Source organism: Larus michahellis, chromosome 3, assembly GCF_964199755.1.
Source record: "Larus michahellis chromosome 3, bLarMic1.1, whole genome shotgun sequence".
NCBI lineage: Eukaryota > Metazoa > Chordata > Aves > Charadriiformes > Laridae > Larus > Larus michahellis.
The window spans coordinates 125221865-125358222 of NC_133898.1; the positions used below are offsets into that span (position 1 = coordinate 125221865).

General features: G+C 42.3%; 3 protein-coding genes across 6 annotated transcripts; 2 read left to right on the top strand and 1 right to left on the bottom strand.

The window, feature by feature from the left end:
- The first annotated feature begins 5326 nt into the window (after positions 1-5326).
- Positions 5327-100488, top strand: RCAN2 (regulator of calcineurin 2). Of its 2 annotated transcripts, XM_074582041.1 has the most exons (5): positions 5327-5525; positions 14550-14776; positions 87371-87544; positions 89494-89665; positions 98181-100488. In XM_074582041.1, the coding sequence occupies exons 2-5, from the start codon at positions 14552-14554 to the stop codon at positions 98339-98341; spliced, it is 732 nt and encodes a 243-aa protein (XP_074438142.1). In that variant the 5' UTR covers positions 5327-5525; positions 14550-14551; the 3' UTR covers positions 98342-100488. The 2 variants fall into 2 exon arrangements, with proteins under 2 accessions (XP_074438142.1, XP_074438143.1); XM_074582042.1 differs by lacking the exons at positions 5327-5525; positions 14550-14776 and adding an exon at positions 58013-58496.
- Positions 100489-107248: 6760 nt separating this feature from the next.
- Positions 107249-120257, top strand: ENPP5 (ectonucleotide pyrophosphatase/phosphodiesterase family member 5). Of its 2 annotated transcripts, none has more exons than XM_074582023.1 (4): positions 107249-107356; positions 110077-110946; positions 114857-115033; positions 116431-120257. In XM_074582023.1, the coding sequence occupies exons 2-4, from the start codon at positions 110124-110126 to the stop codon at positions 116799-116801; spliced, it is 1371 nt and encodes a 456-aa protein (XP_074438124.1). In that variant the 5' UTR covers positions 107249-107356; positions 110077-110123; the 3' UTR covers positions 116802-120257. The 2 variants fall into 2 exon arrangements, with proteins under 2 accessions (XP_074438124.1, XP_074438125.1); XM_074582024.1 differs by having other exon boundaries at positions 107281-107368.
- Positions 120258-123302: 3045 nt separating this feature from the next.
- Positions 123303-133488, bottom strand: ENPP4 (ectonucleotide pyrophosphatase/phosphodiesterase 4). 2 transcript variants are annotated; one of them, XM_074582025.1, is made up of 4 exons: positions 133273-133488; positions 130689-131553; positions 129576-129746; positions 123303-125214 (listed from the first exon to the last, which is right to left on the bottom strand). In XM_074582025.1, exons 2-4 carry the CDS (start codon positions 131509-131511, stop codon positions 124853-124855), a joined length of 1356 nt encoding a protein of 451 aa, XP_074438126.1. In that variant the 5' UTR covers positions 131512-131553; positions 133273-133488; the 3' UTR covers positions 123303-124852. The 2 variants fall into 2 exon arrangements, with proteins under 2 accessions (XP_074438126.1, XP_074438127.1); XM_074582026.1 differs by having other exon boundaries at positions 123303-125217; positions 133273-133431.
- Positions 133489-136358: the final 2870 nt, after the last annotated feature.

The following is a 136358-nucleotide window of genomic DNA, read 5'->3' on the forward strand; positions in this document are numbered from 1 at the left end:
TGCCTTCATTTTGCACAGAGATGGTGGCTGAGAAGAAACAGGCAGCCCATAGGTGAAAAGAATAATCTTAAATACCTTAAATATATTTCAACAGAATGAAAACCTCTTGATCTTTCAGCATCCTCTTTCAAATGGGAGAATTTATATCTGGTCATAATATTTCATATTTGAGAGAACTGAGATCCTACTTTAAGGATGACATTAGTTACAGAACAAAAAGCTTCTTTTTTTTTTTCTTTCTTGAAATGCAGATTGTTTTAAAAGTCAATGAAACCCATTTTTTCCCCTTGATCTATCGTGTATCTAGGCTAAAAAAACATGTCTTGGTTAAAAATATTCCTTAACCAGAAATTGGGGCATGGCATTTTTGTTGTCTTTAAAACTGAGGGTTAGCTGTAAGATAATAAAGCTCTCTTTCGTGTTAGATGCAGAATTTTTGCAATGTGAAATCAAAAATACTTTTTTTCAGGCAACTCTCACTCTCGGAAGTGGATGAAAAATGTGAAGACTCTTTGTTCCTCTTCTCATGGCTTTAAAAGACACGGGTCTCCTGTCTGACCTTTGTCTGACCCTGAAGATGCTCGGAAACAACAGGGATATACTGGAGAGAGGGTTTAGAGAGCAACACAGCCAAAGGCAGGTTCTGTCCCACTGCAAGGCTGGGAGTTCAGGGGTTCTCAGGGTGCTGCCACAGGTTCTCCCCATTTGCCTGACCCCCACTTACCAGATTGGGAGAAAACCGGCATCCCTGTGCATGGCGGAAGCTTGTGCTTCTCTGCATCTCCAAATCCCCAAAGAAGGAAACGGCCCATCTCCATGATCAACCTGCTCATGGAGTATCATGTGGAAGGGCATTACAGGCACTGAAATATTACAGGAAGTGAAGGATACTCTCCTTTCTGCAGCAGTTTTTCATTGGTGCAATTATTAATCATTCTTGCACCCAGAACTGTGCAAAATGCTCTGTAGATAAATGAAAAAAAAAAAAAAAGAAAAAGAGACAGCCTTTGCTTCACACTTTTTTCTTTAAACATCTGCAATACATTGTATCTAAGCGGCTTTGCAATTGCTACACACATGCAGGATGAACTGGAGAGGTGTCGAGACAATGTTGTCTCACTGTACTGAGTGACTGGGCGATAAAATAGCAGATGAAATGCAGTGGTGGTAAGTGCAAAGTAATGTACGTGGGAAAAAATAACCCTAACTATACATACATAGACACTGGTGCGAGCTATCGCTTTTGCTGCAGGAGATCTGGAGGTTGAAGTGGAAAGCTCTCTGAAAATGTTAGTGTGGGGCTAGGAAGTGGTCAGAAGGGGGAGCTGAATGGGAATAATTAGTAGTTCCCCCCTTAGAAGAGAAGGAAACCAACAAAGTCATAGGACTTTATTGCTCATATGCTTGGAGTTCTTCTGAATGCCTCGGCCATACAGCTCTTGCCTATTCCAGATGTAGCAAAATCCAATAGTCATTTTAGTAGATTCAGAGTTTTAAAGAAAGTAGTGTTTTCTAGTAAAATTAGAAAGGATAAAGAGGGCGGCGACAAAGTTTCACACTGGAAATAGAGAAAACCATATCAGTTTGAAAGAGGGATAGCTGAAGGGAAATGCAATTAAAGTCTGGAAAATAACGATGGTGAAAAGATTAAAAAAAAATCATTTACTGCCTCTATAACAAAAGAACGCTTAATAAAACAGTTCAGGAAGAAGACTTGAAATTGTGTTTACACAGTGAAGACTTATCACGGCACAGCACATTGTGGAAAGCAAAACCACAAATGGGTTCAAAAAGAGTTAAGACAAACTCGTAGAGAACAGGACCACTGGTAGCTCCTAAGTAGAACAGCTTGGATACAGCCCTGAGTTCCAGAAGTCCCTACCTCTCTAGCTGCTGGAAAATTATAAGGTAAATAGGAGAAGAATACATGGTCTATTTTTACACTGTTTTACTAAGCATCCAGTCTTGGCTGTTGGAGACAAGATGCAGAGCTAGATGGATCCAACTGTGTTTTTATATTCTAAAAAAGTAACAGAAACAATCAAGGGTATGCTAATGCTGATAGAGTCAACATTAATTTCACTTGCTTTATCCACTCTAATCTCCTGACTCAGCCATTTGCAAGAAATCATAATCCATATCTAGCCAAAGAAGTTGGGATTATCCCAGCGAGCAGAAATGTAAAAGGAGCAAGGTTCACTTCTTAAGAATCTACAGATTCTGAGCCATTTCTTCTGAAAAGAGAAAACTTTGTCACCAAAGCTCCTACGGAGGCTGCAGGAGTGAGTCAGTGTTTGTATTTTGATGATCAGAAATCAGTATAACACAGGGGGCCAAAGGCTTTTGCTGACAGTACTTTATTTATGTTGAAATTCACTGTGGTTTCTTCAGTACATCCGAGAGGTCACTTTTGCTTACAGATTAAATCTGTAGATAAGAAGCAGGTGCAGACTGAAGATAATGAGTGGCTCAGGATTTGGATGAGATGGGCTAAGCCTGTGCTCTGAGATACCAGTAACAAAACTCCCACTCAGTTCTGCTGGAGCAGGACTACAGCGCTGCTTGCAGATCTTGCAAGTAGCAGCTGTTTTATCACCTCCCTTGGTATCCTTTCCAGAATTTCAGCTTCCTCCAGATTTTGGCACTCTACAACTACTTGGGTTGTGGGAAGATGCCCACGGCATTTAGGAAGCACAGGGTGCCTACTCCGGCTGCGTGGCCTGAATAGCACTGGGGTAAATGGTGCGACTCCAAGAAAGACGTTCTCTTAGCTCTTATTTTTGTAGCACCACTTTTCCATGTCTAAATAACATATTATTTTGTGATCTTCCCTAATAGCAATCTTTAATGCTTACAACAAGGGATATTAAAAACCCCGCAACTGTTGCCATTCTCATTATTATCAAATTTGAACGACATTTTTACGGCAACCATTGGAATTTGGGTTTTTTTCCCCCCTTCATCTCAGCAATAATGTCTGGATGCATATAAAAGCCAAACTACTGACTTAGGCATTCGTCATTTTTCCTGAACATGGATTTAGCTTGCTTTCATAACCGTAGAGATTCCCATTTTACTACGAGGAAAGCATATGCCAGGGCAACTTCCTGACAGTGAGAATATTCTTCTCAATATGAAAATATGAAAAATAATAAAACTTGAGACTGGCTACTGTGAACAAGACACAGTTAAGAGGTATGGGGATAAGAAGACATGAGGAAATTTTATAACATAAAATGCGGGACAAAAAAAGCACGGTGGATGCTCTTCCTACTCAGAATATTAAAATAAGACATCATGCAAAAGGAACGCATGTCAGTGGAGACAAAGGAAGATATCCCACCAGGTTTAATTCTTAAAACAAAAACCAAAACAAGCATATCATTTGATTTAAAACCTGGTTAGTTTATACTGTGACATCTTTTCTTCCATAGCTTGCTTTCTCTTCTGCGTACCGCCTAAAGCAATAGGATCATGGTCAGGGATTTGTATGTTAGGCACAAGGATAAAATAACACGAAATAATAATTACTACTATCTGTTACCTATTATATATTAAAAAGGTAGAAACAAAGAAGAAAGCCTGGAAGGTGTCTAAACCAGATATGCATCAAGGCATAAGTCAGTCCTTAGTTAATGGGACCAGGAAGAAACTCTTCTGCTGCAAATACAACAATCTACAATGCATTGCTCTTAGGTATTTGCAGAGGTGAGGTGGGATACAGTATTGATCTCATTCATTACAACAGTTTTTTCTGCTGTTATTGGAACATGCTGCTATAAATGGCATACATCTTTTTATATATTTTTATCTAATGGAGAATTATTCCTTCCATGGACTTTTTATAGGGTATTTAATAATTATATAGGAGTCTTCTACTTCTCCGTTATATTCTATAGATTTTCAAAGCCATCTTTACAGAAACCTATTTACATTTCTGTATCACGCTATTGATTAAATCCCTCTGTATTACATTCCAAAGCAAAGAGACTGCAGAAAATCAGCATTAGCCTCTGACGCTTAGCAGTCTCGGATGTACAGCTGGAAGAGAGAAAATAGCCCTTCCTTTAATAACGCATGCCTTGGGGGCATCTGAATGCTTTCCCTTCTTTTTAAACCCATGACTGCTTTTTTTTAAAAATCATGACCATGGCCTTTTTCCACTGTAACGCTGATGTTCCTTAAGAGTCCTACAGATGCACCTTCTGTAATGGGGAGATACGCCTTATTCATCTGTTAGTCTGAAGAAGAGATGAATGTCAACTGCGTCCATTCCAGATGGAGCTCATTTTAAAGGGCAGTTTGCTTATCGGTGGACAGAAGTGGGAATGGTGGTTGGGAGCTCCATCCCCCAGAGGGAATTAGACCACCTACAAAATCATCATGGGCGGCATTACGAGGTTTGTCACCAAAACCATGGCTAGGTGTGCTGGCACTTTGTGGGCATCCATCCCACCTCTTCTCTTTGCATCCCATCCCACCTCTTCTCTCTGAATCCCACCCCAGCTCTCTCCATCCCATCCCACCTCTCCCCTACTCCATCCCACCCTTCCTCACTCCCATCTGATCCCACCCTACCTGTCCCTACCCCATCTCGCCCCATGTCTCCCTCCCCTATCCCATCTCACCCCATCCCATTCCACATCACCTCACCCCATCCCACCTCATGTCTCCTTAACTCATCTCACCTAACTTCACCCCATCCCACATCTCCTCACCCCCCTCCCACTACCCCGTCCCATTTCACCTCACCTCTCTTCACCCCTCCTCACCCCCAACCCATCCCACACCTCCCTATCCCATCCCATTTCACCTTACCTCTCTTCATCCCACCCCATCCCACTTCACCGCATCCCACATCTTCCTAACCCATCTCACCTAAATTCACCCCATCCCATCCCTGCTCACTCCCTCTCCATCCCACATTTCCCTACTCCACCCCACTTCACCTCTCCTCTCCTCCTCCTCCTCACCTCTCCTCACCATCCCATCCCATCCCACCTCACCTCACCTCACCTCACCTCACCTCATCCCTCCTCACCTCAGGGCAGGGGGCAGGTACCCTGAGGGAGGGAAGCTTGTCCCGCACTAGTACCGAGGACACAAACAGCTGCCTGGTTCCTAGCGCTCCCTGGGTGCTGGGGAGGACGTGAGGCCCTGCTCCGTCTCACCTGTCCCCACACGGGGCGGAGAGACCGCCCCCGCCCCCGCCGGTAACCGAGACCCGGCGCGAAGCGGCGGGAGGTGAGGGGCGTGGCCAGGGGGTGGAGGAGGTGGGGCAAGTTTGCTCCTCGCGTTCTTATTGGCGGCTCCCGCCTGCCCGTTTGGGCAGAGGGGTGTGCTGATTGGCTTGCGGCGTCCCCTCAGCCCCCTCCACTCCCGCCTTGTCCTCCACCTTCGCCTCAGCGGCGCGGGCAGGCGAGAGGTGCTGGGTGCTCGCTGAGGAGCCGGTGCGGTCCTCGGGGCTCGGCGGCGACCATCAGGGGAGGAGGGTGGCGAGGCGCAGGGCGAGTGAGCCGCCGCAGGTAAGGGCACGGCCGTCGCCGCCGCTGCCTCCCTGGGGGCTCCTTCCCCGGCGGGGGCCGCGCGGTTGCAGCCCTGCCCCGCCGACCTGGCGCCGTGCGCCCGCCTTGGCGGGGTTATGTAAGCGCCCCGCCGGCTCCCCCTGCGGCCACCGCGGGCCGGGCCCGTGGCTTGTGGGGCGCGGGGGGGATGCGGGGGGCGAGCCCGGGGCTTCCCAGCCGGGGAGAGGTCGGTGCCCACCGTGCAGTCCCGGGCGGGCCGGCTGGCCGTGGGCGGAGGTGGAGGCGTGGGGTGAGGGAGAGCGACGTGGCGGCTCGTCCTGCGGGGCCGGTGGTTCCTTGGCAGGGGGTGTGGAGAGGAGCGTGGGGTGAGGGGAGGGAGGCCCTCCCCCCCAGTGTGGGGCACGGGGAGGTGGGATGGGGGCTCTGCAGCCGGGCGGGCAGTGCTGGGTGGAGGTTTGAGGGATGCAGACCTGTCCCAGGGCAGGTCTGAATCTTCTCCTTGGACAACTTAAGGCTTTCCTCCTTGGACAACTTAAGGCTGGTGAGCAGGAATGCAGTGAAGCCCGTATCCCTGAGGGAGCGTCTTCTTGGGCTGCTTTAAAGTTAGCTGCAGCATCCCACACCGATGGTATTTGATGCTTACATAGCAGGTAGCTCTCTAGGGTTTTTTTCCCCCTCCACCTCTCCTAGGCTTTTTTGTATCCTTTTAAAAATACTTTAGTCCCTTTTCAACTTGAGTTTGGAGTCTAGTTTCCCAAAAGGAAAACGTGTGATAGGTTTACACAACTGAAAGAAATGAGAATCGTCGCTTAATCAGGGGTTATGCTTTACATGAGCTTCTGCGTTAGGCTTTCAAGAACTGCGCTTACAAATTGGTTGCTCTTTGTGCTGTTTAGCTAGCTAGAATGGTTGTCCTGTTGAAAAGGAAAAGTCTCTTTCTATGAAAATACAGAATCATTGTAAAGAAGCTGCTGCATTTATTGTTGCAGTAAAACTAGATTGCATGGTTACATGTCATTCCTGAATACTGTGAGAATATAAAACAATCAGGAAAAACTACAAACGCATCACAGTAAACAAGGACAGAAGAAGATATTCTGTATCTGGTAACTTTTTCAGTTTTAAGAGCAGGAACTGTACAGGGGAGTCCATTCTCCTTAAACCTCTGAGGAGGAGTTGTCAGCTATGTGATGTAGTTTGCTTGTCCTCTTCAAATTTTGTAGTGTGTGTTCAGGTTGAGTGACTTGTTTTGTCATTGTTGGTATTGAAAATGCTTGTCACAGCACTAGTGTCCTTAATGTTTTTTTAAGTTATAAATTACTCGTTATTACCAGCAGAAAATAATTTTCAAGGGAACTTTGAAACTTTATTCCAAGTCATGGTGGTGTCTTGAGTGTCTTCTAGGAGTTAAACACTGTGAACAGCTCCTGTTGTATGTAGTTCTGACATACATGGTTTTCTTCCTAACAGGGAAAGGGAAAGTAGGTCTTGGTAAGAATTGGGGTATAGTTATGAATTTTACATTACAAGCTAGAGGGCTATTAAATGAATGTTCCATTGACCCCTGTGTGAGGTGACAGATCTGGCTGAAGGCCAGCAACATTGTAATACTGCGTGCCCCTTATAAAACTGGCTCGCTTTAAATAGAGTAGCATAGAGGCCAAGTGAAGGTAATCAGAAAGCTTGTGCTGGTTTCTTTAGCTTTGGGGAGGGTTTTTTGTTCTTTGAATACCTTAACATTACTGTGGTAACTTTAGTGGTTGATTAATCATAGCCCAGCTATGGTGTGATGACCTTAAGAACTGCACACGAAATCTTCAGGCCTGGCATTTGTGGTTCAAAGCATCATCTTCCTATGGTGGAAGGGGGTTGGACTCTTGGCTTAGTAGGGTTGAGCGCCAATGCCTGCTGGCTTGTTCTCTCCGTGGCTGGAGATACAGATTGCTTAGCAAGCCAATGTCAACTGAGTTCCTTTACTGGCCGTAGGATATGTCCCTGGCATGGGAGGCACAGCTGAGTCTTCTGAGCAATAGGCTGGTCTTGAACTGCTTGAGCTTGCCAGCCCTGCTTTAGATGAATAGAAGTGAATAGTCCCTTTGGATGGTAAAAGCTTCCAAAAATAGTTACAAAGTCTTAGCTATATTTAATACGGCTAGAATGTCAATGGAAAGGATTAGAACATTTGGGATTTGCACCAGTTAGCATTTAAAAAAAAAAAATCCTCTTCCTTATATCTGTCACTCTTATAAGAGGAATAGTGGAGACATGGCACTATTTTTGTGTGGCGCTAACCAAATTGGAGTTAAAAGTGTGAGTGGACTTCACTGTACCAATAACTTTACTGTAAGGGGAATAGTTGTTGTCCAGGTGGGCGATGCAGAGGTGAAGGTTGAGGGAAGGGGTGACTGTAGTCTGTATTGCTTTTAAGACTGCAACAGTTCATTAATCCTGTCATGCGAGGTCCTGTTCTGCTCTTTCTAATTAAGTAAAATGTCTCCATTTAAGTCCATGGGAGCTTTCCATAGTGAAGCATTAACATCGTATAAAAATAATACTCATTTTCAGTGTTCATTTTGCAGAATGGAATGAAATTTGACTTCAGCAGGAGTTGTATCCTTAGGCTAACACTATAGAAACTGGTGACTCTGCTTTCATTGAGCCAGTAATGAAATTTGAAGTAAAAACTGACTGTTTCAGTGAAATCTTAGTAAGTTTGATTCTTCCCCCCCAATTATGGTAAAACTTGCTGTTTGGGTTATTTTTTGGTGTGGGGTTTTTTGTGTGGTGTTTTTTTTATTTGTCAGTAGGAGAAAAGGTGTAATCCCTACAGTTTTTCTGGAAACTTCTAGGAAAAAAAACAAAGTGAGAAAAGTTGTAGTTGTTTTTTCCCCCAAACTTTCTTAATTCCTGCAGATTATGGTTTCCAGGTTTGCACTCAGGACTCAATAATACTTTTAGTTTATAGTGATTATATTTAAAGCTTCTATTTGTAACATTTTGTTTGCTTTATTCTATTTTTAGTCATGTTGTTTGTCATGGCAAGCAGTGTTTAATAAAAAAAAAGTAAAGTTTCCTAGCAATTTCAAGAGATATGTGCCTGTTTCTTGATCTCCCTCAGGGACTCTTTTACAAAAACTCTTAGGACAGGAAAATGGTCACCAAGGAAATGCCTTATTAGTTTCCGTAAAAGCAGTGAATAAATCTATATGCGCTTGGTGATATATAAGGCACTGATCCATTCAAACGCTTCATGTGCTCAAGTTGTCTTAATTCAGCAAAATTTCAGCTGAAGTTCTTTGCTCTGTGGGGGTCTAACTTCACAACAAGATGTACATCTTTGCCCTTTCAGTTTTACACTAAAAAGCAATACATTTTGAGAACAATTTTTCAAATAGTAATTTCAGTAAGCTATTGCTATTTGCCAATGAATATAATTTTCTGCTTATCTCTGTTAATTTTAATCAGAGGTGTACCATGTCTAAAAATAGTGAGGTAACAGAATGAATAGTTGGCTCCCACCTGGAATCTCTACAGAGCTTTCAGTTGCAGTATCTATGGAGTTGCACACTGACATGACCTAATCTATTCCAGTGGGAAGGGCGTTTGCTTCATGTTTTGAACTATCAAAAATTACAAGCTCTTGCAGCCCTTGACCACAGGGGGAGAAATTTTAAATGTGTTAGGTCAGTGTGAAGTGATGCAAATTGTGCTATGAACTGGACAAAAGAAGTGACAAGGAGATTCCACATAGGGTCTGGAAGGCTGGTGGCTGGTTTGGTTTTCCAAACTTAATAATAGTACTGCACTCTTGGGGTAGGTACTCTATTCTGTGTAATGTATTTTCTGACCTGAAAGTTTAGGGTCAAAACCCTACACCAAATTCAGAAATAACACAGGAACACAGATTACATATGGGTTACCTTTATTTTAAGGGGATAAATGGATGTGGCAAGCAATCAGCATTAGGTGGAGGTTGCATGAACTTGTGCTGAGATTTGTTTATGTCTCAGCATCTCTGCCTTCTAAGGGGAACAATCCTGCTACAGAGTTTACTAGTGTGGTCCCAGTTAAGATCTTGGTGAATTAATTTAACACCAATATTGGTGCTGGATGATGCTTTAGTGTATTATTTTTTTTTTATGATGTTGCCACTTTTTTGAAATCCTGTATGACAGCTTCTAGGAACTTAAGTATTTGAAAAACTCCCTGATTTGGGAAATGAGAAGCAAATGCACAACTTGTTTTGAACTCATTACATTTTAAAATTGAGTACGGTTTACTCTTATATGGATGCCTTTCTATGTTTTTTTTGATGATATAAAAGGCACCATAAGAGGTGGGAAGTTAACTTATTTTTGTCAGAAGCTGTGGAAAGGAGCTTTAATATAAATTGGAATATGATCCAGTGATTGTAGTATAGTTACATAAAAGATGACTTGTAATTGGATTTATTTTATATGGTGATCCAGTTCATAGATTATATGTTATTTAGAATTAATTGTTTTAAGGGATTTGAAATGTAAATTCTTTTATTCTAAATTAGTAGAATAATTGGAAAGAGAATGTTTTTTTGACAGGGACAGCCTGAAGTGGCAAGTAAATTCAAAGAAGCCACAAAACACTATCAAAAACGAAACACCTGAGCCTTAAGGTGTTTGACAGACATACTAAAGGATATGTAGTTATGATTTGTTTTATATATGTGTGTAACATTATTTCTAATGCAGAAAAAGGTAAGACTTCCTGCTTGTGACTGGCTGAAGATAACTTCTGATATAGTGACTTCTGAAGTTCACGCAGAGCTGTGAAAACTTAAATTATAATCTCATGAATGCTTTAAGTAGGTTAGTTACTGGAAAGTTCAATCCTAACTTTTGCTGTCACCTGTCCATTCCCAAACTTGGCCCTCTCTTTCTGTTTGCTACGAATATTTATACAGCCATGAAGTGAATCAGGTCAGTTATCTACCTTATGGAGTTAAACCCAAACTCTTTTCCTTGGGCCTGGTCTCTTCCTTTAACTGAATCAGTTTGTGCGTTATGCCAAGACTTGGAGCAGGAGATGCTTTCTCCACTACAAGAGGTAGCATGGGGCCTGTCTCTGTAGGAGGTGACTGGTGTTGGGAGTGAGAAGCCTGAGGTGCGTGATGATTATGTTGCGGTTTTTGGCATAAGTGCTAGTTTGTCCAGTCAGAGTCTGAACTTGCAGCCCAAGGGTTTGAAGTGTGCTAACAAATGTTGATTCAAGTATGTTTGTCACCTCTGATTATCATTGAGCTCAGGCTCATATGCAGTTTATTTCTCTTGGGGGACATATATGTCTTTTATTAGTGAGATTTCTATTTGAATTGAGGTGCTGCACTTGATATTTTGCAGTACATGGCCCTCCTATAGCAAAGTAAAACTTGTGAAATGATAGTTATTCTATACAGATGTTCTTCACTGTGCAGGTCCCATCTTAAATTAGGCAGGGGATTTAACAATTAGTGTATTGTAAGTTGACCTGCTAGTGGAGGAAACACTGATCAGAATTTTGGGAATATCTTAAGTGTAGAAGAGGTGTGTGCATGTATACACACCTACCTACAAGTCTCGAAAAAGAGATGGTCAGAAGGCATGCAAGACAGTGACTTTTTTAAGAAGACTTGGCCAGTACTCGAGTCCCACTGAGCAAATCTTCAGTCAACTCTTGAGACAAAGAGGAGCGAGCTTTTCTTGTTGAAGAGCTCTAGCAGAGCAAAACTACTGCCACATAATGTAAGATTATTTATTAATTTCTGATCTCAGATGGAACTTTGAAGCCTGTATATTGTAGCATTGCCTGCTATAGTGTATGCTCACTTCCTTGTTGCCAACGAAGATGGGTTAAAAATCTGAACTTCATCATTGTAACTTAAAATACTGTTCTGTTTTGTTGATTGTCATAGTGGTTTTCCTTAATGCTTGACTTAAAAGCTTCCTTTCCTTTCTAGTATCTCGTAATATGGCTCTACTGGGAGAAAAAATAAACAGAAGAAAACTGTAGACTTTTCTGACTTCTGTTGATATATTGAGATTCTTTACTTCTCTGCACACCCTAATAGCTTTGTTATGCATTGGGGAACAGGATGTATGAAATCTGTTAGCTGCCATGAAGTTATCTTCAACAATAGTACCATACTTTATAGTGGAAGCGGAGCTTATTTATTAGTCTAAAAAGTACAGCTTAAGAAATCAACTAATATAAATAGAGATGTGTATAGAAAATAAACCAATGTATTGTATTGCCTCTCTTACTCTTCTTTGCTGGCTGAATGGAATTTAAGAGTCAGATTCTTGTTCCATTATATCCTAGGACATTCTTGTAGATCTTAAAGTTTACTACTCCCAGTTCCATTTAATCTCCCCTCTTCTCAGTAGAATGCTTATTGAGTGTTAATGCGTAATCCAAATTCCTATAGCTTTTGAGTATCAGCTTGTGTCATCTTTATCCTCTTGAGTCCATTGTGTAAAGCTGCCTTTGAAACATCCTGCTCTGCTGAGTGGACTCTTCCAGCTTCATGCTTGTGGGGGAAGAAGGGTTTTACTCAGTGTGACTATAAAATAGTCATTATCTTCACTGACTGCAAGTAGTCTGCCTGTTGTGAATGAAATACTTCATACTCGCTGACGAAAGTCTGCTCTGACATGTGAATTGTATTTTGTAACATACTGGGCTTGAGGTTTATTTTCATAAACTTAAAAGCAATGAATCTCATCTTGACACAGGCTAGACATGATGACAAACACATTTATAGATGATTGTGTTTGAAGTAGATGATCTATTAATATTTTCTGCTAGAGCAGTGATACGTTCTGAATTTAAGTTTCTTCCCTAGTGGTGGCTGTTGTAAGGATTTCTTATAGTAGTTATCTGGGTGTTTTTACACTGAAATGTATAGTAATACCAGGCTTATGTGAGTTGGCTCAAATACCAGAGACAACACTGCTGTGATAATGAGTTCCTACTACAGTAATGTATACTGTTGAAGTTGTAGCCACTCTGCTGTCACCTGTTCAGGCTCTCTTCTTTTCACTTAGAATGAAATTCCTAGAATGAAATTAGTTGGAGATAGTTGTGCTAATGTCAGACTGAGTTGGTGAAAATAGCAGTGTGTATTTGATAGACTGAAAACCTGTCCTCAGGTTGACGCAGTAAAAAGAAGCAGTTGGCCTGATGCTTTCATTCTATACCTGCTTCTTTACAGCACTGCATCCTTGTTTGTTTTAAACCCCTCCCTCATAAATTACGTGCATAGAGGATAGGACTAGGAAACTTCTGTTTTTAGCTGTGTAACATATTTTAGTACCTGGAAAAGGAGGACAGCTAAGATCCTGTGACCTGCCAGATCTCTGCAGATCACTGTATGCACTATGAGTGGCATTGCTGTACAACACTTACCTCTGGACAAGGTCCTGAATTATCCTGGTCTGACCTTGTGGTTTGGACGGGATGACCTCTGAAGGCCCCTTCCAACCTTAGTTGTCCTGGCTAATAAATCTGTCTCTCACGTGATTTGAGTGGTAAGTGTGGACTCAGTGCTCCAAACAGATACTTTTGAGCATGACTTAAACTTATTGCTTGTGGACTTCTGTCATTAGCCCTGAGACTTCAGAAATAACAATTACTGACATTTCCGTAACATAAAGTTATGGAAAGATGTGCTCTGTCATCAGCCAAATGTCATTTCAGAGCAGCAGCAGAAATAATGTTATATGAAAGGCACAGGTGTGGCAAATTAGCTCCATAATTTAGCTTTGCTTTATTGAGATGAAGTGTAATAAGCTCATAGGGTTTAATTTTGGACACTAGTCCTAAATAGTGTATTTGAACTAATATTTACAACTATTTATAGACAATAGCAAGTATGCAGTAGAGCAAGGGCAAATCTGAAACAGATGAGCACACTGTGTTTATGTAACTCCTTATGTTATAAGGAGAAAGAGCAGCCAATTGTTATTGCATAGTGTTATTGAAATAAACAAAAAATATAAGGGAATTAATTATTCCTCTGCATAGTTTCTAGACAGCTTGCTGCAGATGTATAGAGGTTGATGCCTTAATACACCTGTACTAAGGACAGGACTAAGGATAAATACCTGAATTTATGCTAAGTAACACCCTGATAACTAATTGGACCTTTAGTTACTCTGCTTGGCTGGTATGAAATTTACTCTTGTATCAACAGTAGGGATAGTGTTTGATGTATGGGCTTGTTATTTCTGTGTGTCTTAAAATTATCTTTCTACTTTGGATTTGGGGTGAAGGCTCCAAAGTCAGCATGATTTTCCTAAAAGGTGGTGAGAGTCACCTCTTGAGTCCCCTCTTCCCTTAGCTTTTTTTTATTTGCTTCCCAATGTGATTAAGATACAAACAAAGAAATTGTTAATGGGCATGGAAAAACAGGGTACTTCCTGTCCTTAAACTGTAGGGGGGGAAAAAAAAAGGCTTTATTTGTAATAGTGATGTGTCTTAGTTGTACTGTTTTTCAATGATTCTGCATTCATGCTACTTCCAACAGGGTCTCTTTTTTCCTTCTTTTTTTTTTGTCTTCCTTTGAGTTGATGCCTGGTATAACTTTCAAAGTTATTTTCATTTTCTTCTTATCCAGTGTATTACACTTTGCTCTCAAAGCTGAGTGCAGGCTCAGAAGCACCAGCCTGCCTTCCCCGTAACAAATGTGACTCTCTCAAACCCAAATACAACATAGTATTTTCTTTTAGAGTAAGGGGCACTTAAGTAATGCCTTGCTTCTGGTTGGGTTCAGCAGCTTGTGCTGATATGGTTGGTTTTCTGTGCTAATAAATGAAACTAAAGCAAAGTCCCTATTTGAGCCTTGGTTAACCTAGTCTTAGAGCCCTGTTTCAGAGGTCAATTGTTGCCTTAAAATAGTGTGATGTATACTTTCTACAAACTAATCTCCCAAACTAAGATTTTCTGGGTCAATTTGTGTATGTGATACTTTTAAAAGTGTAGTATAACTGTCTCTCTTCTCCATGCTGCCAGGGATGAGGGAAGACTCGTACTTCTTTGGAATGCGAGGCCTCGGTCACTATGGCTGCATCCCGGAGGACGGAGGACAGTTCTTACTCTACTCTATAAATGGAGACAACGATTTAAAGAGGTGTTTTGCAGAGGAAGATTTTCATGAAATAATTGACTTCAACGATCTCCCAAATTCTCTCTTTGCTTGTAACGTTCACCAGTCTGTGTTTGAAGATGAGGACAGTAAGGTACAGTGTCAGTTTCCATATTTTCAATGTAAGAGAAACATATACCTTATGTTTGTGTTTATTGTAGTTTCGATGAAATGGATAGATGGTTTAATCTCTCTTGTACAAAGAAAGTGGATCACAAATAAGACTTCTTTCTATGGTGACAACAACACTCTGCCATGATGTTTATTTCAAGATCTTAAAAGCCTTTTTGTCAACTACAGTAAACAAAAATGTTTTTCTTTTGTTCAGACCCGCAGAATACTGAAATGCAGGTATGTCTTCATAGCAACCATAGTTGCAGTCATGATGGAGGTGGCAAAGTCAAACGTGAAAGTTTCTCCCACTTGCTGATCATGTGCCACTGTGATGGAAGACTGCCTTTCTTTTATTTTCTCATAGAATCATTTAGGTTGGAAAAGACCTTAAGATCAAGTCCAACTGTTAATTCAGCACTGCCAAACCCACCACTAAACCATGTCCCTCAGCACCACATTTACATGTCTCTTAAATACCTCCAGGGGTGGTGATTCCACCACTTCCCTGGGCAGCCTGTTCCAATGCTTGATAACCCTTTCAGTGAAGAAATTTTTCGTAATATCCATCCTAAACCTCCTCTCGTGCAACTTGAGGCTGTTTACTTTCGTCCTATTGCTTCTTACTTGGGAGAAAAACTGATACCCACCTTGCTACAACCTCCATTCAGGTAGTTGCAGAGAGCAATAAGGTCTCAAATGTTTAAGTTATCTGAAATATTATTTTATCTGGAAAAATCTAAAATGAATGACAGTGAGAACAAAGACAAGAGGAACTGTGTGAGGATGTATTATTTTTTTTTAACTCTGTAGTTAGTCTAAAATGGAATGTTGAAACAATGTTCTCCTAAAATTAAAGAAAATATTCAACTTTTGCAGGAAGGGTTAATTTCCTGTTTCTTAGCCTAGTATTCTTCCTGATGTAGATGTCAGGAATATAAAACTGACAGCTTGTGACTTTACTGTCTGATGAAATTACTTTAGGCTAATTGTTATAGGCACATCTGAGGCTACCTGAGTCTCTTGCCCAGAATTTTCAATTCAGAAACAATCTGACAGTGGTAAAGTGGGTTTTGGATGGAACTGGCTGATGAGGTGTCCAGATAAAACTACAGATTCATTGGAACCAAAGCTGGCCAGGTTGGACAAAGAGTCTTTAGTGGGGAAACCACCAGATGAAAGGGAGATGAAAGAAGGCTTTGAAGGATACAGGCTTCCTGTTAAAGGTACTGAAAGTGTTATCTGAGGCTGCACAAGTAGAATTGTTTTGTCTTAAATTTTTTAGACATCTTTGTCTTCCATAATGATGTCTTCTGTATGTTTGAGTAATACAAGTTAAAAGAAATTAAAAGTTCATACCACAGCACTAAACAAAATGGTCATACTTAAATATAAATTAAAAAATGTTATACTCTCAGTTGCAGTCGTGGAAGACAGTGCATCAATTGTATTTCAGTCCTTTTGCTAACAAGCATCTTGCACTTATGTTGTGCCATTTTGTGGTATTTTATAACCATCTGGTAAAGAACTTCACTAAAGTTGAAGTCCAGTTTTAAAGGAAGAAAACAGAAGCCTGGCTAGAACTAGAGACTGACTCTCCATTCTGTGGAGATTCTGTCCCCGCTTGCTCCTGAGCTTTCCCTTTTGAGAGCTGTATTCTAGTATTTAGCTGATGCCTTGGAAAATGTAATGGAGCGATTCTGTAAATATGTGGGATAGTGATCCCCAGACTTGCAGGACTTAAGGATGTGTCTTAAGAACAGCAGCTGGGTTGTGGAGGTGTGTATTCTGTTCCATGTGCATGTCTGTAAACTATCTATCAATGACATGGATTGAACAGCTCTGTTTGCAGGTAAGTAGTTACTCCCATAAATCTATATTTAACTGGATGGGATTACCTTCAGATTTCTCATTAAATCCAAGGGGATGGGGATTTAATGGGGAGCTGATTATGATTTTTATTATTCCTGTAGAACATGTACTTGTGTTCCTAGTTGATTAGTACTTGTAATCCTTTTTATTATTAACTCTTGCTACAGGACAAGGGTTCATGAATTCAATATAAAATATTGTCAAGTTACTAAGCTAAAGTTTAAAATCTCACACAACCACGATTAATAAATGCTGTGAACAATCATATCTTCAATTATATATTGATCTAATGTATATGTAGTGGTACACTAAACTTCTTCTTAAAGAACATACTACAGTAATGGTTATATCTATGGTAGTTTCATTGTGTTATCCATTCTACAGAATGTAAAGTTTTTTGCAATGTATTTTTGACTTTTATTCCTGACCTACACATTTAGGAGGAAAACGGAGGTATGATTGGTTTGGAAGTTAGAAGTTACCTACCAGAGAAACCTGTCATTGTAAATGGTGGTTTTGATTTGGTGTATGAACTTGCTGCATAAATAATATTTAAACATAAACTTCTGATTGGCTCTGGCATGCAATGGTATTAATGTAAAGAATTCATGCTGACAGCTCTAGAGTTACTTTACCTGAAGTGTTTAAGAGGCTGAACTGTCAAGTTCAAACTTCTAATGCACAAATATCTAAGCAATGTACTCACTAAAAAATAGGGTTTTAAAAGCAAATGCCTTAAAAAAATGTTTGTTTTGATTTGAAGGCACATAGCTACTTTGTATCAGATATAGGGTAAATTCTGGGTTGTGCTTGAGTGTATATATAGGCTTGCAGCAGCCCTGAGGGAGCACTTAGCTGTGCGTACACCTGCACCGTGGATGAGCTGACTCCCTTTGTCTGTTCTTACTGTGTTCTGTATCAGATAGACCTTTTCACCAATATCATGTGGCTGTACAGCACTTCTTAGAAAGGATTCTCTGTTGCCTACCAAGAGTGATGATGGCATCTGCAGGGAGCCTGAATTTGGACCTTCATTTTCTAAAAATGAGGAACTCTTGTGGCTGAAGGCTATGTCCTTTACAGATGAAGAAACTGTATCAGGCCGGGCTTGAGTTTTCTCCTGGCTGGCACCCTAAGGTCTCAACGTAGACAGAGTGAGTCTTCATGAAGAGTTGTGGGCATGAAGATGAGTGTTGCCATCTGGCTTAAAGGAAGCTGCTGAGGAATGACTGCCTGATCTTAAACACTGGCAGAAGAAAGGAGGAATATAGATTAGTACTGGCTACATGGATCTGACTTTGCTGCAGTAACAGAGCAGCTTGTCAAAAAAATACTTCCCTACCTTTCAGACCTGTGTTCTTAGAAAGACATATCTATTTAGGTCAGGAGAATGCCCTGGATAGCTGGGTTCATAATATGGGCACTTAAGGATTTGCACAGGATGGCTTAGCGGCTTCAGTGCGCTAACAGCTTGCTACAACTGAAGGGAGGTGGTTTTGCTTATCTTGACTCCCATTATGGACAGCCTGCTGCTTCGTGCAGAATATGAAATTGTACCTTCTTAACCATGTGACTAGAAAATACTGAGGTTTTTAGTTCAGGGAAGAACAAAGGTGTGAAGAAGTAGGCCAACAGGCCTTTTGCAAAGCTGGGATCACATTCAGCTGTGTCCCCCATCATGATCCTGTGTGTGATAATTTGTTTTGGCATATAACATGTTAATGGTGGGGGCAGATTTTTCGGGCTCTTTTTGGAGTGTACAGGACTGACTTTCAGTACTTAAAGGAGGCTTATAAGAAAGATGTGGACAGACTTTTTAGCAGGGCCTGTTGTGATAGGACAAGGGGTAATGGTTTTAAAGTAAAAGAGGGTCGATTTAGACTAGATAGAAGGAAGAAATTTTTTACAATGAGGGTGATGAAACACTGGAACAGGTTGCCCAGGGGGGTGGTAGATGCCCATCCCTGGAAACATTTGAAGTTGAAGATGTCCCTGCTTATTTCAAGGACCTTTGAAGGTCCCTTCCAACCCAAACCAGTCTATCATTCTATGATTCTGTGACTTGCTTGGGTTGTGGAAGTCTTATTGTGAAGAAGCTAAAAATAAAATTACTTCTAAACCCTGGGATTTGCCACAAGTCTCTTGGAAAAACTGATGGGACTACTTAACGTGAGGAAGATATAGCAAAATTGAGACTGTTATTTTTGGCTGATAGTGTGACTGGGACGTGCTGCTCCTCTTATCTTTCCTGATAAACCAATTGTTGTGGCGAGCCAAAGGGCATGACTCTGATTACTCCTAAGGGTGGATATGTGTGTGTTTTAACAGTTAATTGCTATGCACAACCCTCAGGCTTTCTGAATAGTAACCCTTTTGTTGTGCTTTCGTTATGCATAATCACTGTTTTGTAAAACCATCCTTTCTGTAACTGTACTGTTACTGTGACTGTACCTTCCTTCAGGCTGAAACTGGTAAGTACTGTCAAAGGGAAGCAGATACCTTTGTCTTTCAGGATGGTTTCTTCAGATGCTTTAGTGCCTCAGGAGATGCTTACACAAAACTGTCACTATTAGAATATGCTTACGTGAGGGAAGGATGTGTTTCCTCAAGCTGCTTAGAGGTTTTTTCTCCTACTTTAGCTCAAATTGGGAGAGGCATCTATTAAACTTGATGGTTTTATTTCAGATAGAGAATGATGAATCAGTTTCTGAGCATTTTAGTTATGGTGGAGGTGCCTAGGAAATGATAGCCAAAGTCCGTTAAGTGCTTTTTCTTGCCAATGTAATTCAAACCAATAGGAGGTATTACTTCTGCATGAGAAAATACAGTGACCAAACGTGGGTCCAGTTCTGGACTTCCTCGTACAAGGAAGACATGGGCATATTGGAGAGAGTCCAGTGAAGGAACTAAGATGATGGACTGGAGTGCTTCCTATGAGGAGAGGCTGAGAGAGCTGGGACTCTTCAGCCAGGAGAAGAGAAGGCACAGGGGGATCTTATCAGTGTGTATTAACACCTGAAGGTAGGGCACAAAAAAGACAGAGACGGGTTCTTTTCAGTGGTGCCCAGTGACAGGACCAGAGCCCATGGGCACAAACTGAAACACAGGAGGTTCCCCCTGAACATCAGGAAGCGCTTTTTTACTGTGAGAGTGACTGAGCACTGGCACAGGTTGCCCAGGAAAGTGGTGCGGTCTCCCTCCATGGAGGTATTCAAAAGCTGTTTGGATGTTGTCCTGCTTGAGTAGGGGTGGTTGGACAAGATGACCTCCAGAGGTCCCCTCCAACCTCCACCAGTCTGTGATCCTGTGAACACATGTTGAAGTGTATCCTAATCCTTTGATGAGGAGGGTCAGTGTGTGAATGCAAGATTAGGGAATGAAGGTGATTAAAAAATGCATTTCTTGAACTGTGAGCTTAATGAAGGCAGGGAGGGGAAGGGAGGAGTGAAGAAGTTGAACTAAGAAGTCAATGGAAAAGATAATCCTACTTTAATGGAAGGACTTTATCATGAAAACTGTTATTTTCATGAGGGATTCTTTCACATTACAACTTAATTTACACATATTGGATCACTACTTGCTTTTACTACAGAAGCCTGTATTAGATTTCCTTTGATTTTTTTTCTTAAGATGCGTTATTGGGCTTGAGCCTCTAAAAAGACTTAAGGCTACCTCAACAGAGTGCCGGAATATTTGTCCGAGGATGATGCTTTAAGAGAACTCTGTAGCCTTACTTGGAAAGGCTTTTTTTCCCCTCCTTTGTACTTGCCTTCAGCTTTCTCAACAAAGCACATCTTCATCCTGCTATTTTTATGTTTAAGGTGCAGTAAAAGACACTGGACTGTTCAGTGGCCTGCTGTGTTGTCTTTAACTTTTATATGTTAATTCTGGAACTAAAACTTTCTACTGATGCTTTGACTCTGAAGCATATAATTGAAATGTGTCTGTTCAGTACTCCTTCTAAACAAAGCGGAGCCGGTGAGTCTGCTGCCATGTGTGAAATGTTTCTCTGGTTCCCTTTTCCTAGAGGCTAATTCAAGAAGATGCTCTAGGAGGCAGGCTTTGTTTCTGCAGGGGAAGATCTGTTCCTCTTGCCTTCATTTTTAAAAATCTAGATTGTGAAGTCAAAACCTCTTTGGTCATATTACATCACTGATGCCTCTAGGTGTTGAGTCATCATTATATTTAGAGGGTGGCACACTTTTTTTTAGTCTAATATTAGTATTCAAGCCTGGACTCAGTGGAAGGTCACCCTAGCAAAGATGAAGTCACTGCTCCAAGGCTGGAAAGGAATGCAGGCTTCATTCTGCCTTCCTGGTACACTTGCTGTTGCTTTGTTTTACTTTCAGTTTTTTTACCTTTTAAGGTTGTTGTCTGTTGATATGATAACATTATCAGAAACTGCCACTTGAAGCAGACCATGCCTAGTGCTGTGGAATCCTTACCTACTTTGTTTTGTTCTTCTTTATAAATGACATTAATGTTCTTCTCTGTCATTCTGTAAATATGGAAGTGCCTCTTTACTATACACTATATAGACATCTAGTAAAATAAAAATACAGCGAGTTGCAAAGAAAGGCTCAGGATCAGTGTCCTTTAGCACTTCATGAAACATAACTGCCCTCTAGGAATCCTATCTTGCATTCCTTCCTGGGTGGTGCTTTACAGACATCTAAGAACTACTTTTTTTGCATGATTACGGAAGTACTAAAATATAGCTATAGGAGGCTGTTCTTGCTCTGAGAAGTATGCTGTCTAAAAAATTCATTTTCCATGGCATTTATATTTTATTCTGTAACTCATTTCAAATACTTTTTCTGTGAACCATATCAATGCATTACAGTTATTTCAGCTGGAAATGTCTATGTACTTCCATGCTCTGCATCTGAGATCCCATCTTACTGCTGGAGTGATAATCCCAATGTTTTCAGCCCCATTGTAAGTTCTCTCTACAGCCTAAAAGAGCTGTTGATATTTGGCATTCATAAACCTACCTTAGTTTATTTTCTATGGTATAGCTGCTGGACCTTGTTAGTCGACTATGTGTTGACACGTGGCAAGGATGCTGGTGTAACAGCGCCTCTATATAGTTGATGTTTCTGTGCTTTACTTGCAAGTCAGTTGTGAGTTATGTTGAGAAGCTCAGATAGCAAAACCAGTCACTTCATGAAGCTGGACATGCTGTATCATGTGAACTACCTAAACATGACTGGCACTCAAAGCTCCAAAGCATACGAGTGTCTACAGCTCCCTAGGAGGGGAGAACCACAGTACCAGTGAGGTGCTCAGGCTTTACTAGAGAAAGGGCAGTAGCGAAGTTAACCTTCAGTTGACATTTGGGATCTATTGAATGTTCATTCTGGTTTGGGGGAAGAAAACGATTTAATTTTGTTTGGTGTGATTTGTGTCTTCTGAATTTTAATACACACGTGTGTGTGTGTGTGTATATATATATATACACACACATATAAGGAGTTTATTTAAGGTTGCTGTTGTTGCTGTTAACAGGACAACTTGCTGAGGGTACTAAAGACAACTGATATATTTATGTATGTATATAGGGCCTGATGCTAATATTTTCTGAGGTGCTCTGCAGAATTCCTAATGGAGCTGCAAGGAATGATTAGTCTAGTCTGGTTTAGGCATTCCTTCTGTCTTCTTCCATCTGGCTGTTACTGAAAGGCTTCAGCGTTTCTACTGTCTTTCTGGAAAAATACATAAGCTTTATGATTTGATAGCCTTAGAAGAAACACCAAGGGTATAACTGAGATTGTGCAGTTGTAACAGCACGATCAAGTTGAATCTGTGCGTGTGTCCACTACATCCCATGCAAATAGAAGGTATACTTGGCCGTGATTATCCTCTTGGCATCGAGGAATTACCAAGCTCCAAATATTCCTCTGTTCAATCAATGTTCGATTCCTGCTCTGAAAATGTGTTGGGTTTTTTAAACAACAAAAAAACTTCAACCAATTAAACAAAGTAACAGGCATTTCTGGGTCTGAAATGCCACTATCTGTAATGTGGATGTTGTCTAATAACTTATACAGTACTTGGGGTTATTTTCCCATCCATGCGCAGGGTGCTTGGTAGCACAAATGCCCTTGTTTCGATGGGAGAACGTGCCTGGCAAAAGACCAACTGGGTTAAAGGTAGGGCTGTATTCGTTGCAGCTGAAACTTGGAGTGGTGCTTCAAAGCATCTAGCTATACTAGTTGTTTGTAAATTACAAAAATAAATGGATTAATGTTCTTTCCAGAACATGCAAGACAGCAGTTACTGTCTGCTTTTTAAATTTGGAAACGTACTTTTTTCCTTAAGAGCAACTATGGAAAAATTCTTCTAGTATTGGCTTTCTGTGGACATGCTCTGCTGTGCAGTCTAGAGGGAACGCGTTATCTCAAGAAACCAGGGTGGGTGGGAAGCCCTTCCTGGGAAAGGACCATTCAGGGCAAGTACTTCAATTATTATTTTTTTTTTTGTACAGGAATATCATTTTCTTATCAGTTCCGCTAAAATATACAGCGTTTTGAATAATGAGACATTTTAACAAAGGTGTTGGTAAATCTGTGCTAAGGTTTATGAGGACCTTCTGTTGTGGCATGAGAAAACATAGGTTCTGGGAGCTAGAGGGAATTACGAGGTCTTATCTGTAAGTCGGTAAAGAATCATTCTGTTAATTACTCCTTTCTCTAGGACAATGGACTTTGCAATTGTCTGTCTGCTGTAAAAGGTTGAACTAAATTCCTGGATTCAAATGCCTTTTGATCTTTGAGGAAGTTGGATCTGTCCTGGAACACTGAGGCTAGTATGCTGTTCCTCTGAATTAGCTACCGGTGTTAGCTGGGAAAGGGAGTTCAGCCAAGGACTTATGCTGATGGGGAAGTTTTGTTGTTGGTTTTTTTTTTTTTCTTCTGCTTGTCCTGCTTGAAAATATTTGAGAGTTTGACTGCATGTACATGGAATACTGAACCTTCTTTTTTTTTTTTTTTTTTCCCAGGATGATAGCAGGACATGTTGCTTTCTGGGGTGATAAGCAAGAGAACTTAGCAAGGCTATCTTCATGAAATTTTATACCGTTTCCTATTTACCAAGTTTGAGAGGGCTTGATTTGTTTTAACTGGTGATACTTACTATTCTTGGCTCTTTTTCTTGTCTGGCAATTGAAGGTGTGGCATGTTTTTGTAAAGCAATATAAAGCCAAGAAGATAAAACACCAGGTCACACTTGGAATAAACCATAGCAATGACTTCTACAGGAACTTCCTTGCATCCAATTGAAACTTTTATGTTAGCACAGTGTGTATTAAAGCAAGAAGTCAACCCTTCCAGTGTCTTCTGATGCAAGCAAGAGCTACATCTTTCAAAGGAAAAACGTGTTTTTATGTAGTTTATAGAAGTCTTTGATTTGTTCTACTAAGTAGTTCTTATCAGCTAGTATCTGCTAATAGTCACAGACAGATTTGCCTTTCTCTCTCCAGCAAACTGTCATTCTGAAGTCAAAAAAAATACTTTTTTCTAGCTGATAGTAATCAAAAAGTGCAGTAAAGCCATTCTAATGTTGTTAGGGCAGCAGCTGTTCCTTATTTGAATACCATCAGAGGTCCTAATCCATCCACAAGTTCTGATATCAGTTTTCTGGCCCAAGGAAAAGGCTTCTAAATGAAGGTCAGCTTTCATTACCGATGCATAAAGACATTGCATTTACAGAAGCTATATTTTGGTTTAATCCCATTAAAACCAGTAAATTTACAACTCTGCCAGTTATTTTAAGGGAATCTCTCAAATGTTTAATACAGAATATATGTTAAGGACACTGTACTGGTGTTTAATGCAATTAATGTATCAAAGATTAATAGAGGTTGGAAAAAAGTTAATGCTTGAAAAGGAATATAGTCGTGGAAAATGAGGGATACTGGAAGGTGATTTGAGGTAATACAGAGTGGAGGAGAGAGAGACAGCAGCTTTAAGATTGTGGCATGGGTTAAGACAAATTCCACAAATTCTCACAAAGGTGAGAGATCATTGTCAGAGTTGAATCAAGGTGAAATTAAATCTCTCTTACTTCTCTGCACTTGAAAACATTTCTTCCATGCAAGATAAATTCATGCTTCTTTGTGGTTGATGGAAGTTTTAACATTTGCTGCAGTTGTGTTCTCGGATCCAATCCTCAGGCCACAGATCGGCTGATAAACTAGACTATTCTGTCAGCAGAGGATTTTGTTCAAATTCTTAGCTTCCTGTGTAGTATGAGTGTGTGAATGGTTTTAAAAATAAAGTATGTTGTACTACTTTTATTGTCTTGCTTTAATGTGATTGCTTTTAACTGTAGGTTCTTTTGCTCTAATTTCATTGCATTTTAAGGACACTTTACCCTGCTTAAATTACATGACTTTTGTACTGGGCTTTGAAACTTAATACAGGAGCAGAGGCATTGCAAATATGGTAGATGTAATTTGTGTGTCTCAGAGGGATAAGAAAAACCTTTTCCATGTGATGGAGACTAATGAGCTGGAAGTTAAGACAGCAATAGGATGGGAAAAAGAAATTACAGTATCCTTGGCAAGAGGGTAATGAAGGCATCTATTACACTGCAGCAGGGTGGATTCAAATCAGTATGTCTTGTCCTTAATTGGTTTGGCAGTTAGTCTAAAAAGCATAAAGACGTTGTTAGACTGCTGCATGCAATCACTTAGAAATTTTGCATTTGATGGTACTGGAACTAGTATGGGGAGAAATCTAATAGTTTCATCCCTGTGTTTTCAGGGTGGGGCTGTCTTACAAGGGAAGAACAAAACTGAAAACTTCGTAAGATGCTGAGGAAATGAGGTATCAGCCCCTGGCTGAGTGGGAGCAGACCCCTGTTTTCAGGTCTCAGTAACAGACTGGTGTGTACCGTGGGGCTGGCTTCTGAAAGACATAATAAAAGTCAAGGCAGGCATGTCTCTTCTGTTCTTATTCTTCATGACTCTTCTGAATGGTGACTGTTTATCTATTTCTGAAGATACTTCTTGTTGAAACCTTTGGGTTTCTTTTTGAAAGTTGAAGTGAAGGGAATGGGTATTTTATGTGACTGAGATTGTGTTGCATCAAGACCCAGGGCTATCTCGATCAGCCTTCTGACAGTTTAGAAACTAGAGGTCCTTTTATTTGACTTTTTTTTTTTTCTTTAGTTCCTAAGACTGAGAGCACTGGTAGAGCGCAGGCCCTGGTCCAGGGGCTGGCTCCTATGCTGTATCAAACGTATATTAGCAAGTTGACTTTATTTTTACAGTGGTTGCTTTCACTTTCTTGCCTTTGCAAAGCTTTTGTGTGGATTCTCCCAAAAACGTCTCTTTAGGATCATAGAATCTTCATGGTTGGAAAGGACCTTTGGGATCTAGTCCAACCATACACACACAAAAAACCCCCCTACAATCTCTGCCACTAGAGCATGCCCTGAAGTGCCACATCTAGACGTTTCTTAAACACCTCTAGGGATGGTGACTCAACCCCCTCCCTGGGCAGGCTGTTCCAGTGCCTGACCACTCTTTCAGTAAAGGAATTCTTCCCAATATCTAACCTAAACCTCCCCTGCCCCAACTTCAGACCATGTCCTCTGGTCCTGTCATTCTTCACCTGGGAGAAGAGGCCAACACCCACCTCTCTCCAACCTCCTTTCAGGGAGTTGTAGAGGGCAATGAGGTCTCCCCTCAGCCTCCTCTTCTCCAAGCTAAACATGCCCAGCTCCCTCAGCCTCTCCTCATATGCCCTGGTCTCCAGACCCCTCACCAGCCTGGTAGCTCTCCTCTGGACACGCTCCAGCCCTGGAGTGACAAAAGAGAAAATTCAAGTTATATAATGAAATATACTTAAATGAGTGACTTCTAGACCCATTCTGTTCTTATGTACTAGTCATCCTAGTCCTCTGAATAAACGTGTGTGGCTGCTTCTCACCATCTGACTTACAGGTTTCGGTCATGGACAGTTCCCAGCTCCTTTAAGGCCTGCTGCTGTCAACAGGAATTGCAGAAATATACCACAGAACAGTGTTATGCTGTCCTTCCTTTCTGTGTCCTTTGCAAATCCCCTTGTCTCTTGTATCAGTAACTGCAAATCTTCTTGTTGCTATGCCAGTTCATTTCAGGTGTTTCTTTAAACATAGTGTCCGTTACAGTGTGCTCTGTAGTACAGCTTCTGATATGAGCATTTTAGTTTTGTTTAGCAGTTAGAGGGAGAAACACATAGCACAAATGGTACAGGAGTGCTTCTTAGGAAGATAATCTGTCTTCCTTTTTTATATTCCGATTTCAAATGATTTAAATAAAGCTTATCTTTTAATAAGTATTTCCAAAATAAATTGTTTTATTCATTACTTGTCTTTATCACCCTTACAATTTTGAAACTGAAGTTTCTCTGACTCCCTGCTGTTTCATGACCTACATATAGCAGAGGCAGTGTGTGTTGTGTATGTATTTAAATTTTGACAACTTTTTGTGAAGGTGACTGTCACTTACTGAAGCAGAGTTCAGATTATCTATTCAAAACTCTGTCTTTTGCAAAACCCTATGTCTTTCTATCGCTCTACAGTGTACAATCGGATTGACATTATGTAGTGACAATGAAAACAAGCATTTAAAATAGCTTGTCCAAATCATCTATCTGCATTTCATGTATTTACTTCAGGTCTAAAGAATTAAATCCTTATCTGATACTTGTCAGAGTCTTAAATCAGAAAGAGATGGATGTATGCCTTATCAGTGCCTCTCCTGAATACACTACACAATAAGATGAGATTTTTCTGAAACTCATATCTTCCATTCTCAGTATAGTTCTGTATTTTTTTTCCAGCCTACTCTTTCCCCCCCCCCCTCCACTTTAGTACATCTTACACTGATCTGCACTTTGAATAAGAATTATTCCAATGCAAAAAACAAACCACCAACTACTCTCTGGTATTATATCTGAAGGGGGGTGGTTGGAGTTTGAATGCAAACATTAACAGACACTGCATTCTCAGAAAATGCTTTAAAAGCTGAAAGTCATGTGAGGACGGTGACTTGTTTTAGTATTTTACATGTACTGCAAATATGCAGTATACAATTTCTGGATAGGCTGGTCTCCTTGAAATACTTCATACCTACCTTGCTTTTTCTTCTACTTCTGCATTAGGAGTTAATACTCTCCATACCTTACTTCACCTTTGAAGGACCTTCAGCTATCCTTTATCCATGTTCTTGCAGCGCATGGACTGCTACTAACCCTGGACTTGTAAAACACGAGTTGTGTCAGTGTTCTGTGATACTGATTTTTAGGAAAACTTTAGATCCTGGTTAATGCCTTCTGTGTGTTTGAGCTTTCAGGTACACCTGAATCACCATCTATATGTAGGTTGTTTTGGGCTTGTGTGTTGGTGTTTTATTTTTTTTTTAGGTCATATCTTAAGTGTGTATAGGGTGGGGTGAAGGAGAGTATTTCAAACTGGGATTCTTACACAGATACATCACTTCTGACAGCTGCATAAAAGCACCAATATTGTGGAATTTCAGATTAAAATTATGAAAGTGAAACACACTGTTCAACTTTCTGATCTCTCCTTACACCTAATAGTCATGCAGCAAGTCACCTTGATAGTGAAGATAAACTTAATTTATACCCACTTAGACTGTTTACACTGTGTAAAGGAAAATTGTGGCTGGTGCAGTAAAAAACCCACACTTCCTGTGAATAGTCCACTGTGTGTGAGCTGAAGGACATCAGAATGGGTGTGCTCGGGTTGTATCGAGTGCCATGGGTGCCATCTGCTGACTCCTTCGTGTACCACGTAGCTCTTCAGCTGTGGGAAGAAGGAAAGATAACATATGTTAAGGAATATAGTTTTAAATAACCTGCCATTCAAATACTAGATATAAAATATAATTTTTAATCCGTGTTGGTTTTGTGCAATATGAACAACAGTGTTCACCCTAAAAGTATTTGAGTTTTGTTGTAGCCCTGCAAAATTTTTTACAGAGTAATTATTATTACTGTCAGTGTTCTCTTGCAGTGTTTTTGATTACAGTGAACCTAGATCTTAATTTTTGCACTATATTGCAGCTCATAGTCTGAACTCAACTTCCAGCAATGTGCTTTTTTTATCTTGTTCAACTTTTTTTTACGTTTCTGACTTCTTTCCTACTCGTTATATGCCATCTATGGTATCCTGTGTATAGCTAGGAAGTGAGTGTGAAATAATTTCTTTATGTGCTTGCTTGCAAACCTGATAAAATAGATTCTGTTGTCCTCAGTGAACATACCAGCAGCGCTACCAGGTAAGGTGGTATAAATAGTTGGCTATACCTGATTTAGTAACAAAGCTGAGAGGAGGGGCAAACCAGAGGAGTGCAGACTAGCTAGACCCTAGAGTAGTTTATGGCCTATTTATTAAATTGGATTTAAAGGGAAACTTCTGTCTTGCTTGTCATAGTTTTCTTTTAAACCTAAATTGATGTATTGCTTTGGGTCACTCAACTGAATGTCAGTGAGTATCTACTGAGAAGAAATTCAGTCCTAATCAGCATGAAAATGTAGTATCTAATGCTGTAGTCCTAGGCCGTGTTGCTGCTGTAAATCAAATAATGTTCTGGCAAGGGTTCCAGCACTATAATGTGAGATAACGTTTTCAACTGAATTGTTAAAATGGTGCATGACATGCTTTTGGCTGAGGACAAATAGTACTTTCCCTAACAACTTCCAGGCATAGTTTGGGAGTCTGTGTGGTCCCTGGGATCATTCCCAATAACCGTTTCAGAAGCTAAGAGTTAACAGTTTCCTTGAAATAATTTAACTTCCACTTAGTAGCACAGATGTGGCCAGCATGTGGCAGCTTGCGTCAGGGCCCCAAGTGCACCAATGGGCTTCAGTTACTGTGACCAATCTCACCTCCTACTTACTGGTCCAGGAGCTCCATTTAACCTCAGGATGGGGCCTTCATTGCTGGCCTGAACAATTATATAGGCCTACCTGTCTCAAGTTCTGTCTTTGGACACACATTGTAGAATTAGACTTACGTTGCAGACTTTCTGATTTTGGCTCTGGTCCCATTTCTTTCTCCTCCTGACTCCCTGAGTAGACCTGGACCTGTTTCCATCACTCTCTGTAGCTAGGGCTGTCGATGGTTGCTGTGACCAGCACCCTGCTCTGCCCACCCTGTTCAGATGCTGCCACATAGGCCCTTGTCCATGGGTCCTGTGGTCACCCTCAGCTTCCCGCTAATCCTCATTCATGGGGCAGTTCTGCTCTTGCTAGTCCATGGCAGTTGGCCTCAGGATTTGGGAATGGCCCTTGACACCACTTAACTTTTTGTCATGTAGAAGTAGCTCTAGTGTCCTGATACCAGTCTAAGCCTGCTGGGTTAACTGGAGATTTTTCATGTGATATCTTGGGGTCACGTGATTGAACATATGGTCAGGGTTTAGGCTAGTTACTCGTGGGAAGCATTGCATATGAAATAGGGACAATAATTCTAGTGGGGGACAAAGAAACGCGTTTTAGAGAGTTGTGTAAAATCAAAGGTTTGGGTGCGCTTTCTTTGAGACCCTAGTGTAAATCAAGTGGTGCTCCAGAAATTCTCGACGTAGCTGAAAGCAGAATGCAAAGGCAGATCCTGATGGAAAGTAGTGTGACTGCAACCTTGATGAACTCAATGCTAGAGATGACATGCTGAAGGTGCTTTGCTAGTGTCTGGACCCACATGTGGCTAGCAGTAATGGGCTGAACTTTGGTTGGAGCAGGTAAGTCAGAAATGGGTGTTGAGAGAAGTTTATAAACAATCTTTCTTCTTGTTACCTGATCTTCCAAACCACAGTAGAAAATGTAGTATCTACGGAGGAGAATAATAGTTGAAAACCTTGGAATGATACCATCAAGACTTCTGTATTTCTTACCCAGCTTTATTTTAATCTAGCAAAACACTTAATGTTCCAGAGTCTTTTCCTTCCTTGTAAGGACAAGGGCAAAACATTTGGAAGTGCTGTGAAGGTATGTGCCTGGGATACAAGAACAAAGACTCTTTTTTCCAGCTTTTTTGACTCTTTCACGGAACTTGAGGCTTGTTTTCGTGCTTTGTCTTTAGTTCGATGGAGCATGTGGTCTGTCTTTTTAATTCCATTTGAATCTTCCGTGCTTGAATGATCATGAAACTAATATTTTTTTCCACAAAGAATTTGGTTCTTGATTACCTGAGGTTTTTTACTGAAGCCCATTTTGGCTGAACAAAAAAACAAAACAAAACTCAAACTGTGGAGTTCTCATCATGGCCGCCTCCTCAATACTGGAGATAGATGCCTGCCTACTTTGTCAGAAAGATTAGAGAAAACGTCTGAAATAGGAATTCATACAGTTCCTTTACCTTTGCTTTTTTCCTGTTGCTGTTTGCTTTCCTCTGGATCACAGTCCTGCTTCTTGCAGATTATAAGATCAGAGGGCGCTGCTGTGTGCGTGTTCTGTCTGTCATTTCATGATGGAGATTCTAATTTTCAAATTACTTTCACTTAAACTAGAACATCCTTCATGAAGATAATATATTTTTTAAAAGCTTGTTTGTAGTATCCGTGGGCATTACCATGATATGTGTGGTGGATGCATGAAACTTGAGTTATGTAGAATTTCAGACGGTTTATACAGGCACCCAGAATCTGAATTAAACCACTGCCAACTCGTACACTGCAGTTGAACTGAAGCTGAGTAGGAATATCTGCAAAGCTTGAACAGAACACTTTATGCAACTGAAATTTAAGTGCTCTGCAGTGCTGAAGGCAGCCTTCCAAAAACCCAGTATTGATATAAGCACCACAGGAAACCGATTGCTTCTCAGTGCTTTACATTAATAAATTGCTTTTAATACTTCTTAATTGTCTGCTGAGCTCAGAATCCTAATGTGTTTTTAAGTATCCAGTGTTTAATCTCTGTGTATGTGTATATATATACACACACACCTCGCACTTTCATATTTATTCAAGATTTTATGAGTGTCCTACTGTGCTAGCTAACTTTTGATTAAATAGCTTCACTGCTGTAGTGATAACAGTAAACTGATTCTAGAAGTGTAATATTTTTTTTTTTTTAGACCAGCACTTAATACTGGGTTACATAGTTGGACTATACGAAGTTAGCAATTTTTCAGCGCCTGAAAAAAGATCTTGTTCCTCTAACTTGAGATGAATGGCTGGTATTTTGTAGCTGATTGCATTTAAACAGGTAGGTCAATATCTGTGGGGAAAAAAAATGTCTAGAATGTGTTGGGAGGGTTTAGAATCTGGTCCATGGGGAGTGATGATGGCAATCAGTGCATGAAAACTTGAATTACAAAAAAAGAGGCCTGAGGCGCACGCACACACACACACACACAAAAGGCACTTTGAACAAATGCAGATCCTGTTCCTGGAGACTTAGTTTTGCAGTCTTCCAGTGCTCCTAAAAGTGTCACTAATGAGCGTGTTATGTACAACAAGAAAGGTCAACCCTCCACCCCCCACCTTGAAACTGGAAGCTTAAATTTCTTTTGCTTTCTTGCCCTGTGAACATGGCTACTTTGCTGCGTTTAAAATAGTTTCAGTTTCCTGCTTACCTTATGTACTTAGGCTGCACAGAACATACTGCTTACCTAAGAAAAAGAGAGTAGCTTATTTTTTTTGTGGGGGAAGCTATCTGCTTCTCGACATTGATACTGTAAATGTGAGCTTTTATCTAACTTGTAGGATGTTCTCTCCTTTTCACAGTTGGAATCTCTCATCTGTCTGAATAGACTCACCAGAAGGTGGGGATAAGGACCTTTTAAAAAGCTTGGAAAGGAAACATGGGAGCTTTTCCTTTGCTCTTCTGCTTTTTACTGTTACTTTAAATTCTCCACTTGATATATGCCAGTAATTCAAATCATAATGTTGTATTCATCCCTAAAGAAAAGGACTTGGGGGTGCTGGTGGACGAGAGGCTCAACATGATCTGTCAGTGTGCACTAGCAGCCCAGAAAGCCAATCGTATCCTGGGCCACATCAGGAGAAGGGTGGCCAGCAGGTGGAGGGAAGTGATTGTCCCCCTCTATTCCACTCTCGTGAGACCCCACCTGGAGTACTGCGTCCAATTCTGGAGCCCCTACTACAAGAAAGATATGGACGTGCTGGAACGTGTCCAGAGGAGGGCCATGAGGATGATCCGAGGGCTGGAGCACCTCTCCTATGAGGACAGACTGAGAGAGTTGGGGTTGTTCAGTCTGGAGAAAAGAAGACTCCGAGGAGACCTTATAGCGGCCTAACGGTATCTTAAGGGGGCCTACAAGACAGCTGGTGAGGGACTTTTTAGGATGTCGGGTAATGGTAGGACTAGAGGGAATGGATTAAAACTAGAGATGGGACGATTCAGACTGGACGTTAGGAAGAAAGTTCTTCACCGTGAGGGTGGTGAGACACTGGCACGGGTTGCCCAGAGAGGTGGTGGATGCCCTGTCCCTGGAAGTTTTTAAGTCCAGGCTGGATGGGGCTCTGAGCAACCTGATCTAGTGGGAGATGTCCCTGCCCATGGCAGGGGGGCTGGAACTGGGTGATCTTTAAGGTCCCTTCCCACCCTGACAATTCTATGGTTCTATTTGGATATGATTCAACTTAATCTCTCAACTACCCTCACCATGATTTGAAAAATACCCCAAGATTATGTAGGTAGAATAGCCTTCAAATATCTTTTTCTAGTTCTTGGTTGGGTTTTTTTTCTTAATCCCTGTCTAGTCCCTGTCAGTGTTTGACTCCATCAATCTGTTTAGCTGTGGATTGTACAAGTTCTGTTCTTCATACCAGCTGACACAAGGATATTTGTACCTCCACCTACAAAGGAAATGATCCAAGATACCAAACTATCCACTCAGGATCTTCTACTTTGCATGTATCTATGCTGTGGAGAGGAAGCACAACGGAATGACTGCAGACCTTTTGGGACTTGGGACCCAAACTGTGTTCACAGGTTTATCTTTCTATCCTGAGCAGGCTGCTTTATATGTGTATCGGAGGACTCCCCTTTACTATGGCAGGGATGGCGTTAGGATAAACGTGTCATGAGAATTACTTCAGGCACTTGCTATTACAGTTAGCCTCTCACCATTTTTTATTTTATTTATATCTTATTTTTAATAAAAGGAGGGAAAGGGAAATACTGTTGCATTAAGATGATTAAAATCTGACCCGTGTTTATGCATATTTGTTATCTCATTTGGCAAAGCCCTACTGAAATATATAGGATTACTTGGAAAGCAAGGTAATGCGTAAGATGGATAAAGTTGTAGCCTGGCTAAGATGAATGGGATCAGCTAAAATATGCAGTAGTAAATTATTTAAATAAATTTACAGTATGTTTTGGATGAAATGGGAGGACTGAATCCCTGTACTGTTCATAGCCCGGCCTCGGTAAGGACACTGGTTTTGTTAAAAATATCTTGATAAAATACTGTAGTTGTAACTCTCTTTGTAACTTCTAATTTAAGAATATTGTGTCCTTTCCACTTGACTGCTTAGGGGGATGGGGAGAAATTTTAGGTATTCTGATTTATGGGGCAGGGAGGATGTCCACCAGACATATACAGAAATACTTAGCAGAGCTAATTGGTAACTAATGGATACAGTCACCATGTAACGCATAAAGATAGTTAAGTAAATGAATGAGCTGAAGAGAATACTTCCTGACACGTTTGAATACATCAGTAGTTTTAAATGCCTTGAACATAAAAAAAGTAGATCTATTTCAAACCATGCGAACAAAAGGACTGATCTGTTTGACCTATGATGTGATTATTGAGTTTTACTTACCTGTATCAGAAGATGGTAAGTTCTGCTGTTTTTAATTCCTTCTGCTGCATGCTCATTTAACTCTAGTGCTGAATGACATAAAAGACCTCTAGATAAGCATGCATTTTGGGATATGTTCACTTTACAGATGCTGTATAGAAACTGTTTTTATAAACTTACTCTGTTTTGTACATGGTCCTGGGAAGAAAAAGAATAATATCACTAATCCCTTGACACTGCACTACTTCCTACACGAGAGCATTTTCTTAAAGAAGGATGTAATTTCTTGATACCAACTTCTGTCTCTTGCAGTTCATTTGATACGAGTTGGGGGAACAACTATTTTTTTTGTTTTTGTAACTCTACTGGGAGCAAAACTTGATCCCTGTATTCATACTAAATGACATTTTTCCTCCAGTAGCAGTAGTCCGCTGCATGAAGCTTTGAGAAGCTTATGCACGCTTAGCGTGTTAAATAGAAGGTTTACCAACAGAAAAACTTTCTCATGATTTATCAGCTAGAAAGTTACAAGTGCTAAGCTAATGTCTTTCTTTTATTTTCTGATGATTTCATTGTTTCACATGATGGTTTACTTCCCTTATCTGTAACTTTAACTGTATCTTAAGTGTGTTAGGACTGTGGTGGTTGGACTGGATGATCCGAAAGGTCCCTTTCAACCTAGGTGATTCTATGATTCTGTGATGCCTGTTAGTACAGTACCTAATACAATGTACCAGACTCTAGAGGAATAAACACAAACGAAATGAATAATAAAGCCCTAGTGATGCCAGAAACACTTTTTGGGTAGATATGACTCATGTCCCTCTTATTTCATATTTATTCAACTTTGACTTTTCAATTAATCCTAAGCCACACCATTTATGAACTTCCTGCTCCAAGGCAGTATTTAAAAATGGTTTTACTGTGTGTAGAAGGAATGAGCTTAATATAGTTACATAAACTCAGTGCAATGATTACTTTTTTCTATATTCTGAATATATAAGGGCAGACCATAAGTCTTCCTACCAGTTTGAATTCTTTTTATTCTGCCTTTTTTTTCTGTGTCGCATGCACATACGCATGTAGCGTGTGTGTGTGCATACCTCAGAAATAATTCTGATACGGAAACTAACTGATTTTCTTGGGCTAGCAGAAAAGTCAGTTAACTTTAAGCAAGCCAGTCGAAAGCGTGCTTGCCAGACTTCAAACAAATGAGTTACTGGAAACTAAAATTGAGTACAAGGAATTGGACAAGTATAGAGCAGCATAGAGGAGATGTCACTGAATATTTTTTTTTTCTTATGTGGAGAGACAGCTCATTACTGCAACAGTTACTGTTTTATTTGCAAAACAACTTGCTCTAACTGGAATTCAGTCCTGCATACATGTTATTTCTGTTGCAATGCTGGAAGAGCCTTTAGGCCAACTAGTAAAAAGATGTCTTCGTATACTCAAAAAGCCACTGTGATGAAGTACACTCTAATTCAAAGTTTGTGTAAATGTGGTGGGGTATTTAAATGTACTTACAATGATATTTAAGTGGCAGTCAAGGAGTCAGCTTGACAGAGAACTATCAAACGAAAGCAAGGCAGTCTTTTCTAAGCAATAAAAAATATATTGTATTATTACCATATTCAGAATTTGAGTTCTCTCTACTTCAGGTTGGTTTTGAATCTACAAGCAGGTGGACCTCCCTGCTTTTCCTCATGCAAATAATAATTTAAGATACTGTAATGAGAAGGTCTGTAACTAACAAATTCCTTTTTCAGTTTGAGAGTGGGAGCAAGTATCCATTCACCTGAGCAGAATGGCAAGTGTTGTATTTGGTGCATCTGTTTAGTGGACCAATATATGCTCTGTTTTCCCCCAGGAGTGTTTCCCAAATTACCGTTGGTGTCCTGAGCAATTTAGTTCCCGCACTGTATCTGTGGTGAATCAGAGACATTGGTTGGAATGGATCTCTGGAGGCTATCTGGTCCAACCTTTTGCTCAAAGTAGGACTGTTGCCAACACTAGATAAGGTCAGCTGTGACACTTTTTTTTTAATCACCCCTTGAAAACCATGACACTCTCTGGGTAGATGGCATCTGTGCTGCATTACCCTTCAAGAGAAGAAATTTTTCTCTGATGTCCAGTCAGGACCTTCCAAGCTGTGACTTAAGGCTTCACCCCTTATTTGACTATCATTCGCGCCTTCAGCAAACTTGTAATTTGTCTCCCTGTCCAGAGCACGTAGGAAAATACTGAACGGTATCTACCCCTATACTGACCCTTGTGATATTCTGCCTGTTACTTGTTGCCAAATGGCTGTCGAGTACTTGATTATTAGCACTTCAGCCTGTCAGTTCTGCAAGTTTTCAACCCGTTTCAACAGTCCGTTCATGCAGCCCATATTTCCTCAGCTTACAGATGAGATCATTGGGTAAGGATTTTGATAAGTTGGTCTTACTCAAAGCTCTTTAAAGTGCTTATGAAACAGGTGATATTTGCATTATATTTGAATGCTTAGTTATTAGCATGTTATTTGTTGTATGTGTGGCTTTGTTTTTTAATGGCTGGGACTGGCCTACAGAGAAAGCTCAGTTTGCCTTCTGTGAACTTCTGGACCCTGAAAGCTGAGCTGCTGGGCAGTCAAAGAGAAGTTATTTCTTCTTTGGAGGCAACTGAGTACTAGGAAAGACTTCCAGAATGCAAAGTAGGAAGGGAGAAAGGTTAAGAGAGGAAGAAACCTGCAGCGCAACAGCGTTTTGGGAAGAGCTGGGAGCAGAAACACAAGCTGCAGAGATAGTGGGAAGAGGCTTCCCAGGGAACCACGGGGCAATGTGGCGAGTTTCGTGCAGTGCAGGAAGCAGCTTTATTATCGCTGGATGGAAAGCCGCCTGAAGGGTAACCCTTCTATCTGTGAGGATGCAGTAGACAGGGGTAATTTGCTTCCAACTGTGTTTCGTTTCTATTTTCTCACTGTGAGACTTCTGTATTTTAAAATGTTCAAATCCTAGTCTTCAGTCGCAGCCAACTGCATAATGTGCTACATCAGCAAGAGCAGAGCCAGCCAGCTGATGGAGGTGATTTATTTTATTTACTTGTGAAGCAGCATCTGGAATAGCATGTCCTGTTTTGGGGCTCTTCTGTACAAAAAAGGTGCAGACAAACTGGAGAGGGACACTGAAGGAACACATAACACGTGAAGAGGCTGTCTGTGGGGGCTGGGTTTGTTCAGCATAAGGAGGAGAAGACTAAGATTCAGGAAGGATCTAGTCCTCGTTGTCCTCAACTCTGAATGAGTGTCTGTAGGGAAGAGAGCCAGACCTCTGGTGCACAGTGCACAGGTGCACAATGAAAGGACAGAAGGCAGCAAATACAAGTAGTGATGTGGGAAATTCTGACTGGATATAAGGGAAAAACAGTTTTCACAATGGGTAAGCAGTGAATCAAGCTGCTGAAGGAGGCTGAGAAACCTCCATCCCTGAAGATTTTTTTGGAATTTGACTGAACAAGGCCCTGAGCAATCTGATTTAACGTTGAAGCTCTCCCTGCCTTGAGTAGGAGGTTACACTAGCTGACCTCCAGAGGTCCTTTCCAACCTAGATCGTTCTGCTGTCTCGTAAGTCATACGCTTATATGGCACTTTATTGGTGTATCCTGGAAAGTAATGTGGTTTTATGTACATGGGTATTCATTTGCTCTTTGACTTTTGAAGATCATTCAGCAAAGTCAGTATTTCCTTTGTGCTGTGGTTCTCTTCATAACGGCTTTGTAAAGCATTTAATCTTTACACGCGAACACTGTGGCAAATCTGCGGAAGAAAACTGCTTCACTAGATGTGTCTGGTGTCCGCTTTTTTGTTGTCTAATTGGCAAATGTAGAACTCCCTCCCATATAAGCTGCCATAGATGGAACATGGTTGGTTGCAAGGCTTTAAAATCATGCTTTCATTTCAACTGCTTCCTGGCCCTTCTGTGCATTGTTGTTCTCACAGATCAGGAGATCTCATTCTTTGCATTCCTTCCCGCATGACTGTGAAGAGATGGAAAATGGTTAGCATCATTCCAACACCAACCTAATCTTTTTTGTGTTGTTGATAAAATTTTAAATTTTTTGCATGATAGTGGCTAAGTACTGCGTGCTTAAGTTCTTACTTCTTGACAGCCTCTGCTAAACAAAGCTGTCTCTGGATTGAGATCTTGAAGGTGTGGGTCTGTAAAGGGAAACGGTTGTATGTTATGTGTATGGGAATGTGGCATTTCAGACTAGTTTTTAATCTAGTTTAAGTTCTCTGGACTGAAAATGCTCATTGTGGTCCTTGAATGCCTCTTCCACTTCAATTTTGTCCAAAGAAATCCAATTTGCACACTCAGCCTGATCACTGGTATAGAACAAAGTGGGATAGGTGGGGGTTTTCAGGAGGCTCGCTTCAAAAGCACAATCCTGATCTCAACTAAATGCAAATACTGTTGTATATATGAAATGTATTGAAGTTGAGATTTTTCTCACCTTCTTGGGGAAACTTAGAATAATAGAGAATACCTGGGGCCATATTAGCATGATTCTTAGTCATGTAAACTCCCTCAAACTCCTGGCCAGCAGGTCGAAGGAGGTCATCCTCCCCCTCTACTCTGCCCTGGTGAGGCCACATCTGGAGCACTGTGTCCGGTTCTGGGCTCCCTGGTTCAAGAAGGACAGGGAACTGCTGGAGAGGGTGCAGCAAAGGGCTACCAAAATGACGAGGGGACTGGAACACCTCTCTTATGAAGAAAGGCTGAGGGAGTTGGGTCTCTTCAGTCTGGAAAAAAGACGGCTGAGGGGGGATCTTATCAACACTTATCAATACTTAAAGGGTGGGTGTCAGGAGGATGGGGCCAGGCTCTTTTCAGTGGTCCCTGGGGACAGGACAAGAGGAAACGGGCACACACTTGAGCATAGGAAGTTCCACCTCAACATGAGGAGGAACTTCTTTCCTGTGAGGGTGGCAGAGCCCTGGCACAGGCTGCCCAGAGAGGTGGTGGAGTCTCCGTCTCTGGAGACATTCCAAACCCGCCTGGACGCATTCCTGTGCCACCTGCTCTGGGTGACCCTGCTGTGGCAGGGGGTTGGACTAGATGATCTCCAGAGGTCCCTTCCAGCCCTATGGTTCTAGCGATTCTATGATTCTAAACGTTTTAAAAGAAAAATACATTTTTGGTACACAAGTGAATATCCTATTACTATGGATTATATTCTGATCTGTGCATATCTGTCTAGTGGAGCTACTGAACAGCCATCCGCAAATAAATTATTGTGCTAGGATATGCTTAGTTGAATTTCAGACATGGAGAGACAGAATAAAAAGCAGAGGGGACAGAAAGGCAACTAACGGGGAGAAAAAAACATGTTAAAGATGGGGTTTGGGTCATTCCTTAAATGATAGTGTAAAACATTAAATATATGGGAAGTCATGCTTGACCAACCTGATGGTGGTCTGCGATGAGGTGACTAGCTCAGTGGATGAGGGGAAGCAGTAGACATTGTTGAATTTAAGGCCTCTGACACTGTCCCCAGTAACATCCTCATACACCAGCTAATGAAGTAGGTACTAGATGAGTAGACAGTGAAGTGGTTCGAAAAGTGGCTCAGCTGCTGGGCTAAAAGGGTTGTGATCAGCAGCACAAAGTCCAGCTGGAGATAAGTCATTGGTGGTGCGCCCAGGGGTTGCTACTAGTGCAGCATCTTCATTAACGACTTGGATGATGGGAGCGAGTGTACCCTCAGCGAGTTTGAAGACAATGCAAAACCAGGGGGAGTGGCTGATAGACCAGATGGATGTGCTACCATTAAGAGGGACCTCAGCAGGCTGGAGAAATGGGCCAATAGGAACCTCATGAAGTTCAGCAAAGGGAAATACCAAGTCCTGCCCCTGGAGAAGAACAACCCCATCTACCAGGCTGTGTTGTGGACTGACTGGCTGGAAAGAAATGGCCCTTGAATTCCTGGTGGACACCAAGTTGAACATGAGCCAGCAGTGCAGCCTGGTGGCAAAGAAGGCCAAAGACATTCTGGGCAGTATTCCGTAGAGTGATGGCAGCAGATTGAGGGCAGTGATCCTTTCCCTTTGCTCACTCCTATTTGAGTGCTGTGCTCTAGAACTAAGAGTTCTGGGCCCCCCAGTACCAGAGAGACAGACATGCTGGAGAGAGTCCAGAAAAGGGCCATGAAGGTGATTCAGAGACTTGAGCATTGTGTAAGGAGAGGCTGAGAGGACTGGGACGCTTCAGCCTGGAGAAGGAAAAGCTCAGGGGGATTTTATCAGGGTGTATAAAGACCTGATGGGAAGGAGTGAAGAAGATGAATCCGGACTCTTCTCGATGGTGTTCAGTGAAAAGAAGTGGTGGGCACAAATTGAAAAAAGGAAATTTCATTTAAATATTACAATAAAAACCATATTTATTACAATTTTTTTAAGGTGGTCAAGTGCTAGCATAGCTTGCCTGGAGAGATTGGATTCATTATTTGAAAACTGACTGGGCATGACCCTGAGCAACCTGCTCTAGTTTGACCTTGCAGAGCACAGGGGGTTGGACTACGTGATCTCCAGACTTGCCTTCCAGCTGCAACTATTCCCTGATTCTTACTTGTCTTTCTCCCCTTATAGAAAGAGTCACAACTTAAGACTGTTCTTATAAAGCATGCCTAGAAAAGCTCTGTATGAAGTAGAATTGTCTTGGTAGATTCAGGAGTGTTGGTATGCTGATATCAGACTTCTCCTAGTTCATGTTTGCCCACACTTAAATCTGTCATTGCAGACCAATTAATTTAAAATGGTCAATTGCTTGTACTGATTTAAGTCGTTAGAATCATTTCATTGCACAAATTTGGGCACTTCTTTGACGGGCACTTCTTGAAGTTTTTACCCAAATTAAGATCAGGCTCTCTGGAAGTAAAATAGCTTCCAGCATGTCTTCAGTTTAGGTTATTAGTGAGCTCCTCTCAGACTTGGATTTGACACTTTATTTCCAATTTACTGATAAGACTTTGTGCCTCACTGTCTCTTTTGGTAGGAACCATCTTTAAGTTGCCTTGGATCATTGCTCTCTTTTTGCCTGACTTCAGTCACCAGCACAAAAGCTGGAGTTGATTCAGCTTCCCAGTTCTTATCTGGCTCCTTAAATCCAGCTGGCCTGTTTTAATAGATGCTTACGTGTGCTTTGCTGACAATGTAAAAACTCGAATGACTGAAACCAAACTCCTATTCCTCTTCTGATGTCTTTTTTTGTTCTTTTATGCTGAATATGTCACAGTATCTTTGCCCTGATTCCAGGTGACAGACCCAGACAATCAATCTAATTTTACTTATGCTCAGCAAACTTCAGCTTTAAGAACTATTCTTTCCCCCGGCTTCTATGGCTGAAGGAATGTATCTGCTGTAATAATCTCTCAGCTGAGTTGACTATGTGCTGCTTGGGTTTCATGACTCCCACGCTTTCTCCCATACTAATTCATTATTCAACGTTGCTGTTAGGCGTCTTCCTTATGAATCATTGTGACGGTGATTCTGATGTGTTGAATGATGCAATGTGGTATGAAATAAGATTGAGCGCAGGCTTCTTTTTTACCCCTCCAGCACTGACACTCTTACATATTCATGCCACTGTTTTTACAGTTCTGTTTCAAGTTTATCGCCACCTTTGTTCTGCATTTCTTTCCTCCCATACTTAAAAGACGTTTCAAATTACTCTTATCCTTTTCTTTCCAACAGCAATGCCAATTGTGTTGCCCTGTTAGCAACCCCATAGACATCTTGGAGCGTATTATTTAATGACAAGTGTATATTTGTTTGCTATGCCACTATAACTTTTTTATATATTTTTTTTAAACTCTAATGAGTATTGAGCTGAGGTGTTGTGAAGTGACATAATTTGTCTTTCTTTACCTGGAAGTATACTGCTGCTGAAAGCTGGGATTGCATCGGCTTTTTCCAAATGCTCGTTATATTACCTTACTTGTGCTGCTGGTCTGGGATAAACTTGTAGTCCCAATCTTGATCTTCCTTTAATGACTTTGAGCCATTGGCAGTTTTCATAGAATGCAATGGGCTGGAGGGGACCTCTAAAGGTCATCTAGTCCAGCCCCCCTGCAGTCAGCAGGGACATCTTCAACTAGATCAGGTTGCTCAGAGCCTCATCAAGCCTGGCCTTGAGTGTCTCCAGGGATGGGGCCTCCACCACCTCTCTGGGCAACCTATTTTTGTGAGAACCTGTCTGTTGCATGGGTTGTGCGTGGGTCGTCATTAATGTGTCAGATAAAATGACTACTAATAATCCATTTCAATAGAAGCGGTATTTATAGCCTTCCACTGGTCTGATAGTTCCTCTGTAGGCACTGGAGGTAGTGCTGTCCTCTGCTACACGTAGAAGTTCCTATACCAATCCTGTCTTCTCTGCGTTAACAAACAGCTTTCTGTCAAGCACTGTGGCAGATGATTTATTATATGCGATCCCCCATTTATTTCCCTGAAATAAACCATACTAGACAAAATCTATTAAAGATTCCCTTCAGAAAGAGGCTAAATTCAAACTCTTGCTGCCTTTTGTAGCATTTGAGTGGATGGATTGCAATGATCTTTTTCAAAAACTCTTCCAAAAATCTCTCGAAGTTGTGTAGGTTTGTGCTTGCCTATCGCGCTTCTACCTATATTTAAGAAAGCTGTGTTTGTTCTTGGCCTGTCATGTGGGTTTATGACTTGGTGACCCAACCCCAAATTGATCAAATTTGAGGTTGACCTAACCCTCTGCCTTTGATTCAAGGTGAAAGTTTCAGATGTTGGGTTCTGGGTTTTTTTTACAATTTGTAAATAACGCACAAAAACAAGAAAGCACTCAAATAATGAGATACCAGAAGTAATGTAAGAGCCAGGATGACGTGGTTAGAAAACTTTACTTTGCATAGACAGGATGTAGAGGGGACACAGGAGTCTCCTTTTCTCGTTCAGCCATTTTCGGTGGCTTCCTGCGTTGCAGCAGATTCTGTGCAGTCATAAATGGAGAAGGTCTGAGACAGTGGAAAGAAAGGAGCTTGGCTTTAATTCTCTGTTATCTACCACTTTGAAAACTGAAATCTCTGTCAGAGATCTGTTTCTGTTCTTTCATTTGAATTTAGAACTTCATGGACTTCAGATCACTCTTATTTATATAAGCTCTTCTGCAGCGTTCTGTTAGTTAACAAATTCATGTTGAAAATAACAGCACCTCTAGCTACCCATTCACCAAAGCAAATAATACTTCGCTTCCAGACAAAGCAAATTCTGTACATCTGAATTCTCCATCAGTATTACACATAAAAAAATTACAGTCAGAAATATAAACTAAAAGAAAAATATTGTGTTAGCTGCAGCATGCAACTATCTGTGGATTGCAAAATCACTGTTTGAGGATACAGATTTTTAAACGGTGGAAAAGATACCACCTCATTCTTCTGCTTCTTTAAATTTATTCTTTTAAAAAAATATTATTTCTCTGCTCAGCTTTTGCTCTAGAGTTCGTGCTAAACTAGTTCTTAACCTGTAATCCCTTCATCATTTTAGGGGCAGAAGGAACTACTTTTGATTTTGCACATTAAGCTTGCATAAATGTTTTACTTCCAGAAACTTGTATGGTAATAAATAAATCAGTAAAAATAGTTATTCACGCTCATGTTTATCTTAACAAAATGAAGACTTTATTTAGCAAATTGAAATACAGCCATTGTCATAACTAGAGAATGGTTCAAAGGCATTAGAGGAAAAGTCAAAGATGCGGGCCATTAAAATTTAAATAATTTTTCCGGATCTTAAATTGGTGTGTTTAATTAAAAAAAAAAAAACAACAAAACAACAACACACAAATCCAAAACTGTCAATGCCTTGAAGATTCTTTGTGGCATGATTTTGTACTTGGTAACTAACTACTTTGCCTTCCAGAAAAGCTTTTGTTATCTATGTGTTTTCAAAACACCCCGAGGTATTTGGCCCATCCCTGGAAAGATTCCAGGTCAGGTTGGACGGGGCTGTGAGCAACCTCGTCTAGTTGAAGATGTCCCTGCTTATGGCAGGGAGGTTGGACCTTTAGAGGTCCCTTCCAGCACTTCTGTGATTCTGTGATATTTAGTAGCTTTTGAACATTCATTTTACTGTTTTGCAGCTAGCCCACATATAAGTGGATCTTAATATAGAAACCTTTCTCTCTGTCATCCACCTTCTCTTTTGTATCTTTTCAGAAACAAGGCAGTGAGTTTGGGACTATCTTTATGGATGTCAGAATACTTATCTTTATGAATGAATGTCTTTTAGTCCCTGTTGGTTTATGATGCTGTTAAGGTGGGATTGAGAGACTGTGACTGTACCTTGCCCTTGTTTCCTGACCACTGTGCTTCCTGGCGCGTAGCCAGAGAGCAGACCTGATGAGAACGTCTTTCGGTGGTTAGCAAGATGCCCTTTTAATCTTTTATGCGCAGATTTTTTTAGACTGTGGCCATCGCTACACCGAATGTGATGCCTTGAAGATTTCAGTGGCCATCCCTTAGGACAGTCTAATAAGGCGCAGACCTGCCTTGCAACAGTCTGCAACCTGGTATAGGAATTGTTTTGCCGGAGAATTTGTTCTTTTTAAAATTTGCTTACTGTATATGGTCTGGTGCATGTCCCTTCAGAAATCTGGCTGCATTCTTTTGTGTATGTAAAATATTTTGTAAATAGCAACCAGACATTACAATAATATTTTAAAATGCTAAAAGAACATTGACGGAACAGGAAATATATAACTCTTTTCGTCGCTCTGTCCAAAAGATAAGAAATTATTTTTCTGTTCAAGTTCTAATTCAGTTATCTTCAAGGAATGTTTCTTGGCTTGTGACTGTCGTCAATTACTTCCTTCTGTCATAGAAACATAAACATGCTTGAGATACGCTTAGTAATTTAGAGTGGAAATAAATCTGTATTAGCTGCAGAGCATATCCTTTCCATGAGAAGTGGTTGCTGTCACTGGATAGCATCCAGAGTTGCGAATAATTTTTAGCAGTCTTTTAAGAAGTAATTTAAAGAATTGTGACCACCTTTGGTTATGGGCATTTTGGAGACTGGGTTTCTTGTTTAAGTTAAGGAAAACAGTGCCATGAAATAAAAGTTCCAAGTATTCCTTTGAGAGCAGGTGGTACATCCAAGATGCCTCTTGCTCTGTGTTGTAGTATTTAAGCCTAATTTTATCTCTGTGGCCTGAGGAAACTGTAATATAATTGGTGGTATCTCAGGTGAACTGAAGCAGAATTTTGCTTGTCCATCATAAGTTGGAAGGGTGAGTATGAAGTTCTGACTATAAAAACTCAGCTTATGGCTAAAATTTATAGATGCTATTTTAGAGTTGCATATGAAATTATAAATTAATACTCGTATATTTGTCTTTTCAACAATGCGCAAACAACTACCTTTTTGCTTTATGCTGTAAAGAAAAAGATTCCTTTCCAGAGGAAAGCTGTGAAACAAATAGTGATCTCCTAACTAATATGATGTCAAGTTCGTATTTTATGGTAAGCATCAGCACGGAGCGCTTTGCATCCGAGGGCATAGGGTGGAGAGCAGTGTTTTCTTTTAGTGAGACTTTTTTTTCCCTTCAGCTGGGATCCTGTGCCTTATGTGAAAACTGAGGCTGTTGGATTAACGCTCAATGGTTTGAAACTTTTGGATTTTGAATGCTTCAGTGCTGGCATTCTTCCTCTTTCTAGCTTATTTGCATTGTTCTAATATAACTGACTAAAAAGCAAATTAAGTGATCTATAGCTATGTGATAAACTTTAATAATATAAAGGAAAGCTGTAGATTCTGTAGCAGAGCTGTATCAGTAATTGTTCTATGAATTGATTCACATAAGTAGAGCAGAATATTACCTTGAGTTCTTGGTAACAAATTACAAAAATAATCAGCAGATTAAGGTTAAATCATCAATAAATATTCTCAGCTAATTTGAAGAGTTTACTTGTGAAGGAATATAAAATAACTAAATGTACATTGCCTGATGATGAGATGAAGGTGATAAGGTGAGCAAAATTCAGAGGGGAAAATAACTGGGGCGCAAGTGGTCGTGATTAGAAATGCAGAATTGAGTAGTAGGTAAATTCATATTGTCCTAACAGATCATTTTAACTACGGTCTTTGTTAAAGAGAGACTCCTCACTTGGATATCTAAATCTAGCTTGGACAAAATTACAGATGGACTGTGCTATAGAGAACAACTCCACGTCAGATTAATGGGTCTTCATCTTTGCGTCTTCACGAGCAGAAGTTAAAGATAGTTGCTTTGGGATTGAAGTTATGACTTTGTGGAATTTTTACTTAGCATTTTCTGAGATCTAGCAATTAATTTTCTTTTTCATCTTTGCAATTTGAATGTTTTAACATAGTTTTGTTTTTTTTTTTCCTTAAATGGTGATTAAACTGGTCCATTGGGCTCTACAAACTATCTTTAACTGTTAAAGTCTGGCTGGGAGCAGGGGCAACTAAGAAGTCTTAAAAATGGCATCTACAACAATAAGTTCAAGTATGCTTGTCTACGTAAACGTGGCTAGTAAATTGTTAGACCGGCCTGAATCTGGCGGTGCTAAGCAGTATTTTCTCCCAGCAGTTCCTGGGTGTGGGTGGAGCTCCACAGCAGTTGATCTTCCCCGGGGGCTGAAGACAGATTTCTTCTTTTGTAGGCCAAGAGCACCAGCCCAGATGTGGACTGTTGTGTGCTAGTTGGTCGCCAAACGAAGCTTAGAGTATTCCTGGTGGACTTAGTTTGCTGATGTAACTGCAGATACAGTTTAGGAAGCAGTCCTAGCTCCAAATGTATGTAGCCACTGAATTTGAAATCTTCAAAAAATTAACCAACACATTCCTAAAGTCGAACAAGTTCATAAGCTGGCTTTGCCTGGATGTAAAGCAACAGGAAGACCATAAGAAGCTATAAAATAAATAAATAAAAACCTGAGGCTAAGTGTCTTGTTTCCAAGAAAACAAGAAGCTTCACAGAACTTCATAGAAATGTTTGTTTCTGTTTTTTCAAGTCTTTACAGGGACTCCTGATTAAAATCAAGTTACCTAAAGTTAAACGAAAAAAGTCAATACAAACAAAACCCAAAAGCTAAAGTAACAGCTGAACTGCTTTAGTAGTTGGAGTCAGTATTTGGGTTCTGCACTCCTGCCTTTGAAAAAAAGCCTCTTAAGAAGACCCTGTTGTCTAGGATTTTATATATAATTAAGAGGCTTTCCAAAGTAAGGTGGTGAGGAATGGCATGTATGCCTTGAGGTCTCGTCTTAACTAACGGTTTGCATCTGCCACGGACGTTGTATGGCACGTGCAGAACTGCTGCTTCAACTGCAAGTATGGCTGATACCATTGTTCAAAGGTGGGAAAAAGCTGCGCTGACAGACATAGAGGCTTCCTCTGTCTTAGGCATTTTAGTGGTAGGTCTAATTTGGCCAGAATATGTAGTGCAGACAAGACTTCCCAGGGGTCTGGATGACTCGACTCGGAAATACTTTAGGTTTTTTTCTTGAAGACTATCAAAACAAGAATGAGTTAGACTTTTTGTATGGAAACGTTCTTCTACTAGAGAATGTTTTGGTTTGTGTAATAGCATACATTTGGGTTCATTGTTTGCAGCTCCACGTTTCAGAAGGAAGCTGTTTGTTTAAATATAGATAAGTTCCTTTGAAATAAGATCAATTTCCTGTAACTCACTTGTATTTTTTTAATGTATCTGCTATTTAATTACTGTCAATTTAATATTGATGATGCATTGTAACGCCTTTTTATTAGAGTGAACCAATGTGTAGAATGACTAAATGATTTGGAACTGTATTAAAAGCATGTCTTCTGAAACCACTGTACTGATACTTCATGTGTGAGATGACTGTAAGGGAAATATCTGTTTTAATATTCACGGAATCACGGAATCTTCAGAGTTGGAAGGGACCTCTAGAGATCATCTAGTCCAGCTCCCCTGCTAGAGCAGGATTGCCTAAAGCACATCCCTCAGGGCTGCATCCAGGCGGGTCTTGAAAATCTCCAGAGAAGGGGACTCCACACCCTCCCTGGGCAGCCTGTTCCAGTGCTCTGTCACCCTCACTGTAAAGAAGTTTTTCCGTGTATTTGAACGGAACTTCCTATGTTCTAGCTTGTGCCCATTGCCCCTTGTCCTGTCGCTGGGAACCATTGAAAAGAGCCTGGCTCCGTCCTCCTTAAACCCACCCTTTAGATACTTGTAAACATTAATCAGGTCCCCCCTCAACCTTCTCTTCTCCAGGCTAAAGAGTCCCAGCTCTCTCAGCCTTTCCTCATAAGGGAGATGCTCCAGTCCCATAATCATCTTGGTTGCCCTACGCTGGACTCTCTCCAGTAGTTCCCTGTCCCTCTTGAACTGGGGAGCCCAAAACTGGACACAGTACTCCAGTTGTGGCCTCACCAGTGCAGAGTAGAGGGGGAGAATGACCTCCCTCGACCTACTGGCCACAGTCTTCCCTATGCAGCCCAGGATGCCATTGGCCTTCTTGGCGACAAGGGCACACTGCTGGCTCATGGACAGTTTGCTGTCTACCAGGACCCCCAGGTCCTTCTCCTCAGAGCTGCTTCCCAGCATGTCCGCCCCTAACATATACTGGTGTTTGGCATTCTTCCTTCCCAAAAATAAAAATATTTTTTTATTTTATTTTTGTTAATATCTGTTTAGAGCTGTATTACACTTTCATAAAAACTACTGAAATATTGAGTAAACTGGGAGTGCAAAGCAGAAGAATGGAAGACTGGGTCTGGTCCTGGGTCAATGGAAGACTATTTCTCAAGTCCTAGTTGGGAAAATAAGCCTGTTCTTTAGGGAGAGGAAAAGAGGGAAACTAAATCTGATCTCTTCTGTCCTCGTATAAGATGCAGGCTCTTAAATAGGCCATCGTGGTTGCTTTCGTCTGTTTGTGAAATCATGAAATCAGCCTCGCAGGGAGCAACTCAGATAAAGACATTTTATAGATACATTACACGTTCACTGATATTTTAAATTACTCAGATTATTGTTTTCCCCTGATCATTAGTTATGTGCTGTAGGGCAAAAAACCACACCTTCCTTAACAGATTTCAAATTTCACTTAACAGCCACTGGAGAAGCTTTATATCTGACTTCTGTGTCCCATATTATCTCATCTCCATCTGTCCTTTGAATGTAAATAAAAAAATAATAGGGAGAATTTGTCAAAATGGAAGATGCTGTCTTCTGTCTGTAATGAAGACAAGAACGGATATTTGCATATGATAAATTTTAAGTATCAACACTATTTTATTTTTTTTTTTGTCTGCAGTTGGATTAAGGGATTAACAGAGGGGACTATCTGGTTTAAAGTGCTGCAGCAAAATAAATACCCCCCCCTTATAATATTAAGATAAAATAGCAATTATGTAAGAAAGCTATTATTCATTGCTTCATTATTTGCTGTCTGACTGCATGCTGTTTGACAGTTTACTTTTTTCTTTTTTTCCCTCTGAACTGGACTGCTTTTGCTGGCTTGGCAGTAAGCACTGTTCTCTCTCAGCACAGCTATTAAATCTCTCACCTGCGTGTCCTGTGCAGAGCTGCAGTCGAGAGATAAGGTTGGTCTCTCTCGCAGCCGCGAGCATTGGTATTCCAGGCTCTTCTTTCAAGGGCATTTTGCTGTGATGAAGCGTCTCAAATGACAAGGAAAACATACAGGCATGTTAAATACCCTTGCCAGTCTGAGACAAGTAAGGGTAAATGGAAATGATTTAAAAATGCATTTTGAAACTGTTAACAGAGATCATGAATAACTGTAAATCATGTTTTTTAGGCAGGAGTATTACAGGCCTATCCCAACTGGCGTCATCCATTAAATAACATAATGGAGAGTACCTGTTTTGCCCATCTTACACTTAAAATCCAAATAAAATACAAGGGCTCTGAGCCCTTCTGCATGTGTACTCCTGTGTGTTCTTCATCCAAGGTCACAAAGGTTGTTCCGTGAAGAATTAAATCCATCTCTTCAGCGTCTTGCTCCTGTGCCAGCCTATGAGCACCTCCATCTTCCCGATGGGAACTGAGAAGGTGCCTGCGATTTTTGGAGTTTCTTGCAGCTCTCAGAGCATTGGCCTGGCATCCTGTGTGCGTGGCAGTCTGACAGAATCTATGTGTGACCTAGCTTTAATTCTGTTTTCAGGTACTTTAAGAGTAAATATATGTAAGCACGTCACCTGTTTTGCAGTCTTTTATAAAATTAAAGATAACGTAAAAATCTATCGATTAGAAATTTGCCTGGGAAGTCTGTTTTACACGCGCTCGTTAACACTGCCATACATCTACACCATAGGTAAGTATCACCGTTCTTATCTTGCCATTGAAGACATTAAGGCACAGTGGTAACATTACGTGTAGGTTTCGGTTCAATGCTTAAGTTTAAATGTCAGTTTATACATATGTACATATGGACAATGTTTAAGTTTCTGTTGTAGTTGCTAGAAATCTAGTTGGCAACCAGTGGAGGTTAGATAGCAAGTCAGCCTGTCCTAAATGACACATCAAGTGACCGACCGGTCGTCAAAATCCCACCCTAGAGTCCGTGGAGTGTATTGAACAAGAAACATTCTCTTGCCCAAACAGAGGTGCTTAGTGCTGATTTAAATATATTAAAGCATCTCAGGGCCTCTGGCTGATGGTTCAGAAGAGAAGGGTCTTCCAGAGGTCCTTTATCATGTTTCCATGCATGTGTCTTGGATACCCTAAGGCATCTCACGTTGCTTCAGCGTGGATAGCTGCTACAATGAAATTAAGTCCCGAATCTGTCTCCAGTAACGGCAATGTGTGTACCAGGATGTGGAGATCTATGTTTAGTTCTCTTAAATTAAAACTGAAACCTGGGCGACTTATCTATGATACTGTGTAGATAGACTGCAAATAAATTTAGCTTATGCTGCAGGGTGATGATCCTCTTCTGTTATCAGGGATTCATGTGTGTGTTGTGTATTCTGGGGCATGTCATCTGTTCACCGAATGAATCAAGGACGTCCTGAACTTCTGAACTGTGGCAGCTCATTTTATGAGAGGGTTCTGTAGTCTAGAACTACAGCAGTTCTTTATCCTGCGTGGATCTGGCACAGGGAAGGATCTGTAACCATTTCCAGTCGGCAGAAGACGCATGCACCGATTTCCACCCCCTCACACCTCCCCACGTATACTTGGAAGCTAAGGACTATGAATGATACTCCCACGTTAAAAGTAATTGAACGATTCTGACTCAGAGTTGAAACTTGTATGTAGCTAAATGAGGCAGCAAAATTATGTTGGCTAAATGACAAAGTTGCTTATTCAGTCACTGAAGTTTTCTCATGTTATCATACGTGGGTCTTTGAGTTGCTTGATATTTATCTTTAATAAAGGAGGCAGAAATCCTTCATGATGTTTATGATTTGTTTTATTTTCTGACTCCTGAACCCTCAGATTCTGAGATGTATAAGTGTGACTAACAGAAAATTATTACCTACAGAAAAGCAAAATATCACTTATAATACAGACAAGTTACCTTCCAAAAAATCAAGGCCAGCCACGGCATGGTTCAGCTAGGGATCTTCCAAGCTCTAGAGTTTCTGCATGCATGAGGAACTTATTGATTTAGTGTTACTCTAAGTTTAATTAAACTTCTGTTTTCTTTTTTCTCTGGACAAAATTCTGTGTCTTTAAAAATCCTCAAATCATGGGAGTGATTACTTTTTATTAGAAGGGCGGAATCGGAGTCCTTTTTTTGCCACAGTTATTGGTAATTTAGAGTTTGTAGAAACTTTAGCTTGGCAGTCAAAGTCATCTTGGAAAAATGAGTGGTTTTGTAGCTGTTGGATAGTTCATTGTTCCTTATTTATTGTAAATGCTAGTTACATTTTCTATCTGAAAGATGTTTGATGTGTAATTAATCTGTTTATCATCTTTGGGGGGGGTCAAAAATGTTCTGGATGCTCCATTGTATATCTTCAATATTGCTGTGTTCCATAGCCTCAGAAAATTCATGGATTTTTGATAGTAATTTAGGACCTAGGAAAGGATAAGTCGGTGCAGATAGGCTTCCTCTGGCTTAACGTGCTCTTGTTTCATTGTTGACTCTCTTCCTGGAGAAGTTTGCTAATGGACGTTAATGGAATCTCAGGCTTTTTCACGTATTACAAAGGGTATACATCAAGATTTAAAATCCTTACAACATTGTTAAGAGAGGCATAATGTAACAGAGTAACATTTGATGGCCATCCTGTTTGTGAATTAAGAGTGGGAATATTATTTCCAGGTAACGGTGAATTCATCTAGCATGGTGATCCTAGCTCATAGCATCCGGTAATGTGTTTTATCTCGTTTGCGTTCACATCTCCCTTAACTTCAGACATCTCTCTCTGAATTGTGTCCTGTAAGTGCCTTTCACCCTTCAATATATCCCAAGCGTAAACTGCAGCGTAGCTAGAGGCGAGGATCGCTCCTCCCCTTGGTTCCCAGTTCTTGGCCCAGATTCTTCTGGTCTGATGTGTTGCTGGTGTACTCCTCTGGCTGGATTTATCTGTTCCTTCCATCCTTTTGGGGGTAATCGACTTCAGCGCGAGTCAGTGCTCACTGTCGTAAGGAAAAAAACAATTACGCATGTTCTTTTTCCTTCTATGGCTGAGCTGAACCCTACTCAGCCTTCAGTATTCCACTTTCTTTTAATGTCTTTATGAAAGACCTCTTTGAAGGAGCTAACTCTGCTCCTGAAGAATGTGTCTGGCTGGTCTTTCTTATCTTCTGCTGCAGACAGGAACTGGAAGAACTGTCTTTTATCTGGGCTTTTTTTCTCTTACGTTACTAAATTTTTATGGGTTTTTAAAAGAATTTATCTTTTACAATTCTATTAAAAAATAGGATTATATTTGTAAAAGTATGTTTGCAGCGACAGGTATGCAAAGGAGCTCGGTTTAAATACTTTTGACTTGTGTCGTAGGTTGAAAGAGGTTGATAAAGATGCACATCATTCAAAGCATTGGAGTCAGGCATGTGAATCTATTTACAGTGTTCCATTCAAGCCGTCAAAGGGTCACTGATGTAGGGTTTCTTTTTATTGTTCTGGATTCCTACAGCGCCTTAATATGATTTGCACCTGCAAGCAAAGCTGCTACAAAAATAATCCATCTATAACTAGTAGTAATGAGCACAAACTTCACCCAGTGAGCAAAAAACATCACGTTTGCTTCTGAATTTAGCTGGTATTTATGGTTGCAACGTGACTGATGTTACTGTGAGGTCCAGATACAGTGAAGTTTCCCTCAGGCTAAATCCGTTGTAGTTTGCTTGCAGAAGGACGGTCAAGATTTCGTGCAAGTTGTTCTAATGACTTGACAGTTGAACTTGAAAAGTCTTAAATCCGCGGTATTGTTTATGTGTATCAAGCTGAGCCATAGCTATAGCTCTGGTAGCACTGGAGAAAAACAAAACCTCCACGCACAGGAGCAAAGGTTGTAGAGCAGGACTGCATTATTCCATGCGCTGTACAAATCCAGAATGCAAGATCGTCCCCGGCTGGAACAACAGCGCTTATTTTCCTTCTGATTTGGGGAACTTTTTGTCTTTTTGAAGGGGATTGCTGATTCATGTATAAAACTTGATCATCAAGTGTTAGTCATCAGAGAGCCTAGTGATGCTGTGGGATTACGTTGGTTCTTGGGAAGGAACAATACCACCTGGAGTCACGTTTAATCAGTATTATTCTGAGTTCTAGAACCTGTTTGATGGCTATACATATAACTGTAAAATCTTGGTATTTCCATACTCAGCCCAGATATACAAGTGGGTCTCAATTGCTCTTAAATTCACTCCCCTGAAACATTCACACTTAGTGAATAGCACCCGTTTAATTCCATGCACAATTGTTACTATGGACAAAACCTGAGATGAACTGAGAAACTTCTGAATGACTGCTAAAAACTCTCTACGTTCTCCCCATTCTCAGAATTGGTGCCTGTGGCCTTAAGCCCTGTGTAAAATTGTTAGGGGATGACAGTCATAGAATCATAGAGTGGTTTGGGTTGGAAGGGACGTTAAAGATCACCCAGTTCCAACCCCCTGCCATGGGCAGGGACACCTCCCACTAGACCAGGCTGCTCCAAGCCCCATCCAGCCTGGCCTTGAACACCTCCAGGGATGGGGCATCCACAGCTTCTCTGGGCAGCCTGTTCCAGTAGAGCTATATACTTTAGGAAGCACTTAGATTAGCATTCTAGCTCAGGCTCTTTTCTTCTGAAGTTGTCTTCCACCTTCTGGGCAGATTGCATAAATCAAAGACTCGATACGCTGGGCTCACTGTGAATGTGGGTTCCCTTCAGATGAACCTAAACCGGAGGATGCCTCCAGGACTGCTTCTACTGGGCTGCTGCTGGGCACCAGCCCACCGGGCGTACTAGAGCCAGCCTAAAATGATCCCTCTTGAAATAGGTATATTGTTCATGTCAGGGCCTCAGCACCAACTGTTCTACTTGAAAAAATAAAATAAATATCTGCTTGTTTTGGTCAGTATTAGTATTCTATATGTTGTCTAGCCTTTAACTTTCAGGTGAAGCTTTAAGTTTTATATATGATCCATAAATCCTCCGGCTTAGCACCCACCAACAAGAGAGCGGCTTTCCTGCTCCCATGTTTGTACAAAAGCTGTGATTTGTGATGATTGAAAGAGTAGGTTATTCGACTATGCTGAAGTGCATTATGTGTCTATATCAATTTGTGTTTATTAAGTATGAGACTTTAAAATATGCATGAAATATGGCTTTATTTTTTTTTTCTTGTGAGTTTGCTGAATTGAATTTAACCAGACCATTTAAAGCCAGAGTTAAGAATTGTTTTGAAAGAAATTGAAAGGATCTTTCTCTAAATTTCATTGAAAAACATGTCTCCCGATCTGGAGAAAGCAGTCAATATCAATCAATTTTAAGTTATCCGATAATAATAAAAAAAAAAATATTAACATTAGATGGGACTGTAAGGAATTGTAGAGTGCCCTGAAAAAATTCTCACATAGAATTATGTCTTGATTTCAAATGAGAAGTGAGTAGTAACAAACAGAATATGACATATATTGAAAGACAGAAGTTGAAATACTCAAACTCTCTGTAGAGTTCCTCTGTTAGGTAATCTTTGTTTTCGAGAAGCAAAAACAACTACGTTGTCTCTGCAAAGAGCTCACTAAAATACCCCAGTGAGCTGGAGTGGTTTTTAAGGGGGAAAAAATAGGTTATGCTTAGGAACAGGCAAGAAGAAACAAGAAATAAAAGTAATTGTGATCTCAGTAAGGCTTCCTTACTCAGACGGAGTGGAAAAATTGCAATGATTCTATCTTGAAAGAAGATGAATAGTAGAAGTCCAAGAATAATCATGAAGTGGAACAGGTAAGTTCGCACACCACGTACCAGTTTTCATAAGAAGATTTAAGGAGGTGGGCTATTGAAATTGATAGGTGACAGTTTTAAAAATTCAAAAAGGAAAGTAATTATTATGGAACTATCCAGCGTAGCTCTGTATCGTAAGATCTTTTTTCCGTCGCTGCTATGAAACCACACTCAGGCCAGGCACCACTTCGGATGCTTTTCTAAACCTTAGGGATCAGCACAGTCTTAATTCTTGATCTTTTTCAAATGTTTGTTATGTTTTTTTGTCCTGTCGGTCCCCGCTGCTAAAAGTTTCATTAGGCTCAGATATACGTAACTCGTCTTTTCTTTCAGTGTTTCCTTCCAGCTCTTTGGTAACCACTTCCCAACTTCTCAGTTTGCTGATGACGTGATTTTTCCATTGCTGCCTGCTTGGAACCTCAATCAGGCATCTTTATGGCTTCTTTCTGATATCACATATATGATACTCAAATGTATGAATAAAAGTTCCTCTAAACATGCACAAAAAGGTCAACTTCAAATTCTTTCAAAAAAGTCTTTTCCTATGGTTTATGAAAAAACTTGACTGATGAAGCGACTGGTGTTCAAGACAATTGATTATCATGATAAACCATATTGATTCATTTGCTGCCTTGTACTACCAAGTACTATCAACATTTGTTGATCGGGATAGGCTTAATTTGGAAAGTCTTTAGTGCTGGGATGTGTTTCTGGCCTGGTTCTGGACCTTCGTTTGTGGTAACTGCTCAAGGGGCTACTATAAATGGAAGTGAAAAACTGGGAAAATACTTTAAAACTTGGAAAAGGATGTTCTGGTAAGACACCTCAGCTTTTCTGTATCGGCATCTAACCTTACTGCCAGCTGGTGGGGGTCAAGAGTGGAATTCTCAGCAGAGGTTGTTCTGCCATCGGCTGATCTGGAATTCCCTGCGCTCATCCCATTTACGGTGCTGGCGAAAGTAAACCAGGGTGGTTTGAGTCTAATCTGAAGCTGCTGCTGCTTGTAGGTGTCTGAATGCACAGTTTTGGTGGGAAGCGCTTGATATATTTTTCCCAGGTGTCTTCATTTTGAGTTTCATTAAGGGTAGGGTAGTCTGAAGGTAAACGGTGGTTCAGCGTACGTGTCTGAGATAGTCTGCTACTGGTATTTAAACTGCGTTGTCTAAAACTATGTGTGGCATCAAGGGAGGTGATGCAAGCTGCAACGCCCGTCAATGGAAGTGGAAGAGGCAGAACAGTCTCTTACACGGCGCTACGTGCTGCTGCTGCTGGGTTTTTATCGATACTTAAATATTTTATTTCTGCCTGTTAATCTGAGTTAGCCATAAATGTCCTCTCTAGGCCTGCAGCAATTAAAAGTAATTTATGGATCACAAAAATGAAACATTAGAGGAAAAATAATGGTGTGAGTCTGGGATAAAGATCAACTTTAGAAGTCCCAATTTTGTAGGTATTTTTTTTCTATCATTAAAAAATAAACTTGCAAACCATAACCAGACCACCGAGTCAGCAGGCGTAAAACTTCTTCACTTTACTTAAATCTGTTCCTTTCAGTTGAATGCTGTTACATTTGTGAAGGAGTGACCCTGAGGACAGGTGGTATAAAGGTTGCGTCACGTGAAGTCCTAATTTCAAGGGGGATTTTCGTGTTGTGTTCTTCGGAGGGGTATTGACTTCCAGATCACACACAGGCATCCCTCTGATCTTCCTGAAGATGAGTCGGAACGCGACTCGTGTGTCTGAGCGCTGGGATCAAATTTGCGGGACGTTGGTCGCTCCTGATGATGGGAGTGGATGTTCTCTCTAATCTCACGTGTGGCGTTACGAGGCGTGCTTTATTAAAAAAAGATTTAGAGCTATTAAAAGCAGGATGCTGAGGTTTTCATTGGTTTGGTTTTTGTTAGGGTTTTTTTTTTTTTATTTATTAGTGTTCTGCCATGGGTTTTAAAGTATAATAAAGTAACGAACGTTACCCTGAGCTTAGTGGCTTTGAGTGCTGGGTTAATTCACACGCGGAGTGGAGCTTTCAGTGTCAGGCGATCTTTTTTTTGCCAACATAAGCACTCAGCTGAAACAACAGCTATGACTCAGTTGCCAGCGAACGCTGCTTGAATTGATTCAGTCCGGGTTCAGATTTAGCACATAATCATGTTCAATTTGATCCACTGCGCTGCCTTAGAGATAAAAAGGGTTGAGGGGGGGGGGATAAAAAAAAAAAAAAAAAAAAATAGATTTAGCTTATGTCAGTCTTTGTGGTGATGTCATCGCCGTGCGAGATGGAGCAGCGCTGCTACTGTGCCGTGCCTGCTCAGTCGGGGGGTGTGCGAGGGACAGGCAAGGAGCAACTCCGATAAGTGCAAAGAGCTCGTGTGGGAAGCTGGCAGTTATTGCCAGCATCGAAGCAGAATTTTGGACTGTTCCATTGCAGTACTGAATTGAAGATTTTTTTTTCTTTTTTTTTTTTTTTTTTCCCCCCCCGCCTTGCAATCATTTGTTACTCTGAGGTTGCCTAACTCTGTGTACAAAAGGGGGGGATGCCAGCCCGTAGCATGGACTGTGATGTCTCCACTCTGGTTGCCTGTGGGGTTGATGTGGAGATTTTTGCCAACCAAGAGGTTAAGGTATGCGCCTACAATTCTTTTGTTACAGATGCTTCTTAGAAAAGCCTTTGGGGAGCAATAGGCATTTGTATGTAGCAATTCAGAATAAGGAGACAGATGAGATTCTGCTTCAGTAGTAAAAGACAGGCAGTTTAAAAAAAAAAATAAATCTATTAATTAGGGGAGAGAAATATGGGAGAGAAATGTGCCTGCTTTTTACTGTGTTTTGGTAAGCTGAAAGAATAGGCTAGTGTTTACTCTTTAATGATAAAAGAAATGGGTTATATAACTGACATCTGTGCATATGCATGTTTCATATTCATAACAAATCATTCATTGTTAATTTTCTCGAGGTATTTTTAGTCCCGTGTCACTTTTTAGATCAGCCTTACCGTGCATGTTATTTATCGATGTTGATAATCCTCAGATATTTTTACTCTCTTGAACAGTAGCTGTTTCATTTCTTTGGATCCAAATCATGTGTACGAGTATGAATTTTTTTGGTGAAGGGTTACAAGTTTGTAGCGAGTATTTTGGTGCATCTGCAGTGTAACAGAACACAAAAAGTTATGCATGTTGCGTATCATATGAATACCTCAAAAACAATGCTTAAATCAAAGGCTCGATATGCTGGGCTCATAGTCTCTTAATTAGACAACTGCTGTAGAAAAATCATTGTCTGTAATTGCTTAGTGTTGAAATCAATTATCTTTTTCATTTATTCTCATATTCCTGCGAGAAAATCACAGCAAATTAAGTTTGAAAGAGGAATTTTAAGTATGCTTTTCACAGATCATCTGAAAGAGCTCATAGGTGTCATACAGTGATATTCAGCAGTTTATTTAAAGGACAAAGATACAGACAACATTAGTTTCTAATCTGATTGCTCTGGTCTTAGTATTAAAAGAATGGAACGGGGAAAAAAGGATTTACAAATTGGAGGTTGAATTCTGAACCCCTGTTCTGTTAACTCTGAGTCAAACATTGAAGCCAGTGGAAATATCTGGAAATAAAACCACTTTCATTTGCAAGAAGTCATTATGATTTTTGTATCTCTGTTAGTTTGTTACCAGGTGATATCATGTATACTGCTTTTGTGTTGCCAGCAAGGGATTCGTCTTAATTTAAGGAGCTTTTTTTAACAGTTTAATGCTGGATTTAGAGATGAAATAGGAAATAATTCAGAGGAATGGTTCAGGTGACCAGTCGTGCCTGCATTGGGACATGTTTCCTGTAGTGTTTTGAAGTAGTAAAACATTTTGTCTGCTTATTTCTTCTTTTGTTTTTTACTTAAGAACATTTTATTTTATTTTTTAAATTTATGAATTACACCTGCATCGATATGAGTTTGTACCTGGAGCAATTGTCTCTTAGTGTCTGGTCCATGTTCAACATAAGACTGTGCAAGAAATTCAAGTTCTAGTGATCTTCTTGTATCCTTATTCATATAACAATAGCAATGAAAAAGCAGAATTTTTGGCTTCCATAAAATCAGCAGAAAGCTTTCCATTGACTTTGGTCAGACTTAGATTAGCCCGATTTAAGCTGCAGCATCTGGGAAGTGTGGCCCAGGAACACGGGATAAAAGAGAACAAAAGGGTTACAGAGACATTACAGGAATTGTAATCCCTTTCATGTTACTTGGACTGTCTGTACTTTGTTTCCTTTGGTTAAAACTGCCTTTTCTTTTTTTTTTTTCCCTCCCCCCCCCCCCTTTTTTTTTTCCGATGTCTGAATTAAAATGTTGAGAGGAAAGACTTTGGGTGTATTTACAATGGAGACTGCACTGCAGACTGCACTGCAGCTTAGAAACGGTAAGTCTACTTTGAAGTTGTCTGGCTTAGATGCCAGAAGCAGCCTGTCCTCAGTGGCCCACGCCTCACTGCAGACCAGTCTGCCCTCGGTTGTCAACAAACTGGGCTGCGGGAGGCCGTGCTGGGCTGCTTCCAGTGCTCGAGCCTGGGGATCTGGGCTGATCCCCAGCCCCTCTCTGCGCTGCAGGCTGCAGTGTAGGCATCCTTCTTGGGAAAGTTTCAGCGCTCCTGATGTTTTAAAGGTGGAGAGACCCCCCCCAGCTCTTTGCTCCCAGGAGAATTGCAGCAAAAATAAATAAATAAATAAATAAATAAATAAATAAATAAATATACGGGGGTTTTATCTCCAAAAGGGGTTCACTTCAGGGTGGGTTTTCTTGTTGACAGTGTGGTCACTGTGAACATAAAAATGTTTGACTTTGATAGGATGAGGGGAACATCAAGCTTTAAAGTTCAAAAGGAAGGAGGCTGTTCCTGAGAAGAGAAGGATGTGGAGGTTGAAGTTCAAAGAGCAAAAGCAAGCACAGAAATCCTGCCTTCTCCCCTTCCCCTCTTCTCCTTTGGGCACCCCTCTGCCCAGCCCTTCTGCAGGTCAGCTGAAAGGCACAAGAAGTATTGAAAACTGAAGTCTAGGCTATTGTCCTTTAAGTTTTCTTCTGCTATAGAGCTTTTCATGTAGGGGAAAGGTTTTTTTTTTTTGTAGGGAACCTTCTGGCTGTGTGAAGGGAATGTTCCTTCAGCAGTAAACGGATATATTAAAGATTTCATGATATGCCTAGTGCTTGATGAGACTTATTAAAATGAGCTATTAGTCCTGTAGAAGTAGTTCCCCAACCTCAGCAAGAGTTGTGCTTTAGGTTTTAGGGTATGCTTGCAGTGTAGCTCATTTTATTTCAGTTTAGGGTTAGGACTGGAGAAGGCTTTGGAGAAGGCCCCCGGCTGTACTGAGCCATCCTTTGCGGGTTGGACGCGCCTGGGCGGCTGCCTGCAGCCAGCAGGCTGGAGAGAGGGGCGGGCGGGAGTGGAAGAGCTTCTTACGTGTTTGGGCTGTAGAGCAGGAGCTCTCGCAGCAGGTGGTGGCAATGGTGACTCCTGGAGCTGTCACTCCTCCAGAGCAACGGCCCTTCAGTGCTGGGACATTCTTACAGAGACGGGCAAAGGCTGGGCTCAGGGCTTGGAGTAGAGGGAGCTGCTTAGCTTATTGCTGCTTTTCCGCCTATGCAAGTGACCTTGTTCTGTAGGCATTATGCTCTTAGCATCTGGCAGACAAGCTCGGAAATACTCTTTTTTCCATTTGGCCTCTGAAACAGGAGAGCGATTACTTAGTACTGAAGGCAAAGCTTTTTAGTTTCAGCGTTTGGAGTGGCTCAGCCTTTCAACAGAGGCTTGTATGGATGCCCTGAAACTGGCAGCTGGCCCACAGCGCTGACACCGTTGGTTTACCATCCGTGAACCCATCCAACAGGCCTTTCGGGTTTGATCAGCTGCTGCTTTGAGTTGTCTTTTATAATCCCAAAATTGGGTCAGGCTAATCAACATGCTACTGACTGTGCAGTGCCTGTATATCAGGAATTAGTAAAGTTGAGAAGGCAACCATAGAAATCACAAAGTGCAGTTCTGCTTTGAAGTTCACCTGGATAATTAAAATTCTTCTTTCAGCGCCTCTACATGATAATTTTATGTAATGATGTTTGTTACATAAGCAATTAGCTAATGAATATCTTGTTTATTTCTAATAGAGAAATTCCAGACATTACTGAAACAGTGGAAGAGAATTTAAACTGATACCTCTTCCTCTAAGCACCACATGCTTATATTATTAATTCTTCATGTTCTCTCTTCAGTTATGTTCACATGCACCGTTCCGCAAGGCAACAAGGTACGACTGGGTCCAAGAGGCGCTACCGTAGCACAGAAGAAATACTAATGATCAGATTGATCGCATTTGTATCTGAAGACAGTAATGTAAAGTAATGTGGATAGGAACATTATCTTAATGCAGGGGAAAAACCAACGTGGACACAAGCCAGGCAGCAAAGGGAAATAGGAGGAAGAGTTTCACTGTTCTGACCGTATTGCTTTGGGGGATTAATCCCCTTTGGAGCAGGATCTCTGTCAATCCGTAAACTCATTATTCAGTTCAAATGCTCCAGTGAGCACACTGCTCATACTGGTTGTTTGGGATGGATGGTTTGGAGATCAGTCATTGCCCTGCAGTTGCCTTTGAGAGCTTTAGCAGTCTAACATCGTATCTAAACTTCCGAGGTCTAGAGGGCAAAAGCTTACTAGGTTCTTGCGGTTTTTCCTCCCCACTTCACTTCTACATTTGTAAAAGCCGCTCATTCACAGAGATGTTCTGAGATTTAAAGTTTAAGTGCTGTAAGATTAGAATCCAGTGAAGAAAGCTGTAGAAAAAGGGCGGAGCGTTGCTGCCCCTGCGGATACCACCAGCTGCCAATGGCAGAAATCATGCCGTTGGGAGAGTTTGAGTTTCTCTTTTTCAGATTCTTCTCCTTAGCCATGTAAGCTTGATTTGTGGGAAGAGGCTGCGTAAGTCATGGGGCTAGGGCTATAAGGAGGAAAACAAACAACATGCCAAAAATGCCCTGGTGGCTTGAAAGGATTGCTTTTGTAACTTCTGTTACTATTTAGAATCACAGAATCATAGAATAGTTTGGGTTCATAAAGTTCTCTAGTCTAACGTTCCCTGCAATGAGCAGGGACATCTTCAACTATATGAGGTTGCTCAGAGACCCGTCCAACCTGACCTTGGATATTTCCAGGGATGGGGCATCTGCCTCCTCTCTGGGGAACCTGGGCCAGTGTTTCGCCCCCTTCATTGTAAAAAAATGCCTTCCTTATATCTAGTCTAAATCTTCCCTCTTTTAGTTTAAAGCCATTACCCCTTGTCCTATCACTGCAGGCCCTGCTAAAAAGTTTGTCCCCATCTTTCCTGTAGGCCCCCTTTGGGTACTGAAAGGCCACAATAAGCTCTTCTCCAGGCTGAACAACCCCAACCCTCTCAGCCTGTCCTCACAGGGGAGGTGCTCCAGCCCTTTCATCGTCTTTGTTGCCTCCTCAGGACCCACTCAAGCTCAGATTGCTCACTTGTCACCCAGTGCTACCGCAGACCAAGGTACGCTGGTAACCTGTGTTACAGAAATAGCTTAAGCTTTGTCTTTGTCCTTCTCATTGCCCCGTGTGAAGGCAGTTGAACCCTTAAGAAGTTTCCGAAGAAGAGATGATACAATGGTAAGACTTCTGAGGGTTGTGATATTGCCCTTTAGGCTTACCTTCAATTATTTGCCCTTGCTTTTTGCTTGTCTCAGGCTGTTACACTGGAGGTCAGTGGCAGCTGCAGGTGCTTGTGCAGCTGTGAATATGGCACGCTTTCCCCTTATCAGTCTTCATTCTTCTGTATTAGCAGAACGAACAGCAGAACAAGTCAGAGGTTTTTGCATTCTTCTTTGATCCTCCTTTCTGTTGGAATTCACATAAAGATACTTCCTTTTCATAAGGATAATTAGACCAAGAGCAATACGCGGTCAAAAAATATGTAACAGCTAGAATGTGTTGCTAGAAGATGCAGCATTAATCCAAGGTAAGAAGGACCTTGCAATTATACTGATAAATGGCCCAGCATATGTGAGGAACAATGAAGAGATGGTGATTTTCTTTAGCAGATTTGAAGAATTAATCAGTACAGCTATAGATTGAGGTCCTTTTAATACAGATGTGAGTGAGATACTGGTTTTTCATTAAATAATGACTTTGGTTAGAATTCCCAGAAGAACCCAGAGAGGTGACGTACCCAAATTCTTTCTGTTTTTCTCAAAAAATGTTTTTCAAGGGTACGTTGTTTTCAAGTCTCTAGTGATCTAGTCTCATTCTTCTCTGAAAGTACTGCGTATGTGCACTGTTTTGTCTCAAGCGTTATTGATACCGTTTGCTGCTTCTGAGCATGATCTAAGCTTTGATACTGAGAGAAGTTGCAGGTTTTGAGGCAGAGGTCTGCACCAGCTTCTTCTGCACATAGACTAACAGATGTGCTTTATGGTTGGACAGCTCTTCCTTTAGTATTTTCTAGGGGTGATTCTACCAAAGGCGATAAATAATCTACTTAGTTTGTTTTGATCATTCGTGTGCCAAACAGCATATTTGCTTTGGAAGATGTTATCTAATCATGTGCTGGAATGCAAACAACCATGACCGTATGGTCTCGAGCAGTGATTTCTTCCTTGGCAAAGAGATGCTGAACAAGAAGAGTGCCACGGTTTATCAAGCACTTGGCCAACACACAAGCTGCCAAGGGCCAGAAGCTGGCCTAGCTAAGCCTCCAACTCAGTGCTCGGTAGCTGCAGGATCTTGGTTTTTCCATACACACATTTATAGTGGTCCCAGGACTGTGTCCATGGGCTTTTCCTGAAAATTTCCCCCATTCATATGGCTACGTGTCAATAAGCACCTTCTCCTTCTCAATGCCAACAGAATTAAAATTTTCCCCATGGGAGACTTCTGAGACTGTACTGCCTAACCTTCCTCAAAGTGACTATTTATTGACTTCCTAATATTGAGTCTTACAGAATCACAGAATGGTTTGGGTTGGAAGGGACCTTAAAGATCATCCAGTTCCAACCCCGCTGCCCTGGGCAGGGACACCTCCCACCAGACCAGGCTGCTCAAAGCCCCATCCAGCCTGGCCTTGAACACTTCCAGGGATGGGGCAGCCACAGCTTCTCTGGGCAACCTCTTCCTGTGTCTCACCACCCTCACAGTAAAGAATTTCTTCCTGATATCTAACCTAAACCTCCCCTCTTTCAGTTTAAAACCGTTACCCCTCGTCCTATCGGTCCCTCATAAAGAGTCCCTCCCCAGCTTTCCTGTAGGCCCCTTTAAGTACTTGAAGGCTGCTCTGAGGTCTCCCTGGAGCCTTCTCTTCTCCAGGCTGAACAACCCCAAAGTTTGACTTCTGATTTGGTGTAGATCATACAGATGAGCCTCAGCTGCTGCTAGCTTGAGGCATGACAGCTTAGCTGCCCTCAGCACTAATTGTAGTATAGGAAATCATACTTTTTTTTTTTTCCTGGCCAAATAGTTAACTTTCTCCCCCCTTTTTTTTTCTCATTGACAATGCTTCCAAAATGCTCGTGCAGCCAATCACCTTCTCGCACCACCAGTGTTCCAGTGATGCGTTTAGCTGCCCCTATTTGGAGTCTCCGAATCGAGAAGCCCTTGGGTGCGGGAGCTCTGGTGGAGTCAACAGCCCCGCTGTCCTTGCAGGACGTCCGCGCAGCAAACCACGCACGGGAGCCAGACAGATGGGCCAGTGCAGAGCTGGGTGCTGCAGTCTAACATCTCCCTGGCACTCTGTTTCTCTTCTGCACTCCTGGAGTTACTGAAAAAACTTCAGAGTGGTCTCATAAAGTTCCAAGTATTTGCAGATGGAAAACTAAGGAATCAGGAAGTAAGTTTTCCCATTAGGAAACTGGATTGGAATGTACCGGATCTGGTGTAATTAATAATCCTTGTTTTTAACAATCTATTTCTGTAAATGTTCAATTTGAAATGCTGTTTGAGCGCTAGATGCTTTCCAGAGAGCAAGGAGCATGGCTTAGTTACTAGTTGTTTGGGGTTTTTTGTTTGTTTATTTTATTTAGCCCAAACTTGCTACCTTTCAGAATCTGCCTGAGCTTCTGGAAGCATCTGGACAGAGAGATGGACTTTATCTTGCAGGCCGGCTTCATATTTAGCAGGACAAATGTGCTGCAGCATGGAAGAGCCTCCAGTTTTGCAGCACCAGATAGTCCCCTCTGTTGAAATAATAGTCACTGAGCTGAGAAACACAATGAACCTGTTGTGCTCAGAGCGGTATCAGCAGGCAGCTGCACACTGTAATTTCTTCAGCTCAATTTGTCACTTGTGGAAGTATCTGTCTGCTTCGTATATTGCAGTGAGCAATCTTGATACGTTGGCCATAAAAGGTGGAGGCATTCAGACAGCTGAATCATGCCACAGGAGTTCTGCTGTGTTACACCCGTGTCGTGGCCAGAGAAGTCGTAACCTTGCAGAAATCTCCTTTGTCCTTTTATTCATGCAGGTCAGGTGTGCTGGTGTGCAGGCAGATGGACAAGTCATGGTAAAAGAACTGCTAATCCTCTCAAGAAATGAAATTCCATTTATGGAGGAAATAGGATTGTTTTATTTGCTGTCTAAGTCTTACTCCAATTTTACCAGCCTGAAGTTTCATCAGCCTTTGCTGCATATTCTGTTGCCTGATGGCAAGGTTCATTCAGTTTTGATTAGTTTTCTGTGTTTCTGAGAGAAAACCAGTAAAACCAACAAGAATACAAACTTTTTAATTATCTAAATAATTGAACTATAATGGGAAGTTTGTTTTAACTGCCGCTTGTCTGTAGTGGTTGGTTTGGTGGGGGTGCTTTTGTTTGGGGGTGGGTGTTGTTTGGGGGGGATTATTATTTTGTTTACTAATGCTGATCAAAAAAAAACAAAACCCAAAACAACCCACCGTCAGAAATGGCCCTTACGCCTTTCTCCCTCAAAGAGGAACATGCATTTAAGAGAAGCAAGTATCTTTAAGGAGCAGGTCATAGTTGGAAGTCCTCTGTGCTGTGGTTTTAACCTGAGGGAGGAGGAAACCGGTTGGTTATTCAAAAACGTGCTGAAATGAGGAAGGTTTCAGAGGAGGGAGGTCAGTATGATGACAGGAGGGGGTTCTTCCCATCAGAAGTGCCTCTGTGGTGCAAGACCAAGAATGGAGATAACTCTTGCAGAGATAACTTTGGAGATAAAGTATCTCCAAGAATGGAGATAACTCCCTGGGGCAGGGAGGTAGGTCATGGCAGGCCTTCCGATTGAGCGGGTGAGGCAGAGGAGTTTAGGATGGAGGGAGAATTGATGGAGAAAAGAATAATCAATGGAAGACCAAGGTGCGAACAGAGGACTTTGACTTCTCATGGTGTTGCGGAATGATTTAGAGACTTTGAGAGCAGAACCTAACACAAGATGACAGATAAAACCCGGCGATGGTTGAAAAAAGAAGGTCTTTTTGACAAAGCTTTCACCAAGGTGTTTGGATCGTTGAAACCTTCGGTTTCTTGAAAGTTTGTTTGCTTTCCTGAAAGCATCTTCCACTGGCTTCCATTCCGCCTCCAGGTAACAAAATCCCTTTGTGAGCTGCTGCTCTGGGCTGCTGCCACTCTCCTTTTGAGTTTCTTCTTAAAACATTTTGCTATTAAATGTCTTAGAAGGAATTAAGTCATTGAATGTGGCTAGACTAAGCTACATATGCACGCCTGGGACAGAATATATTTTGTAAACCCTACGAAAAAGAATAATCTGTTCTCTTTTAACATATCTTATTCCTGCCTTCTCTATCTTCCTTTCTGCTTCATCCTCCTGGAATGCAATAAGGAATTGTGTGTTTTCCCTTGTTGTTTTTGTCCAATGTGGTAGCGGATACTAGAAATAAATAACAATACTTGCGAAATTGTTGAAAGTATCCAAACGGTAAGTGATACACTAAGACATGATATATCAAATTATGAGAATGTTCTGGGCACGCTTCTTTTGGCAAATGAAGGTAGATAATTTGTATTTGATTTTCGATTTTGATCTTAGCAATTAAGGAAGAAATTAATAATGGCAAGTACTTTTGGTGAAAATTATTTTGAAGTAAGCTTTTGAAATAAAGAAAGTCTGAGATCAGATGAACAAGAAAAATTATTTTTTTAAAAAGTCGCTTTCAGCAGCCTGATGGAGCTGGTAAATAGTGTCTCCTAAGAAGATTATCTGAGAGACGGAGAAGTGCATGAGAATTAGCAGTTAAGGAGGCACTCTTGAATGCATAATGGCGATTATCTGTCCTGATGCAAAGGACAGATGGGACGGACATTAAGAGACTGTTATGGCTACATCAGATACTCCTTTTGCTTTGCAGCAGTTTAGGGATTTATATAAAAAGTGAAAACCAAGTGCGCAAGATCACAAAATTAATTTCAATTAGCAGAGGATTTAAATAACAATAAGGCAAAGTCTTGTGATGCATAAAATGTACGAGGAAAACAGTGTGCAAATCCATGAAGAGCGAGGTACCTACATAACGAACAGTGTGGGCAGGGTTACGGTATGACTGATTTCATGTGTGTTACGTAAAGTGCTTGACAGACAATCAGCTAAATTAATAGCTAAAAAACCCCAACCGTAGGAGTGGCCAGAGCAGAGAAAAACTGCAAAAAATAAACAGGTAAGACAGTTATTCAAGCATACAAGACCTGATAAAATCTACCAAAGAATGCTTTAGGATATACTTGAAATCATCTTTCAACTATTTGAAATGATCTTTGAGAATTCGTAGGTTACAGAGACGCTGCCGAGGATGGGAGATGGAAAGAAACGGCATTTGTGTTTAAAAGCTGGAGGGGGAGAAAGGCCTGGATAATTACAGATTTTTTTATCTAATTTGAATTTTGGAAATAAGTTTGTAAGTACTTTGGAAGTAATTAGGCCTGGGTTGTCTAGAGCCAATCATGTCAAACCAGTATGCCTTCCTTGTTTGACAGGTCAACTGGATAAGTGGGATAAAGGAGATGTGGAAGGTAGATATTTTGACTAAAGCTTTCACACTGTTCAGGTCATTTTCATAAGTAATCTAAAGTCTAAATATGATTTCCATAAGGTGAGTGCACAGTTGTTTAAAAAATGTCTAAACCAGAAGTGGTTCATTCTCAAATGGTGAAGGCATTTAAGTAGATAAGATCATGTGTTTCTTCCTGGAACCAGGTTGAAATTAATGACGGTAGTCAACACAGAAAAACCTTAAAAATACAACACGTGGTTGACACCCTGCCTGTGGGGCAGGGTCAAAATTCTCAGCAAACTTTAATTAAGCAACAAGAGTGCAAAGGAGTACACCTGAAAAAAAAAAAAAATCAAAATCACAGCTGTATAAAGAAGTTCACGTGTCTAAGCAGTTGTGTGATGCAAATCTCTTGAGTTCTAGTGAATTGCAATAAGTAATAGTCAGCATTATCATACTTTTGTAATCAACGCAAATGTAGAACCACAAAATAGTTAGAGTTGGAAGGGACCTTAAAGATCATCTACTTCCGACCCCCTGCCATGGGCAGGGACACCTCCCACCAGACCAGGCTGCTCAAAGCCCCATCCCAGCCTGGTCTTGAACACCTCCAGGGATGGGGCAGCCACGGCTTCTCTGGGCAGCGTGGGTCAGGGTCTCACCACCCTCAGAGTGAAAAATTTCTTCCTTATGTGCAATCTAAATCTTCCATTGTTCAGTTTAAAACCACCATCCTGTCACGACAGGCCCTTGTAAAAAGTCCCTCCCCATCTTTCCTGTAGGCCCCCTTCAGGTACTGGAAGGATGCTCTAAGGTCTCCCTGGAGCCTTCTCTTCTCCAGGCTGAACCCCCCAGCTCTCTCAGCCTGTCCTCACAGCAGAGCTGCTCCAGCCCTCTGATCATCTTCATGGCCTGCTCTGGACCCGCACCAACAGGTCCATGTCCTTCTTGTGCTGAGGCCCCAGAGCTGGAGGCAGCACTGCAGGGGGGTCTCACCAGAGCGGAGCAGAGGGGCAGAACCTCCTCCCTTGCCCTGCTGGCCACGCTGCTGGGGATGCAGCCCAGGATACGATTCCCTGCATGTAATTTCTGGATATACGGAAGATAGTGCATATCTCCATCCCTTACTGGATGCAGGGGGGAAAGTTGCAACCAAGGACGAGGAGGAGGCTGAGATACTGAATGCCTTCTTTGCCTCCGTCTTCAATAGGCACACCAGGGTGCTCAGCCTCCTGAGCTGGAAGATAAGGATGGAGAGCAGAACAACCCACCCATAATCCAGGAGGAAGTAGTCAATGATCTGCTTCTGCACCTAGACGTACATAAGTCTATGGGGCCGGATGGGATTCACCCAAGAGCACTCAGGGAGCTGGCGGGAGAGCTCACCAAGCCTCTCTCCATCAACACTCTTGGTCAACAGGGCAGGTACCAGATGACTGGAGGGTGGCTAATGTGACGCCCATCTACAAGAAGGGTCGGAAGGAGGATCTGGGAAACTACAGGTCTGTCAGCCTGACCTTGGTACCAGGAGAGATCATGAAGAGGATCATCTTGAGTGAGCTCTCACGGCAAGTGCAGGGCAGCCAAGGGATCAGGGCCAGCCGACATGGGTTTAGGAAGGGGAGATCCTTCTTAACCAACCTGATCTCTTTCTATAACCATGTGACCCACCTTCTGGATGCGGGGAAGGCTGTGGACGTTGTCTATCTGGACTTTGGTAAGGCCTTTGACACCATCCCCCACAGCATTCTCCTGGAGAAGCTGGCGCATCATGGCATAGACAAGTGTACTCTTCGCTGGGTTAAAAACTGGCTGGATGGCCATGCCCAGAGAGTTGTGATTAATGGGGTGAAATCTTCTTGGCGCCGGTCACCAGTGGTGTCCCTCAGGGCTCAGTTTTGGGGCCAGTTTTGTTTAATATCTTTATCAATGATCTGGATGAAGGGATCGAATGCACCCTCAGTAAGTTTGCAGGTGACACCAAACTAGGTGGGAGTGTTGATCTGCTTGAGGGTAGGAAGGCTCTACAGAGGGACCTGGACAGGCTGGATCCATGGGCCAAGACCAACTGTATGAGGTTTAACAAGGCCAAGTGCCGGGTCCTGCATTTCGGTCACAACAACCCCAAGCAACGCTACAGGCTTGGGGAAGAGTGGCTGGAAAGCTGCCCGGCAGAAAAGGACCTGGGGGTGCTGGTGGACGGCCAGCTTCACATGAGCCAGCAGTGTGCCCAGGTGGCCAAGAAGGCCAACAGCATTCTGGCTTGTATCAGGAATAGCGTGGCCAGCAGGAGCAGGGAAGTGATGGTGCCTCTGTACTCGGCACTGGTGAGGCCTCACCTCAAGTGCTGTGTTCAGATCTGGGCCCCGCTGTACAAGAGGGACATTGAAGTGCTGGAGCATGTCCAGAGGAGAGCAACCAGGCTGGTGAGGGGTCTGGAGACCAGGGCATATGAGGAGAGGCTGAGGGAGCTGGGCATGTTTAGCTTGGAGAAGAGGAGGCTGAGGGGAGACCTCATTGCCCTCTACAACTCCCTGAAAGGAGGTTGGAGAGAGGTGGGTGTTGGCCTCTTCTCCCAGGTGAATAATGACAGGACCAGAGGAAATGGTCTGAAGTTGGGGCAGGGGAGGTTTAGGTTAGATATTGGGAAGAATTCCTTTACTGAAAGAGTGGTCAGGCACTGGCACAGCCTGCCCAGGGAGGGGGTTGAGTCACCATCCCTAGAGGTGTTTAAGAAACGTCTAGATGTGGCACTTCAGGGCATGCTCTAGTGGCAGAGATTGTAGGGGTTTGTTTGTGGGTTTTTTTTTTGTTTGGTTTGGTTGTTGTTTTTTTTATTGGGGGGTGTGTGGTTGGATTCAATGATCTCAAAGGTCCTTTCCAACCATGAAGCTTCTATGATTCTATATCGCTTATTCTCTCTCTTTGGTACGCCGATGCTGGGCTATTGGGGCTAGTTTTCAGTGTGCCCTAAAGCAAATACAACTGGAGAGAACCTGGCAAATGTTAGAAGCTGAGCACTAACAGGGATGGCAGCCCTTCCAACGGCACCAGCACTGCCTTCACCCTCTTCTGTTACAGCTAGTTACTGGTGTGGGGGGGTTATTCTGCTTCTTGAAGTCGTTACAGAGCCTGGCACTGCGGATAAAGTCTAGTCCCGCTTGGTGCTTGGCTAGTGGTTTGCAAGGGGCAGGTACTTTCTGACGCTGTTGTCAAGCGGACCGAAAGCTCTCGAACCGTGGATAGCATTGCGCTGTTCTTGAGCGCATTAATTCCGTTGAGTTTATTATTTTGGGTTCTGTGCTAATGTCGCCGCTGGTTAGTTTAAGTAAACTCGCTATTGCGGGCGTGCCGTTTGTCTCTTCAGGATGGTTAGATTTTTCAGATGCACATTTTTTTGCCTAAACATGAGATTTCATGTTGCGTTCCTGTTTACAGATCCTAAGAGGAAAACTATTGAAGTGTGAAAGGTGGTACCTTTATCTTTAGAAACAGCTGACTATATTAGAGGAATTCCAGGACTTTGTGACCAGCCAGCTTTCCGCAGGCTACTGCTAGTCCTTGAACCATAATCTGAGAATCGTTGAACGAAAAAAATAATTCTTATTAATCACGACAGCTGGGAGCAAAGCCAAATGCTGGGCCATAACAGAAATAAGTGATTTATTGGCATACTTAAAGTTTTAGAGGTTTGGGAAGTTGATGCATTTTTGTCTGATTTTTTTTTTTCTTAAATAAATGAATAAAGAGGAAAGATATTTAGATATCTATTTCTTGCTTTTGTAGCAGAAAACTAGACTGAAACTGTTGGAAAACTGTGGCAATGTAAGCTACCTGCCCACAATATTAAGGGCCAAAGTAGTGATGTTTCTTGGGGTAGGGGAGAGAGCTTGGTGTCACTAAGTATTGCTGAATAAAAGCATTTGCTTGGCTTACGTAGCAGTCTCGAAACAGGAGGTTACTCAATGCATGCCGCATCCTAGAAAACAACACAGAATATTTTTGAATGTCATAGGCTTGGTGTTCGCTGGAATTTGCTTCAGCGTTAACTATTTTATATAGTTTTATAGTTTGTATAGTTTTATAGTGAAACAGAAGCAGGGCAGGTGGAACTTAAGAAAAGGTTTAGAATGTCTTGGATAAGGAGAATTTACTTTGGGAATAAGTAATCGGTATAGGTAAAATGATAATTTTATTGGTTAAAATGATAATTAATAGGTGTGTATACATCTGTGTAAAATTAAGTATGTGGTTGATAATAGCTGCAGATTGGTATACATTGAACTACTCTATTTTGAGACCACTTATCTATAGGAGGATAGACTTTCTTTCAGCCTCTTCTAAAGATTTATTCTCCCCTAAATGTTTTCCGTCGAATTTGAGGTTTGTATGTAGCATGTCTAGATCAACTGTGTTTCTGATTTAAATACCCCTTAGAAAGAGCCTGTGGACTGCGCTAAGGGACTCGTAGGATGAACTTGTTTGCTTTTAGTTGATAATTTGCCCGTAATTGAATATTATTAGCATCCCATACTGATTAAGTAAACAGTTCCATTGAAATTGATAAGTGTAAATTCTGTTCTTGAGGCTACAACTGACACCGTGCAGTGCAGTGATTTGCAGCTGGGGGCAGGTACAGTCCATGCACCGGGCTGAGGGGTCTGGGAGACCCTCTGACCTTTGAAGATGTAACCTCAGTAGGGAACAGGTTGCTTCTCTTTATTTTGACTGACAAGTTCCTCTGAAATTGGTAATCCCACATCTTCCATGTCACTTACAATCCATTTGCACCAAACTTTAGTGCTTTGAAAAATATTGTTAACCTCAACGCCAGACTCCTTGAGTCCACATAGAATCATGGAGTTGCCATGTTGGAAGGGACCTGTCTGATCATCGAGTCCAGCCATCAGCCTAGCACTGCCAAAGTCCACCACTAAACCATATCTCTGAGCACTATGTCTGCCTGTCTTTTAAATACCTTCAGGGACGGTGACTCCACCACTGCCCTGGGCAGCCCGTTCCAGCGCTTGGTAACCCTTGCAGTGTAAGTTTTTCCTAATATCCAATCTAAACCTCCCCTGGCACAACTTGAGGCCGTTTCCCCTTGTCCTATCCCCTGTTCCGTGGGAGAAGAGACCGACCCCCACCTCTCTACCCCCTCCTTTCAGGCAGTTGTAGAGAGCAAGAAGGTCTCCCCTCAGCCTCCTTCTCTCCAGGCTGAACACCCCCAGCTCCCTCAGCCGCTCCTCACAAGACTTGTGCTCCAGACCCCTCACCAGCTCCGTTGCCCTTCTCTGGACACGCTCCAGCACCTCAGTGTCTTTCTTGTAGGAAGTTTGTCTCCAGCTCTGCAGATACACACATTATGGACTTAGATAATGGCATTCACAAGGCACGTACCTTTCTTTGACAGTGTGAAAGTGCCAGGGGGCAAGAAACTGGACTCTACGGGATGCTAATTATTTTTATATGTACTACTTATTTTTAAAAAAAAATTGTTCATAAAAAAGAATAAAATCTACATGTGGGTAATACTCTGCTTGCTAGTCACTGGGCTCGTTGCCTTCGCACTGATTGCTCTGGATACAAGCTTCTGTGAAGAGCGGCTTCAGTTTCATAACGCCAGGCCAGTATCTTTTTAATATCATGCTGTTACTGATATATTTTTTCACATCAGGAAATGAAAATGATTTTGATGAAGAGCAGTGCTGTTTTTAGCTGTAAGATAGGATTAGTCTACTTTCCAATTCTTGTTTCTAAACAAAGTCTGTGCCAACTGGAAATTATCCAGTTGGTTGAAAAATGACATGGGAGCAGTTTGGTCGGGAATATTTGCTTTTTCACCCTGGGGTTTCTTCCATCTGCTTAATAAAACAATTATATCACTGTAAGACCGAAATTCCCTCGTCCGTATCCTGTCTGGTAGCGGACAGTACAGGCGGCTGATGGGGCAGATAGAAACCATTGCTTCTTTTTCTGCCCTCGTGTACCTGATACAGAGCCTGGGTCTGTCATCTCAGGAACTCCTCCGGGGGTGCTGGGGAGCTGCTTACCAAGGCCACCCAACACCCTTTCTTCTGGCCTACACGAGCCCAATTTTCTGAAATGCGCTAAATTCTTGACTTCATTGGGTACTATAACACTATAAAGTTCTAGAGGCCAATAAGCATTGTGGTATATATTGGAAATTAAAATATGCTGTTGATTTTTATTTTTTTTTTAATTAGGCGGGTAGACCATTGTGGAGACAGCATTTCTTTGATATTTCAGCATCTGTACAGCTTGGGATCCCGGAGTCCTCTAAAGACTGTGACCTCTGATGGGGGAGAAAACAGCCTCTTATAGTGTAAAAATATTTCAAGCACTTTTGGTTTTTTGGTTTTTTTTCACTGAAATTTATTGGAACTGGAAAGCCTCTTCAGGTTTTTTTGTAGGACACTGCTGAAATAGGTGTTCCAGTGACAATGTAGAAAAAGCGCAGAGGGAAGAAGGTATCGTTTCTGTTTCTGCAGATGCTTGCCATCCATTTTCTGCCGCAATCTGCAAAATCAAGTTCACAGGTAGACTTTGCAGAGTGATAACGGCATTAAGATCAATTATACCCAGCAGACTACAGCTCATCTGAGGCTCCTCTGAGGGCACCAAATCAGTGAATGAAGGAGAATGAAATACTTGCAGTCTTTTATACTTATCTCTTTCAGTGCAATGGATAAATATAATCATTTTAGCCTATAGAATTTTTGCCATTTTAAGTCGAGAGAAACAGACTGTTACTTGTAGTTACCGTCTTTTTTTTCCCCCCTTGTCTTTCCATTTCTGATAGCACAATTCTTGTTGTGGGGGAATTCTATACCCTGTGTAATAATAAAAGAAGATTTTCTTCCTTTTCAAATAAATGCATCACGCTCAAATGTTTTCTCATAAACGATTAGTGAAGGAAGGACTACAAAGAGCAAAATAGGTTAAAAAGAAAATATACATAAAGAATTAATGACGAAGATGGATTTTCACTGGCAAGCAACAGAAGGAGACCTTAATGAATCATAAAAGTCTTTTCTGGAAATAACTTCACTTAAAAGATTGCAGCAACTCAACCTATTTTTTCTGTATCTCAATTTAAAAGACATCATCGTTTCTGAACTGTGTTTTAAGGTTGGTTTATTTCACCTTATTTTCCTCTTCCATTATGCATCTTCTTCCACTTAGACCACTTCTCTATTTTAAAGTGAAATTAGGAACTAGAACAAGTTAACGTGTTTTAAGGAAACTATATTGATCTCTGTTGATGTGAAGGGGTTTGCTGTATTAAGCGAGCACAAAATGCAGAAAGCTGTGCTGTGGTGTAAGCGTCTCTCGTGTGACCCTGGACGCTCAAATCCTTAGGCAGCCCATCAGGTAAAATTTGTTTGAATCGTGCGTGTCACCCGTTCCGTCACGGTGCGTGGCAGCGTGACCAGTGTGCTCCGGTTCCATCACCTACACTGAGCCGGGTGGACGAGAGACAGAACGGGCCAGAATGTGTCTGAAATGGATCCTAGAAAAGCATTCCCATATCCCTCTATTTCACAGAATCACAGAATGGTTCGGGTTGGAAGGGACCTTAAAGATCATCCAGTTCCACCCCCCTGCCCTGGGCAGGGACACCTCCCACCAGACCAGGCTGCTCCAAGCCCCGTCCAGCCTGGCCTTGAACACCTCCAGGGATGGGGCAGCCACAGCTTCTCTGGGCAACCTGTTCCTGTGTCTCACCACCCTCACAGTAAAGAATTTCTTCCTGATATCCAACCTAAACCTCCCCTCTTTCAGTTTAAAACCGTTACCCCTCGTCCTATTGCCACACTCCCTGATAAAGCGTCCCTCCCCATCCTTCCTGTAGGCCCCCTTCAGGTGCTGGGAGGCCGCTATCAGGTCTCCCTGGAGAGAACAGAAAGTTTCTTCTATGTACACCTTTCCTGTTTTCCAGCTGAATGATGATTTTCTTTTCCTTAGTTTTCTTTTTACCTCTTTCTTACATGTTTATTTCTGATAGAAGGTACCTTTATTGAACTTTTTTTGTATACTGCTAGTCTTGAAATGTATTCACGTGTAGTTTCTGTAGGTTTGCTACAGACTCCATTCAGTCGCTCAACTGGAGATGGCATTTTATTGTCCTTGATGTATCTTTATTGTACAAAGAGACTCCAGTCTCGGAGGCTGTAGCTTCTAGGAGCTCTTCAAATATACACAGACAACAGACCTGCCTGAGTAATTTGCAAACGAAGTGTAAGACGGCGAATGACAGATGGTCGAGACAGACTGGCAAGAAGAAGGAACAGTCAAATCACACAACCAGAGCGTGAGACGGTGGTCACGGCCCTGCAGATTCTGCCCACTAATTGTGGGCTGCAACGGCGGGGAGAAAGGCGAGGGAGGACAGTAGGAGGCTCTTTGTTTTATGTTTTAGTGCAGAGGTGCAAAGTAAACCTAATGCCTTGAATGAAAACAGACTTCTACATTTTTGTCTCCAGATAGACTGTTTTTCCTTTGTATTTGAAGCTACACCGCGGCAGAGATTTCCTTCCTAAACTTCTGAGGATGAGTATTGGTGGGTCAATAGTTTTCCCTTGCGCTTTTTTCCAATGGTTAAATAATATTCATGGAGGAGCACGAGATTAGATTCTCTTCCGCTCTCTTACTTGTTTTGTTTTTTAATAGTCACTTTCAAAATTGTCAGTGTCCTTTCTAAATCCAGACAAGTCGAAACTTTATTTTTAGTCACGTTAGTGCAGTTTGCAGTTGTTGGGGGAGAGGGAAGGGAAAGAGCATTCTCCGTGACCGTGATGAGAAACAGCTGAACTGCTATGGATGTTGATCACTGTAGATGAAATAGTAAATCAGGAATGGGCCAGGCAAGCATTTTATTTGTTTAAACTGTCCCATGGCTTTTTCTTGTTTATTTTTCTAGTTTAACTGGGTTGACAGAGACAGGGAATGAATAGTATGTATTTTATGGTGGTTTTACAACATTACAGCTCCAAGAGTATAAATAAAACAAAGTTGCTCGGCTCTTAGTGTTCTCTTTATTATATTTCATTGTTGCATTGAGCATTCTGTTCAGTGAGGTCCTGATTCTGCGTCACCGACAGCGATGGAGGTGTCCGCTGACACTTCGACGGGCTCGGTAACGGATTTTTGAGAGGCTGAGCTTTCTGGATAACTCTGACTGGCTTTTCGTGTGCTTGGAGAAGGAAGATGCTCCTGAACGAGTTACGGAAACACCAGTTCTACTCCCACGGTTGCCCAAAAGTGGGCGCTGTGACTATAAGTGAGTCGGTCTTTGCCTCAGTGTCACCACGCAGAAGAGGACAGTGGTATGACCTCAGAAGGGTTGAGGAGATGAAACTTAAATTGTGAAAGATCAATGAAAAATAGTGTAATAAGAAGATGGGTATTTGTGTAGCTTTCCTTACCGTTCCTAAGTTAACATGGTTAGTATGAATATTTTTCACGCAGCTTCTCGTAATGCATAACCTTCATCCTAGTTTCCCGCACAAGTCGGACTACCAGTCCCTTATTTATTATTGTCCTTAGCACTTTAATATTTTTTTTTATTTCTTTGTGGGTTTTTTTGGCTTTTCCAGGAGTGCTAGCCGACTATTCTTATGAGAGATACTGCCTTGCGTCTACGTTAGCATTTTTAGTCTGAGCCGGGGATTCTCACGAGGCAACTTCCCTCTCGATCTTCATTAACTGTGCTTTTCGCTCACATCACAGAGCAGTTCATGAACTGGATACCTTTCAGATGAAATTAATACAGGAGATGCACTCCAATAGTGTGCTTAATATGCTCCAACTGCTAATGGGCACGCGGTCCGTGGCGCCTGATCAGAAAGTCCTCAGCACCAACTGTTTAGTTGTCGAGATCTGCTCCTATTGGAACGCCGTTATGGATACAAGCGTAGCAGCTAGTGGTAAAAAAATAATTGAGGTTGTTGTTCTTCCTCAGCTTTGTTTGCTAAATTAAGATAACAGGAACTTCAGGAATTACTGAAACAGGCTAAACATGCAGGCAGCAATTTGCTCCTTGTGCTACCAATTAATTGTTGGGCTTAAATGTTTGCAGCAATAAGACAAAACCGATAGCCGGTATTGTACTATGTACAATCTTAAATCCAATGCAGAGGAGCTCCTTGGGGTTCACTACATATATTATCTACTCGTTTATTGTTTGAATTCTTAAAATCAAACAAACAAAAAAAGGCTTTTCTTCAGGAAAGTCGGACTCTTTTCTTCATGTCTTTGTTACTAGCCTTACTTTTATCATGCTAAAGCCAAAATGTAAGGCTGCTATTTGGAAAACAGAAATTGCATTAAATCCTCCACAAACCTGCTCTTGCTTTTTTTTTTTTTTTTCCCCCCACTGCCACATATGATGCAAAAAGCAAAAAAAATAAATAATCGAGTGATGCACAAAATGGTACCCAGCACAGGAATCAAAAGTAGCTTCTGAGAGGACAAAGAATGATGTTCTCTTAACAGAACGCTCCCCAGCACTGGGGGCGAAACTAATAGACCTCGTCATTTAATGTGCACTTGGCCAGCTGGTTTGCAAGAGCGCTTCCAGCGTTTCTGGGAGCATCTGGAACCGGAGCACTTCAAATACGGAGTGCTCAGAAAATCGGGCGCTGGTGATACAGTAAAACAGCCGTGCTCGTATGAGGAAGAAATGTAAAGTGTGGATTTTTGTTTTTTTCTTTTAGCTCAATCGTTGGGTGTGAAATTGAATTGAGAAGTCTCCAAACTCTATTAAATCACCCCCTTGGCATTGCCACAGGAACAATTTATTTCATCTTGAAGGAGCCTTTGGTTTCCAGATCAGTGGAGCTAAGCGGGAGGAATGTGCGTCACATTGAGGTAAACAGGGATGTGAGCTGGTTAAAAACAGAAAAGGCAACGCAGCAAAATTCCGTGCCCCTGACATTTGCCAGCCTCTTCTGAAACCTGAGTGCCGCTTCCATTAAGCTTTGGGGCAGATATTATCTCTGTACCTTTTGGTGTGCTGATGAGTTGGAAGCTGAAGGTAAATTTATTTAGTTCGGCTCGTTTTTCAAGAGGCAAGTCTGCCTTGTTCCGCGCCCCAGGAGGTTTGTGGGGCTATCGCAATGCCGTCACGCCTCGGTGGAGTGTCCTGCGGGAGGACTGGTGGTGAGGGATGGCTCTCACTGCCTCGGTCCCGGTGTGGAATGTGAAATAAAAAAACCCCAACCTATCAGAACTTCCAGTTTCCGGGAAACTTCCAGTTTCCTACCTATTCTTGTCATCACAAAGTTTTGTGGTGAATTGCAGGTGTCTGTACGACATTGTGCAACGTCCCTTCTGCTTCCCCAAAGTCTGTCTCTGGAGCATCTGTGAGCAGTAGGCCTTACACCAAATATTTACGGTGTCAGAATGATTTTTGGCACACAACGAAGGCAAAACCCTGGCCGCAGCCTTCGGGATCTACAAGACCTATGCAGATGCCTGCAGAACAGCCCTAGTGTGTAAGGGTAACACAGCAGCACCCGTGAGCCCTGGAGCGGGGCGGCACGTAGACACGTTTGGTGGCCAATGTGCTTCTGTTTGGGGTTGGTTCAGTGCAAAGAGCAGAGCAATAAGGTCACTTGGCGTCACGTCTGGAATACAAAACGCGTATTCTTTCTGACCGCGTAGTAAGACTTAATGGTATTATTAGGAACCCCTTTAACATTAGTAGGATTGCAGTAGTGCAAGCAAATCAGTCTCCATTTAACTGAAGAGGGCAAGTTTTATTATTATTTTTTTTTAATCTGCCCCTCTCGAAGTCCAACCTCACAATTTAATATTTGTTGTTTCTTATGATTTGTCCTGGTTTATTTCATCTTTGGCTGACAATTGGCCTGAACTCCACCCCTTAAAAACACCAGAAAGCCAAGCATAGATGGAGCTGCATGAACTGCGGTGGCAAACGTGGGTTGGTTTGTTGATGTACCGACACAATTGTGCAATTTAGAAAGACTCTAATTAGTGCTGTGTTTAGTGTAAATAAAAAAAAACCCAAGTTCTTTTCACCGCTGTCTCAGTGCTCAAATCTAAATGCAGTTTTCTATTCAGGAAGAGACAAGCAGAACTTTGCACCGAGTTTCAAGGCGAGAAACACGGTTCTGAGCAGTGCTGTAACCGGGCGGTCATCGCAGAGTACTTGGTAATTCTGGTTACCTCCTGCCCCAGTCTTCCCTGTTTTTTTCCGTTCTTCCGAAATTTCACATTTTTCTACACATGTAGAAATGCTGCCGTCTTAAAATGTACCCTGATGGTGGAAGGACACATTTTTCTATTGTATTTTATTCATGGCTGTATCCATCTATAGGATTGTAGGAGAGATTTCCTTTAACAAACAAAAGAAACTTTCTGCAAGACCAAAATTCAGACAGTAGTATTCAGTCTGAATGTTTTATTGAAATAACATTCCGTCCCCTTGGTATGGAGGAAGACATCGCACTCTTGACTGCAACCACCTTCAGTGAAAGGTAAAATAAAAAACCCGGAGGCCTGTGCCTTAAGGTGATCTCTGAATGGTAAATTAGTATTTTACTGTCCTGGCAGTTTATAAAGGCACGAGGACAAGATCGTGGGAGCTCTTCATTGATCATCATCATCATTGGGTTAAAATATTTCCTCTCTTTTCAGCACTCCTGGAATTTTAACTGAGAATCAATAGTGCTTTTTCATGTGTGCGTTCAAAGTTTCTTGGCAAACGTTACTATTTTAGAACCAGAGAATGTGACAGTTGATTAGGCCGTTGTTTACACTGGCTACTTGCAGGAGTTCTGCCACGTTCTGATTTGACAAGTTTTTAGAAATGAGGCCTTCCCCCCCGCCTTTTTTGTGGTTTTGGGTTGGGTTTTGTTTGACTTTCAGAACTACAGAAGTGCATACTGCTGTTCCATCATCTTTCCTTCCTGTCCTTTTCATTAATTAGCCATTTTGCAACGTCTGGGCCAGTGGCGCTTTCAAAATTTGTTCCATGCATTATTTCTTTTTCAATGTGTGCCACTTTAGTGACTCATTTATCCCTCTAGAATCAACCATCGTGCCCATCCTCATTGCTGTAAACTGGGAATTGATCTGTTGGTAGGAGGTTTTAGTTACTGGGCTCTTCAGTGCACGGCCTCCCGGCGTTCTGTCCAATTCCATCTTTCCTTTTGTGCCGCACGAGATCCGCGGTGTCGCAGCCGGCGCGGCTACGTGGAAACAGAACACACTGGCCTCTGAGACCTAAGCGTATTTCTCACATGAAAATTTATATCAGGTACAGAACTCATCGCAGGAAAAACGTGTTTCATAATTGTCAATTATGCCTCGGTTTCCCTATTGTATACAATTAGTTACTTGGATTATTTTATGTAAACGAGCAGGAAAAATTGAAATGGGAAAAATGCTGGCTTTATTTGCTTACAAAACTCTAGGAAAAAGGATTAGCCTAAAGTTTTAAATCGCAGCCATCTCCTAAATCAAAAGCGTAACAAGGGTGATAATGAGCGTAAGCACACTGAATAATAAAATGTTAATTTGTGTTCTGAGTTCCAGGGCTCTAATTCAAAGCTCGGTGATGTCTGTGGAAAGACTTCCATTGATTTGAATTAGGCCTTGGCTTTTGTCGGAATGAGCACAATACCAGTGGGGCTATTCATGAGAGAAACGTTTGGAAATAAATCACGGGGAATGCGGAACTGGAAGGGACTTGCTGGGTCGGAACCCAATTCACTTGCTAATTCAGGCAGTCATGTTTTACAATGCTCCTTGTGTCCACACTTTGTCATAGTCCCTCACGCGAACTAACCAAATTCAGTCTTAAAAAAAAAAATAATCTTTTGCCGCTGCTGCTGCACTTGGAAGGTTGTTTCTGGATCATTACTCTCGTGATTAAAACCTTTAACTTCTAGCCTAAACCTATTTATGCCAATTGTTTCCACTTGTTTTATGCCAACAGAGTCTTCTAGTCTTTACTCTACACAGTTCTGGTTATTGTCCCGTTGTTCTGATGATTATCCCATCTCCTCTCGGGCTTTGCTTTGTTTTGCTAAACAAGCCAAGCGTTTTCACGTCTCATTCAGTAAATTGTTCTTTCCCTGTAGCCTTCATCTGAATTTATTCCCTTGATCTGTCTGGGGTACAGGCAACAAAACCTGCATTTTTAATGAGGTGTAGTAGTGCTCTGTATAACGTTGTTAATACTTTTCCTTGCTTTACTGGAAATACTTTTCCAGATACGTCCAGTATTTTGTTTGCCTCCTTACAGCTGCGTTTCGCTGATCGCTTTTATCGCGGGACTTACAGGATCTCGGTTCCCAGGTGAGCTCCCGGTTAGTTGTCAGTCCAGGAGGGTGCAGCTCTACCCTCGTACCCTGAGGAATTGGCTGGTGGCTGTTCCTCCAGTGCTCATTTCTTCCTTGGATGGTGCTCCGTTTGTCCCCTGCGTTGGGTGTCGTGAATGATAACAATCAAGCTTGAGTAATCAACAGCCTTAATTAGTATGTTCCTACCTTGTGCTAATTTTGTTAATTAAAATAAAAAAACCAAAACCAAAACAACAAACCCCTATAAACTGCTAGAGATGGTGAGTGATGGGTGATGGGAGCTGAGGTAGGGTGACAGGAAGGAACTGGGGAGAGGTGCCCAGCTCGGCAAAGAAACGGTGAGATGAAGCCCATGGAGCCCGCGATGGAGAAGTGAGAACTTCCGCAGTATTGGTCAAATGAGGGCTACTCGCACTGGGTCTCACAGAGACATGCTGGGGATGATGAAGACATGCCAAAATCCCAGAAATAAATGCATCACTCATGACTTTCTGCATTTTTGATGTTTTAAGAGTAGCAACACTGCTGCTTAACCTTGGATGTTCCTTTATTATTTTCTCTTCAAGAGTTTTCAGAGTATTCTGAAAGTTTAAAGACCTATTTTCTAAAAGCATCTTAAAAATACTGAATCCTAAAAGCGCTTTAAAGGTCCTGAATTGAGGGGATTATGAGTCTTGAATAATTTATCCCCAAAACTTTAAAGGGAGAGAATTTGCTTAAGTGTTTAAAATGTATATGATACATTTTCTTACAGATTGGAAAGACTCTGAAAGACTTTTATCCAGATAAGTGCATTCAGCAGACATTAGGAGTCACAGGCGATAGCAATTAGGGCATAAGGCATTTCCTGGGAATTAATACCAAGCTGGGAGGAGCTGGGATGGCTCAAGATGCAGCTGAGGGCCATTAACTGCAGTTGGTGATTAATGACCTCTGCTGAGGTCATTATTATTATCAGCTGAAAATGTGGAAAAACTCAGATGTATGAGTCTCTAACGGGAGACGCGGTGTCAGTGGGAGCAGTAGCTGTGGCCAGACTGCCCGGTGCTGCTATCAGAGGGCTCGATTTCCCTCCTCCCCGCGGCGTTTTTGGGAGTGTTAATCAAAGCTGGATCTCTAAAGCTGTGCCAGTATCAAATTGAAAAGTAAGCAGAATGAAGTCCATAGCGCTTTAATGTTCTCCCGCTATTATATTTGGCGTCCAGAACTTAATCAGCTTTATTTAGAGATATTCCCATCTGTCCCTTTCGGTGCCTAATGAGAGTGATAAGAGCATCACGGTATTGTCCAGAAATGCGCCCGCAACGTTCCTTGTGCTCCCTGTTCTCGGACCCGCGTTTGAAATCTCGCCCTCTCTTCTTTTTCATTATGCCCCTGACCAAGATCTAGGTTCTGGGTTGGTTTATATTCCGTGCACAGAGGGCTGGCCCTCGCGAGAAAACACTGCCCTGTCGATACAGGGAGAATCAATTTCCTAATGAAGAGTCAGTCGTAACAGGTACTTACTTCCCGGTGTCCAGACAAGTCCATGCATGGCTTCTTCCACAGTTGGTGAAATATTTTATTTTTATTTTATTTTATTTTATTTTATTTTTAATATGATGAATCGTTTCATTGTTGACTTGTGGGGAAACTTAGAGGTAGTACAGGGGACTCGGAAATATTCACCATGCTGCTTATTTTTACCTTGATCATCTCCTCTCTATATATGTATGTGTGTGTATATATGTATACATGTATATATGTGTATATATATAAAAAAATACCTCGATATCTCTCATACATATATACTTAAGTTTGTTTACTTCAAGGTATTTAAAAAAAAAATATACCGGAGAATCTAAAATAGGTAATATAGGTAACATAAGGATATCTGTCATATATATATATTACACACACTTAAGTTTGTTTACTTCAAGGTGCTTTTTAAAAGAAATAACGAAGAAGTCTGGAATAGGTAATATAGGTAACATAAAAACGTAGGCTTTAATTAGTCTCTGTTATCTTTTAGTTAGATTATCCGCAGTCCCGCGTATTTCTGAACGCTGTGTAAGTCCCGCTTTCTGCATACGCCGATCCCCTGTCCCTTTCTTTCCCTTCCCCTCTTCCCCTGGTCCTTGGGAAGGTTGCAGCGTCAAAATTCCAAGCAGGCCAGGACCGAGATGACTGCTGCTTTTGGCTGACCTTTACACAAATGTCACTGGATGCAGACTTCTGCTCAGGAAAAATGGAATTTTGCAAAATTGTACGCAAAGCAGTAAAAAACCCGTAACGTAGGTGTGAAATGTTGACAATTTGAACGTTAGGTGGTACGGCCAGACCCGTGTCTGCAAACCTATCAACTTCACGCTGTTTGTGGGATTAGTGCGTGCCTTTATTCACCCCCAACCAAACCCCCGAGCTCTCTCCTGGCTTTTTCTTTTCCTTTTTTTCTTTTTTTATTCCTCCAAAGTCTCTCCTGCGGTGAGAGGAAGAGGTGAGTGAGGTCAGGCAAAATGAAATGAAAATCATGAAAGCTTAATAGACCGCGGGGAGGGTTCCTTTGAAAGGGTGCCAGGGATGGAATATCAGTTATGGGGAGGAAGACCACAGAGCTGGCAGTGAATGAAAGGAGATCTGGTACATGCGCGTTAGTGTTTCGTACTCCTTGCCATGAAACTGGCCTGTTTTCCCAGTTAACTCTTTAAGAACTGTTCCGTGCTGACCGTAGGCACTCCCGCAGGGCTACCAGTGCTCCCCGATGCGGCTTCACCATGCTTCAGGATGTATTTTTCTAGATTCTGGACTCTTTGTCTTGCTTGTAAGATGACCAGATGAGAACTGAAGTATCGATGGGATTACGTAAATTGCATTTTCTATTTCATCTTCTGCAGCCTCTACCAGTTATCCATTCTTAAGGGATAAGAAATTCTTTTCCCGGATGAGAAGAGAAGAAGTTATATTTTAAAACATGTATAAAACATGCTTACTTGCACATATACCAAAGAAAATGTCAGGTTATTGTAATTATACAAACACCCAACATAACAGTGGATGAAATGGTGTGACCAGTCGTCTCAAACACTGCTTTTTTCAGGATAAAGAACTCTTAAAAGAAGGGGCTTTACTCTGGTTGATTCTCCGTCTTCTAAGAATTCAAGTCTCGGTCGCAGTAGTTTAAATGCTGGGGCTTTACGTGAGACCGACTGGATGGCAGTCTAAGATCTGAGTAAAGGCAAAGACTAGGCTAAATGATAACCGCTCCCTTTCAGTCTTAACAATTTACGAGTCTGTGCTTGTGTGAATGAGAAGACCTGAGCAAGTGTGTCAGAACTGATTTAAGGACTTTGGTTTTATTTGATGATGTGAAACTCGGCCTCTGTGTGCCCGTGGTTTACAGAGAAACGGCAGAAAGAGTCTGATCCTCCAGGGATCTCTGTTGATCTCTAGATCCGTAGATGTGGTACATTTCAGACCCTTCTTTTGCAATGTTAAAATACCCGTATTTGTGGCATGTGCTTCTGAAGGTGGAGTTCTACAGCTGAATGTTTATAAAACTGAAATTTGTCTTTGGGCCAAGTCACTGTTTTCAGTTACCTGATTTTTTTTCCCTGCTGCTACAGGAACTCTCAAGGAATTGAGTGTATATCTGCGCTAAGTATTTAAATGACAAAACATCCAGAAAAAAAACATAACACGCAATACAAAATGACCCTGCAGTGCTGATGTGAACGTAATCCTCTGTCACAGCGGGCCTGACTTTGTCTGCTGACTCCATTGTAATTCAGCACAATGTTTGCTTTTGTGCGGATGAGGCCGCGGTTGTCTGGTGTTTTCAGTCATATGCCCTTTTCAGCTTCATTTCATCCGTCATTGTCGCAGTTTTGCTCAGCTTGTACGAGCAGTTCAATAGCTGCTGGGTTCTCAGTTTGAAGACTCCTTCCCCCAAATGTTTTGCAGAGTTCAGCCCTTCCAGACCAGTGCTTTTCCTTGGTGTCTTTTCACGGAGTCTATGGACACCCATCCCCAAAGGCCACAGGCTGAAACCTCCTGGTTAAACACTTGTTGTCACGTTTCAGATCATCCTTCGACACAGGCTGATGGGACCGAGCACAAAGTTAACCTTCAGCTTTCTTTCTTTTTCATTTGCAGGAAAAATTCGAAGGCTTGTTCCGTGCCTACGATGACTGCGTGACATTCCAGCTGTTTAAAAGCTTCAGGCGTGTGCGGATAAATTTTAGTAGTCCCAAATCAGCTGCTCGTGCCAGAATAGAGCTGCACGAAACACAGTTCAGAGGGAAGAAGTTAAAGTTGTATTTTGCACAGGTAATGAAATCTGGAATCTACTTCTGTGTTAGCGCATGGCTTTTATAGAAATATTGCGCAGTACCACTGAATAAAAGTAAGAAAGGTTTCTCCCATGCCCAAACTCTCCGCTAAAAGATTACTCAGACGTCCTTACGCTGCCTGAGCTGTACCTGCCCAGTGGGGCTGCAGTAAATTTAAAGGACCAGTTAGGACCCAAGTCGCTCATTCAACACACAGAAATTACATCGCTTAGAACTGATTTACAGCATTGGGTGTTTTCTGTGGGTTACTCTCTAAACTAACCGTAGAAAAAGTGGTAATGTAAAGTATCGTGAGTTCATAAAAAAAAAAGTAGGGCTGAATTACTTATTTGATTGCAACCCTGAGCCACGGTCAGGATCTAGGTGATTACATCCATCTGTTGGAAGTGTCAGATGGGGGTTCAGTTCTTCTTGGCCAAGGGAGAGAGACCCCAGATCTCCCACAGCCTGGGTGGGTGCTAGGCCCCAGCCAGGATACAGAAGGGTGAGGGAGATGGAGAACTCAACTACCACCTCTTGTGAATGTATTTTAGTAAGTTGCTGTGGCCGCTGTGGCTTATGGGATACTCATGAGCGCTTATGAGCAATCTAAGTGTGCTTTGGGCTGCCAGCTCGGTCCTTCAGAGGTCTCAGATTAAGGGCAGGCTCATTTGAAGGTATCGGTGAAACCTAAGAAGCTGTTAAATGTTGAGTCTCTCCAGCCTGGTGAGAACAGGAGCTGTTTTGAGCCAAAGAAGGAGAACCTCAGGAAGATGGAAAACTACAGTTGTGAAAAAACCAATATGCTTAACAGGCTAGATGAGTTCAGAAGATCTTGGAGTTGGATTTAAGTGTTGAAAATCTACTTCAGTCCCATTTTATGTGCCTTAATCTCCTAGATCTGGCTTTGATTTTTTTTTCTGAAAGGTTTCAAAACCTGCTGTGAAGCAGATCTGAGAATCGTTTCACTCTCGCTGCATAATCAAGAGTTAATTGAAACCTTGGGATAATAAAAGAAAAAGGAAAATGAGCATAATAGTGATTAGTCTCCATATCTAAGCTGATTTCCTGCAAAGCCATTTAGGTATCTGCACCATGCTCTCCAGTACATGCAGTCTTGAAAGAGCTTATTAGTTGTGTCCAGGGAATGGAGATGTGGAAGCAGCACAGTGTCTGCAGCGGGGTATATTTATATGGGCCGGAGCCAGATGGAATAAGCACTTCCAGAACTGGAAGTTCTGGGGAACGTGGAGTTGAGGGACCCAAACTGGCTCTTTGCAAAACCCCTTCGGGTGCTGTCTCAGGCCTGCTGTCATGCAAATGCAGTTTATTGCTTCTGGGCCCGAGCTGGTTGTAAACTTGCTCAAGTGTGGCTGCAGCATAATTCATTTATGTCGAGCCTTCTTTAATATACCAGAAAAAAAGCAGGAATTAAACTAAATAATTCAAGGTGGAAATAAAATGGGAACAATTAGTTGCAAATGACTAAGGAACATGATGGATTCCTTTATCACTTCAGCTGAAGAAATCAAATATTCAGAAACCTTTCTGAAGTTACCGATAAGGCCTTGGTGCAGGAGTTACTGGCCTCTTGTCTACTGTCTGGTTTTATTTAGTTTAGGCCAGTCGATCACAATGGTATCTTTTCAGCCTCAAAAATCTCTGAACTAGCAGCTGTGGATACCAAAGCTTTGCATTTATCCTCGGAGAGAACATATACAGTAGGCGCAAACATTGTAGTTTTGCTCACGTAACAGCCCCCCCGCAGTGTATTTACTGTAGAGGAGCCACCTGTAAGGCTGAGATGAATTTCATCTCCAGGCCTCCTCTGCTGGGACCGACGCTGAAGCCCTGCCTGGGTGGCATTTGGCGTTAGAAGCGTATGATTCGAGCAATCATTCCGTTTACCCATCCTGTACCAAACAACGTATTTGTTCTGCTTTAAAGATTCAGACCTCCGAGACAGATGGAGACAAGCTTCATTTGGCACCGCCACAGCCTGCAAAACAGTTTCTCATCTCGCCTCCGGCCTCCCCACCTGTAGGGTGGCAACCGATAGATGACGCGACACCTGTCATCAACTACGACCTCCTTTACGCAGTCTCGAAGCTAGGACCAGGTAAGCTCATGGTCCCTGCATGAAAAGGTGTCAGGAAAAGCAGACGAGAAGTAGCAGCGTAGATGGTAACTGCGGAGAAAGTTGGCGCAAGGCCTGTAAGTTGCGTTGCTTCGGATTTAAGTTGATGCCTGTCAGCTGGCTCTTTGCTTAAGAACGAGTTTTACCGTGTGTACGTTCAGAATTGTATCTTATCTGCAGCTCGTGAGCGCTGTCTGACTGAAGAGCAGATCAGAGCTTGTTTACACGATTTCTTGTGCTTGGGTTTGTGCTTAGATGAGACAACTGATGGTTTGCGTGGGGACTGGGCAAGTGCTTGTCCGTGAACTTGATGAGTTTTTGCTTTAAATCACATCGGCTCCGTAGCGCATTCCAAGATGCAGAATACCTCGTCGAATGTTTAGGCATCACTGGATCTCCACCAGGGTGGAGAATGTCTCGCCTTAACAAGTCTGTAGAGACAGAACTACCGTTCCCCAGCCCTGGCGGGATCGCTCTGTTGGGACTGTCCCTTTTCTGTTGAAAACTGTGTGCAGAAGGAATGGGGTGAGTTGTAGCCTCTATTCCCATAGGGTAGATGTCAGTGGATAACGCAGATAGACTTCCTTCTGTCTTCCCATCTTCAGCTAATGCCAGGAATGGAAGTTAGCTGGGATTAGATGTTAAAGCATCCTCTTTTAAAATTTTCCAAATGGAAAAGGTTCCAGTTTCAGGTCGAAGCAGTATCATTTAGAAATTAGTCTAATTTACATTTGTAAACCGTAAGAAAAAATAGCTACTCGTCAAATTGTTTTCATATTAAAATAAACCACTTCAGTTCCAATCTAATAACAATTCGGGGGGTGAGCTCATGAAAATTTATCAGAGTTTATTTTTGAAATTCATGTGGGATGAGCGAATTGTTTTCTCCCCAGCTGTACTGAAAACGCTGCTTTCTTGTTCTGAGCTTCCAATTGCAGACATCTTATCACTGGGGCTTTTGTGTAACTGCACCGGAGCAACCCAGAGCTGAAGCGCGTGGGGTGCAGGAAGAGATGTTTCGTGATTCACAGGCTTTGCAGGATCACCTCTTCTCTTTTTCACGCGGGATCTCTCACAGGGGGGAAATACAGAGCAGGCGAACAGCAGAGATTCCTGTGTTTTATTCCCCTTCAGCAGGAAAGCCCATAGGAAAGGGCTGTCAGGTGTAATACTTTGGACTATATTGCATTATTTCCAGAATCCACGCTTTGCTTCTAAACTGCTGCATAAAAGAAAAAACAAAAAACTCCTTTTTTTTTTTTTTTTTTTTTTTTTCTCTTTGATGCAGCAGTGTTATAAATGGAAACATGTAAACGAATTCCCTCGCTAGCTGGGTAATAAATCAATTCCTGTTCTCGAGCAGTGGAATGTGAAATATCACTCATTGTCCCACACTCCGGGACAGCTTTGCGTGAAGGTCATATTCACCCGTATTTAAGGAGCCTGCAGGGAGCAATATGAAAAGTCATTGTGTGCTCTCTTCTTTCTATTTTTAGCTCTTGTTAGAGAGATCAATTTTAGTTAACTGCAGTGGCGGTTTTAAAATAGGGTTGCAGTTCTCAGTTGTGCATTTACTATGTTTAGAATTTCATTGAAAAACAAATCCCACCAAAACTGATTTCTCGGTATCGCATCAGTAAAACACGCTGCTGTACATCAAATAACATTAGCCTCAGCTAAATTGGATTTTTTTTTTTTCGTTCAAAAAGCACAATAGAAAAATGTGACTGTGGCTTAACAGCTATCAAAAAATACTCGCTGGCACAGTTGTTTACAGAACTCTGAATGTTAGAGCCTGACTTCTGTGTCATTAACTTGCGAGGAATCTTTGCTATATTAAATACACTTATTTGGTAAGATTAATATCCGAAGACCAGGAAAACTCATTTGAGAATGTAAATAGTGAACAGTTTCTTTGCCTGTCCTCAGTACAAGGTGAGTTTTACCAACCTGCTTCACTGGGAATGTGAGATACACCGCTTTGACGCAGACCCACGCTACCTTCCCCTCCATGAACTCAGGTCATCTCCTTTCACAGTACACTGCCGTAATCATCAGAGCCACAAAATTAGACTAAAACTGTCCCTGGGAGCAAAGGCTGGGAAACTCGCTCCAGAGTAAAATGAGTCGAGAGGACGCCACAAAGATGATCCAAGGGCTGGAGCCCCTCTGCTATGAGGACAGGCTGAGAGAGTTGGGGGTGTTCGGCCTGGAGAAGAGAAGGCTCCGGGGACACCTTATAGTGGTCTTTCAGTACCTAAAGGGGGCCTAGAGGACAGACGGGGAGGGACTCGTTATCAGGGAGTGGAGCGATAGGATGAAGGGTAACGGTTTTAAACTGAAGGAGGGGAGATTTAGATCAGATATTAGGAAGAAATTCTTTACTGTGAGGGTGGTGAGGCACTGGAACAGGTTGCCCAGAGAAGCTGTGGCTGCCCCATCCCTGGAGGTGTTCAAGGCCAGGCGGGATGGGGCTTGGAGCAGCCTGGTCTGGTGGGAGGTGTCCCTGCCCAGGGCAGGGAGGTGGGACTGGATGATCTTTAAGGTCCCTTCCAACCTGAACCATTCTGTGATTCTGTGATTCTGTGAACAGGCCAGAAGGTACTTAACAGATTTGCTGTGTGTTGTCTTTCTCCAGGCTCAGTTTTGGGATGGGTATTATTTGGTTTTTTGCAGCTGTGGCTGCAAAAATTGTGGCTGCAGCAATGCCCGTCTGGCAGCTCAGGGCTCTGACGGGGAAGATTTCTTTTTGCTGTGCACAAAAGGGAGCTGGGTCTTGGTCCTTCGACATTAAATTGAGATCGGTGAGGGTGCATTTATTTCTTAGAGAAGACCGTGGCATATTTAATTAAGTTTCTGGTTGATTGATGTGTATTCTCACTTTCTGCAGATGCAGAAACAGAGCTTTAAGCGAGGCATGAACAGAGCGCCGTAGACCAGTCAGAGCCAGGAGCTGTGACTGTGCCTGGTTCTGACCACCAGCCTACCGTTTTTTCAATATATTGCAAAAAAAAGAAGTGCGATCATTAATCTCTTTGATGAAAAACACTTTCACTGTCAAGAGAAACTTCCAGTAGTTTAAAATACTGATGAAGATAAAGGCATCGCGCTGAACTAGGGTGGTAGTTTGGCTGTTTGCCTGTGTCTCTGCCTGGCCTGACTCGGACCTAACCTTCCTACAGGAGTGCTTGCAACCTGCCAAGCTCTTGTCTAGTCTTAGGCCCTCGCGTCTTCTCCATAACATTTTGTCAGGTCTTAGTTTCATCCCACTGAGGAATGGAGGAAATCATTTTATATGAGAAATGTTTGTAAGGGGGAGGGAGAATCTCTGTGTCTCAGCTCCGCGTATACAGCAGAGCTGCTCCTCTCAAAGCAAAGGCAGCTATGTTTGCTCTGCCATTCGTTAGTGCGGCAGTTTACAAACCATCACCATCTTCCTGGCATTAGAGTTAAGTCAAAATTTTCTGGAAAGCAGTCCTGCCCCCCTCCCTCTCTGCCCCCCAACCTGAATATTTCTTCCCTCCTTCCCCCATTGCCTCTTTCAAACCTGTTACCCCAATTTCTGCTCGACAAACTGCCCTCTACTCCCTCACTTTCTAACTCCTTGCTCTTCAGAGTGCCTTTCCCCAGGTTCCCAAGTGCCGCCTTGACCTTCCCTTGCCAATCTCAACCCCTGCCCGCTGCCCACACAGCAGTTGCCCGGACAAATTGCCTTTCTCCTGTGGCTTTGATTCACGGATCACGGCTCTGCTGTTGAGATCTGTGCTGTACAATAACACGCAATATAGGTCAGGGTCCCGAGCGCTTAACTATGCTCCATGCGCTCCCAGTGTGACTTTGCCCTCTGGCAGTTAGCGCTCGCCCACGCAATTTCAGGCACTATTTGAAAACCAATGCAGGCTGGGCACCATCTCCAGTAGCCCATGTCACAGAACCATAGAATTGCCTAGCTTGGAAGGGACCTTTCAGATCATCGAGTCCAACCATCAGCCTAACTCTGACAAAACCCATCACTAACCCATATCTCTAAGCGCTATGTCGACCTGTCTTTTAAACACCTCCAGGGACGGCGCCTCAGACACTTCCCTGGGCAGCCTGTTCCAATGCTTAATAACACTTTCAGTGTAAAAATTTTACCTAAATATAGAGAAGTTTGTGCCAGTTTCAGTTCTCTCCACGTTTCCCAGTCCTTCACCAGCATTCCAGCAGCTCCAGGTCATGTGAAATACATTTTTCACATTATGAAAGCACCATTCTGAAGTGTTACGTGCGATGGCTCTTAGGTCCAGAGTGGTACCTCTTGGGACACAAAGGAGACCCTGCAGCAGCCTGTGCCACTTGGCTGCTGGCTCTGCCAATGGTTAGTGGTGAGAGGAGGGGTTGGGTCGGGGTTTCGTTTTTGTCTCTGAGCAATTCAGATGTTCCTGCCGTGCTCTGGCTGGGCTTCTTGAGGAGGATGCGTAGCTCCTGGCGCTGCTCCGCCCTGGGCTTGGCTCACCCTTGCGCTGGGAAGGAGAAAACGGGAAAGAGCGGGACCCTGCCCAGTAAACGCTGCACACGGGGATTTCAAACCATGTCTCCCACGGCAAGTCTTCTGTGCCCGGGTGTTTTCAAACTCTTACATTTGTTCTCACTGATCAGAAGGAAATATTAAATACTTTATAGGACTCACAGAGAGGATTAAAAGGGGGTGGATGGGCAGGCAGATGGGTGATAGAATTTTCCATCTCTGTCCCTCCTCTCCCCTCTGTTCTGTGGCTGCTTCTGCCCTTGCCGGGGGCAGGGTACACGGAGCTGCTGGGTGTAGAAAACTTTCCCTCTGCCTGGTCCCGCTGGCCAGGAGAGGTTCTCCTGCAACATCAGTCATGGGCTTCCAGAGAGCAACTCCTCCACCTTGCATCTGGCAGATCCAGAGGTATCACACAGGATGGGTTGTGGTATCTCGTCCAGCATAAACATGCACCCAAACGAAGGACCACCCGTTATTTGCACCGTATTATTTGTAAAGCACTTGGATGAGGGGACTGTAAGTGGAAGGTGGTTTTATGATGCTAATGACACGTTTAACGTGGAACGGACAGCTCTGAACCCATTAACCTTTGATCATGAGTCAGAATCAGGGATGAGGTAGCTGCACAGCATCATTAACATTTCTTCATTATTAATTAAGCGTATGACCGTACTCTTTGCTGGACAAAAGAGCCTTATTAGACAAGAGATGCACCATCAGTGAAAGGTCATAGTACTGATTCACAAAGGGCTAGAAAATCACATGCTATTATTTTTAATTCTGACATATCCTCAGTTGCTTTTGTGCCGTTGCTGTGGTCGTCTTCCCTGCGTCACCTGAGGCTGCGGGTTTGCTTGTGGCTCATGCGGTCACCAAGTGACAGGATGTGCCAAGTGACATAAAAGCAGCTGGGCCCGTTGTTGAATGGTGAAACTTCACATTCCTGTTTCTTTTCTGATGCGAAGCAACCAGATAGAGGAACGTCGCTGCTATTTTCACAGGTTTGTTAGGAATATTTTCTGACGAATCTATGTGGTGGAGGTGCCGCAGCTTAATTCTTCCCTGCATTATATCCTGGAGGCAGAATTTAGATGTTCGAACATATTTGATAAGCTTGCAGATATTTTTCTGAGTCATTTTATGTGAGTTTCCGTTGTTATCTCAGCTTATGCGAATGTTTAAACAACTTATTATTGAGGGATAGAGATAGCCCAGAGACTGCTGGAGGAGAAGGACACCTCTCCCCAGGAATCCTTTGGCTCAACCCGTAAGAGCTCTCGGGGCAAGCGGGAGGAGCGGGAGCGGTGGGGCAGTGTAGGGCCTGGGAAGGCACAGGAGGCAGCAGCAGAGGCAGCTGAATGAAATAACTGCACAAATGCTGGACTGACATTAACTACAGAAGCTGGTGAGTCTTTACGGTAACTCGACTTGCTATTCTTAGCTTGGGCCAGCCTGTGTCTTGTAAACGTAACTCGATTGCAGCGATTCAACCATTACTCCACGAGCTTCATGGCTGCGGATTTAGCTCAGTTTTTTATTTTTTTGAGGTATTGTATAAGAGGAAAGAAAAAAAAACATAGAAAAAAGCAGAAGGGAAGGGGTAATCTGGCTGTATCTGCTGGATTTTAATTTTGTACTTACTACCTTAGTATTTTTCCGCAAACAACCGTCAGATTTAGGAACAAGATACAGCCGTATAAAACCCCCACAGTCACTGCTGTCCTGTTCCTAGCTCAGCCATAAAAAGGTTTTCTGCAGTTTGAGCCACAGTTCTGCAGGCATGAATAATCGTGAGTACAGAACTGAGTCTGCAGCTCATTTATGCTCAGAAATAACTCTGTGCCTTAAAAACCTAATTTATGAGTGCATCACATTTTGATTTGCAAAGTGACATTAATTGCTGTTGCAGTTACTCCTGCTAGAGGCATCTGAATATTTTTTTCCTCGTGTCTGTACTTATTTCCACTGTTCGTTTTCAGTGGAAAGAGTCCTTCTGGGAAGGATTTTGCACGGTAGAAGAATGTGGCATTTGAACCGGGATTATTACCTTTTTAAGAGGGCAGTGAATCTGATTTACTTCGTGGTGCTGGCGTAGGAGGACGGGGCCCGGCGCTGCGTGTGCGCGGGGCTGCGGAGCTGCTCGTAGCTGACAGTGACCAATGTCGCCTTCGGTGCTGGTTGGCAGCATTGACGTCAGCCCGTAGCTGAGAAATTAGCTGAAGCCCACAGGGAAAATAAGCAAAGAAAAACCATATAATTTCTCGATGCAGCACAACCAAGCTATTTCTCCTTTTACATTCTAGCCTATCAGCAGGACCTGTAATGCTTTGCTCAATTTGGATTCAGAGGGAAGGTTGCCAAAAATAGAGCAGTTAAATGTCAACATTAATGGTATCACAGCAGTAAAATATTTCTCACAGCAAGATGCCTGACTTATAGCTGTTATTCACTAGTTGCCTCCTATTTTTTAGGCAAAAATGCAGCACGTCCTCTAGTCCCAAGCCACCCAGTCTTATTTGGACCAAGAATTTGTCAGCACAAATAGCACGTGATCACAGTCCCAGAACCGCGTGTGCTAACGCAGGGCTGAACCTGCAGCCCCTTCCCTGCATGAATTACTCTGCCGCAAAACTGCTAAGAAATAAAAATCCAAATCAGTAACAGAAGCAAACTGCACGTGCTCTGAGGCAGGGACTGCCATTTCACTGTCATCACACAGCACCTACCCCAGCCAGGTTCTGCCTACGACGCGCTTAGGAGCTGCTGCAGCACCAGTAGAGGTCAGCGAGGTATACTGGGACCTCACCTCCCTCGTCTCGCAATATTTTGCAGGCAAAAATGCAGTGGTTCTGGAGCAATCTTACGAACAAAAAACCAAACTATCAGGTGTGCGTGTGGTCACTGCAAGCCTATTTTAATTTAACAGAGATGAGAGTGATGACAAATAGTCCAAAGCGGGGGACAGCGCGTTATCTGGAATGGTTTTTAGTTTCTAGGGCTCCTGATGGGTGTTTGTCACTTCTGAAAGACCAACTCATCCTATCAGAAATGTCACCATTGAGACTTTCTCCCTTTACAGTCTTAAATTAATTCCTTGTAATTTAATATCCAATGCCTATTTACATCCTGCATACGATGCAAAACACATGTAGTGCCAACAGACTGAATGCAGGAGGAAGTCCTGTGTCTGGTCCTGATTTTCGTCTGTTTGCTTGTGGACTCTTGCAGGTAATCACCCAGGCCACGCTCATCTTCCTCGCAGGAGCACTGGGTGGAGACTTAAATAAGGAACGTACATCGTTAGAAAATCTAATGTGCTGTTTAAAGGTTTAGCCTGCTAGTGAGCATTTATAGGCTGTTCTCTGTAATCTCATCGATAGAGGCAGAATTTGTTACAGCCCCAACTAAAGAGCTTTGAGTCTCAAAATCCTTCTGGAGCAGATATATGTTTTGGTTTTGGTTTTGGTTTTTTTTTTTCATTTCTGGAGCAATTGGACCAAGTGTTGATGTGTGGAAGTGACAAGTTGCAAAATCTAGTGGACTTCAAGTGGGACTGGAGCCACCTAGACTGAAAGAAAACAAACAAACAAAAGACTAGCCCCAGCCCAAGAGGTGTGACATGACTTCAGACCAGATGTTTGTTAGGTTGGGTTCCAGTCCCTCTTCTTATCCAGGAACTTGTGTGTTGTCTCTCCTCTTTGTACTCGTTTTTGGTTTTTTAGCACTGCCGGCCACTAGTATTGGTGCAAAACACCATTATAATAGACACCAGTGTATTTTATTCTGCTTTACAGACCAACGGCTGCCCCTGGGGGCAGGATCCCCAGAATCGGTTGTGACAGCTGATGCAGTCTACTCATGCTTGCCTTCACCTTTATTTAGGACCAGGACACACTCATCTGCCCCATCCAGGTGCAGGAGTATTCTGCATCCAAGAGTGCCGTGGTCAGACGGTCATCCTTTGATCTATTTTTTTTCTGCTTCCAGGAGAGAAATACGAGCTGCATGCAGGAACGGAGTCCACTCCCAGTGTGGTGGTGCATGTCTGCGACAGCGACATGGAAGAAGACGAGGACCCAAAGAATTCTCCAAAGCCAAAAATCATTCAAACTCGGCGCCCTGGTCTGCCACCTCCTGTATCTAACTGAGCCTCTCCGGCAGAAGCAGCACTTCTCTCCTCCAGCACAGCTCTTGGTTTTTGTTTGCTTTGTTTTGTTGGAAGGCTGCCATCGCCTTTTGAGTACCAGGACATTAAACTCATTGAAATCCCTTCACAGTAATCAAGCCTATGTGATAAAAGGGCTAGGAAAAAAAAGATCTTTGTATATGTAACCATATCACACACCAACTAATAGATTTTTCTGGCAAGGACAAAACCAGGCTGAAGAAACAAGGGAGGGTTTCAGTCTGAGGGTCTTCTCACAGCTGTAATTTGCATGCTGAAACACCGCTACCAGAGGGGTCGTTCAGGGTGGGCAATTAGGCCGACATCAGGCTTGATATTCAAACTCTCACAATATTTGCTAGCACCCTTCATCAAGCAGCCAGCTCCTCTGCCCTCCTCAGTTCCCCAGAAGACCTTAGTCTTTTTTTTTTTTCCTTTTTTTTTTTTTTTTTTAAAGCGGGGGCATGTGTTGTTTTTTCTCTACTATAGTAGCTTGGTGGCCTTTTTATTCCCCCTGGAATTTTCTTTCAGGAATACCATCTTTGCAACATTTTCAGAAACAGCAGAAAAAACATCCCCTTCCACCAACAGGTGTAGAGTGCACTGGTCCTTAGTGGTGGCCGCGACGCGAGACAGAGCTCTCTCCGCTGAGGGCAGAGGCGGCACCTTGCTGGAGGGTCTGGTGTCTTTCCATCTTTCTCTCTAAGGAGGAGGGAGCCAGAACATCAGTAGGGTTTGTCATTTTATCTTCCATAAAGGTGTGAGCAGCACTTTCTCTTGAGTCTAAGAAAGAGAAGCTGAAGGACTGCTCATTTAAGATGGGGTTCGTTGCCCTCTGTCCCAGCTGTAAGTTCTAGTGAGGACGCGGGCTGAATGCCTTCCTAGCGGTGTGTTGAATAGCCCTGACACTGTTAGTAGTTACTTGCACATCCCGAATATTCACACCTTTTCCCTCCCCACTTCCTGCGCTTTAAAGCCCTTTTTGAGCTGTATGCAGTTTGGGTTTGTGGAGGTGAGGAGAGGTTACTTGGTGTTCTTTTGTTGTTGTTTTTTTTATTTTTTCTTTTCTTTTTCCTTTTTTTTTTTTTTGGTAGGCCAAAGAAAACAGGACCATAATTACACACTTGAAATTAGACTGCATGCAACTGAATCCCCTTTTTTCACTCTGTCCCGCATGTTTCTTTCACTTGCAATGTATACTGGGTTACAAAAATTGTTCTGTGTTTTCATCATGGCTGACAGCAGACAGATACTGGGTTCCCTGTCTGGCAGACCGTCCGTGATGATTTTTTTTATGCGTACTTGTCATTTTGAGAACATATTTTCTAGGCATTTGAGCTCAGATTTTGCATATATTTAAGCATGCGCTTAATTTATGCACATGAGTAGTTCCACTGAAATTAATACTGCAGAAAACTGAGCATATGCGTAAGATACGGTGGGATTTTTAAGCTAATTAGCTGCAGCTGTACTCCCAAAAGTGACTATAAAATGGCACAGTGAGATTCCAGAGTTTAAAATCCTTTACAAGTTAAAAATAAGTAAATACCTCTTGGAAGCTCATTCTAGGATCTGAAAAGTCGGCTTAGGTTCTGTAATCGAGATTTTTGTCATAAAACCTAATGATCTGGTTCCTGAGGGAGGGTTCCATTCCACCCTTAGTTAGCAGTGAGGCTACAGGCTTCAGCAGAGTCCAGTCCCCCTTGTTCCGGGGTACCGGCTCTGCGGGAATTCCAGGAAGAAAAGCACGTCGCTTTGTCGGTGAAGATGGGAGATGCCATTCTCAACGTGCTTGGTGAGGACATTCTAAGAATGAGGACTTGCCGTTCTCATATAGTTCATTCCCTGACCACCACTGCCCCCTGATATTCCTGTTGAGACGTAGGGATTTACTTAGCATCTATCTATAACGTGATACTTGTTACTGCATTACTGACATCGTCGTGCACGTGTTACACTAATAGAGGCGCGTTAAATACAGCAGAGACTGAACAAAAAACGGGGCTTTCGTATCCTCATGATATCTGTGTAAAGTTGTCTTAAAGTAACTCCTTAGAGGTTTCCCTTCAATCATTTTTTTGAGGGATGCATTTAGAATTGGTTTAAATAAATAAATTGTCATTCACTGCCCTAGGACTGTAACCCGATGTTCCTGTTGAAAGCACCATCATAGGCCACCTACAATGTTTCAGGAGTATCACCATGGTCTTTTTTGAGAAGATACAGAACGCTAAGGTCCATGGCATTTAGACCAGTATAAACAGGGAGGGTAAGATTTAAATGCGTAAGAATTTTGTGGTTGATATCTGCTGTATGAAAGAGATTACTGGCCCCATCCTCAACTGATGTAAGTGATCAGAGATATCTCCAATCAAAGCTGATACTCTGGATTTTTTTTACGTGCAAAAGTGTTGGAGGTCGAGTCTAGTCCTTGTACCCCTGTACTCAAACTTTGGAGAGACTTGAACTATGGAGTTTGGCCTCAAATGATGTAAAACTGTTCTGCAAATTAAAGCATTGGATCTTAAGCGTTCTTTCCTCAAAGTGCATTTTCAGACAGATTTAAAACCAGGCCCCATTCAACAACTACTCTTTGTCTTTATAAAAGTATGCCGTACTTCCCAGGAGGGAATGGAACACAGCTCTAGAGCGCAGAAATAGAAACACAGCTACAAACCTGAAAACTGAGAGAAGCCCGTTGTAACTATGGGCAAAGCTCATATATCACCTTTATAGGATAAAAGATGATCATCGTAGAAAAATGTTTCATGTATTATGGAATAATGTCCCTATCGTAAAACTAACAGCATTTGTGACTCTCTTAAGAGAACGTGGCACTTTGCTAAAGGCTGGTTCTTGCCTGGCATGGAAGAAAGGCTTCTTTCAAATAATGCTGGCCATCTGGAAGAGTAACTGTCCTATTTAATGCAGTAATTCACAGGCAGAGCCCCTACTTACTTCCGTGGGAGTTTTCTTTTGTGTAGCATCTCCGAGCTCAGTCCCTCTGCCTTGCCCTGTCACGGGGTGTCCGCAGTGCTAACGTAGAGTCTCTCGTGTTGTAAGACTATAAATAAGAATGAAATCCCTGTGTTACAGTTCAGCTCCTGATGCGCAGTGACATAGATGACGTCCTTTTAATTTCCTTTCCGAGGCAGGAGCTCGTGCGAGCGGCTGGCAGCGATACCCTGGGGCCCTCTGCCGAGTGGACCTTGCTCCTGCTGCTGGTTGGAAATTAAAGAAGGAAATCAGGGGAGGACAGTTGCTGTTCCTGTCACCCACTGCCTGCTTGTCCTTTCTGACCTCTTGAGATACGAAACCAAAAATTTAATGACTTCCCCAAGTACAGTTAAAAGCATGAAAACATTTACAATGCATGGAGAAAAGGTATTTTGGAATCGGCTCTTTTGGAACAAAAGAACAAAGAATTTCTGTGGCCTTGATTTTTGTAATTAAGACAAGGTAGTACAGACGTCCCCCTCCCTAACATACCCATACGCACTCAAGCACGCTTTGTTTTCAGCAAGAAAACATGGAAGGAGCATCCCTTCCTCAGCCATAACAAGACTACAGACATAGTTATTGTAAAATGCTTTATATTATAAAAATGTGCCCCATAGATAAATTGTTTGACGCTTATTTGATCCCAAACTGGGTGGGACGGGGTGGGTTGTTTTTATTTTGGTCTTTTTTCCCCCCTCCCTCCCATTCAGCAACAGCGAGAAAGCTTTCTGCAAAAAGAAAGGCTTCTTTGTACAGAGTAACGGACTGAACCATCTTGCAAGACTTGATTATAGTGGTACGTCCGAGCACTGTGACAGGTTATGATGTTAGCATTTCCATTATATTGTACATACTTTTCAAATATTCTATTTAGTCATATTTTATAGGAGTATTAAAAAGCTATTGGCTAATTAATCACTTTTACACTTGTATACTTCAGAGCTTAGTTTAAAAAATAAATACGGCAAACAATATTTTTGTGTTCTGCTTGCGTTAGCGTTTTGAAAAGCAACATTTAAAGAGTTAAACTATATTAATGAACTGACTAGTGTGGTATATACCACGGCTCTCTTAACTGGTAGAACTGAAAATGCTTAAATGCGTGACATAGGCCAAACTCTGTTTCAATAGAAATTAGGGGGGAAACCCAGCCCTCTAATTGGCAGGATCTGCCATGTTCCGTTTTAAATTGCTGCAGTTTTGCAGAGTTGTGTGAACTTGCGGTGGTTTGCGGTGGATTTGGTGAGGTGTGCGCAAAAAAGCCCCATACAGCGCAATCCCTGCTGAGCAAAAGCACATCCCTGGCAGCTGACGTGGTCCTTACTGCGCTTTTAGAATAATGGGTAAATACGGTGGGCATGAGCGCTTGAACAAAACATTGGCACCCAGCCACCATCCAGGCTGGGGAAAACCTTCCGTTAACATGAATTATTACAAAACCTGAAACTAATTGTTTGTAGTCAATTTGTACTGATCTTGCAAAGGATTGGAAACCAGGCGATGAGTGTGCTGATTAACTGTCTTGTGAAATGCTTATATTTGATCACTCGGATCTGCATTTGGAAATTTTTTTTTTTTCTGGGGTGCCTGGCATAAAAGACTGAGTTTCTCAAAGGGGTGATTGTTCGTGATTCTAAAAATTAGATCTGCTTAAGAAGTCTGGTTGCAAATGTAACCTCTGAGCTCACCAATTCCTATTGAAAAGACAGGCCTTAACCTCTGTGTTTTGGTTAGAAAAAGTAGTAATAGTCATTTTCTTACAGAGTACTAGAGCTAAAACGCACTACAGGAGGCCTGAGTTATTCTTCACTGTTGAGCACAAATGAGCTTTCCCCAACTACAGTCAGGTTCTTCATCTGATCCGACTGAAACGTGGCATTACCTCCACGCCGATTGTGGCTCTTCCTCTTGCTTGGCGTTGGACGCAGCTCCTGGAAATAAGCTTCGAGGCTTCCATGGTAAATGGCAGGGACCTGCACGTCCCAGAGGATCTCAAACTGGTCTTTGGCTGTGCATATAACTTCAATGCGTGCTTAATTTGCACACACAAATAAGCAATATTGATTTATACTGGGCATTTGTGCATGCAAGTGATAATGTGCAACCTAACCCTGCACGGTACTGAATAATGGGAGTCAGCAGTGTTTCTCCCAGCAGCAGCAGGGGCCCGAGGTTTCCATGGCTCGTGCCTTGGTTACTTACAGCGGAAGCTCTCTATGCTTCGTTACGGATCGGCTGGCTATTGCCGTTCCTTGTGCAGCCTCGGGTTTTTGTCCTAAAGAGCTACAATCAAGGCAAGAGAGGTGGTGATTTAAGGAGGCGTTGGAAAGTGCAGAGCAGAGTCCAGCTCTGCAGCTGGGTCTGTAGTCACCAGCTCACTGCTGGGCGGCCCAGCTTCTTAAAATGGATTCAGCAACTCACAGGGGTCGGGTCTTTCAGTCTTTTACTGCCCAATGATGAAAGCTTGAAACGTCAGTTTGGTGGCATCATAGAGAGACGTCTGGAACAGCTTGCTTGAAGTGAAGGCAATACCTGTCATGGATCTGGGGAGCTGGAACAAGCTTTCTATGGGAGAGGGCATTTAAGCAGGGTATTGTGGATATCCTGATTAAAGTTAGTGCTTTCAGATCGCATCCTCTAAAGAACCTTTACTAAATTTATTTTTGTTCCTTCTTTAGTGGTAAACATTTTACCACTAAACATTTAGCCACTTAAGACTTTCTCTCACGTACCAGTCTGAATTTAAGACCTTTGCCTTTCCTTGGTTTCCCTCTGCCTGTGGAATCATATTTAGTTCCGTTTTACCAAAAAAGCAAAATCAGGTATGGATTTGAGTCCCAGACAGACCCTCATTCGTACTCATCCTCATGTAATGCTCTTCAATAACTAGTTATGCTAGCAAAAAAACCACCCAAAAATCCAAACTCTGCTTTTCCTGTTTTAGCACATCTTCTGGGGGGAGTACAGCGGCTTTCAAATGTTCTAGGCTCCTCTTAAAAGGAGATGTTTTTCCTAATGTGAGCTGTGCTCTTTTTTTAAACACATGTAGACTGCGGCATTCAGGGGGAAAATGACGAGGAAGTGTCGTAAAAACTCTTTCCCACACATCTATTTGAAGTGCCGGGTGTATTTGCTTTGGCTTGGAGGGGAGCTTGCACTGTTAGAGGTAGAACAGCAGCAGCACTCCAATGGAAGGGCAAGAACCTCCACTGCAGAGATGCTCAAAGGCATTAAAAAAAAAAAAAAGCAAGCCTTAATTCGTCTCTCCCCTTTTGTCAATTTGTTCAGTCGCTACACAGAGATTCTGGGGCTACAGAGTCAGGGGCTTCCTCACTCACCTGCGCAAAAGTATCCAGCAGGAAGGATTAAACTTCTCTATTATTATACACCAGAAAGTCAGCCTTGTTTTAACAAATTATTGTAACTGATCATTTATCTAGTATGAGAAAGTTGTGTCTACATTAGTGTTGCACAGATGTGTTCTCCTCGGTTAACAAAGGTAAATGTTTTGAATTCCATTTTAGAGCAGAGTTCTTGTTCAGAAACTTCTGAAAGAAATGCCATCTGTAATGACTGACGGATCCTTAAGTGTCAACTTGGCAAGTTGTCCTACTGTGGGTAGCTGCAGAAATATTTCATGTATGTTGTTGTAGATTTAAAAAACATTACTCATGTTTTCATTCAAGTGTCTGCATTTCTGACACAGATGTGACATATCTGTATATATTATAAATCAATACTATTTTTAACCACGTATTTTGTACAAATATTCACATTAGCTCTGTACTTCAGTGAAAATCTATTATGGTATTAAACATTTTGGTGGAATTAGCAAACTCCTTGTCCACGCTTTGTTTTCATTTTATAACTGTTTTAAGGACCCCAGCCATTTCTTACATCCAAGACAAATATTATCATTTCCAGCTATTTCGAACACTGCCTTAAATCCATATACACCTGTACCCTCTAGTGACCAATTCCAGCCACTGCAGAAGCGTGCAGTTCCCACATCTCTGGATCTGAGTGAAGAGAGGCCAGCATTCCAAGTTGAACCAACAGTAAATAGGAGTGTTGTTTTTCCTAGTTAATCAGAGTAACTATTAGCATGAGACAGCACATTGCATCCAACTAGAGATTTCAGTACACACAGGTGCAAATTCATAATGCCTTTTCTCTTTTTATCCCTTTCTCCAAGGCTTCTGGTGTGGGTCACTGTCAGGAACCGGATGATAAATTTGGTGCTACAGGTATGGTCTAGTTCAGTTTGCTGTGTACAAAAGCCACATCCATATGGCTTCTACCAATCGCAGCAGCAATCTGTATTTCCTGTTCTGTACTAGTCTCAGTCTCCTACCTCTAAGAAAACAATTAAGAGAGCCTTGTCCTGTACTATAATTCTTACAGCTGGGGTGAGGGGGAGGAAGGTATCACCCTTGCTTAAAAAATTTAGATACGATGACCAGATATTGCCACTACCCCAGGTTTGAGCAAGTCCCTCACTGCACGAGCCTGGCCAGCTCAGCAATCCTAAATTCATGAAGCCAAGCTGTAACTTTACACAAAAAGAAGGAGAGGGAGCCAGAATCTTACCTAGATTACAGCTTCCACACAGGTTGCTGTATATCTACTTACTAATATGCACTATGTCGGAGATGTGAAGCGTCCGGTAAATTGGCATCAACAAGAAAGGAGGTTCATCCTGTATGGATTAGGAAAAAAAAAAAAAAAAAGAGGAAAAAACCTCCAAATTTTGTTTTCTTTGCATTGTAATACTTGTTAGCACCAGAAGGACACATAAGTTCGGCAGTGCCAGCTATGAAGTGATTAATAAGTAATCCGATGCACCAGTAAAAGCGTAATGGTTTTCTACACTGCCACAAGGTGGGGTAAGGTTTCCGTACACACACAGGGCATGGGCTTTGGACCTGTATGTAGCACAGATCCTCAACTAGTAAAGGTGGGAAACACAGCTCGGACTTCTGTCCCCTTCAGCAGTTCAGTTTCCAGTGAGATGAGGAGGGATAAAGGGATTGTCCTCCTCGTTCCAAGGCATGGCTATGGGTCTTGAACATCGCAACGTGGGGAAAAGTACCTGCCAGGGAAAAAAATGGAAAATTTAGAGCCTCAGAACACAAGAGGAGAAAAAAAGCAGACAGAAAAACACCCAAATCAAAATAAATTTTCCAGGCAAGTGGTGGAATCGCCATCCCTGGAGGTATTTAACAGTCGGGTAGATGTGGTGCTGAGGGACACGGTTTGGTGGTGGTTGTGTCAGTGTTAGGCTGATGGTTGGATTCGATGATCTTAAAAGTCCTGTCCAACCTAGACCACTCCATGATCCTGTAACTTTTTTTTAAACCCAAGAAGCACTTGCCGATATCCAGAAAGTTAATTTTGCTCCTTGCCTTTACTGTCAGGTCAAAGCACAGAAGGCCCAGCCTGCGCCCTGTTTCTCGTCTATTTAAAGCAATTCCACCACACACACCGACACCCTTCACACCTTGCCCATCTTTAGGCCTGCCCAGGTGCCCTACCGGCAACCCGGGGCTCTCGCCAAGCGGCTCTGCTCCTCAAGGCGGCAGATAAACCGCCGGGGCCGCCTCCCTCCAGCGCGGGAGGGACCCGGTGCTTCCCCCGGGAGCTGCCTCGGGGGCACCCGGGAAGAGTCACCCACCGCTCACAGCGTTCGTACAACCGACAACACCGACACCCGCCGCCACCACAGCGGCCTGAGAAGGCCCATCACGGCCGCCCATCACGACGCCACCGCCCCTCACGGCCGCCCCTCGCGGCCGCCCCTCACGGAGGCCCCGCCCCTCACGGCCGCCCCTCACGGAGGCCCCGCCCCGCCCTGCCCTGCCGCCCACTCACGGCGGCGCGACCGTTACCCGGCGGTGATTGACAGCCCCACCGGCCACTCCCAGCGCGGCGTTACGTGCGTCCTGCGTGTCCGCCCCGGTGAGGCGGTCGAGGGGTAGCGTTGCTCCGCCGCTGGCAGGTAACGGCTGAGGTGAGGGAGGGGAGGACGCCGCGGGGCGGCGGGAGCCAGGGCAGCTCGGGCCGAGGGGCTGTGGGGGGATAGGGACAGTTCGCTAGGCCTGCGTGGGCCTCGGTGGGGGATGCTGTGCGTGTCGAGGGGTTCCTCGGTACGTGGGGTTCTTCAGGGCGAGATAAACCCTCCACAGAGATCTCTAGCCGCCGTTGGGGGCGGCTGTGGCGGCCTGGCCTTGGCATTCGTCTGTGTGCTGAGCTCCTCTGGCTGCTGAACGGGTCCCTGGGTACTTGCCTGTCTGCCTGTCTGGCCGCCCGTCTGTCCATCTGTGTGGCAGCTCCCTGCCTTGGGCAATCGGACACTTTGTCCCACCAGAACCCCCTCAGGACCCCCGAGCTGTGCTCTGTGGGGCTGGGTTTCTGCAGAGACCTGCTCAGCTTGTATCCAGCAAAGACCAATGTAGGAAGGCCTTGAAAAAACCCCATTATTCATTATTTATTAAAAATATGCCATTAAAGGTTTAGGTGATGTTGGCATCGTAAACTGTATAAAATTCAGAGAACCCAAATTCATACTTGTCGCTCCCCAGAAGGGGGGATTTATGACGCAGCCATGGGCTACGCTTAATTTGGTGGGTGGCGTTCAGATGGGCACAACAGCGTGTTCTGTTATTCCTTTGGATTCAGCTGAAAGAAATCCCACACTGGGTGAAAGCAAGCAATTCTGTAGCCTTTGGGTATGTGGTGTTTGCTGAAAGAGGAGTTATGCCTCTGGAGTGTCAGTTTGTTCTTAGCAGGGCTGTAGGCCTGGATTTTAATTTTGGGAGACGCAGAGGTTCAGTGCAACGTTTGACTACCTGCAAGTCAGCAATGCCGAACACTGTTTCCCAGTGTGCGTGTATATATGTATGAGAGATCTAGTTGGGGAATCAAAGTAAGAAAAATTCCCATGGAGAATATCTTGTGTTCTATCAAAATGACAAATCCTATTCCATCATTGTAGCGGTATTCAGATGCTTGTTATGCTGTAACTTTTTATATTAGCTAGGATATTTATGCGCTTCGGATATTAATATGGATTTATTGGTTACACAATCAACTGTTTTCCAGCCAAATTTCAGTAGTGACTGGTTCCAGAGGATTGCTGAAAAATGGGAGCCTAAAGGGAACTGTGTGGAGTGTCAGTACAGCCCACGTGCAGAACTGGATTGAACAGTGTCTGGTCTTGTGGTTGACTGATGCTGTTGGGCAAGAAGTGAGGAATATTAGCGTGAAATTTTAGGTCGGTTACAGATGGGAAAATCCTGTGAGAGGGTACTTAGAGGCAACTTATTTTGGGTCAGGTAACTGAGTTTTGAACAAGCAAGTGTTTGGGAAGGGCAGAGGGAAGCTGGGGCAGGGGAGTACAACCCAATACAATATGAAGCTATGTGTAATGTGTCATGCTATTGGATAAGGAATGCAAGTTGTAGCTAGGAATAGTAAATATTCCTTGAGTCGAATGACCAGAATTAGTGTTGAATGTTTATCTAGGGAGCAAATGCTTTAGGGTACAGTGTGTAGTGGTCATCATCTCATGCAGTTCATGGATGGGATTTGCATCATATTTCTTGTGTCTTGCATGCTTCATTCTGCTTGCGCTCAGGTAGCAGTAGCATTTGACTTGAAAGATGTAGTTTTTCCAGTGGCTCACAACTGTACCGCTGAATCTTTCAGCCACTTCTTTCCAGTCCATTCAGAGACTTAAGTAGTTAGTTAGGAGAACTTAAGCTGGACACTGACTTGTATGACTTGTTTGTAAAGCTGTCTGTACACTAGGAGTGACCTTTGGTAGTAAGCATCAGAATTAGTTGATCAATAAGAGGTAGGTTTTGTAGGGAAGTGCGATCAGGTTAGAGATGTGATGAAGAGCAGGAACAACAGTTTCCCAGCATTTTGTTTGTCTAACTCTTGATCTGACACCTTTTAAGCAGCAAAACCTTGTAGTGGATATAATCCTGTATCTGAAATTCAAAGCTTATTTGTGAGTTTCTCCACTGGATTTTGCCCTCAGCACATTTAGTAATCCCATACCGAGTGTCAGGGCTGAGAAGCTGTGATGGTTTCTAGCTGGTCCCCCCTCCCTGGTGGGAGCTGTGCAGGCGCAGAGTCCTCCAGTTCCAGTGTGTACTTCTGCTCCCATCGGCTGCTCTGCCATGTGACACTGTGTGTCTGTGCCACGCTTGCGCAGAAGAGAAGTAATGCTCCAGAGAATTTAATGAGGGTTATAAAGTTCTGGTGGGGTTCGACCTTGTTATTATCAAGGTGAGAACTGCCCTTGTTTACATCTTAACCTTTAACAAGCCAAAGCTTTCTCATAGGATGGTTTCTTACAACTTTGAGTACAGAAAATATTTGAAAAGTTGTCAGATTGCAAGAGCAGGAGTTCCTGTGTATTGGGAGCAGGAAGAAAAAAGGAAGAGGTTGGGCAGTGGTGTTCCATAAAGAAGTTGCTTTGCCAGCTGTGTTTCATTCAACAAATTGTAGTGTCTCACTTCCCATCTCTGAAATTGAGATATCAATATAACTGACAAGTAAAAGGTCTCGTTCCTATGTTTGGAGTGCTCAGTATTAGTAAGGCAAACTGTATAAATGCCTAAGGAATTTTTTAGCTACTCATTCTTAAAACTAAGTTATGACTTTGACAAACAGGTTAATGCAAACAAATCTTTTGTCTCTGCTCAACAGATGCCATGTTGCCTCAGAAGAGGGGATGAATACCGTCCAGAATAGCCATGATCTGTTACTGGAAAGTCCTGGCAGTTTTCTTCCTATTTCTTCCAAGTGCATTGTTTCTCCAGCCAGCCCAGTCCAGGGTGTTGCTAGTATCTTTTGATGGATTTCGATGGGATTACATCTACAAAGTCTCAACTCCCAATTTTCATTATGCCATGGAGAATGGTGTTCATGTCAAACAGGTCACTAATGTGTTTATAACAAAAACGTACCCTAATCATTATACAATGGTGACCGGTCTCTATGCAGAAAGCCACGGTATAGTTGCTAATGAGATGTATGATCCTATTCTGAACAAAACTTTCTCTATGAACAAAATGGATGTCTATAACTCCAAGTTCTGGGAAGAAGCCAGCCCAATATGGGTAACGAACCAGAGGGAAGGACATAAAACCGGAGCAGCTATGTGGCCTGGAACAGATGTGAAAATACATGGAGTCTTTCCTACATATTATATGCCCTACAATGAATCCGTTTCCTTTGAAGATAGAGTTGCTAGGCTTATTGACTGGTTTACATCAGAAGAACCCATAAACTTTGGTCTCCTATATTGGGAACAGCCTGATGAGATGGGCCATATTCTGGGCCCAGAAAACCCACTGATGGGACCGATAATTAGTGATGTTGACAAAAAGCTGGGTTATCTTATGTCTGAACTGAAGAAAGCGAAGCTGTGGGATGTGATAAATGTCATAATCACAAGTGATCATGGAATGTCCCAGTCCTCCTCGGAAAGACTCATTGAGCTTGATCAGTATGTGAATAGAGAGCTGTATACAGTCATTGACCATTCTCCTGCAGTAGCTATTTTGCCAAAAGAAGGTAGGAGTTATAGCAGTAAAATTCTCTGAAGAAAATACTTGATTATTGAAGTTTTATAGACTTCGTTCCTTAACTGAAGTGGTGGTCAGTAGAACATCAGCCTTGAACAAGGAGTACTTGCAGGATCACTTCTTTGTTATTTTTGCTAGCTCTGCGAAAAGCCTGCATTAACTTTCTGAAATGAAAACTGAGCAAATCTATCTGTTGTTGACTAATATTGCCAAATATCCTTCACTTCTTACGAGAAGTAAAATAATCTAACGGCACTATCAAGCATGAATGGCGTTCTAGATAGATAACAACTGAATGTTACTTATCTTGCCTTTCATCAAGATGCTAAAGCCATAGTGGAAGAATTAGATTTCTAACAGTAAACTGAAACCAGATGGGAACCTTTGATAAAAAGAAAGCCCGTGTTCGCTATCTCAGTAGCTGACAGCTATTGTAGTTCACTTTATTTTCCCTGTCGTGCTGAACAGCCAGCCAGTTATGTTCATACCAGTTTTATCATGGTAATGATGGGGAAGAATACTATTGGAATCGAAAGCTGAAGTCTGGTTGCGGTCGTTGAAGAGTTCCTTAAGTGTCAGGTGTATGTTTAGTGTCACTGATGTATATGTGCTGCTCTTTATTTTGATCGATATTTATATCGAAAGTTATAACTACTTGGTGCGAGTGCGATAACCTGGAAAATAGCATTTTTTTGTGGGGGCAGGGGTGCTAATTTGGAAGTTGAGTTTTAAGGTGGCCTTCTAAAAAGGTGTTTTTTTAAGATTTCCATGACATTTGCATCACTAATGGATGGCACTGTGTATTTAATGCCGCAGTGGGGAGGGTATTTTGCAGACTTAAGTTACCTTTAAATGTGTAGACAAATGTCTCTTGTCACTTCTAGTTTGAGGAATACTCCAGACTAAAGTGTCAGTGTGCCCAAACTGGGATCGTTTGCTGCCTGAGCACATTCGGCTGCTTGTAGCTGGGCACTGTTTCTCTCAGTGGTGATAGAGGAGCCGAGTTTGGGAGCTCCCACCTAATGAAGACAACCATGGTTGACCAAGAGGTTCTCATTACCAAACAAAGGAGTTGTAAAAGTAAACTTTAGTGCTGAAACATCCCTAACGCAGTAAATGAGAACTTGAAGATGCGTAACCTGATTCTCCTGTCTGTTAAATGCTGAAAAGAAATAGTATCTCTGCAGCAACTAGATGACAGAATAGTAAAAAAGCCATTTTGATGGATTTCAGAAATAGCTTGGATTCAGTTTTGCCCAGAGGTTCAGATATTTATTACGCTACCGGTAAAAAAGAATTAGTTTTCAGCCCAGCTAAAATTCCTTCCTTCTGTGTTACCAGCTGTAATTTTTGTTATGAAACAATGAGCTTCATTCTCAGTGTGGCTATGAAATAACTTAAGTACTATAAGTGTGTTACTATTCATATTCATAAGGAATATGAATTCAATATTATATTATTCATATAATATTAGTGATGAATATAACTAAGTACGTAAGACTGATTCTTCAATGGTTATTCCATTTGTCTTGCTTAAACCAAGGGAATGGTAAAACTTAGGGAGACATTGAGAAAAAGCTTTGAACGTTTAAAAATGCAGCGATTTCTGCTACTTTAACTGTTTGGCTGCATATTTCTTCCCTGAGAGGTGGATTAAAGCCATTATTTAACCATGTGAGTGTATTACTGAGTGCGGAACTAATTATGTGCTCACGAAGATGGTACCTGTAGCACAGCTGGTGATGGTGGCCTTTTTCTTGCGTTTAATGTAGATATATTAATTCAAATAATTAATTTAGTGTAAAATCATAGTTTGCTGTATTGGGGGCTTCTCCTCCCTGTTATCCTGTATAAAGAAGTGGCATAACAAAATTAATTTTGTTACTAATATCGGACTAGAAATGCTAGATTGGAGTCCCTTTTCTTGTTGCTGTAACTTTCTCTATCATATCTGCACTTTTGCTGTCTCATCTTGACCTTTATTGTATTTCTTAAGTTTGGTGATTCTTTTTTTTATGCCAATTGGAGTTAAGAAACATTATACATTAATCTATTTCCAGTTCTCCTCCGGAATTTCTATATTGGATTCTAGGAACTGAGGGGGAGATGAAGATGGTTTCTTTCAAGGCATTGGGCACCTCTTCCCAAACTGTTTTTTTTTTCCTAAGGTGTATTCAAAACTCCATGCACGCTGTAAATGGTAGACGGGATTTTATCCTTGGTTTACTTCAGGCAGTGTCTCGAGTCAAATTAAGTTGTTCTTGTGGTCCTCAAGGTGACCATTTGTTGGGACAGGCAGTCAGAGAAGAGGTCGCTCGCAGGAACACCCGCTGCAGGATGTACAGCAGGCTGTGAAGGCGGAACTAGCGAGAAACGATAAGTCAAAATGACAGGATGTGCTTTAATCTCACTCGTCTGCTAAAAACGTCGGTGTTGGCCACAAAGAAAATGTCAACATCTTCCAGCTGAGCTTTGTAGTGCTGAAAGTGGCCTGCAGATTAGCTGTGAACTCGGCTGTCCGACTGAATCGTGCGTGTGTGTGGCACAAAGTACTGAAATAAGTCATGGAGCTGAGTTATTTGGTGCATAACAGAAGTCGGTTATATGCGCTGCATAGCCCTCAATAGGAATCTGTGCTCAAATAGAGCAGGGGGGGATTGAAAAAACTTGCTCAGATGTAGATTCCTGAACTTGCTTTTGTGTTCCTGTCTGTGTGTCCTGTTCCTCCTTTCTGTGCACTGGTGTTGCAGATTGTCCAACTGCTGTCTGGCTGTTCAGTGACTTTTTCTGGAAAGCAAAGCTCAGAAACTGGAAATATGCAAATTAAGAATTGAGGCTGAATAATGCCTATTTATTTGGTAGTGTTAGTACAGCTCTTGAGGGTTTACGCTCACCACGCAGTAGATGATTAGGGAAGGGAAAGCAGTAGACACTAAGAATGCAGAGGAGTAGGTAGTGCTGCTAGTTGTTATTTAATACACAGACTGGCTGATGGTTCTAGACCAAAAGTGCCGTCTCCATCTGCCAGTCCAGCCTGTCCCTTCGTGTGTTTGTCATGTGTTCCCTGCTTGGCCTCTGCAATCGTTGTATGGCTCCTAACGTGTTGGTGGCATCTGGACTGTGAACTGAGGGCTTCCATTGAAAGAGTAATGCAAGCTAGTTTTCCTTATCCCTAGGCAATTAATTGCTAATATTGTGATGTTACATGGTGCGTAGCAACAAACTAGCTACCCTTCTAAATTGGCTAAACTTGCATCAAAATGGTAGGAGATCAAAACTGGGAATTAAATGAGGTCAAATATGTAGCTGTTTACTGGAGCACCTTGTGGGAGGAGAAATAAATAGTTGGGTTCACTCCAAAATAAGTTTCAAGAGATGCCAAGAAACAAAGTGGCTGCCCAATTTGGCCTTTTAAAGGAGAGCAACTAACAATTAAACTGCTTTAAAATAAATAAAAAGTGTCACTTGTCATCGTAGCCAACTGGGGGAAAGACAGAATATGGCCTTAATGCGCACATTACCTCGTAAACACGTTTAGGAGGTATCTTCTTGCTTTCAGGCTTTGCATGGAGTTAGGAGGAGCTGGTTTCTTTTCTGTGAGACTTAACTGAATGCCTTCTAACTCATTCTTGTGAGAAGCTTACATTCTGATAAGTATGAAATGAGGGGTTTTACTAAAATTAGCGAGGCACTTACTGCTTAGGAATAGGCTGTGAAGTCTGATGCCAGGTGCGAGTGACGCTCTGGATTTCTCACAGTAATCCGCTGTTGTCTCTTACAGCTATAATTAGCTTTTGGGGAAGTGCATTTTGCCTTCTTCTTTTGATGGTATTTGAACTACTGATGAGTTCAGTAAACATATCAGCATGTTTAAGTTTTGTTTTTTTGTTTCTTTGAAGGCAAACTGGATGAAGTATATGAAGCTTTGGCCAATGCACATCCCAACATGACTGTATATAAAAAGGAGCAGATTCCAGATAGATTACATTACAAACACAACAGTAAAATTCAGCCAATCTTAGCAGTGGCTGATAAAGGATGGGAAATCGTATATAATAAGTCTGACGGTTTTCAATGTAAGTATTCTGTCTTTACAGTGTTTTGCTATGTCTTCCTAGTCAGAGAGCTTACACGGTACTTTCTCTCCCAATCTCAACCAATGTTAATTTTCATTTTACTTTTCTTTTAAGACTGGGAGGGAAAACTCTGAAGCTAACCATGTAGAATTTATAATTATTTTTTTTTTCCTGATGGGATGGGAAACATACTACTATTAGGGGAGGGGAACTGGATTTACCGTTGCTAAAAACTACACTTACTGAGATAAGATCATTCACGTGATTTAGTGGCCACATACTTGAGGTCTTCTTGCGAGATCTAGCAAACTGACAAGCACTTCCTGAGACATTAAAAAAGAAAGAAGTGGCGACTGAACTTGTCAAGTAGAGGATGAATAGCCTTGTTTTATCATGTACTGTTTATTTACTGGAGAAGGGTTCTGTTGGAAATACAAGAATGCTTTCTGAAAGTCCTCAACTTCTGTGGATGCCTACACTTACAGTCACCTTGTTCTGTTGCTAGAAATGGTCTTTGAATGTTGTGTCACTGTACACCAGTGATTTTCATTTGCCTTATAGGGTAAGATGTATTCTAGGTGATTTGGAGGAAAAAAACCTGCTCAAGTTCATTGCTTGGCATTTTGAGATTTATTATAGGTAGAATGGAGACAGTAAACGGTAACTTTTGGTTAGTTAGAAGGAAAAATATAGGTGTCGTATGGTCAGTTCTTAAGTTTCTTAATTGAAAACCTTTTAAACTTTGCTGCTGGTTATGAAGCATAAGAGCGTTACCTGCGAGACTTAACAAGTTTTTCAGTTGTTGATAGCTGATGAGAACAGCTTTTTGTGCCTTGATGTTTTTTTACTTGTTCAGAATTTTTAGTGCCCCTGTAAGGAAGGGGCACTGGAGACCGTCTAGTGAGACCTGTGAGCTTTTCCCTTGTTCTGGCTGCTATTAGGAGTCAGACAGACATGTTGGTTTTTTGAGGTGGGTGGGTGGGTGGGGGTTTTTTTGTGTGTGTTTTTTTTTTTTTTTTTTTTTTCTAAGAGATCTGTTCCAGTTGCAAAGTTGGAGTTTGTCCTTGAGGAAGATCAAGGAAAGTTGGATGTAGCCATGCCATTGACAGTGCTGTTACTGCTGCTGTTACAGCTTACCTCTTTTTGTTTTTCCTTTTTCTTTTTTTTTAAATAATGCTCTCCATTCTTTTTTTTTTTTTAAGGCATCTTCTCTTTGTAGTTCTGAGACTTGGTATTTACTAGGAGACATTTGTGCTGTTGATCAAGATGATTCTTCTAAACCTCTGCAAGAATAAATGATGGCTGTTCCTTTTCTGCATTACGCTAATTCTGGGAAAAGGTTCAGTGCTTGTTTTGCAACTTCAGAATATTGACCTCTATCTGTCGTTTATTTCTAGTTGGTAATCATGGATATGACAACATGTTACCAGAAATGCATCCAATTTTGTTGGCTGTTGGGCCTGCTTTCAGAAAGAATGCCACCAAGGAAGTCATGAATGCTACAGACTTGTACCCATTGTTGTGCCATCTACTTGGTATTAACCCACTGCCAAACAATGGTTCGTTCAACGCTGTGAAAGATGTACTTGCTGAAGAAGTTCCTGTAGCCTCTGGAGCAGACACCTATGCTACTGTTACAGGAGTCTTTCTGGGCAGCTTGCTTGTTATGGTTTTTATTGCAGTTTTTGTTAAGCATTTTATCCTCACCCAGGCAAATACCATGCAATTGCAACACACTGAAGCTGCTCAGCCACTGTTGCAAGGTTAATAACACTTGGTACTATTTGATGCTTAAAATAAGGTTATAAAAAAAAAATAAATAGAGGTGGATCAGCATATGTGGAGTAAAAGGAAATGGATGCTGATCCATTGGTACGCTGGAGTCCGTATATACTAGGTATGTGGATGAAGAGCACGTTTCTTTTTCACCCTACAACCACTTAATCTTTCTGGGGTTGAAAATATTCTAGGTAAACCTGGAAAGCTGTATACCTATGTAGACATGTAGTGACAATAGGCCTTGAATACCTCATTCTGACCTACTTTTAACATCAACTGAGGTGCACTTCACAGACTATTACATGGTGATTTAATTTGCAACCCACCATTTCTTTTTTCTTTGAGAGATTTTTTTAAGTCTCTTAGATTCTAACAAGTCACTGAATGTGACTATGCTTCTTTAGGTTTTTTTCTTCCCTGCCAAGGAAGCTTTTGCATGGATCACCCTTACAGATAGCTTGGTGGGTTAAATCCTGCCGCAAACAACTTTACTGTTAAGATAGGTCGTGCAGTGCTAAGTGTCTAAATTTAGAGTTAGGCATATTTCTTTAAACTACTGTGTTAATTGTAGCCCCTAAATATGAATCTGGGTGGTATTGCCTTTAGCAATCAGCATTAAACTACTTCGTTGTTATTTTTTTTAATTCAGGTAAATATAGGTCTTTACAATTTTAGGTATGATTTTATGCAAATGTAGGTCTTTACTTTTTCTATTGTTTCCTGTACGCTGGACTAAATTTTCTAGGAGTTCCACGCGACTGGCAGTTTAAAGACATGTACAAGCACAACACCTGTGTATCCAGATCGAGTCTTTTCTATTTCTGGGGTAAGAGGGTTCTTTCGGAGTAAGGCTGATGAATCAGTTAAGGAACATACATGTACAAGCTGGTTTCAGAGCGCTGTCAAGCTTGTCGCTGGGTGTAATGTCAGACCCGTTACTGGAGACTCTTCTCAGGCGTGAGCTTGGCTTGCTGTCTTGTGTTTCATCTGATACATCTGGGTGGACCTTAGAATTTGATGAGTAGGCTAAGACATACAATTAAAGGAACAGCCATATACACCTTAAGTCATATATACTCTTAAATCTGAAAAAGCAAATATGAAAAACGGTATCTGGCTGGACTTTGTTCTTCCAGAGGAAAGTCTCTATCAGGGAAAATTATTAATTCTCAGTCAACAAAGCTATGTATTACTCTGATTCTTTTTTGTGGGGCAATAAATCTTCTTGCTGTTGTGTTTTTTTTTGATGAGCTCACATAAATGGCAGGTAAGAAGCTGCTGACTAATGTTTGTGTGAAAAACATGGTATGAAGTGAGAGAAGTTGTCTAGTTGTCAGACTTGTTTAAAAGCTGAATTTTTATTTCCCCTTCTCTGTGTGAGTATTTCTTTGTACTTTGCCTCTGAGTACAATGCCTGAAGGAGAAAGAAACTCCTTCAAAATTCACACAAATACGCAGTCTGGTATTTCTGTGAAGGGCAATTTATTGCCTTATCCACAGCACCCAGCGGAGGGCAAAGATGGGAACATCTTGGACTTCATTGTGCTCTGTCAAACTAAAGGTGTGACTAACCGTCCAGTCCTGCAGCTGGGAGGGTTGCTAGCAGACTTCGCAAGGAGCTGCAACAAGCTGACTAACTGGTGTACAAAACTCATTTTGCTGAACTTAATTCCAAACTTAATTCCAAACTTAATGAACAGCTAGGCGAGTTCAGGAGTGACCTTACTTCTCGCTGCTTCGGTGGTGACTCTGCAGTGCTATGTCACGCGCTGGCTGCTGCTCCCTGCGGCAGAAGTAATCGGTCGGATTCCTCCGTGATGGCAGGGACACTTGCCTGGCATTAACCTGACTTGCAAACAGATGTGGAAAGTTTTCAGAGACCACAGCTAAGTGCAGTGAACGCTTGAGAGGGAAGGCAATGAAGTACTCCAACTTAAGGTCTATGCTGAAAGTCTAGCTGTAAGAGTAGGTTCAGGAAGGCAGGAAACCAGCAGATTTGTTGGAGGACAGCCCCTTAATTTGAGGGTATGTGTGAAGTCCTGTGTAACTTAATCTGACTCATCTCTGCCACCCTGCTGTTCGTGTACTGCCTTGTTTTCCTACATTGACATTTTCTTCAAAAACACTGAAGGAAAGCGTGTGGGTAGACATGCCTGACACTGCAAAGCTGATTCTTAGCGGAGCTGACCATTAGGTGTGTCTTAAGTTTAATTTGCTGGTGCCAGCTACAACTGAATGCTGCAGGGGCTTTTCAACCTGAAAGCAGTAATAATGTTCACGGTAGTTTCTAGAGAGGCTGGGGAAGTCGAAGTAGAAAACGTAAACGTCTAAGTTGTTACTAGTCGCTTCCCTAGTTACCTTCCAAAAAGTGGCTGGCACATAGCAAATGGATGCATTGAGCCCACCTTTTCTTGCTTATTTGCAACTTACTTAAAAACGATTTGTAGCCCAAACTTAGTGTGCGTTTAAAGAAAGATCTAGAGGCTTGGTAAAGGGAGTAACAGTGCAAAGTGGAGATGCAATAATCCTTACCTGTAGCTACTTCAGTTACACACTTTCTCACTTTGGAACATTCTGCTTTAATAGAAATTCTTCTTATTGCAGTAATTTCATTGCAATGCTTATGGCGGATGTAAAACTAACTGGATTGTCATCTCAGAGGTGTTCATTAAACTCCTGGTTTTTTAATTGTGACAGGTGTAGTTCTGTCATCAGCCAAAGTGACCCCTGATTTTAATGAGGGGCCAAAGTTGGTCAGTGTTGTTCGGTCATCCTGGGAATTAGACTTACCTGCCCAAACATGCCAAAGGGGAAGAGCAATAGGTTTCCCCTAACAAAGGGTTTGGGAAGAATAATATTCAAACCAGATTGGGAACATGAACATGAGAACTCTTCTCAGTGTCAAAGTTCTGTATTGCACTGTAAGGCCCTTCTTTGAGGAGGGTAAAACGAAACTGTAGAAAACTGAAGGGAATCTTTCAGCATTCGGGTGTTTCAGTTTAGGTGTAAACATGTTTATTGCTTTGGTGTGTTTGCAGGTACCTCTTGGGTAGTTACCTTGTCAGGATATTTGCCTAGCCAGTGTTAATTTTAAGTTGTTGGGTGTATGCTTAATGAAATTGAAAGCACATACAATGCCACTGGAGAAGAATGTCAACTTTTTCTCTGATGTGAGATTTATTCAGACTACCTTTTGGCTTGGGGAGGATGTGGGATTTGGTTTCTGTGTGTGTGATACTTTTAATAATGTATGAACAAGTTTATTGGAAAGTGGATTCGAGCACACTGTGTACTACTTGTAACTTAAGCTTGGAAACAGAAGCTTGCATGATTTGTCTTTTGTTGTCGACCTGTGAAGCACACTGTGAGATGTCAAACGTTTTCTTTGTTTCCTCCTGTTCGGAAATGCTGAATTTGAAATATATCTTTGCTATAGCGCTATCAAGCACCGAGTGTTTGCTTCATTTAAAAATGCTTCTGGGAAAAAAGCTTGAATTGTGAGGGAATGGTTGGGGGAGGAATGGCCTTAACTCCTGTGCATCCCGGTGTTTCTTGTACTCTGCATAGTGTATGCCTTTATTAAAAATAACTGGAAGTGGGATAGAACTTAAGCATTTTAGATCAAAGTTCTTATAAAAGACCTCTTGTTTCCCACCTTGCTGCTATATATGGAAATAACAGCTATCTGTTACCAACAATGGTAATATAGTTTCTTTTATCAAAAAAAATCTTCCAGAATTTCTTGGTAAAGAGCTGAAGTAATGCTGTTTACAATAAATGTGGTCTCAAAAAAAAAAACCCAAACAAAACACCCCAAAGGCACAAAAATGCCTATTATAATATGAAGGATTGTGCAGCGTGACTTTTCAGAAGTGTGGAACAACAGAGTCTTGAACCGTATGTGGGAAGAATGACAAACATGCAGTTGTTGAGTCCTGCTGTTTTCTAAAATGCAAATATAAGAGGCTGACTTCCAGATCTCCTTCCCTGCTTAAATAACGACTGTGGATCCTGTCTTGACCCTACCTGTGCTGCTGTACCTACCTTTCAAGAAATGGCATGTTTGTACTACAGTAAAGGTAACGTAAGCATTTATTAGATGTTAGACTACAAAAAATCGTTGCAAGCACATGAAAATGGTAAGCTCAAGAGCGGTATCTGCAGCATTGCCAATGGACGGCCTTTCCATAATGAAATCCTGATCTGAGTCTTATTTATAGAATCATAGGGTTGGAAGGCACCTCTGGAGATCATCTAGTCCAACCCCCTGCCAGCGCAGGGTCACCCAGAGCAGGTGGCACAGGAACGCGTCCAGGCGGGGTTGGAATGTCTCCAGAGACGGAGACTCCACCACCTCTCTGGGCAGCCTGTGCCAGGGCTCTGCCACCCTCACAGGAAAGAAGTTCCTCCTCATGTTTAGGTGGAACTTCCTATGCTCAAGTTTGTGCCCATTACCTCTTGTCCTGTCACTGGGCACCACTGAAAAGATCCTGGCCCCATCCTCCTGACACCCACCCTTTAAGTATTGATAAGTGTTGATAAGATCCCCCCTCAGCCGTCTTTTTTCCAGACTGAAGAGACCCAAATCCCTCAGCCTTTCTTCATAAGAGAGATGTTCCAGTCCCCTAATCATCTTGGTAGGCCTCAAGTTATTTAAGTAGATTAAGTTAACAAATCTCTATTTTTTGCAATAAAAGGGGGTACCATGTATATTAGAGCAAAAATCTGTCCCTGTGGTCTCATCCTTGGAGGTACATGGTGATGTTGGTGTATTTTCATAGGCAGTACATTCTTTTCAATTTATAGCAAGTTAAACTTTCCCCCTGAAACAAGTGGTTTGGCCCCATAGTTGAAATCAGCTCAATTCTGGAACTGTTTCCTTGGTGTTAATGGACAAAAACCGTATAAACCCAGAGGGGGTGAATGTTTTAAGGTTTCTCTACCCAGTGTTGAGAGTTCCTTTATGGAGGCAATCCATGTAACGAAACATTGCTCTTTACTGCTGGGAAGTGGTGATAGAAACTTCCCCTGTTCCCTTCTAAACTTCAGTGATAGCTTAAGTGTCAAGAACTTCCCCCAAATTAATATGCCTTGTATGAACGTTCCAGAGTTGCGTATATTTAGAAAGTCATGAAATGTCACAAACTATTGTAGGGTATCTATCTGCTTTTATCACTGCTTTGAGGAAGGGGGAAGCCACAGCTTCTCATGTTCCTGTTTTGAATTACTTATTCAAAAGGAAATCAGCCACTGACTTTCACAAGCAATAATTCAAACAAACCGTAATTAGGTATAAGGAACATTTCATCATGTTTGAGGCACTAACGCTTTTTAAAACAATCATCTTTAAATATATCAACTTTGTCTCTAAGGAGAAAAAGGTGTTTTTCTAGATTCTCTTGATTTGCACCTGATCTGTATGAAATCCTGGATGTTCAAGAGCGACTTTGAAACCCTCCCTGCCAGCAGCAAAGAATTGTGCCAGAACGAATACTCAGCACTCTTCCAGACCACACCGCAGTCTTTGGAATTGAAAATAATTAGCAGTGCAACTAAACTATAGTTATTAATACTTAATAACTTGAAATATTTAAATTTATTAAAATTAAATTATTGAATTAAAATTATTAAAATTAATGCTTAAAACTTTCTCTTTAAACCCTTCCCACAAGAGCACTGTTCAGTCTCAACGCTAAAGGGAGGAGGAGTAGAGGGTAATAAGGATTTCTGCTAGACGCCACCACTCACGTTCTGGGTTCAGAGGAGCTCAGCTGCCTGTAGCAATTCTTATCAGAAGGGGCTACCTAGAGCTAGAAGGAGAAATGCATTTCGACCTAAATTTCCCTATCTATCTGTAACAATATTCATATTTGAATGTACATTGCACTTCAGTCAACATTTACATTTCTGGTAATTAAAATCATCGTGGTAACCTTGACAGCTGGCCTGATGATGTACAGAGGAACTGAAATCACATCAATCACGCGCTGTTACGACAACTACTCAGGGGAAGGAGGAAGGGAAGAATAGTGGAGCATATACTGTGCTAATCAGTTTTAGCATCTTGGAAAAAAACCCTCACAGGTCAAGGACAGGACAGTTCAGTCTTACCAAGTCCACCAGAACGATAACTCAGTTGAGTCGAGCCTTTCCATGTAAGGATGACGCAAAGCACCTCCCAGCAAGTCTGACACCCTCTGAGGATGGCAGCCTTGATTAGTAAAATTACAAAAACCTAACAACTCTCTCCACAGGAGGAATTCAAGCATCCTCCCTTTTACAGCATCTCTAGCCTGCAAAACATTCACTCCATAGATTAACCTGATCTCTTACTCTATGTAATTACTTTAAATCTTCCAGCAGGATGAGAAAAGCGACTTCTGTGCTCAGGCCACTTGTTCTTTCAAGTTCAGATTAATCCAGAGTAAAGCATCAGTCAGTAAATAGAAACTAGTAGTTTAAGAAGGAGGAAAAAAAAAAGCAGAACAGGTTAGGTTTTGTATTAGGTTTTTATTCAGTACGAGAGAATCCTCAGAGCCAACGATACGATTTAGTAAAACTTCCACATGTCATGTTTAAAACTCAAATGCATTTTTGTTCAGTGGGCAGTTAAGACTTCCCCTTCCCTCCAGAGTCCATCTTCCCAGTTGGATCAATAAAAAAAATACTCTCTGGCTAATACCAAATTGCATTGAATTTGCGCTTGTGAACAAGAAAACACGTTGCGTGTTACCACGTATCTCGGCACTCTCACTTCAAATTATCAGTTCTTAAAACCATCAAACTTGTAGGAAAAGGATTTGGTAACTGTAGCTCTCTTTTTGGCTTAGCATTTACAATTTGACCTCATGTTCTTTCCTCACTAAAACATAAGGTGCCACTAAGGCTTTTTAAATCAAGTTTGGGTTTTTTTTTTTTTTTATGGCAAGTTACTAGACATGACCATTAATAAGGAATCAAAAGTTTCAATAAAGAGAACATTAGCACTGGTCTTCACCAGAACTTTCTATCTGTACAACTTAGACAACACAGATAACAGATCTCATATCAAAAAATAAATTCTTTTTTTTTTTTCCCACTTTAGATTTCCAGGGTTTAAAATAAGAGTTTGGAATCCTTGCATGATGACTGAATTTCAAACTTTCAGTTGTTGCTTTCTAGTCCATAACAGCCTTCAAAAGATAATTATCAGCTGGTACACAGGGCACAACCGCCTTTATTAAAAAAACCACCTTCAGCAGAGTTTACACCTGAAAAACTTTTCACAGAGTTCAGAAGCTGTAATTTTACTACTACAGCCCATTAAACTGAATCCAAGGATTCTCAGATTAAATTGACATCCTTGAGATAAACGACTAGTACCATCCTGACTCCCCAAGCGCAGGAACTGTGGAACTAAGTCATCCACAAACACACATCTAGAGATGTCAATCTGCTGAACCACGCACTTTATTGCTCAAAGCAGAAGCGATATGCACCAATTCTTTCCTTACTGACTTCTCTTTTCCTTCTCACCAGCTTCTGGTCATATGGCTGGCTGGATCTTCTCTACAGCCTCTGTCCCCAGATTTAAGAACAAAATCAGAATACACTGTCCAAACAGAACTAACTTCTAACTCTCATAAAAAACAATCTTCTTTCCAACACAGGTACAAGAACACTGAAAAAGTCAACATTAATTTAAATTTAATACAAAAAAAACCAATTACCATTTACAAATGTTAAAATTCACTTACTCTATCCGGGCTAGTTCATACTTTGGAATTTCACTTTGAAAGTGTTCAAAGGCTTGAATGAAAAATTAAGCATCCTTCTTTTGTTAAGCGTTATCTTCCAGCAGAAAGCCACCTGTTCGCCATTTTGTTATGGAAATATTTTTACAGGAATACTAGTCAGGTAGCACAAACAAGTTAGCAAGATCGGGCTGTACAGTATTTTACACAGATACCGTTAAAGTGCATCAAAGAATGCCATCCAGCGCAAGTTCAAACTCTCTTCCTGAAATCACTATTTAGCAAGCGAGGCGAGGCTCCCTACGCGCTATCCAATTAAAGGATCGTCATCGTCGTATTGTAACTGAAGTCGGGAAAATGGTCTCGGGGGAGTTACTCTATTCTTTGAGATTATTATAATGCAGGTGAAAGTAGTCAGTATCATAAAAGCCCCGATAACTATCCCAATAGCTTCTGGGAGATTTATGCACCACTGGTCAGCGAGCAAGCACTTGGTGTTACTGAAAGTGCCATTGTGCGGTCGTGGTGTCAGTCCCAGGATGTGGCACATCATGGGGTAAATATCAACGTTGTTCATTGTGCTCTGCTTGTAACCCCGATGAAAAGCAGGTCCGCGAGCAGCCAGGAATGGATGCATGCTTGGGAGAGCGTTGTCATAGCCATGGTCACCTACTGGAGAAATGCAAAGTTAAGAGTTAACATCACAGTTTGCATATCAAGTATTCCCCTCCCTCTCTCCCCCCAACACCCAAAAGGCATATATTTTAACCAAAGACTAGTGCAGAGCATAAAAAGCAGCTGTTGGATGGAACACTGAAGGAACCCAGAGTTCTTGCCCTTTTCCCCAATCCCCAGAAATCTTTTCCCATACCAGTCTTCAGCCACGGTTCCCAGCCCCCCCCTCCATTCTCTCTTTTCCTTTCAGTCATCAACATTTCCAGCTTTCCCCTTCCCGCTCCTCATGCCAAAGTTGAAAAGGATGTTGCCACTCCACAACGAGTCAGTAGCTGGAATGCAGATTTGTATTTCTCAGATTTTGTAAAGACATTTCCCCCCTTGCAAAGCAGACACTTTAATTACTTCTTAAAAGCCAAGCACTTTCCCCTTGGTGGTGTTCAGTTCAAGCATGTTGAGTACCCTCAAATCAAGCTTATCAGATTAGGTGCTTCATGTGAAGGGATACCCAAATAGTCAAACTCCCAAAACAGCCAAAGGATCACGCTGCCTGTGACAGACATGCAACAAAACGTTGATGGCTACAAGGTCACCAGTACTTGGACATTTGGTAGGTTTTTAAGAAATACTCTGATTTTTGGTAGAATATAAACAGCTAAAAAGCAGCCATGGTCAAATTTCCTAATAACACGCCTGAAAAATCTGTCCAAGATGCCAAAAATTTCCCATAGCACACGCAGCACAGTATTTGAGTGACTGCATTGAGTTTTGAGGTAATTTCTTATTAACAGTTTAACAAGCTTCCCAAGAACTGTCTCCTTGGCTGCTTCACTCAAGTTTCTAATGTGAAACATCAAGATTCCTCTTGATTAGGTCACACTCACCACTTCAGTATACTTCCGATATTCCATTTTTTGAATGTTTTCCACCATTATGTTCGTTACCACAAAGATACTACTGCACCACATCTTGCTTGTTTGTTGTAACGCAATCCTATGTTTCTTGATTACATTTTTTTTTCCTTCTACTACTTGCTTGTTTTGAACAGAGCCGTTCCAAGTCCCCTCTCTAATGAGGTTTCCTGTCTTTAACCTCGGAGGTAGGAGGCAGGTATGCACTAACAATGCTAGATATAGTGTAGGTATTGACACCCGTGGCTGGTGTCTCCACCATAATTTTGGGTTTTGCCCCTGATGAGCAAGACTGGCAAACTGGTAACAATGGACAAGGAGGTGGCTGAGGTACTCAGCCTTTCTTGCCTCAGTCTTCACGGGCAACCTCTCTCCCCACACCTCTTGAGTGTGGGGAGGGGCTGGGGGGAGCAAAAGTTCCTCCCACTGTAAGAGAAGATCAGGTCTGTGACCATCTGAGGAACCTAGACATGCAGAAGTCTATGGGACCTGATGAGATGCATCCCCGAGCCCTAAGACAACTGGCTGGTGTAGTTGCCAAGCCACTCTCCATGATATTTCAAAAGTCATGGCAGTCAGGTGAAGTCCCTGGTGACTGGAAAAAGAGAAACACTGCATCCATTTTTAACAGGGGTAGAAAGGAGGACCCTGGGAACTACCAACCTGTCAGCCTCACCTCTGTGCCTGGGGAGATCATGGAACAGAACCTCCAAGAAGCTATGATAAGGCATATGGAGGACAGGGAGGTGATTGGAGACAATCAGCAGGGCAAGCTCTGCCTGACCAAGTTAGTGGCCTTCTATGGTGGAGTTACGACTTCAGTGGACAAGGGCAGAGCTACAGACGTCATCTATCTGGACTTCTGTAAGGTCTTTGACACAGTCCCCCACAACATCCTTCTCTCTAAATTGGAGAGATATGGATTTGATGGGCAGACTTTGGTGGATGAGGAATTGGTTGGATGGTCACACCCAGAGGGTAGTGGCCAACAACTCAACGTCCAGATGGAGATCAGTGACAAGTGGTGTCCCTCAGGGGTCCATACTGGGACCAGTACTGTTCAGTACCTTCATCAATAACACAGACAGTAGGATTGCGTGCCCCCTCAGCAAGTTTATGGACAACACCCAGATGAGTTGCGTGGATGACACACCTGGAGGACAGGATGCCATCCAGAGGGACCTGGACAAGCTCAGGAAGTGGGCCCGTGTGAACCTCATGAGGTTCAACAAGGCCAAGTGCAGGGTCCTGCACCTGGGTTGGGGCAACTCCCAGTATCAATACAGGCTGGGGGATGAAGGGATTGAGAGCAGCCCTGCCAAGAAGGACTTGGGAGCAATGGTGGATGAAAAGCTGGACACAAGCCAACAACACACGCTCACAGCGCAGATACCCAACCGCACCCTGGGCTGCATCACCAGCAGTGTGGCCAGCAGGTTGAGGGAGATAATTCTGCCCCTCTACTCTGATGAGACCCATCCTGCAAGTGCTGCATCCAGCTCTGGAGCCCTCAGCACAGGAAAGATATTGACCTATTGGGGCAGGTCCAGAGGAGGCCACAAAAATGAACAGAGGGCTGGAGCACCTCTGCTATGAGGACAGGCTGAGAGAGTTGGGGTTGGAGAAGAGAAGGCTCCATGAAGACCTTACTGCAGCCTTCCCGTACCTAAAGGGGGCCTACATGAAAGATTGAGACAAACTTTTTAGCAGGACCTATAGTGATAGGACAAGGGGTAATGGCTCTAAACTAAAAGAGGGAAGATTCAGACTAGATATAAGGAAGAAGTTTTTTTACAATGGGGGTGGTGAGACCTTGGCCCAGGTTGCCCAGAGAGGTGGTAGATGCCCCATCCCTGGAGACATTCAAAGTCAGGTTGGACGGGACTCTGAGCAACCTGATCTAGTTCAAGATGTCCCTGCTTAGGGCAGGGGGGTTGGACTAGATGACCTTTAAAGGTCCCTTCCCACCCCAACTATTTTATGACTCTATCAGCACACTTGCCAGTCATTGCGCTGCCACTTTGTCCATGATGACAAGTATAATAAATACTTAAACAGCCTTTTAGACTAAACCATCCCCTGCCTGCTTCTGGGAAGCCTTGGCTAGCAAAATTGTTTCAAGAAGTGACTCACCTCAACTCACACAATGCTGTTACTTATAAATATACTCTCATTAACTATTTTTAGCTACATGCAATTGAATCTAACCATAAACAAGAAAGAGACCTCTATTAGAGAGCACGTGTGCTAAGTGTTGTCCATTTGAAGATGATTGTAACTAATTTCCTCAGGGATTTAAGTGTAAACATATCTTACATTAAAAGTAGTACTTTTGTACAAATATTGAGGAAATTTGAACTTAAATGTGCAAAGGGCAGACAGTAAGAACAACCAAACTGGGTGAAACCAGGAGTTTACACGACCCAGCATCCTGTCTCTGACAGCAGTCACAGCAGGGAGTCTGGGACGTACCCATCAGGGTTAGCCCTGACATCCCAACCAGCCTTGAGATGTTGGCTGCTCAGGAACTTCCTGGGAGTTGGTACCTCTGTATTTAATTTTTATTGGTGGATTTTTCTTCCATGAATTTGTCCAATCGCTTTCTGAACACCCACATATACATACACACACCCAGCCTTCGTCTGCAACCAGAATTATGGGCTGAATTCTCCTATTATGATCATAATGAAATCTATCTGGAATTTCTTCTTTGAGATATATTCTTTCACGTGACTGTTACATTTTTTCAGTAAGTTACACATGCCTCTCTTGTCTGCCAAAAAAACCCTGCATATGAAACACCTGGAAATATATATATATACACACACACACGTATACGTATGTATGTAATTTGACATTCACAGCATCTAACAGGAAGAAAGTGCATAGCTTAGCAATGCGCTGTGTGAGGTAACATCTGTTTTGTTTTTTATCTTTAAAACACGCTATTTGATGCCCCTACCAGGAAGAACTCTGGCTTCTTTGACCATTATGGTTGTATTCCTATTTTTTAGTATTTCCTCCCATTTATTTTTGCTTCCTAGTATATGTACTGTAACATTAAAATTTGTGTCTTGCATTCTTCAATTTATGCTCCCCTAGATATTTTTTTTTATATACAAAAGCCCGCTAAACCACACTCCTGTGGAAGCTTGAGACAGACTGCTAACTTGCCTAAGATAACTCTTAAAAGTGTACCTCAGGCTATTAAGTTGAACCTGACAAGGTGTTTCAGCCAACGAAATATTCCCCATCTCTTCCTCATCTGTTAAAACACTCCAGGCTCGGGCTGAGAATATTCTAGAAAATGCTGAGATGTTCCTAAAGATTTACAGTGCCAGGACTCCACTTTCTAAACTAACATCATCCTACAGATGGCTAAAATAAAAACAAGAGTTTACCAACATAAGCCACCAAAAACACAAACGAGGAAAACACACTTACATTTTGAAAGCGATTCGTTTTGTACGATTGTCCAGCCTTCGTCTGCAACCAGAATTATGGGTTGAATTCTCTTATTATGACGATAATGAAATCTGTCTGGAATTTCTTCCTTAAAATATACTTTCATGTGACTGTTGCAGGTTTTCAGTAAGTTGTACACGTCTGTCTTGTCTGCCAAGAGAAAAAACTGCATGTTAAACAGCTGAAAATTATGTCCTATTTACTGCAATGTTGCATATCTGTCATTAAACCTAAAATCCATTTTTTTTCAAAACAATTATTTTTTAAAAGTCACATAGGAAAGGATTTTTTTAATGGCCTTAATGAAATACTACATGTATTGAGTTGGATTTCACAATTCGCTCTCATTTTACATCAGGCATCTCACAACTGTGGTTTTGAGCCTACAATTCAGCTTACCCTCTGGGCTAGCGGGGGAGGAAGGCAAAATTCGAGCAGAGAAATCAAGAGAAAGAAATCACATACCAAAGTAATCAATATTTATTCCAAAGCAGTATTAAATTTTGTTACTGTATAAATGACTCTGTTCATTAGAGTTCCTTCAGTCTGGCCACAGTTACGGACACAGCAGTGTTATGACTTAAGACATGGAGTAACTACTCCAAGATACAAAAATTGAATTCACAGTACGAAAAGTGAAGTTTCATTCACAGAAACAGAACTCGTAAAGCAATCAAAGCTGGGTTTAGATTTTTACTTGGAAGTTTAGACAGTGACAATTTTTACTCTGAATAAACACGAGGGTTTATTTTATGCTCACTGCGAATTACCACCGTATAGACCAAGTGAGCAACAAGAGAGCAGGAATACCAAGTACCTGTCCACTTTCTCATGAAGCTGTACCAGGACCATCTCTACCACCCACAGCAATTTGACATAAAACTCTCCTTGGCCCATTGATTACCAAAACAAAGTAATTTCTAAGTAGACAAACATTCTTTAGCTTAATCATTAAATTATGTCAAAGTTCTTCAATATGAACTACACTGGTTTTGCAAAAGATGTGAACAGTCTACCATAGGGTATACTTTTTAGTAGTAAGATAAAAAAGATTTAATTCTGTGTATGACTTAAAAAAACCCCAAAACATACTCTGCCTTGGCAGCACTGCAGCAACTGGACTCTTGTCTATCAGAGTATAATTATTGCGACCGATGCATTCATCCAGGATAATCAGCTTCTTTGCGGAACAGGAGGCCATTCCATGATCGCTTGTTATTATGATGTTAATAGTGTCCCACAAACCGACTGCCTTCAATTTATCAGTAAGGAAACCAATATGATTATCCACTTCTTCTAATACTTTGCGCATGTTCTCAGTGTCCTCTGGTCCATACTTGTGCCCACTTGCATCTGGTTCTTCCCAGTATAAAGTAGCAAAACTGACTACTGGATTAGAGCTGTTCAGCCAGGCAACAATTTTCTCCACTCTCTCCTCAAATGTTACTGAAAAGTTATACTTCATAAAGAACTGAGGGGTAGTATCATTAATTCTTACATCGGTACCAGGCCACATTGCAGCAGCACTTGCTCCATTTCTCTGTTGTTGATTTGTTACCCAAATTGGAATTGCCTCATTCCACCAGAAGGGATCCGAATCATTGAACTGTGAAAACTTTTTCTTGGCATCTGCATCATACATGTCATTAGCTACGATGCCATGGCTTTCTTCATATAAGCCTGTCACTATGGTATAATGGTTTGGGAAAGTCTTGGTGATAAAAGCATTCGTAACTTGTTTTACAAGCACACCATCCGCAATGAACTTCTGAAGATGAGGAAGTTTATAGGTTTCCAAGTAGTCAGCCCTGAAGCCATCAAAGGACACGAGGAGTAACCTGGATACCGAATGCCCAGTAGCGTGAGCACAACAGGCAACTATTCCAGAAAAAAGTAATGTTAACATCGAGTTCATTGTTGATACTTCAAAGTATTTCCAGCAGGTAATCAGATGCACCTGGAAAATTAAAAAAGATAAGGCATGTAACAAAATAATTGTACTGGAACCAGTTTAACTAGCTATGCATTATGTACATCTTCCTTATAGATGTTATAGAGGTGCAAAATCACCAGTCTAAACAACCACTGAAGTCAGCAGTGTATTTCCCTACTGCCTTCAGAAGTCTCTCATATATTGTCATACTTTTTCATATATTAAAACAAATAAGCAATGAGATTTTTTTTTCATTCCAGACTAAACAAAAGGAAGAATTGTTTTCTCTCTTTTAAGCAATAATTCCATCCTTCTGTGTGTCTTATTACAATTCTACACTCCAAGACAGACAATCAGTATTTTTCCTCATGTTCAAGCACAAGCACCTGAACAACTCTGGGTCCACACTTAAGAGTCCTGTGCAACTCTAAAACCTGCTTACACATCACTGTTCAGGACAGAAGTTTATTTTCTACTGTAATTATAATTTTTCTTTTTGATCCCACCTTTCCTCTTGCAGAGTTTCCACCCTCTCGAGTTGCTGGACGACTTTTGAGCCTTTCAGCATTCCTGTTTGCTCATTACTTACTCTATACGTGGAACTGTAAGGAGCGACTGTCTTCTTTCTAAGCTGTTGTACATCTACCATGACAGTATTTAAACCTGTTCTTTACATACCACATTTCTCTCTCTCTAGAGAAAGAGTTTAAAAATCATTAGTAACCTTAGCTATGAGGCAAGTATTTCTCACCAAGGAATTCGTGACTATTATGAATGCAAGGTATGATTTGTAAGCTTCTCCCCCCCGCCCCCAAACTTATTATGTGTGACAGGTGCACTTTGTTCAAGAAGGTCCAGAATTATTCTATAAACCTTTAAGAAAAAGGAAGTGAAGCTCCAGATTTCACAAAAGCTTCTGCAATGTTGTTAGAGAGCGTATTTACTTCTCACGAATGAGAACTAAAATTCTCCCCCAACTCCAGCAAATTTCTCCTTTATCTCGCTTGCATAAACTGGAGTGATTCTAGAAGGAACAGCAGGTATTTTCCTAATTGTAGTGATAACTTCTGGCCCTTCTCAACCCTTTCCGCCAAACCCTGTAAAGCTGTGAGCGTATTATTTTCAAAGCGTAAGTAGCTTTAACGTTAGCTAAAGCTATAGCAGTGAGAGGAATTCAAAGCATGGGAAATCATCCCCCACGCAACCAACAGCTGAAACTTCTTCAGAAGATGCATGTGTTAGAAGAAAGGATCGTCAAAGCCGGCATTAAGGTATCTCCTAATACAGAGGACTTATAACACGCAGCCCCTTTAAAGAAGGGGAAAAACAAAGAAAAAGAGATGAGGAATGGAACAGAGAAACGCCCGTTTCACATTGTCAGGTGCTTCAAAAAGCAGAACCAGAGTTTTTCATAGCGTGTTAAGACCTAAGACCACAACAATAGGTCCGAAATACTCCAAAGACGCCAAGTGTGTGTTTTCACACTCTGTATCGCAGCGTTACGGCTCCCGAACCCCTCCACCGGCTTCCCAAGTTGCTCGGTTCGGTCAGCCAAGGAGTTATCCCGGCCCCCAACCCTCACGACAAGATGCCGCCTCCTCGTTACAAACTCCGTCGGTCGGGCCCGGCTCCCGCGGCGTCGGAGGGGAAACTCAGCGTCCGGAGCCCGAAGCGGCTCCCGGCTCCCCTGCTCGGCCGGGGGGGCTCCGGCAGCTGGCCCCCCCGCCCCTTTCTTCCCCTCACCTGAAAACCGTGGCGGCGGAGGCGCGACCACCCGCCGGTACGAGCCCCAAGGAGCGGGGCGGGGGGGGAAGTCCCGCGGCCCAGCCCCGCTCCCCGCCGCACCGTGAGGGCCCGCTGCTCCGCGGCGATAGAGGTGACCGGCTGCGACTCGGGGGGGGGATCGGGGGGGGAAAGCAACGCGCCTGCGCACCCGCCGCCCGCGCGGCCCCAACCACCATTCGCGGCCGCAACGGCGCGAGCAGCTGCTTTTGGGGGGGGCGGAAGGGGGGGGGGGAGCGGCGGTAGCGGGGGGAGCTCGGTGGATGCGATTGGCTGGGGGCCCGCTGGCGGAAGCTCCGATTGGTTACACCGGGGTGGGCGGGGCGCTGTCAGATACGGAGGGGGCTGGAGGGATCCGGGGTGAGGGGGAGCCGAGGGGTCTGAGGGGGAGCCGAGGGGGATTGAGGAGAGGGGAGCCGAGGGGAGCCATGGGGGATTGAGGGGAGCCATGGGGGATTGAGGGGAGCGGAGCTGAGGGGAAGTGAGGGGAACCATGGGGGACTGAGGAGAGCGGAGCTGAGGGGAGGTGGGGTGAGGGAGCGCTGTGGGGAGCTAAGGTGAGGGGAAGCTGAAGAGAGCCGTGGGGAATTGAGGGGAGAGGAGCTGAGGGAGGGCTGTGGGAACCCCAGGGGAGCCATGGGGGGCTGAAGGGAGCAGAGCTGGGGGGAGGTGAGTGGAGCTGAGGTGAGGGGCTGCTGAAGGGAGCTGAGCTGAGGGGGCCTGAGGTGAGGGGAGCTGTAGAGAGCCATGAGGGGCTGAGGGGGGGGGGGCTGAGGTGCAGGGGGTTGTAGGGAGCCATGGGGGGCTGAGGAGAGCGGGGCTGAGGGGAGCTGTGGGAGGTGGCTCTCACAAGCAGGGAGATGTGGTGGGTTGCAGGGGAGCATGGGTTCTTACGAGAGATGTTTTAGCCCCCTGGACTGGGATGCAGGTGGGTTGCCTTCGAGGTGGGACAGTGAGGCCTGCTGGTAAGAGGTCAGAGCTCGCTTGGGGTACAGGCTGTTTGCTGGGGTGCCCTGCAGCTGCAGAAGGGCACCGTGGTGCGAGGCGAGGCTGTGACAGAGTGTGTTACTGGGAGTTGTCCTGTGTTTCCCCGGGATGCCTGGAACCTGTCTCTGCAGATGTTGCAGCAGCCCCAGGCTGCGGCCTTTGCAAGGCAATGGTGGTTGTCAGCATGATTACAAACCTGTTCTCCGTGACTCTGGCTCCCTTTCAGTCACATGGCTCTGAAAGTTGACTGTTCGTATTCTTTCCTGCATATGACCTTTTTGTGCTCTCTTGTGACAAGAGTTTACCCTAACACTTAGAATACGTGCCCAACACATTGTATGTGTTGTTGAATGTTAAGTACTTCGAATGCCAGTGCTGCTTTTAGAAAAGCAGTATGTCGTATGATGGGTTGAGGTCTGGTGTAAGTCCTGGTGTAGGTTTGCTTCATAAATTAAGGCAAATAGTTCACATTCCCTTGGTTTTCCTTTTTATTATGGGAAGGGATTAGTAATTCTGCAAAACCTGTTAAGTTACTGGTGCTGAATAACAATGAAATCAGCTCTATATAAATAGAGAAAATACATGTCCTTTAATAGCACAGAGCAGAAAACATCACTCCATTTTAAATTTCATCATAAAAACTGAGAAAAGACATGTTTATAGCTTCATGATTGACTTAAGTAGAGGATCTGAATTTCATTCTGTGTATCTGGGTAGCGTGTTTATTCTGAATGCTGCATAGATTTGAGCTTGTTTTTTTCTAATGCCTTTCACGTATGTATGAGTTTGGCAGGTTGTGCTACCTCTGCATGCCAAGTGTGGAGTGGCTCTAAAGACGTGGTACAGTAGACTGAACAAAGTGACACGCCTCTGATTCACCTTGTTTTATGGAATGTAGCAGGTGTGGCAAAGGAAGCAGTTGTAAAAGAGGAAAGAAAAAATCCAGATAAAATTCTAGATAAGACTTCTTGCAGCTATTCACATGTTACATGTCAAGTTCAAGTCAAGATCTTTTTTTTTCTCTTTTCTCTTTTCTCTTTTTTCTTTTTCTGTTTTTCTCTCTCTTTTTCTTTTTCCTTGGTTACACTAATTCAGCTTTGTAAATGTGCAAGTGACAGTTGATCCTGTGGAGGGGGGACGTGTCCTTTATGAATTACTTTATTATATTTCCTTCAACATATTTATTACACAGAGTGAATTAGATGTCAAGGGAATACATAACAGGTGCAACCTTTTAGCTAATTTCATCAAATTACGATTGAGGTCTTGTTACAAACTTTATGCAGAGATACAGACATATTGTATGCATTAAGGCTCTTTTGCTAACCTAGTTTGGCAACACACTTAACTCAGCTCTTCAGTCCAAAAAGGTGTGAGTAAGCTCTTGTTTACCTTTACCCATGTGCTTTGAAACCTATTTGCTGTATTCAACTATTCATGAGCCCAGCCTAATATGATGTGTCCAATTTGACACGTCATAGAGGCAGCATACCTTACCAACTCTGGACTTTGAACTGGACTAGCTGACATGTATCACGTATTTAATATAGCTCTTGGTTCCATTTACAGTGTATGTCTACAAGAAATGGGTGAGTTACATGTATACTTACATTAAGAGAAGTAAAACTGGGAACTACCAAGATACTTGCTTTTCCTCACCTTAATCTCTCTGTATTGTATTTCACCCCACAGTTGTCTGTATAGACTGCAGTTCTTCTGAGCATTAGACTGTACTAAATCCTGCCAGAAGCTGTACAGATTTACTGCTGTAGTAGAATTGAGCATTTGCAGCTCAAAAACCATTACACGTGTGTGTTTGTGTCAGTGGAATTTAGTGAATGACAGGAAGTAAAGGGTAGGCAACTTTAAAATATTCTCAGTGTTTGGCTAGGTTTAGTAAAACACAATTTCTAGATGGAAAGCTATATCCTCCTGTTGGCAGTGTTGTCGAGGGGAAGCAACTCCTTATTTATTCGGATGAAAACTAGATGTTGCACATGAATAGTTCAGATACTTGTCTTAAGTACTTGCTTAAGAAAAAGCAGGGCATTTTCATTACT

Bases quoted from the DNA above. Each gene is read 5' to 3' on its own strand.
- ENPP5 (XM_074582023.1), top strand. From the start codon at position 110,124: ATGATCTGTTACTGGAAAGTCCTGGCAGTTTTCTTCCTATTTCTTCCA. The intron at 110,947-114,856 runs GTAGGAGTTATA...GTTTCTTTGAAG, and splicing joins AGCTATTTTGCCAAAAGAAG to GCAAACTGGATGAAGTATAT. The intron at 115,034-116,430 runs GTAAGTATTCTG...GTTTATTTCTAG, and splicing joins TAAGTCTGACGGTTTTCAAT to TTGGTAATCATGGATATGAC.
- ENPP4 (XM_074582026.1), bottom strand. From the start codon at position 131,511: ATGAACTCGATGTTAACATTACTTTTTTCTGGAATAGTTGCCTGTTGT. The intron at 129,747-130,688 runs GTATGTTTTGGG...TTCTCTTGGCAG, and splicing joins TGCAGTGCTGCCAAGGCAGA to ACAAGACAGACGTGTACAAC. The intron at 125,218-129,575 runs GTAAGTGTGTTT...GCATTTCTCCAG, and splicing joins AAACGAATCGCTTTCAAAAT to TAGGTGACCATGGCTATGAC.
- RCAN2 (XM_074582041.1), top strand. From the start codon at position 14,552: ATGAGGGAAGACTCGTACTTCTTTGGAATGCGAGGCCTCGGTCACTAT. The intron at 14,777-87,370 runs GTACAGTGTCAG...TTTCATTTGCAG, and splicing joins TTGAAGATGAGGACAGTAAG to GAAAAATTCGAAGGCTTGTT. The intron at 89,666-98,180 runs GTAAGCTCATGG...TTCTGCTTCCAG, and splicing joins AGTCTCGAAGCTAGGACCAG to GAGAGAAATACGAGCTGCAT.